We start from the raw sequence: 103,839 nt of genomic DNA on the forward strand, positions 1-103,839 counted from the left end.
CTAGAAGATCCCTGGTTCACGTCCCGGCTTTCCCGGGATCTTTCTGCATGGAGTTTGCATGTTCTCCCTGTGCATGCGTGGGTTCTCTCCGGGTACTCCGGCTTCCTCCCACAGTCCAAAAATATGCTGAGGTTAACTGATCATTCTAAATTGCCCGTAGGTGTGAATGTGAGAGTGATTGTTTGTCTCTGTATGTAGCCCTGCGACAGACTGGTGACCTGTCTAGGGTGTCCCCTGCCTTCGCCCGAGTCAGCTGGGATAGACTCCAGCCCCCCCCCCACGACCCTAGTGAGGATTAAGCGGTGTATAGATAATGGATGGATGGATGGATGCCCGTCTAATTCAAATATTAAGTTAAAGCTCCTATAATATGTTGTATAAAAAATAAACTAAAGTGACAGATTTAATGGTTGAGGCTAAGAGCCAACAATATCATACATAGAAAACCCAATAAATCCAAGGATCCTCCATGAAACTAGCTTCAATCCAACTGTAATAGTAATTTCAGCAAACCTCTTTAGTCTGCTGCTTGACTACTACTGATGGCTGAGTTGGATTTATTTTTGACACATACAGATGAAAGATGAGGAGTAGAAGTGGATCCAGTCGTCCCAGTGACCATTTATTGTTGATGAATTACAGAGAAATTGAAATATAATAAAGATTTACACTAAAAAGACGGCCTTGTTCCTTGATGCAGCCACATGGTCAAAAAACTGTTTGCCTTCCTCAAAGTAAAGGGTTTATAGAATTCCAGATGGCATAACAGTACTCACTGCAGAGATATCAGGGATCGTATTGGCACTTTGGTGGATGATGGACAACAAACTGGTCAAGTCAGTCATATATAGCGATTCATCAGCCATGTTAACATCAGTTTAAAAAAAAAAAAAAAAGAAAACGCTAACTCCAAATTCAGACCCGATATTCTATTAGAAATATTTCAAGCACTGTTTCAAATTCACAGAGCAGAGTGTGAGGTGGGTTTTATTTGGGTTCCAGCACATATGGGTGTGGAGGGCAATGAGGAAGCAGATAGCTTGGCACAAAGAGCAACCAAGGAGGAAAGAATAGAATTTGATTTACCACATGGAGACTCGGAGCAGCTGGATGAACTGCTTTTAATCTTTGCTTTCTACTTTACATGCAGGAGTGGACAAATATGAAGAAACTTCTGAACTTTCTCATAACCACAAGACTGGATCATAAAATATGGAGGATTCTCTAAGGACTATGAATAACATCCAGTAGGTGGCAGCAATACGCCCGTGATGCGTCTAGTCTGCCTTATTCAAGGAGGAAGAAGAAAGTTACTTAAGTTTCTGCCGGAACTTCACAGTGTGACACCTGGCGGATTTAAACAAAGAAGCATGAGCAGAGTTAGCTTTACTGCTGTGTGGACTGAGCTATAAAACGGCTGTATTATAGTATCATTGAGAAATATTAGAGCATTAAAGTAACGATGTGTTCAGTTGAGCATCTGAGAGAGTTGATCAGGGACAGACTAACTGCTGCTGCTGGAGAAATATTCACAGAGTTTGAAAAAACCATCGTCCAGTACCAGGAGGAGATCGATCGTCAGCGCACACTGCTGGATGTCATCTGGAAACCACACATCCCCTTACAATCCATAGGTGTGTATGTGTTTTGATGGTGAAGAATTCCAATTATACCATGTAGAACATCATGAAGTGTTCAGGTGAAGATTTAACGGTGAACTGAGACACATTGTGAGAAACAGAGAATGGGTTCATTATATGGTGTCTGTTAGTTGATGTTGTGTGGAGTTTTAAAATGGTGATCGTTGTGTTGATTGACCCTGGAACCAAGAACCAAAGTTGCCTGTTCAGAGGTGCTGGAAGTGTTTATCTGAACTACTCCACACTGACACCAACTGCATTGTGTTGTCAAACAGTTAATAATAAAACTGTGACAGAGGACTCAGTCATTCCATCATTTCAGTCCAGAGGCATAATTCCATGTATAGAGATCATTCATGATCTAAAGAAAATGTACGTACAGAGTTAGAGAGTATAGAAGTAATGTGTTCAACTGCATTCCACTGTTAACATATTGGATTTCACTCATAAGTCAAATCAACAGTACAGTCACCAACAGTAAAATAAGAATAACATTGAATTCCAAATGAAAGATGAAAAGGACAGCTGCTTTTATCAGACAGATTTTACTGGATACACATCAAACGTGTCTGTGTGGTGTGTAGAAAAGTACCCAGTGGTGTTTACCATTAGAATCTTTGTGATCCTATATCCACTGTGGAATCACATGTTCATAGAAATGTCCAGTCATTTGGAGAAGCTTGTATCATTCCTGCTGCTGTGTCATGGCTCTCAGACTTCATTTATAAACCATAAAATTCTTTTTGTGTCAAACATTGGACTCTTGAGCTGAATTTGTTTGAGACAGCCAGTCCTGGACAAAGTGACAGATGTGTGTTCTCCCATCATCACAGTAGTAACCACTATCTTTTGTCCCGTTGTCCCTCCAGAGCTCCCACAGTCTTATGTCTGTGAGAATGAGAAGACTCTCGTTGACCATCAGCCCCATGACCAGGAGAGAAACTCCACGGTGGACCATGAGGACCCAGAACCTCCACTGATTAATGACCAGCAGGAGGAACTCTGCACCAGTCTGGAGCAATCAAACCCAGAGATTTCTCAAATTAAAAAGGAACAGGAAGAATTCTGCACTATTCAGAACAAGTCAAATCCAGAGCGTCCTCAAATTAAAAAGGAACAGGATGAACTCTGCTCCAGTCAGGAGGAAGAGCTACTTGGATTGAAACAGGAGACTGATACCTTTGTCGTGACTTCTGCTTCTGAGGAAAGTGATCACACTAAACCAAAACCAAACAATGATCAGCTCCTGTTTCACATCTCTTGTGAAGCTGAGAACCCAGATCAGGAAGGAAGCAAGGATGTAGACTCAGGATCAACTAGATGTATCAAGCTGAAGCCAAGACATCACAGTATCAGCAGTCAAAGTAATGATGTAGACAATGTTCCAGTGTCAGAGAGACAGTGTGATAATGACAAGGCAACAAAATCTCTAACATGTGAGATTTGTGGAAAAGCTTTTAGGTATAAGTCAGAGTTAATCAGACATCACAGAACCCACACAGGTGAGAAGCCGTATTCTTGTGGTACATGTGGAAAAAGCTTCAGTCAACGGTGCACTTTTACTGCTCACATGAGATGTCACACAGGTGAGAAGCCGTATGTTTGTAACACCTGTGGAAAAAGATTTTCTGGTTCATCAGCACATAACAGGCACATGACAGTTCACAAAATGGGAAAGTCGTATTCTTGTGGAACCTGTGGAAAAAGTTTCATTCAGCGTTCCCATTTGACTGCCCACATGAGAATCCACACAGGTGAGAAGTCGTGATCCTGAAACATCTGTGGAAAACTTCACGTCAGAACTAAGCTTGAAACAACATGTAAGAATTGATACAGGTTAAAAGTAGATCCCTGAAATTTAAAGCACCTTTAGACTGTGCTTCAACAACAGTTGTGAGGAATTATGTAAGCAGTCCTTGATGATTAGACCAGATGGAGTCTGGACTGTGGTGGTGGTGGAGCAGTCAGAAGAACCAAACTGAATATCTGGATGGATATGGTATTAGTACAGACTGCTACATTTCTGATATCATGACATCTTTCATCAGCAGAGCAGTGATTTGAGATATTATGAAGCTGTTTGGAACATTTTCACATCCTGCTGAGAGAACATGGCTGTTCAGGTGTGAACATACTGCTGGAATCTACACAGCTTGAGTTCTGTTGTCTTTCAAGTAAAATGAGGCAGCAAGATACTGAGACATTCTGACAGTAAGACACAACAGAGTGTTGCTGCAGTAGAGGAAATGTGCACGTGAAACAAAGTTGTAATAAAATATGCAGCTCCATGATTGCTTCATGAAATGTTTTGAATGTATTTAAAGAGATGAACTTTTACACATTTAATGATGAGTGTAACATTGAAGAGCCCCAGCAAGAATATCTCTGAATCAGATATCAAAGACATAACCAACATTATTATGTTTTGAAGCAACACACACGTGGTTTTACTAGTAGTAGCTGATACACCCCTGCAAATGTTAACACCAGAAATGTTAAAAACAGGTGAAGCTGTATTGCAGTTTGTGCTGTTTTGATAAAGATCTTGTGCTATTTGTCTTCTTATATCACCACATAGGTCATCTGTTTGATTTAGTAGGATGTCATTGTGTCGTCATTCAGCAAATTTAAAACAACAGCAAATGAGTCAAAGTATTTTCCAGTAGAGAATTAAGTATTGTTGGAAAGTCTTCCATGTTTCTTTATTGTGAAACTATTTTGGTTATGACGTCACTTCCTTTCCAAGTCTCCTCTGTACTGAGCGCGCATAATACCGAATGGATGCACCTCGTGTGCGTGCATAAACTGAAACCGCACACACACCCGTATACTCCTTCAACCTATTCATACTGCATCCATCCCGTCCTGTCCAACTTCATATTAAAGTTCTTGGAAATACTCTCCGTGCCCTTCTCTCTGACCGGAGCTCTGTCGATAGTAGCTATCAGACCAGAAACATCCCTTCAGAGTGTCCCACTCTAACACAAGCATGTTAAGAATTTACTGAACAATTTTAAATGAGTCAACAGTATTATTAATTACATAAAAATGCCCGTCTAATTCAAATATTAAGTTAAAGCTCCTATAATATGTTGTATAAAAACTAAAGTGACAGACTTAATGGTTGAGGCTAAGAGCCAACAATATTATACACAGAAAACCCAACAAATTCAAGGATCCTCCATGAAACTAGCTTCAATCCAACTGTAATAGTAATTTCAGCAAACCCCTTTAGTCTGCTACTTGACTACTACTGATGGCTCAGTTGGATTTAGTTTTGACACATGCAGATGAAACATGAGGAGTAGAAGTGGATCCAATTGTCCCAATGACCATTTATTGCATTTATTGTTAATGAATTATCAAAAAATTGTTACAGAATGAAAAAGATTTACACTAAAGAGTCTTTAAGAAGGCCTAGTTCCTTGATGCAGCCACATGGTCAAAAAACTGTTTGCCTTCCTCAAAGTAAAGGGTTTGTAGAATTCTAGATGACATGACAGTATTCACTGCAGAGATATCAGGGATCTTATTGGCACTTTGGTGGATGATGGACAACAAACTGGTCAAGTCAGTCATATATAGTGATTCATCAGCCGTGTTAATATCGTAAAAAAAAAAAAAAAAAAAAAGGAAAAGCTAACTCCAAATTGAGACCCGACATTCTATTAGAAATATTTCCAACACTGTTTCAAATTCACAGAGCAGAGTGTGAGGTGGGTTTTATTTGGGTTCCAGCACATATGGGTGTGGAGGGCAATGAAGAAGCAGATAGCTTGGCACAAAGAGCAACCAAGGAGGAAAGAATAGAATTTGATTTACCACATGGAGACTAGGAGCAGCTGGATGAACTGCTTTTAATCTTTGCTTTCTACTTTACATGGAGGAGTGGACAAATATGAAGAAACTTCTGAACTTTCTCATAGCCGCACAACTAAGGAAATATAGAGAGGATTCTCTGAATATGAATTACATCCAGTAGGTGGCAGCAATACGCCAGTGATGCGTCTAGTCTGCACAATTGAATGAGGAAGAAGAAAGTTACTTAGTGTTTCTGCCGGAGCTTCATAGTGTGACACCCGGCGGATGTAAACAAAGAAGAATGAGCAGAGTTAGCTTTACTGCTGTGTGGACTGAGCTATAAAACGGCTGTATTATAGTATCATTGAGAAATATTAGAGCATTAAAGTAACGATGTGTTCAGTTGATTATCTGAGAGAGTTGATCAGGGACAGACTAACTGCTGCTGCTGGAGAAATATTCACAGAGTTTGAAAAAAACCATCGTCCAGTACCAGGAGGAGATCGATCGTCAGCGCAGACTGCTGGATGTCATCTGGAAACCACACATCCCCTTACAATCCATAGGTGTGTATGTGTTTTGATGGTGAAGAATTCCAATTATACCATGTAGAACATCATGAAGTGTTCAGGTGAAGATTTAACGGTGAACTGAGACACATTGTGAGAAAGAGAGAATGGGTTCATAATATGGTGTCTGTTAGTTGATGTTGTGTGTAGTTTTAAAATGGTGATCGTTGTGTTGATTGACCCTGGAACCAAGAACCAAAGTTGCCTGTTCAGAGGTGCTGGAAGTGTTTATCTGAACTACTCCACACTGACACCAACTGCACTGTTATCAAACAGTTAATAATAAAACTGTGACAGAGGACTCAGTCATTCCATCATTTCAGTCCAGAGGCATAATTCCATGTATAGAGATGATTCATGATCTAAAGGAAATGTACGTACAGAGTTAGAGAGTATAGAAGTAATGTGTTCAACTGCATTCCACTGTTAACATATTGGATTTCACTCATGAGTCAGATCAACAGTACAGTCACCAACAGTAAAATAATAACATTAAAATCCAAATGAAGGATGAAAAGGACAGCAGCTTTTATCAGACAGATTTCACTGGATCCACATCAAACGTGTCTGTGTGGTGTGTAGAAAAGTACCCAGTGGTGTTTTCCATTAGAATCTTTGTGATCCTTTATCCACTGTGGAATCACATGTTCATAGAAATGTCCAGTCATTTGGAGAAGCTTGTATCATTCCTGCTGCTGTGTCATGGCTCTCAGACTTCATTTATAAACCATAAAATTCTTTTTGTGTCAAACATTGGACTCTTGAGCTGAATTTGTTGGAGACAGCCAGTCCTGGACAAAGTGACAGATGTGTGTTCTCCCATCATCACAGTAGTAACCATTATCTTTTGTCCCTTTGTCCCTCCAGAGCTCCCACAGTCTTATGTCTGTGAGAATGAGAAGACTCTCATTGACCATCAGCCCCATGACCAGGAGAGAAACTCCACGGTGGACCATGATGACCCAGAACCTCCACTGATTAATGACCAGCAGGAGGAACTCTGCACCAGTCTGGAGCAATCAAACCCAGAGATTTCTCAAATTAAAAAGGAACAGGAAGAATTCTGCACCATTCAGAACAAGTCAAATCCAGAGAGTCCTCAAATTAAAAAGGAACAGGATGAACTCTGCTCCAGTCAGGAGGAAGAGCTACTTGGATTGAAACAGGAGACTGATACCTTTGTTGTGACTTCTGCTTCTGAGGAAAGTGATCACACTAAACCAAAACCAAACAATGATCAGCTCCTGTTTCACATCTCTTGTGAAGCTGAGAACCCAGATCAGGAAGGAAGCAAGGATGTAGACTCAGGATCAACTAGCTGTATCAAGCTGAAGCCAAGACATCACAGTATCAGCAGTCAAAGTAATGATGTAGACAATGTTCCAGTGTCAGAGAGACAGTGTGATAATGACAAGGCAACAAAATCTCTAACATGTGAGATGTGTGGAAAAGCTTTTAAGTATAAGTCAGAGTTAATCAGACATCACAGAACCCACACAGGTGAGAAGCCGTATTCTTGTGGTACATGTGGAAAAAGCTTCAGTCAACGGACTCATTTGACTGTCCACATCAGATGTCACACAGGTGAGAAGCTGTATGTTTGTAACACCTGTGGAAAAAGATTTTCTGGTTCATCAGCACATAACAAGCACATGAAAATTCACAAAATGGGAAAGTCGTATTCTTGTGGAACCTGTGGAAAAAGTTTCATTCAGCGTTCCCATTTGACTGCCCACATGAGAATCCACACAGGTGAGAAGTCGTGATACTGAAACATCTGTGGAAAACTTAGCGTCAGAACTAAGCTTGAAACAACATGTAAGAATTGATACAGGTTAAAAGTAGCTCCCTGAAATTTAAAGCAATTTTAGACTGTGCTTCAACAACAGTTGTGAGGAATTATGTAAGCAGTCTTTGATGATTAGACCAGATGGAGTCTGGACTGTGGTGGTGGAGCAGTCAGAAGAACCAAACTGAATATCTGGATGGATATGGTGTTAGTACAGACTGCTACATTTCTGCTATCATGACATCTTTCATCAGCAGAGCAGTGATTTGAGATATTATGAAGCTGTTTGGAACATTTTCACATCCTGCTGAGAGAACATGGCTGTTCAGGTGTGAACATACTGCTGGAATCTACACAGCTTGAGTTCTGCTGTCTTTCAAGTAAAAGGAGGCAACAAGATACTGAGACATTGTGACAGTAGAACACAACAGAGTGTCACTGCAGCAGAGATGTGCACGTGAAATAAAGTTGTAATAAAACATGCAGCTCCATGACTGCTTCATGAAATGTTTTGAATGTATTTAAACAGATGAACTTTTACACGTTTAATGATGAGTGTAACATTGAAGAGCCCCAGCAAGAATATCTCTGAATCAGATATCAAAGACATAACCAACATTATTATGTTTTGAAGCAACACACACGTGGTTTTACGAGTAGCTGATACACCCAGGCAAATGTTAACACCAGAAATGTTAAAAACAGGTGAAGCTGTGTTGCAGTTTGTGCTGTTTTGATAAAGATCTTGTGCTATTTGTCTTCTTATATCACCACATAGGTCATCTGTTTGATTTAGTAGGATGTCATTGTGTCGTCATTCAGCACATTTAAAACAACAGCAAATGAGTCAAAGTATTTTCCAGTAGAGAATTAAGTATTGTTGGAAAGTCTTCCATGTTACTTTATTGTGAAACTATTTTGGTTATGACGTCACTTCCTTTCCAAGTCTCCTCTGTACTGAGCGCGCATAATACCGAATGGATGCACCTCGTGTGCGTGCATAAACTGAAACCACACACACACCCGTATACTCCTTCAACCTATTCATACTGCATCCATCCCGTCCTGTCCAACTTCATATTAAAGTTCTTGGAAATACTCTCCGTGCCCTTCTCTCTGACCGGAGCTCTGTCGATAGTAGCTATCAGACCAGAAACATCCCTTCAGAGTGTCCCACTCTAACACAAGCATGTTAAGAATTTACTGAACAATTTTAAATGAGTCAACAGTATTATTAATTACATAAAAATGCCCGTCTAATTCAAATATTAAGTTAAAGCTCCTATAATATGTTGTATAAAAACTAAACTAAAGTGACAGACTTAATGGTTGAGGCTAAGAGCCAACAATATTATACACAGAAAACCCAACAAATTCAAGGATCCTCCATGAAACTAGCTTCAATCCAACTGTAATAGCAATTTCAGCAAACCTCTTTAGTCTGCTGCTTGACTACTACTGATGGCTGAGTTGGATTTAGTTTTGACACATGCAGATGAAAGATGAGGAGTAGAAGTGGATCCAGTTGTCCCAATGACCATTTATTGCATTTATTGTTAATGAATTATCAAAAATTGTGACAGAATAAAAAAGATTTACACTAAAGAGTCTGGGGCTGCACAGTGGTGTAGTGGTTAGCACTTTCGCCTTGCAGCAAGAAGATCCCTGGTTCGCGTCCCGGCTTTCCCGGGATCTTTCTGCATGGAGTTTGCATGTTCTCCCTGTGCATGCGTGGGTTTTCTCCGGGTACTACGGCTTCCTCCCACAGTCCAAAAACATGCTGAGGTTAATTGATTATTCTAAATTGCCCGTAGGTGTGAATGTGTGAGTGCTTGTTTGTCTTTGTATGTGGCCCTGCGACAGACTGGCGACCTGTCCAGGGTGTCCCCTGCCTTCGCCCGAGTCAGCTGGGATAGGCTCCAGCCCCCCCCCCCCCGCGACCCTAGTGAGGATTAAGCGGTGTATAGATAATGGATGGACTAAAGAGTCTTTAAGAAGGCCTAGTTCCTTGATGCAGCCACATGGTCAAAAAACTGTTTGCCTTCCTCAAAGTAAAGGGTTTATAGAATTCCAGATGGCATGACAGTATTCACTGCAGAGATATCAGGGATCATATTGGCACTTTGGTGGATGATGGAGAACAAACTGGTCAAGTCAGTCATATGTAGCGATTCATCAGCCGTGTTAACATCAATAAAGAAGCTAACTTCAAATACAGACAGGATATTCTATTAGAAATATTTCAAGCACTGTTTCAAATTCACAGAGCAGGGTGTGAGGTGGGTTTTGTTTGGGTTCCAGCACATATGGGTGTGGAGGGCAATGAGGAAGCAGATAGCTTGGCACAAAGAGCAACCAAGGAGAAAAGAATAGAATTTGATTTACCACATGGAGACTAGGAGCAGTTGGATGAACTGTTTTTAGTCTTTGCTTTCTACTTTACATGGAGGAGTGGACAAATATGAAGAAACTTCTGAACTTTCTCATAACCGCACAACTAAGGAACTATAGAGAGGATTCTCTGAATATGAATTACATCCAGTAGGTGGCAGCAATACGCCCGTGATGCGTCTAGTCTGCATAATTGAATGAGGAAGAAGAAAGTTACTTTGTGTTTCTGCCGGAGCTTCACAGTGTGACACCCGGCGGATGTAAACTGAGCAGCACGAGGAGATTTAGTTTCACTACTGTGTGGACTGAGCTATGAAACGGCTGTATTAAAGTATCAGAGAGAAATATTAGAGCATTAAAGTAACGATGTGTTCAGTTGAGCATCTGAGAGAGTTGATCAGGGACAGACTAACTGCTGCTGCTGGAGAAATATTCACAGAGTTTGAAAAAACCATCGTCCAGTACCAGGAGGAGATCGATCGTCAGCGCAGACTGCTGGATGTCATCTGGAAACCACACATCCCCTTACAATCCATAGGTGTGTATGTGTTTTGATGGTGAAGAATTCCAATTATACCATGTAGAACATCATGAAGTGTTCAGGTGAATAGTTAACGGTGATTTGAGACACATTGTGAGAAAGAGAGAATGGGTTCATAATATGGTGTCTGTTAGTTGATGTGTGTAGTTTTAAAATGGTGATCGTTGTGTTGATTGACCCTGGAACCAAGAACCAAAGTTACCTGTTCAGAGGTGCTGGAAGTGTTTATCTGAACTACTCCACACTGACACCAACTGCATTGTTATCAAACAGTTAATAATAAAACTGTGACAGAGGACTCAGTCATTCCATCATTTCAGTCCAGAGGCATAATTCCATGTATAGAGATGATTCATGATCTAAAGAAAATGCACGTACAGAGTTAGAGAGTATAGAAGTAATGTGTTCAACTGGATCCCACTATTAACATATTGGATTTCACTCATGAGTCAGATCAACAGTACAGTCACCAACAGTAAAATAAGAATAACTTTAAAATCCAAATATCCTGGCAGGTTTGAAGGCTGAAAAGGTCAGCGGCTTTTATCAGACAGATTTTACTGGATCCACATCAAACCTCAGTGTGGTGTGTAGAAAAGTACCCAGTGGTGTTTTCCATTAGATTATTTGGGATCCTATATCCAGCTTGGAATCACATGTTCATAGAATTGTCCAGTCATTTGGAGATGATTGTATCATTCCTGCTGCTGTGTCATGGCTCTCAGACTTCATTTATAAACCATAAAATTCTTTTTGCATCAGACATTTGACTATTAAGCTGAATTTGTTGGAGACAGCCAGTCCTGGACAAAGTGACAGATGTGTGTTCTCCCATCATCACAGTAGTAACCATTATCTTTTGTCCCTTTGTCCCTCCAGAGCTCCCACAGTCTTATGTCTGTGAGAATGAGAAGACTCTCATTGACCATCAGCCCCATGACCAGGAGAGAAACTCCATGGTGCACCATGATGACCCAGAACCTCCACTGATTAATGACCAACAAGAGGAACTCTGCACCAGTCTGGAGCAATCAAACCCAGAGATTTCTCAAATTAAAAAGGAACAGGAAGAATTCTGCACCATTCAGAACAAGTTAAACCCAGAGTGTCCTCAAATTAAAAAGGAACAGGAGGAACTCTGCTCCAGTCAGGAGGAAGAGCAGCCTCGATTGAAACAGGAGACTGACACCTTTGCGGTCACGCCTGCTTGTGAGGAAAGTGATCACAGTGAACCAAAACCAAACAATGATCAGCTCCTGTTTCACATCCCTTGTGCAGCTGAGAGCCCAGATCAGGATGGAAGCAAGGATGTAGACTCAGCATCAACTAGCTGTGTCAAGCTAAAGTCAAGACATCACAGTACCAGCAGTCACAGTAATGATGTAGACAATGCTCCAGTGTCAGAGAGACAGTGTGATAATGACAAAGCAACAAAATCTTTAACATCTGAGATTTGTGGAAAAGCTTTTAGGTATAAGTCAGATTTAATCACACATCACAGAACCCACATGGGTGAGAAACCATATTCTTGTGAAACCTGTGGAAAATGCTTAAGTCACATAACTGCCCACATGAGATGTCACACAGGTGAGAAGCCGTATGTTTGTAACACCTGTGGAACAAGGTTTTCTGACTCATCGGCACATAATAGGCACACAGCAGTTCGCAAAATGCGAAAGCCGTATTCTTGTGGAACCTGTGGAAAAAGCTTTGATCAACGTTCCCATTTGACTGCCCACATGAGATTTCACACTGGTGAGAAGCCATATTCTTGTGGAACCTGTGGAAAAAGCTTCACTCAACGGGCCCATTTGACTGCCCACATGAGATTTCACACAGGTGAGAAGCCATATTCTTGTGGAACCTGTGGAAAAGGCTTCAGTCAACGGTGCTCTTTGACTGTCCACTTGAGATGTCACACAGGTGAGAAGCCGTATGTTTGTAACACCTGTGGAAAAAGATTCAGTCAACGGGGCTCTTTGACTGTTCACTTGAAACGTCACACAGGTGAGAAGCCGTATGTTTGTAACACCTGTGGAAAAAGATTCAGTCAACGGGGCTCTTTGACTGTCCACTTGAGATGTCACACAGGTGAGAAGCCATATTCTTGTGGAACCTGTGGAAAAAGTTTCCGTCATACTGCTAGTTTGAAAGTCCACATGAGAATCCACACAGGTCAGAAGTCATGATCCTGAAACATCTGTGGAAAACACAATGTCAGAACTAAGCTTGATACAACATGTAAGAATTGGTACAGGTTTAAAGTAGAAGTTTGAGATTTAAAGAACCTTTAGTCTGTGCTTCAACAACAATTATGAGAACGTGTTTAAGCAGTCCTTGATGATTAGACCAGATGGAGTCTGGACTGTGGTGGTGGTGGAGCAGTCAGAAGAACCAAGCTGAATATCTGGATGGATATGGTGTTAGTACAGACTGCTATATTTCTGATATCATGACATCTTTCATCAACAGAGCAGTGACTTGAGATATTATGAAGCTGTTTGGAACATTGTCACATTCTGCTGAGAGAACATGGCTGTTCAGGTGTGAATATACTGCTGGAATCTACACAGCTTGAGTTCTGTTGTCTTTCAAGTAAAAGGAGGCAACAAGATACTGAGATATTGTGACAGTAGGACACAACAGAGTGTCACTGCAGTAGAGGAGATCTGAATGTGAAATAAAGTTGTAATAAAATATGTGCAGCTCCATGATTGCTTCATGAAATGTTTTGAATGTATTTAAACATATGAACATTTACAAGTTGTTTAATAATGAGTGTAACACTGAAGAGCCCCAGCAAGAATATCTCTGAGTCAGATATCAAAGACACAACCAACATTATGTTTTGAAGCAACACACAAGTGGTTTACTAGTAGTAGCTGATACACCTCTGCAAATGTTAACACCAGAAATGTATAAAACAGGTGAAGCTGTGTTGCAGTTTCTGCTGTTTAATAAAGGTCTTGTGCTATTTATTTATTCTTTTATCACCACATAGGTCATCTGTGTGATTTGTTAGTAGGATCTCATTGTGTCATCATACAGCTAGGGCTGCACCTTACAATTATTTTAGTAATCGATTAATCGGTCGATTATTTTTTCATTAGTCGATGAATTGGATAAAAAAAATAACACGTTTTTAATTTCTGCCTCTTTATTCAGAAATCGAAGATTTGGACTGACAGAGCAAATAAGATCATTGTAGTGAAGCCTTTGTCTTCAACCATCGACAGAGGCCTCGTGTCAGTGACCATCATGTTGAGGATGCTCTCAGTCAGGACACCTGCTTGCTGTGGTGGACATGATGTCTTTCTCATCATGAAGCCTGTCATTGTTTGCTGTTGATGAAATGAGAAAGATAGTATAGTATGAGTATGTATTATAGCAGAATTTAAAACAACTCGTTACCTTTTTTTATTGGCAGTATTAGGTTAAGGCTTGTAAGTAGCCCAAAGAGCAAAGCGCGCGCACACACACACACACACACACACACACACACACACACACACACACATCTATATAAAGTACAAGCACCATAAAAAATACTTCATTATATAAATTGAGTAGATGTAATAAGTTACTTTAACCGCTGTTTGGTCTAAATGCAATTCATCCTGCCTCACTCCAACACAGACCAGTGTCTTCACTCAGACTTGGTCAGAAAATTAAAACTTGAGGCTTGATCTTTAAATTATTACCACCATTGTGTGCAAGTTAATTTATAAATCATATTCAAACCCTGCTTAAGCTGATTAAAGTGAAATAAAAAGTATCTGTCTCACACACACGTGCCCTATCACTGTCATTAATCAGCTAACAAACAAACGCTAGCATCAAGAGAGCTACCAGAGAGACTAACGTTACGTTTTCTCACTGGTCACGTTTACATGAAGTTTTTAATTCGGAATTAACTGAATCGGAATTAAAGTTTTGTGCTTCGTATTTACATGGAAATATTAATTCCAAATTAAGGTTTAAATGGACCGCACGTTTATTCCCCTTCCTTAATTCCGCTTTAATGCTTAGTCGTTGGAAAGGACGTGACGTATCCCTGTTCACCGGAAGAAAAACTCCATTTGCCGCTGCATTTCTTTTCCCCAACAACATGGAGGAACAACTAATAAGCACGCTTTTCGCTTTGCTTTTTATTGTCGTTTTGAAACAGCAACTCGACAATGGCGTACTACTTCTGTTGTATCACTTGAGAAGGAGAAGAGAGATAGAATACCGGAGGTTGCAGAACGTGTACGTCGCTACGTCATTGCTACGTGAGGAGCCAAGCATGCGCAGAATGACTGGAATTCACTAAAGCAGAATTAACTGTATACATGAATAGAACGTACACAGGAATTAGTTTATTCGGAATTAACATCGGAATAAACCAGGTAGTTTATTCGGAATTAAGTTTATTCGGAATTAACTTTTTAATTCGGAATTAAGTGTTTACAAGGAGATTTTGAAGCGGAATTAACTTTAATTCCGAATTAAAGAGGAATTAAAGGTCTCATGTAAATGTGGCCACTGTAAAACGTAACAAACGTAGGATACGGTAGTGACTTACCCTGCTGTTGAACTCCGTTCATCCTCATCGGCGACTCCAACGTGTTTCCGTTTCAGGTGCTCTATCATCATCTAGTGGCGCTCCTATGCCATGTCGTATCGCTTTTGTAAAGCTTGCATGTTACGCATGTTTTTTGTTTTGTGAAATGTAAAATGCTCCCACACTTTTGAGGACTTCGGTCAAACTGTTTTCTCTGTGTCGGTCATGTTTCATTTGTTGAATTTACTTTTCCTTTGAAAATACTGCGACATGGCGAGTGATGCTTGAATCGCGCGACGCAACGAATCGATAATGAAATTCGTTGCCAACGCTTAATAATCGATTTTAATCGATCTAATCGAGTTGTTGATGCAGCCGTACATACACCACATTTTAAACAATAACAAATGAGTCAAAGTTCTTTCCAGTGGAGAAATAAGTATGCTAAGAATTTACCTAATAATTTAAAACAATGAATCCACAGTATTATTAATGATATAAAAGTTCTTGACTAATTCAAATATTAAGTTAAAGCCTCTACAATGTGCTATATATAAACAAACTAAAGTGACTAACTTAATGGATCAGATTAAGAGCCAACAATATTATAAACAGAAAACCCAACAAATCCAAGGATCCTCCATGAAACTAGCTTCAGTCCAACTGTAATAGTAATTTCAGCAAATCTCTTTAGTCTGCTGCTTGACTACTACTGATGGCTGAGTTGGATTTAGTTTTGACACATGCAGATGAAAGATGAGGAGTAGAAGTGGATCCAGTCGTCCCAATGACCATTTATTGCATTTATTGTTGATGAATTACAGATAAATTGAAATAGAATAAAAAAGATTTACACTAAAGAGTTTTTAAGAAGGCTTAGTTCCTTGATGCAGCCACATGGTCAAAAAAACAGTTTGCTTTCCTCAGCCACACCCAGATGCTGTGACAGCTGGTTCTTAAGCCTTCCTCCTTGGGCTCCATTTTCAACTTGGTCAGCCAGATGGAATTAGACTCTCTGGTCTCCTCTAGGTGGGTAAACACATCCATGGCCATTCATTCTCCCATAGGCACACACCCTCTCTCCCATTCATATCCACATACTAAGAACAAAAACGAATGTATAAAATCAACATAAAGCTGAATTTGGCTCCAACACCAACTTTCTTGTCATTACACAGAGTCCAAATATAAAGACAAATGCAGTTAAGCACGTAACTAAGTGCAAAAGAAGCAGTAAAAGTACATCATGAACAGTGTTGTGGGTTCTCTTAGACATCGAGGATGTGCAGATGTTGAAGAAAACATCTGTTGACGCTGACTTGCTCAATAGTAAGTTTATTATAAAGAAGAACAGCTTCGATCAGACAGAGAGACTGCCTGGGAGGATTCAGAGCCAATATGAACCTCCCCGAACGATAACCAGACGTCACTTTTATATGCTTTGGACAGGTATGACGTCACTACATATATTTCCTAATTAGAAGACATCTGGTCATGGAACAAGACCCTACTGATCAACCCCCTATCATTAGGCACCCAAAGAGCCATTAGGGAGCTGGAGATCAATTATCATTACCTGGACATAATGACTCCCAGTCTAATCACAGCAATGACTTCCTTCAGCAGAACACATTCTATTCTGACGAGCAACATATGTCTCAGATCAGATACTACATATCTCCCCCCTTCGAAGATAATAAGGCCAAGAAATTTATTATAACATTGGTTACAAAGAATCACACACAGAATGTTTATGACATCCCCTTCTATCCATGCTAATCACGGCATAAGCCTAATGTCGTAGTTTCTCTTAGACCTCAAGGATGTGCAGATGTTGAAGAAAACGTCCGTTGACACTGTTACTTTTACATAATATGATTTTATTATATAATAAAGACAGCATCTGTTCAGGTGCCATGGAGACTTCAGAGCCAGTGTGAAAATCCCACTTGAACAACGGGCTGGTGGTCATTTTATACCCGTTGGTGATGTATGAGGTCACAACATCTAGTCTCTGTTAGAAAAATTTCCTGTCAGAGACTACCTGTTTACGTAGGGAAAAAGGAAACATATGTTTTCCCACAAGTTGCTGGTCAGCTAATAGAACAGACAGAACAGATTCCATTCTACTAACTTATCAACTAACACGTCTCAGATCAGATACTACATATTTCCCCCCTTCGAGACATTAGTCTCGCTAATTATCATAATATCAGTTACATAAGAGTCACACTCAGAATGTTTATGACTTTTCCTTCTTGTCCATGCTAATCATGGCACAAGCTCAGCAATATAGTAAATGTATGGAGTGTGAGAGCGAAAAACCTGCCAGGCAGCTATCTTTCCCAAATTATCCATCAACCAATCAAGACAGGAAAATTCTCCCACGGTCCCTCTGCCCTAGGCGACCACATATGGTACTCCAAGCCAATTAGAAAAGAGGTTCAAAGGATTCTGTGAAATAAGTGGAAGTAAATACATTTGGGAATCACAGAAATAAAAATCAAAAACTGTCCAAAGTCAGGCTGGTCGACCCATCGCACCCTTCAGTGGACCTCCTCCTGCCTATCATCACTGTCCCTAAACAATCGAAAAAAACAAAACATCTGAGATCCCAATGTACTCACCTCCTAGGAGAAAACATCCAAACTAACCTCATGCAAAAGCACCAAGTCAAAAATCACACATAGATGCCAGAACAATATCCTCCCCATCAGCAGCTGAAACACAGAATTCAGAATGTGTCCTCTAACAGTTAAACTCCCTCTACTCCTCCATTCTAAATAAGACTTCATGTTCTTTATTCCAAATCTCATCTAATGCAGTCACACACACATGCAGAAATAAACAAAAGACAGAGAAAAACTGCACACCAATCAATCAACCAATCAATCTGCTAAACTTGCCTGTGTAAAATCAGAATCTATTTTCCCAGTTCTGACAAACTCTATCAAAAACTTCCTCTCTCACTATTCATCATCTCATGTATTCATACATGCTCATGCACACAGAATATCCTCACTGATTTCTACTTCTCCTCAGACTCAGCACCTGCCCCAGTATATTCATCAGATGTACACACATCCACTATAAGGCTCAGATATAGTATCAATTCACAACAGTCCTCTTATAAGGCTCATAAGGATTCAGCAAACTCATAAACGTCCCCCCTGCAGAAGGGATCATAGGTATTCAACACTGAGGAGGCAAAACTCTCCTCTATAACCAATTACAACCTCTCTATATACCTATTCAATAGGAAGTCTATTCTATATCAAACAAAGACATACTACAGCCTTCTGGACTCAGCTATAGCACCACACACACTCACAGCCCCTGCAGCATCACACACACACACACACAGACTCACACACAGAGCAGGGAGGAGGGAGGGGCTGGAACAGCCACTCCAGACACAGACACACAGACACAGCCAAACTCACAGAATAAAGCACACACATTCAACACACTATCAAACAAATCAAACTCACAAAATAAAACACATAGGCCTACTCAACCTCATCCGCAACACTCTCAGCATCCAATCCCAGCGTCAAGTCATTCATACAAATCCTAAAAGCATGCTTAAGCCACTCCTTTAACTTTCTCTCTTTCTCTTATCATCTAAATTTCTGCTACTTTGAGAATGTAGAGATTCAATGATTGTTGCTTCAGACACTGGACGTCTCAGTGGGAACTCGAGCTGGAACATTTACATTTTATCATCTACATCTCCAGTTCTATGAACTGACCTGTTACATGTAGGCTATTCACATAACAGGGTTTGTGGCCAGTGCTACCTGCCTCCCAGAGGGCTTTGTCCAAATCTACGGCTTCCCTCATTTTCCTCATTCCTCTTTTTCATCGGTTCCTTGAGCCCTTTATTTTCCTCTAAAACTCTATCTTCCTTTAGGCCTCTTTTCCTCTTTTTCACTTATTCTCTCTTCATTTCATCTCTTCATCTCTATATTTTCATTTTGCCAATTGACCTCTGGGCCCCAAAGGTAAAATCTACTCTGTCCTCTTTTGTTTCTAAGCACCAATTCAACTACTCAAAAGCCAACTTTCACTTAAAGCGTCTAATTTACACGTCTTACCGTTAAGAAGATGTGGGCCAGTCTCATTAATCTTGCATGGTTATTTAGCTTGCTTCATCGTTACTAGTTCTGCTATTCTACATTTACCTCTTAAACTTCAACATTTATCTCTCTTCAACTTCTATTTCTCTTCTCTACTCTATTGCTGCAGCATCATTTCTCTTTACTTCTAAAGTCTTTTCTCTCTATACTTTTTTCTCTCTTTAACTCTATAAACTCTTTTTCTTTAAACTCTAACCTCAACTCTATCTATGCACAATAAACCCCCCAATTTAGACCGAACGCTATTCAAAACCTCAACACATCCTGGAATATGCACGCATGATCCGTTACAGTGCAGCCAAACACCCCCAGCTTCCATGCACTAACCAGCACCCCACATTGTGAGAGAAACATACTCACTTCTCTCTGACCGGTCCTTTTTCTTTTTTCTTTGAAGCGGTGTGAGAGTGCGCTGGAGCTGTCGGTGATCTCAAAGGAGACCACAAACCGATCCCATCCTCGTCGCCACTTTTTTGTCGTAGTTTCTCTTAGACCTCAAGGATGTGCAGATGTTGAAGAAAACGTCTGTTGACACTGTTACTTTTACATAATATGATTTTTTTATATAATAAAGACAGCATCTGTTCAGGTGCCATGGAGACTTCAGAGCCAGTGTGAAAATCCCACTTCAACAAAGGGCTGGTGGTCATTTTATACCCGTTGGTGACGTATGAGGTCACAACATCTAGTCTCTGTTAGAAAACTTGGTAAAAACAGGACACAGGATATCCCTTCGACTCTGTAGGGCCCATCCATCACTATCTGGATGGGGGACCCCTGCATAAACATTACCTCAGCCTGTTAAACATAAACATTCCCAGAACCAAACCAGAAAGACCTATATTTCCTGTCAGAGACTACCTGTTTACGTAGGGAAAAAGGAAACATATGTTTTCCCACAAGTTGCTGGTCAGCTAATAGAACAGACAAAACAGATTCCATTCTACTAACATATCAACTACTACATGTCTCAGATCAGATACTACAATATCAAGAAATATTAGCTACCTCTTACATTCCCAACCATAAAAGGGGTCAAATTTTGCAACAGGATGGTGCTCCATTGCATACTTCCATCTCTACATCAAAGTTCCTCAAGGCGAAGAAGATCAAGGTGCTCCAGGACTGGCCAGTCCAGTCACCAGACATGAACATCATTGAGCATGTCTGGGGTAGAATGAAAGAGGAAGCGTGGGAGGTGAAACCAAAGAATCTTGATGAACTCTGGGAGACATGTAAGACTACTTTCTTTGCTATTCCTGATGACTATATCAATAAATTATATGAATCATTGCCGAACTGCATGGATGCAGCCCTTCAAGCTCATGGAAGTCATACAAGACATTAAATATGGATCTCACAGCACCACTACTTAATTCACTGATGTTATGCAACATATTTTAGTATTTGAAGTAAATTATTTGTTCAATTTTCACATTACTCTCTGTAGGCGACAAAACTTTTGTCTTGCCAAAATCTGACCTTTCTGTGTCAATCAAATGATCAATCTTTCTTCAGTGAAGCAAATTTATTTTAGTATATTAAACATAATTTGGGAGCGTTTTAGCTTTCATATGAGCCATTTCTAAAACCAGTGGATTAATTAAAAGTCAGGTTATAAGCTGTTGTTTCTACAAAATGGATAAGTGACAAGACTTTTGTCAGGGACTGTATGTTTGTTGGGAACGTATCTCTCCACGCTCTCCACATCCGACCTCTACTTGCAGCAAACAATTCTGGATCATTCACAGCAGTTGCCACATGTCTATTAAGACCCGCTTGTTGTAGGATCTCCTCCATCGCAGGAACTCCAAGGAGATTAGCCAAAAGTCTCTTAATGTCTCCCATGGCAGGCTGTGTCCCCACCAAAACCTCCTCTAGTGTTGAAATCCAAGGATATGCCCCATCTTGAAGAGTCCCCCTATGATTAAGGCGCCCAAAGAGCCATTAGGGCCCTGGAGATCAATTATCATTGCCTGGACATAATGACACCCACTCTAATCACAGCAATGACTTCCTTCATCAGAAGAACATGGTCAAGAACTGGTCAAGTCAGTCATATGCAGCGATTCATCAGCCGTGTTAACATCAATCAAAAAAAAGCTAACTTCAAATTCAAACCCGATATTCTATTAGAAATATTTCAAGCACTGTTTCAAATTCACAGAGCAGAGTATGAGGTGGGTTTTATTTGGGTTCCAGCACATATGGGTGTGGAGGGCAATGAGGAAGCAGATAGGCACAAAGAGCAACCAAGGAGGAAAGAACAGAATAAACATGGGAGTCTAGGAGCAGCTGGATGAACTATTTTTAATCTTTGCTTTCTTCTTTACATGCAGGAGTGGACAAATATGAAGAAACTTCTGAACTTTCTAATAACCACAAGACTATCAGAAAATAGAGGATTCTCTAATGACTATGAATTACATCCAGTAGGTGGCAGCAATACGCCAGTGATGCGTCTAGTCTGCCTAATTCAAGGAGGAAGAAGAAAGTTACTTAGTGTTTCTGCCGGACCTTCACAGTGTGACACCCGGCGGATTTAAACAAAGAAGCATGAGCAGAGTTAGCTTTACTGCTGTGTGGCCTGAGCTATAAAACGGCTGTATTATAGTATGAGTGAGAAATATTAGAGCATTAAAGTAACGATGTTTTCAGTTGAGTATCTGAGAGAGTTGATCAGGGACAGACTAACTGCTGCTGCTGGAGAAATATTCACAGAGTTTGAAAAATCCATCGTCCAGTACCAGGAGGAGATCGATCGTCAGCGCAGACTGCTGGATGTCATCTGGAAACCACACATCCCCTTACAATCCATAGGTGTGTATGTGTTTTGATGGTGAAGAATTCCAATTATACCATGTCGAACATCATGAAGTGTTCAGGTGAATAGTTAACGGTGAACTGAGACACATTGTGAGAAAGAGAGAATGGGTTCATAATATAGTGTCTGTTAGTTGATGTTGTGTGTAGTTTTAAAATGGTGATCGTTGTGTTGATTGACCCTGGAACCAAGAACTAAAGTTGCCTGTTCAGAGATGCTGGAAGTGTTTATCTGAACTACTCCACACTGACACCAACTGCATTGTGTTGTCAAACAGTTAATAATAAAACTGTGACAGAGGACTCAGTCATTCCATCATTTCAGTCCAGAGGCATAATTCCATGTATTGAGATGATTCATGATCTAAAGGAAGTGCTGCACATACCGAGTTAGAGAGTATAGAAGTAATGAGATAGATAGATAGATAGATAGATAGATAGATAGATAGATAGATAGATAGATAGATAGATAGATAGATCCCTGCAGCGGGAAGATTTTCAGTGTTACAGCAGCCAATACAAGAAATTGTGCAAGAAAAGAAAAAGAGCAGCACACAGTGCACAGACATTGTCATTTTGTCCTTCTAGAAGAAATATAAATGTTTACAGGAAGATGTCTTTGAAATTGCACAGTGTCCTTCTATACATTTTTATTGCACAGTTAGTGGCTGAGCTGAACTACTGGGAGCTTGATTGTAAAGTCTGACTGCAGCAGGAAGGAAGGACCTGCAGTATCTCTCCTTCAGACACTGTGGGTGAAGCAGTCTGTCACTGAAGGAGCTGCCCAGTGATGTTACTGTTTCCTGCAGGGGGTGGGAGGTGTCCTCCATGATAGACAACAGATTTGTCATCATCCTTCTGTCTCCCAACACCTCCACAGTATCAAGGGGGAAGCCCAGGACAGAGCTAGCTTTCTTAACCAGTTTATTCAGTCTCTTCCTGTCTGCAGCCGTGATGCTGCTGCTCCAGCAGACCTCCCCATACAGGATGGCTGATGCCACCACAGAATCATAAAAGGTCCTCAGAAGTGCTCCCTGCACCCCGAAGGACCTCAGTTTTCTGAGTAGGTGGAGTCTGCTCTGACTTTTCTTAAGGAGTGTGTTGGTGTTAGCAGTCCAGTCCAGTTTATGGTTCAAATGAACACCCAGGTACCTGTAAGAATCCACAATCTCAATGTCTGTTCCCTGGATGTTCACTGGTGAAGGAGAAGTGTGTCTGTTCCTGCTAAAGTCCACCACCAGCTCCTTGGTTTTCACCATGTTGATGTGTAGGCAGTTCAGTAGGCACCAGTCCACAAAGTCCCAGCTAAGTTCTCTGTACTTCTCATCTCCATCCGTGATGAGGCCAACGATGGTGGAGTCGTCAGAGAACTTCTGAAGATGGTAGTTTGTGGTGTGATGGGAGAAGTCTTCAGTGTAGAGGATGAAAAGAAAGAGGACAAGGACAGTCCCCTGTATGGTCCCCGTACTGCAGACCACAGTGTCGGACACACAGTCCCCTGCCTTCACAAACTGTGGCTGGTTGGTGAGGTAATCCAGCAGCCACACTGTGAGGTGAGAGTCTACTCCTGTCTGCTCCAGTTTGTCCCCCAGAAGTGCAGACTTGATGGTTTTGAAGGCATTGGAGAAATCATAAAACGTGATTCTCACAGTGCTCTTCATCTTCTCCAGATGAGAAAGGCATCTGTGCAGAAGGTAGATCACTGCATCATCGACCCCGATGCTGGGCTGGTAGGCGAACTACAGCGGGTCCAATGATGAGCTCACCAGGGGTCGCAGATGATAAAGGACCAACCTCTCCAGGGTCTTCATCAGGTGGGGTGTCAGTGCCGCCGGCCTGTAGTGGTTGAAGTCCTTGTGGTGTGAGATCTTGGGCACCTGGACCACGCAGGACATGGTTGTGAGTGTGGGGCCTTGTGGGTGGAGGGGAGGTGTGATGGTAGGAGAGCTGTGGTGGAGCAGTAAAGAGGGGGGATGCAGTGGGGGTGGTGCAGTCAGCAGGGGGTGCAGACAGATGCAGTGGTGGCTGCTGCAGGGTGGACTGGGCTGGGGGAGGGGTGGGTGGCTGGTTAAACCTGTTAACCCTTTGACGCATAACATGGGTCAAAAGTGACCCAAAACCAATGGAAAATGGGTATCTCCTAATGTGGTCTATGCATCAAAGGGTTAAAGAAGGTGTTCAGGTCATTCATCCATTTCTGGTCCTGTTTCAGTTCAGTCTTGGGGTCTTTGTGGCCAGAGATGGTGTTCAGGCCCCTCCAGACCCCGCTGACATTATTCTGCAGCAGCTGATCCTCTATCTTCTTCTTGTGTTTTCAACTGCATCCCACTATTAACATATTGGATTTCACTGATGAGTCAAATCAGCAGTACAGTAAACAACAGTAAAATAAGAATAACATTAAAATCCAAATGTCCTGACAGGTTTGAAGGCTTAAAATAACAGCAGCTTTGTTCAGACAGATTTTAATGGATCCACATCAAACATGTCTTTGTGGTGTGCAGAAAAGTACCCAATTGTGTTTGCCATTAGATTCTTTGTGATCGTATGTCCACTGTGAAACAATGTGTTCATAGAAATGTCCAGTCATTTGTAGATGCTTGTATCATTCCTGCTGCTGTGTCGTGGCTCTCAGACTTCATTTTTAAACCATGAAATTCTTTTTGCATCAAACATTTGACTCTTGAGCTGAATTTGTTGGAGACAGCCAGTCCTGGACAAAGTGACAGATGTGTGTTCTCCCATCATCACAGTAGTAACCACTATCTTTTGTCCCTTTGTCTCTCCAGAGCTCCCACAGTCTTATGTCTGTGAGAATGAGAAGACTCTCATTGACCATCAGCCCCATGACCAGGAGAGAAACTCCATGGTGGACCATGATGACCCAGAGCCTCCACTGATTAAAGATGAGCAGGAGGAACTCTGCACCAGTGTGGACCAATCAAACCCAGAGATTTCTCGAATTAAAAGAGAACAGGAAGAATTCTGCACCAAACGGAACCAGTCAAACTCAGAGCTTGCTCACATGAAAAAGGAACAGGATGAACTCTGCACCAGTCTGGGCCAATCATACCCAGTGTTTCCACAAATTAAAAAGGAACCGGAGGAACTCTGCTGCAGTCAGGAGGAAGAGCAACTTGGATTGAAACAGGAGACTGATACCATTGTGATGACTCCTGATGATGAGGAAAGTGACCACAGTGAACCAAAATCAAACACTGATCAGCTCCTGTTTCACATCTCTTGTGCAGCTGAGAGCCCAGATCAGGAAGGAAGCAAGGATGTAGACTCAGGATCAACTAGACATGTCAAGCTGAAGCCAAGACATCACAGTACCAGCAGTCAAAGTAATGATGTAGACAGTGCTCCAACGTCAGAGAGACAGTGTGACAATGACAAGGCAAAAAAATCCCTAATATGTGATATTTGTGGAAGAGCTTGTAAGTATAAGTCAGAGTTAATCACACATCACAGAACCCACACAGGTGAGAAGCCATATTCTTGTGTAACCTGTGGAAAAAGCTTCAGTCGACAAACCAGTTTGACTGTCCACATGAGATGTCACACCGGTGAGAAGCCGTATTCTTGTGGTACATGTGGAAAAAGTTTCATTCAACCTTCCAATTTGGCTGCCCACATGAGAAGTCACACAGGTGAGAAGCCGTATTCTTGTGGTACATGTGGAAAAAGCTTCAGTCAACGGTGCACTGTGACTGCCCACATGAGATGTCACACAGGTGAGAAGCCGTATGCTTGTAACACCTGCGGAAAAAGATTCAGTCAACAGACCAATGTGACTACCCACATGAGATTTCACACAGGTGAGAAGCCATATGTTTGTAACACCTGTGGAAAAAGATTTTCTCACTCATCAGCACATAACAAGCACATGAAAATTCACAAAATGGGAAAGTCGTATTCTTGTGGAACCTGTGGAAAAAGCTTCATTCAGCGTTCCCATTTGACTGACCACATGAGAATCCACACAGGTGAGAAGTCGTGATCCTGAAACATCTGTGGAAAACTTAGCATCAGAACTAAGCTTGAAACAACATGTAAGAATTGATACAGGTTAAAAGTAGCTCCCTGAAATTTAAAGCACCTTTAGACTGTGCTTCAACAACAATTGTGAGAAAGTATGTAAGCAGTCCTTGATGATTAGACCAGATGGAGTCTGGACTGTGGTGGTGGTGGAGCAGTCAGAAGAACCAAACTGAATATCTGGATGGATATGGTGTTAGTACAGACTGCTATATTTCTGCTATCATGACATCCTTCATCAGCAGAGCAGTGATTTGAGATATTATGAAGCTGTTTGGAACATTTTCACATCCTGCTGAAAGAACATGGCTGTTCAGGTGTGAACATACTGCTGGAATCTACACAGCTTGGGTTCTGCTGTCTTTCAAGTAAAAGGAGGCAACAAGATACTGAGACATTGTGACAGTAGAACACAACAGAGTGTCACTGCAGCAGAGATGTGCACGTGAAATAAAGTTGTAATAAAACATGCAGCTCCATGACTGCTTCATGAAATGCTTCGAATGTATTTAAACAGATGAACATTTACGCGTTGCTTAATAATGAGTGTAACACTGAAGAACCCCAGCAAGAATATTTCCGAGTCAGATATCAAAGACACAACCAACATTATTATGTTTTGAGGCAACGCATACGTGGTTTTACTAGTAGCAGCTGATACACTTCTGCAAATGTTAACACCAGAAATGTTAAAAAACAGGTGAAGCTGTGTTGCAGTTTGTGCTGTTTTGATCAAGATCTTTTATCACCACCTAGGTCATCTGTTTGATTTGTTAGTAGGATGTCATTGTGTCCTCATTCAGCACATTTAAAACAACAGCAAATGAGTCAAAGTATTTTCCAGTAGAGAATTAAGTATGTTAAGAATTTACCGAACAATTTTAAATGAGTCCACAGTATTATTAATTATATAAAAGTGCCCGTCTAATTCAAATATTAAGTTAAAGCTCCGATAATATGTTGTATAAAAGACAAGCTAAAGTGACAGATTTAATTGTTGAGGCTAAGAGCCAACAATATTATACACAGAAAACCCAACAAATCCAAGGATCCTCCATGAAACTAGCTTCAGTCCAACTGTAATAGTAATTTCAGCAAACCCCTTTAGTCTGCTGCTTGACTACTACTGATGGCTTAGTTGTATTTAGTTTTGACACATGCAGATGAAAGATGAGGAGTAGAAGTGGATCCAGTCGTCCCAATGACCATTTATTGCATTTGTTGTTAATGAATTCTCAATAAATTGTTACAGAATAAAAAAGATTTACACTAAAGAGTTTTTAAGAAGGCCTAGTTCCTTGATGCAGCCACATGGTCAAAAAACTGTTTGCCTTCCTCAAAGTAAAGGGTTTATAGATTCCAGATGGCATGACAGTATTCATTGCAGAGATATCGGGGATCATATTGGCACTTTGGTGGATGATGGACAACAAACTGGTCAAATCAGTCATATGTAGCGATTCATCAGCCATGTTAACATCAATAAAGAAGCTAACGTCAAATCCAGACAGGATATTCTATTAGAAATATTTCAAGCACTGTTTCAAATTCACAGAGCAGGGTGTGAGGTGGGTTTTGTTTGGGTTCCAGCACATATGTGTGTGGAGGGCAATGAGGAAGCAGATAGATTGGCACAAAGAGCAACCAAGGAGGAAAGAATAGAATTTGATTTTCCACATGGGAAATCAGATAATGACTCTCTCATTAACTAATTCATCAAAGAAATGTGGCAGAGGGTTTGGGAAAAAGGAAAGAAGAGGGGGACTGATTTTGCTATTCAAAGTAAAGTGGGAAAAGTAAGACGGCACTTAAGTGGCGCAAGAAGAAATTCAATTGTTCAAACCTGGCTACGACTCAGACACTGCAGTCTGAAAAGTGGACTGGCTTTGATTGGGAAGCACAGAGATGGAATCTATGAGTGTGGTGAACTAGAAACTGAGAAATGCTCTCCTTAAGTGTAAACTCTACTCATTCCAACAGAAGAAACATTAGAGACGAGGAGCAGCTGGACGAACTGTTTTTAATCTTTGCTTTCTACTTTACATGCAGGAGTGGACAAATATGAAGAAACTTCTGAACTTTCTCATAACCGCAGCACTGTACGAGAAAATATAGAGGATTCTCTCAGGACTATGAATAACATCCAGTAGGTGGCAGCAATACGCCAGTGATGCGTGTAGTCTGCCTAATTCAAGGAGGAAGAAAATTACTTAAGTTTCTGCCGGAACTTCACAGTGTGACACCCGGCGGATTTAAACAAAGAAGTGTGAGGAGAGTTAGCTTTACTGCTGTGTGGACTGAGCTATAAAACGGCTGTATTATAGTATCATTGAGAAATATTAGAGCATTAAAGTAACGATGTCTCCAGTTGATTATATGAGAGAGTTGATCAGGGACAGACTAACTGCTGCTGCTGGAGAAATATTCACAGAGTTTGAAAAAACTATCGTCCAGTACCAGGAGGAGATCGATCGTCAGCGCAGACTGCTGGATGTCATCTGGAAACCACACATCCCCTTACAATCCATAGGTGTGTATGTGTTTTGATGGTGAAGAATTCCAATTATACCATGTAGAACATCATGAAGTGTTCAGGTGAATAGTTAACGGTGAACTGAGACACATTGTGAGAAAGAGAGAATGGGTTCATAATATGGTGTCTGTTAGTTGATGTTGTGTGGAGTTTTAAAATGGTGATCGTTGTGTTGATTGACCCTGGAACCAAGAACTAAAGTTGCCTGTTCAGAGGTGCTGGAAGTGTTTATCTGAACTACTCCACACTGACACCAACTGCATTGTTATCAAACAGTTAATAATAAAACTGTGACAGAGGACTCAGTCATTCCATCATTTCAGTCCAGAGGCATAATTCCATGTATAGAGATGATTCATGATCTAAAGAAAATGCACGTACAGAGTTAGAGAGTATAGAAGTAATGTGTTCAACTGGATCCCACTATTAACATATTGGATTTCACTCATGAGTCAGATCAACAGTACAGTCACCAACAGTAAAATAAGAATAACATTAAAGTCCAAATGAAGGATGAAAAGGACAGCAGCTTTTATCAGACAGATTTTACTGGATACACATCAAACATGTCTTTGTGGTGTGTAAAAAAGTACCCAGTGGTGTTTGCCATTAGATTCTTTGTGATCCTTTATCCACTGTGGAATCACACGTTCATAGAAATGTCCAGTCATTTGGAGATGCTTGTATCATTCCTGCTGCTGTGTCATGGCTCTCAGACTTCATTTATAAACCATAAAATTATTTTTGCGTCAGACATTTGACTATTAAGCTGAATTTGTTGGAGACAGCCAGTCCTGGACAAAGTGACAGATGTGTGTTCTCCCATCATCACAGTAGTAAACATTATCTCTTGTCCCTTTGTCCCTCCAGAGCTCCCACAGTCTTATGTCTGTGAGAATGAGAAGACTCTCATTGACCATCAGCCCCATGACCAGGAGAGAAACCATGATGACTCAGAGCCTCCAAAGATTAAAGATGAGCAGGAGGAGCTCAACACCATTCGGAACCAGTCAAACTCAGAGCTTCCTCACATTAAAATGGAACAGGAGAAGCTCTGCACCAGTCTGGACCAATCAAACCCAGCGTTTCCGCAAATTAAAAAGGAACAGGAGGAACTCTGCTCTAGTCAGGAGGAAGAGCAACTTGGATTGAAACAGGAGACTGATACCTTTGTTGTGACTCCTGCTTATGAGGAAAGTGATCACAGTGAACCACAACCAAATACTGATCAGCTCCTGTTTCACATCTCTTGTGCAGCTGAGACCCCAGATCAGGAAGGAAGCAAGGATGTAGACTCAGGATCAACTAGATGTATCAAGCTGAAGCCAAGACATCACAGTACCAGCAGTCACAGTAATGATGTAGACAATGCTCCAACGTCAGAGAGACAGTGTGATAATGACAAGGCAAAAAAGTGTCTCACATGCGATGTCTGTGGAAAAGCTTTTAGGTGTAAGTCAGATTTAAAGAGACATCACAGAACCCACACAGGTGAGAAGCCATATTCTTGTGAAATCTGTGGAAAACACTTATGTCACATAACTGCCCACATGAGATGTCACACAGGTCGGAAGCCGTGTGTTATCACCTGTGGAACAAGGTTTTCTGACTCATCAACACATAATAGGCACATGGCAATTGACAAAATGCGAAAGCTGTTTTCTTGTGGAACCTGTGGAAAAAGCTTTGATAAAAGTTCCAATTTGACTGCCCACATGAGGTGTCATACGGGTGAGAAGCCGTATTCTTGTAGTACATGTGGAAAAAGCTTCACTCAACGGGGCTCTTTGACTGTCCACTTGAGACATCACACAGGTGAGAAGCCGTATGTTTGTAACACCTGTGGAAAAAGGTTCATTGAACGGGGCTCTTTGACTGTCCACTTGAGACGTCACACAGGTGAGAAGCCGTATGTTTGTAACACCTGTGGAAAAAGGTTCACTGAACGGGGCTCTTTGACTGTCCACTTGAGACGTCACACAGGTGAGAAGCCGTATTCTTGTGGAACCTGTGGAAAAAGTTTCCGTTATACTGCTAGTTTGAAAATCCACATGAGAATCCACACAGGTCAGAAGTCATGATCCTGAAACATCTGTGGAAAACATGATGTCAGAACTAAGCTTGAAACAACATTGAAGACAGGGTTTCTGCAGGGCATTGAAAAGCATTAATAGTCATTAATTTGATTTAGCGAAAATCAAGGCCTGAAATGGCATTAAAAATCATTAAATTTGATTCTCAGTGGCATTAAAAATTCTTTCTGCAGTTTTCAAGCAAATATTTGACAATAAAATAATGTATAATTATAGACTGCGATTTGTCAGATATGTGCGTATGCGGAAATATGCTGAACCGTTGCGATAGTTGTTCCAGCCGGTGGGCTACAATTGCCAACAACTGCATATTTTTAACCCTCATGCTGTCCGGTGGGTCAAACTGACCCGTTTTAAAGTTTGAAAATGTGGCAAAAAATATTTTTTCCGCAGTGAAACTTATGATATCCGCATTTTCAACATTTTTGGAAGATTTTTGAACATTTTTTTTGGCGGGAAAAAAATGTTAAGAAAAATGCGTTTAAAGAAAATATTAGAAGTTTAACTGATATATATGTAATCACTTTAGATATTTTTAGGATTTTTTGGAAGATTTTTACTCATTTTTTGAAAATATTTACAAGAATTTTCTTGCTGAATTTGGGTTTTTAAAAAAAATCCTTTAAGGGAAACTTTTCAGGAATTGTCATTTTCTTCTGAAAGGTTTTGCAAATTTTCTGAAATATGGGGATTTTTTTTTTGCTGACAAAAAAACTATATTTTTTGGTGCCCTTAAATGAAGACAACAGGAGAGTTAAAGTGGACGGCAGGCTGGACCAGGTGGAGGAGAGCTGTCAAATGGGGAAACACAAATTCCAGCAAAAATGGCTAGAAAACGTGGATTTCAGAGAGTGACGACAGCCCATGGGTGGTCAGGGGTGGTTTCCGGATTCAGAAATAGTGAAATGTAGGTGACAGTTTGCAAATAAAAAAAAAAAAATCACCTTTAAAAACAAAAAACATACCCGTGTAATTTGTTGAGTTCATGGTCGTGGTATTAAGTTTTTTACAGTATAGCATTAAAATGGCTTTAAAAAGCATTAAATTTGATTGGTTGATATCTGCAGAAGCCCTGTAAGAATTGGTACAAGTTAAAAGTAGAAGTCTGAAATTTAAAGCACCTTTAGTCTGTGCCTCAACAACAATTGTGTGGAATTATGTAAGTCTTGATGATTAGACCAGATGGAGTCTGGACTGTGGTGGTGGTGGAGCAGGCAGAAGAACCAAACTGAATATCTGGATGGATATGGTGTTAGTACAGACTGCTACATTTCTGATATCATGACATCTTTCATCAGCAGAGCAGTGATTTGAGATATTATGAAGCTGTTTGGAACATTTTCACATCCTGCTGAGAGAACATGGCTGTTCAGGTGTGAACATACTGCTGGAATCTACACAGCTTGAGTTCTGCTGTCTTTCAGGTAAAAGGAGGCAACAAGATACTGAGATATTGTGACAGTAGAACACAACAGAGTGTCACTGCAGCAGAGATGTGCACGTGAAATAAAGTTGTAATAAAATATGTGCAGCTCCATGATTGCTTCATGAAATGTTTTGAATGTATTTAAACAGATGAACATTTACACATTTAATGAATGTAATTGAAGAACCCCAGCAAGAATATCTCTGTCGGAGATCAAAGACATAACCAACATTATTATGTTTTGAAGCAACACACACGTGGTTTTACTAGTAGTAGCTGATACACCTCTGCAAATGTTCACACCAGAAATGTATAAAACAGGTGAAGCTGTGCTGCAGTTTCTGCTGTTTTGATAAAGATCTTGTGCTGTTTATTTCTTCTTTTTATCACCACATAGGTCATCTGTGTGATTTAGTAGGATGTCATTGTGTCGTCATACAGCACATTTAAAACAACAGCAAATGAGTCAAAGTATTTTCTAGTCGAGAATTAAGTAGGTTAAGAACTTACTCTACAATTTTAAATAATGAGTCCACAATATTATTAATTATGTAAAAATGCCCAATTAGTTCAAATAATAAGTTAAAGCCTCTACAATGTGCTATATATAAAACAAACTAAAATGACTAACTTAATGGTTGAGGCTAAGAGTCGACAATATGATACACAGAAAACCCAACAAATCCAAAGATCCTCCTTGAAACTCGCTTCGATCCAACTGCAATAGTAATTTCAGCAAACCCCTTTAGTCTGCTGCTTGACTACTGATGGCTGAGTTGGATTCAGTTTTGACACATGCAGATGAAAGATGAGGAGTAGAAGTGGATCCATCATTCCAATGACCATTTATTGTTGATGAATTACAGATAAATTGAAATACAATAAAAAAGATTTACACTAAAGAGTTTTTAAGAAGGCCTAGTTCCTTGATGCAGCCACATGGTCAAAAAACTGTTTGCCTTCCTCAGCCACACTCAGATGCTGTGACAGCTGGTTCTTAAGCCTTCCTCCTTGGGCTCCATTTTCAACTTCCTCAGCCAGATGGAGTTAGACTCTCTGGTCTCCTCTAGGTGGGTAAACACATCCATGGCCATCCATTCTCCCATAGGCACACATGCACACACTCTCTCTCCCATTCACATCCACATACTAATAACAAATAAGAATGTATGAAATCAACATCAAGCTGAATTTGGCTCCAACACCAACTTGATTGTCATTACGCAGAGTCCAAGTATGAAGACAAATGCAGTTGAGCACGTAACTGCAAGTGCAATAGAAGCAGTAAAAGTACATCATGAGCAGTTTGGGTGTCTACAGTATGACACGGTATAAACAGTACTAAGTGGTGTGATCACATTTAGTATATAAATGAAGAGGGTGGAAGACAAAAGTAACCTTAAGGTGTGCTCTCCAATTTGTTGGCCAAATATCCCATCATAACTGTTCTTTGACCCAGATGTTGATCTAACCACACTGAAGAACCACAAGTCAAACAAGTCAGAATTCCTGAATAACATAGCCAAGGCCCATATTGAAGAAGAATGGGGTTCTCATATTCAAAATTTACACAGACGGATCTAACAACCCTGATAATGATAAAGTCGCTGTTGGTTTGTTCTTTACAGATTTCAAGATCAGAAAAGGAGTTTATAGAATTCCAGATGGCATAACAGAATTCACTGCAGAGATATCAGGGATCATATTGGCACTTTGGTGGATGATGGACAACAAACTGGTCAAATCAGTCATATGTAGCGATTCATCAGCCATGTTAACATCAATAAAGAAGCTAACGTCAAATCCAGACCCGATATTCTATTAGAAATATTTCAAGCACTGTTTCAAATTCACAGAGCAGGGTGTGAGGTGGGTTTTATTTGAGTTCCAGCACATATGGGTGTGGAGGGCAATGAGGAAGCAGATAGCTTGGCACAAAGAGCAACCAAGGAGGAAAGAATAGAATTTGATTTTCCACATGGGAAATCAGATAATGACTCTCTCATTAACTAATTCATCAAAGAAATGTGGCAGAGGGTTTGGGAAAAAGGAAAGAAGAGGGGGACTGATTTTGCTATTCAAAGTAAAGTGGGAAAAGTAAGACGGCACTTAAGTGGCGCAAGAAGAAATTCAATTGTTCAAACCTGGCTACGACTCAGACACTGCAGTCTGAAAAGTGGACTGGCTTTGATTGGGAAGCACAGAGATGGAATCTATGAGTGTGGTGAACTAGAAACTGAGAAATGCTCTCCTTAAGTGTAAACTCTACTCATTCCAACAGAAGAAACATTAGAGACGAGGAGCAGCTGGACGAACTGTTTTTAATCTTTGCTTTCTACTTTACATGCAGGAGTGGACAAATATGAAGAAACTTCTGAACTTTCTCATAACCGCAGCACTGTACGAGAAAATATAGAGGATTCTCTCAGGACTATGAATAACATCCAGTAGGTGGCAGCAATACGCCAGTGATGCGTGTAGTCTGCCTAATTCAAGGAGGAAGAAAATTACTTAAGTTTCTGCCGGAACTTCACAGTGTGACACCCGGCGGATTTAAACAAAGAAGTGTGAGGAGAGTTAGCTTTACTGCTGTGTGGACTGAGCTATAAAACGGCTGTATTATAGTATCATTGAGAAATATTAGAGCATTAAAGTAACGATGTCTCCAGTTGATTATATGAGAGAGTTGATCAGGGACAGACTAACTGCTGCTGCTGGAGAAATATTCACAGAGTTTGAAAAAACTATCGTCCAGTACCAGGAGGAGATCGATCGTCAGCGCAGACTGCTGGATGTCATCTGGAAACCACACATCCCCTTACAATCCATAGGTGTGTATGTGTTTTGATGGTGAAGAATTCCAATTATACCATGTAGAACATCATGAAGTGTTCAGGTGAATAGTTAACGGTGAACTGAGACACATTGTGAGAAAGAGAGAATGGGTTCATAATATGGTGTCTGTTAGTTGATGTTGTGTGTAGTTTTAAAATGGTGATCGTTGTGTTGATTGACCCTGGAACCAAGAACCAAAGTTGCCTGTTCAGAGGTGCTGGAAGTGTTTATCTGAACTACTCCACACTGACACCAACTGCATTGTGTTATCAGACAGTTATTAATAAAACTGTGACAGAGGACTCAGTCATTCCATCATTTCAGTCCAGAGGCATAATTCCATGTATAGAGATCATTCATGATCTAAAGGAAATGCACGTTCAGAGTTAGAGAGTATAGAAGTAATGTGTTCAGCTGGATTCCACTATTAACATATTGAATTTCACTCATGAGTCAGATCAACAGTACAGTAACCAACAGTAAAATAAGAATAACATTAAAATCCAAATGAAGGATGAAAAGGACAGCAGCTCTTATCAGACAGATTTTACTGGATCCACATCAAACGTGTCTGTGTGGTGTGTAGAAAATTATCCAGTGGTGTTCCTATATCCACTGTGGAATCACATGTTCATAGAAATGTCCAGTCATTTGGAGATGCTTGTATCATTCCTGCTGCTGTGTCATGGCTCTCAGACTTCATTTATGAACCATGAAATTCTTTTTGTGTCAAACATTCGACTCTTGAGCTGAATTTGTTGGAGACAGCCAGTCCTGGACAAAGTGACAGATGTGTGTTCTCCCATCATCACAGTAGTAACCATTATCTTTTGTCCCTTTGTCCCTCCAGAGCTCCCACAGTCTTATGTCTGTGAGAATGAGAAGACTCTCGTTGACCATCAGCCCCATGACCAGGAGAGAAACTCCATGGTGGACCATGAGGACCCAGAGCCTCCACTGATTAATGACCAGCAGGAGGAACTCTGCACCATTTGGAACCAGTCAAACCCAGAGCTTTCTCACTTTAAAAAGGAACAGGATGAACTCTGCACCAGTCTGGACCAATCAAACCCAGTGTTTCCACAAATTAAAAAGGAACAGGAGGAACTCTGCTCCAGTCAGGAGGAAGAGCAACCTGGATTGAAACAGGAGACTGATACCATTGTTGTGACTCCTGCTTATGAGGAAAGTGACCACAGTGAACCAAAACCAAATACTGATCAGCTCCTGTTTCACATCTCTTGTGCAGCTGAGACCCCAGATCAGGAAGGAAGCAAGGATGTAGACTCAGGATCAACTAGATATATCAAGCTGAAGCCAAGACATCACAGTACCAGCATTCACAGTAATGATGTAGACAATGCTCCAACGTCAGAGAGACAGTGTGATAATGACAAGGCAAAAAAGTGTCTCACATGCGATGTCTGTGGAAAAGCTTTTAGGTGTAAGTCAGATTTAAAGAGACATCACAGAACCCACACAGGTGAGAAACCATATTCTTGTGGAACATGTGGAAAAAGCTTCAGTCGACAGACCCATTTGACTGACCACATGAGACGTCACACAGGTGAAAAGCTGTATGTTATCACCTGTGGAACAAGGTTTTCTGACTCATCAGCACATGATAGGCACATGGCAATTCACAAATTGCGAAAGTCGTTTTCTTGTGGAACCTGTGGAAAAAGCTTCATTCAGCGTTCCCATTTGACCGACCACATGAGAATCCATACAGGTGAGAAGCCGTATTCTTGTGGTACATGTGGAAAAAGGTTCATTCAACGGTGCACTGTGACTGTCCACTTGAGACGTCACACAGGTGAGAAGCCGTATTCTTGTGGAACCTGTGGAAAAAGTTTCCGTCATACTGCTAGTTTGAAAATCCACATGAGAATCCACACAGGTCATAAGTCGTGATCCTGAAACATCTGTGGAAAACATAATGTCAGAACTAAGCTTGAAACAACATGTAAGAACTGATACAGGTTAAACGTAGAAGTTTGAGATTTAAAGCACCTTTAGACTGTGCTTCAACAACAATTGTGAGAAAGTATGTAAGCAGTCCTTGATGATTAGACCAGATGGAGTCTGGACTGTGGTGGTGGTGGAGCAGTCAGAAGAACCAAGCTGAATATCTGGATGGATATGGTGTTAGTACAGACTGCTACATTTCTGCTATCATGACATCCTTCATCAACAGAGCAGTGATTTGAGATATTATGAAGCTGTTTGGAACATTTTCACATCCTGCTGAGAGAACATGGCTGTTCAGCTGTGAACATACTGCTGGAATCTACACAGCTTCTGTTGTCTGTCAAGTAAAAGGAGGCAACAAGATACTGAGACGTTGTGACAGTAAGACACAACAGAGTGTCACTGCAGCAGAGATGTGCACGTGAAATAAAGTTGTAATAAAATATGCAGCTCCATGACTGCTTCATGAAATGTTTTGAATGTATTTAAACAGATGAACATTTCCAAGTTGTTTAATAATGAGTGTAACACTGAAGAGCCCCAGCAAGAATATCTCTGAGTTGGATATCAAAGACATAACCAACATTATTATGTTTTGAAGCAACACACACGTGGTTTTACTAGTAGTAGCACATTGAACCCTTGCGTTGTCTTAACATCCTTAACACTCCCCTTGTCCTCAGGTTCAGAAATGACCTGTCTCCACTGAGCCTCTGAAATAGAGCAGTTTAATGGAATTTTTAACCAAAAATCATTTTACATGAAGAAATAACCTGTCATACATCACACTTGTTTTACAAATACTGTGTGCTGCACATTGTTTTGCAGTTGTTACTCCTGGATGTCAGAAAAAAAATCTGATCTATGACCTGCTGGGTGCTGAAACCTGAAAACTGCCCTCATGGCTTGAACAAAGAGAGAACTGGTGGTACTGTCATCTACAGCACCTTTCTAGCCTCTGAACACATTCCCCATTAGTAAACGATGCTTTCGAGAAATGTTTCATTTGTTTGAAATTGTTAAAACTTGAGATTTGTTGTGGATGATTGATGTGGCACCTGCACAAGAAACTTTTAGTTTGCCTGAGATCAATCAGTAGCACACACAATCTCAGTTTCTATATGTGTGTGTGTGTGTGTGTGTGTGTGTGTGTGTGTGTGTGTGTGTGTGTGTGTGTGTGTGTGTGTGTGTGTGTGTGTGTGTGTGTGTGTGTGTGTGTATGTACATGTTTTGTCTGTGAACTTGAGTTGCATGGGGTGGTGGATGGGCAATGATGCACCTGCACGTAGTTCATCTAAGATCAATCCGTAGCACGCAAAATCTAAGTTTTTTATTGTGTGTGTGTGTGCGCGTGCATGTTGTGGTTTTAGAGGTGTGTGTGATGTGTGTGTCTGTTTTAGTCTTATGTAACTGATTTTTAACTGCCAGGTTAAAAATCACCCAAAGACAATCTTTGTACCCTGGTGGTGTGCAGCTTTGATGACAATATAAACAAAAACAATCTTTGATTTTTTTTTTTCTAATGCTCATGCTGGGGTCACTTTAGAAAAAGTCATCGAATTTCAAGTTTAAAAAGGTAATTTCGGGGTTTTTTTATGCTATTAAATGTAGTGGCAGAGTCCATTTTGACCCGAAGACAACACGAAGGTTAAAACAACAGGAAATGATTTAAAGTATTTTCCAGTAGAGAATTTAGTATGCTAAGAATTTACCGAACAATTTTAAATGAGCCCACAGTATTATTAATAATACAAAAATTCCTGATTAATTCAAATATTAAGTTAAAGCTCCTACAATATGTTGAAAATAGAATAAACTAACATGAAAAACTTAATGGTTGAGGCTAAGAGCTGACAATATTATACACAGAAACCCCAACAAATCCAAAGATCCTCCCTGAAACTCGCTTCAGTCCAACTGTAACAGCAATTTCAGCAAACCTCTTTAGTCTGCTACTTGACTACTACTGATGGCTCAGTTGGATTCAGTTTTGACACATGCAGAAGAAAGATGAAGAGTAGAAGTGGATCCAGTCATCCCAATGACCATTTATTGTTGATGAATTACAGATAAATTGAAATAGAATAAAAAAAATTTACACTAAAGAGGTTTTAAGAAGGCTTAGTTCCTTGATGCAGCCACATGGTCAAAAACTGTTTGCCTTCCTCAGCCACACCCAGATGCTGTGACAGCTGGTTCTTAAGCCTTCCTCCTTGGGCTCCATTTTCAACTTCCTCAGCCAGATGGAGTTAGACTCTCTGGTCTCCTCTAGGTGGGTAAACACATCTATGAACATTCATTCTCCCATAGGCACACATGCACACACTCGCTCTCCCATTCACATCCACATACTAACAACAAAAACAAATGTATGAAATCAACATCAAGCTGAATTTGGCTCCAACACCAATTTTATTGTCATTACACAGAGTCCAAATATGAAGACAAATGCAGTTGAGCACGTAACTGTAAGTACAAAAGAAGCCGTAAAAGTACATCATGAGCAGTTTGGGTGTCTACAGTATGACACGGTATAAACAGTACTAAGTGGTGTGATCACATTTAGTATATAAATGAGGGTGGAAGACAAAAGTAATCTTTAGATGTGTTCTCCAGTTTGTTGCCCCAAATATCCCATCATAACTGTTCTTTTACCAAGATGTTGATCTAACCACACTGAAGAACCACAAGTCAAACAAGTGTGCTGTGTTATCATTGTCATGGTTTCTCTAATGTCCGTGATGTGCAGGTGTAGAAGAAATGTCCGTTGGCACTGATTTTCTCAGTAAGTTTTTATTATAAGAAAGAACAGCATCAGTCAGACAGAGAGACTGCCTGGGAGGATTCAGAGCTAATATGAACCTCCCCGAACAACAAACGGAGGTCCCTTTTATATGTTTTGGACAAGTATGAGGTCACAACATGTTTCCTGTTTAGAAGAGGTCTGGTCATGGAACAAGACCCTACTCATCAACACCCTATCATTAAGGCGCCCAAGGACCCAGAGATCAATTATCATTACTTGGACATAATGACTCCCAATCTAATCACAGCAATGACTTCCTTCATCAGAAGAACACGTTCTATTCTGACGAGCAACATATATCTCAGATCAGATACTACACCATCAATAAAAAAAAAAGAAAAAAAGCTAACCCCAAATCCAGACCCGATATTCTATTCAAAATATTTCAAGCACAGCTTCAAATTCACAGAGCAGGGTGTGAGGTGGGTTTTATTTGGGTTCCAGCCAGGGGTGAAAGTAGTTTTAAATTCTTGCCGGTACTATTACCAAAACCCTCATCTCGCTCTTAGTATCTTAACATCGTGGCATGGAATGCATCCCGGTTTCCCATGTTGGGCATACAACCATTCATTTCTGCTTTTAAATTGTTCATATTGACCCTTTGTCCAAATGGAAGGATAAGCAGGAGGCGTAGCATCATCATCACCTGTGCTTTTTTCTGGGGATCCTGCAACTGCTTCTTTCTCCTGACATGGTGCCTCCTCATCCTGACTCTCAGCTTGCTCTACATCTTCATCACTGGATGTTTTTCTGATTTTCTGTGGTAACCCATCTTCAGTATCCCTGTCTTTTCTTTTAAACATAGTTGTAACTTTCCTATGCATTATTACTTTGACAAAAAAAAATAAAAAAAAATCTTGACTGTTTTGTAGTGCTCCTCTCCGTTTTTATTTAAAATATCTATCTGTCGATGATAACCATTGTAAATCCTGTTGAAAGTATTTCAGCCAATCACAAGAACATGTGGAATTTCAGGTGTAATTTATTTGCTCGCCCCGTCCCGTTGCAAGCGGCGCTTGTTGACGTCTATTGACTAGTTGTAGAAAATGTCCCAGTGCAATAAATCAAGCGCACCTATTTGCTATTGGCTGCTATTGGCCATAGCAATCGCTGTGTTATGGAAGTAGACACACATGCGCACTCATGTACTGCTGAGTGAACTCTGGTTGATAGCAGGCAGCCGGGCGGCGTACTGGTGGAAGAGCGGCGTACCACCACCAGATCTTTTGCCGGTACATAGTACCGGACCGTACCGGCTTACTTTCACCCCTGGTTCCAGCACATATGGGTGTGGAGGGCAATGAGGAAGCAGATAGCTTGGCACAAAGAGCAACCCAGGAGGACAGGCTAGAATTTGATTTACCACATGGAGACTAGGAGCAGCTGGATGAACTGCTTTTAATCTTTGCTTTCTACTTTACATGCAGGAGTGGACAAATATGAAGAAACTTCTGAACTTTCTCATAACCGCAGGACTGTATCAGAAAATAGAGGATTCTCTCAGGACTATGAATAACATTCCAGTAGGTGGCAGCAATACGCCAGTGATGCGTCTAGTCTGCCTTATTCAAGGAGGAAGAAGAAAGTTACTTCGTGTTTCTGCCGGAACTTCATAACGTGACACCCGGCGGATTTAAACAAAGAAGCATGAGCAGAGTTAGCTTTACTGCTGTGTGGACTGAGCTATAAAACGGCTGTATTATAGTATCACTGAGAAATATTAGAGCATTAAAGTAACGATGTCTCCAGTTGATTATATGAGAGAGTTGATCAGGGACAGACTAACTGCTGCTGCTGGAGAAATATTCACAGAGTTTGAAAAAACCATCGTCCAGTACCAGGAGGAGATCGATCGTCAGCGCAGACTGCTGGATGTCATCTGGAAACCACACATCCCCTTACAATCCATAGGTGTGTATGTGTTTTGATGGTGAAGAATTCCAATTATACCATGTAGAACATCATGAAGTGTTCAGGTGAATAGTTAACGGTGAACTGAGACACATTGTGAGAAAGAGAGAATGGGTTCATAATATGGTGTCTGTTAGTTGATGTTGTGTGGAGTTTTAAAATGGTGATCGTTGTGTTGATTGACCCTGGAACCAAGAACTAAAGTTGCCTGTTCAGAGGTGCTGGAAGTGTTTATCTGAACTACTCCACACTGACACCAACTGCATTGTGTTATCAAACAGTTCATAATAAAACTAAGGACTCAGTCATTCCATCATTTCAGTCCAGCAGGCATGGCAATTTTCCGCCGTTCCGCGGAAATCCGCCGTTTTAATTTTCAAATTTATCATTTCTGTGAATCGTCCAAATCCGTTGAGAAAATTTTAGGGTGGGTGAGGTATGTTTTTGTTACTCTTGCTCCCGGTTTTTGAGAAGCGCTCGGCGTTTCTCCCGCAGCGTAACAGACGAAGAGAACCAGTCTAGCTCCTGCTGCACTGTAAAAGGCCTTGCGGTTGGTCGAAATTGGTTAGCTGCCAACGATTGGACCAATCAAATTGCTTGATGCATTCTTTTGTTACAATTCATGGCGGCATGTTCGTGTTGGAATTTTGAGCTATTGGGATCGTTTTCGGTGGAATCATGAGGCGACATTAGAAGTAGGGTTGCCACGCGTCCTTTAAAATACGGAATCGTCCTTTATTTGACAATTAATTGTCGCGTCCTGTATTGAATCAATACGGGACGCAAATTGTTCCGTATTTTCATAAACGCCCCGTATACGTCTGTCACACAGCCATCAAAACTGCATAAGGAACAAAATAAAACACAGGAAATACTAAGGGCAGCCAATTTAAACTTCGTAGGACCTATGTAGCGAGGACCCGATGCCAGGTCCAGCAGATCACGCTGCACCCACGTGTTTAAAAATGTTTACACCCGAAACTCCACCACGTCCACAGAAGCAAAAACGTTTGCAAATGTACAGACGTGAGTGGGAAGAGTGGAACCTCTGACAATGAGAACAAGGCAAACTGTGTTTTCTGTTGTTCATGGACTGGCTGAAGTAAGGCAGCATCAGGAGACAAACATGGAGGAAATATGAGAACAGAGAGAACCCAACCAGCAGGTCACAGTTTATCATCCCCCAGTCATCTCCTGAAGTCCATATGGTGAGAGACATCAGTATCTGGTTGTTCATTTACCAGAGGATGCTTATAATCATGCTGATGTGGTCTGTACTCTACAGTATTTTAGTGACTCAATAAATGCCTAAGTTGTTTAGTATTTTTTAATGCCTTTTAGTTTTTAATAAACATTTATATAAAAGCCAATATGTAATCAATAAATGGCCTTTGCCCATCTAAAGAAAAACTCACTCAGAACTCTGATATGCTAACAGCACTAAATAAATCAGTAAATACATGCATACACACAGAAATAAGCTAATACATTAACTGTGTTAAGATTTAGATGGGAAAAAATGTCTGTAGAGAATTTCTTTGTCCAGTATTCTGCATTCAGTTGTTTATGTTTTTGCAGAATCCAGTATTGCTCACTGGTTGCTCATTACATTTTATTTCATTAGTTTGGTTTCACTGTTTAAAATGATGCCACTTCTGTTCAGGCAGAACCTGTGATCATAAAACAATACAAAACTCTTAGTTTCATGTTAATAAAGCACTTAAAGCTTTAAGTATGGCTAAATGCTTTTTTCAAAATTAAATATATCACTCCTTAGGTGGTAGTGACCCCAAGCTCAGTAAAGTTGGAAAGATATTCACAGATTCAGACTTCCAGCATCAATAACTCATTAGATATAGGTTGTCAAAACATAAACGGTGCCTCTTTCCCATCGTTGTAAGGCAGACAATGTGCTACAAGCCCAGTTTTATCAAAAGTAGCTGTCTTTCAAGCTACAGGAATAAGATTGGTGTCTATGTGCAGCCGGCTGTGTGACATCTGTCTGCAAAACCGCTGCAACAGCAAAGAGACACAAATATTCAATAACTTCAATCTTGTTCTCTGTAGGTACACAATATGCTACAAGCCCAGTTTTATCAAGTAGCACATTGTGTACCTTATAATGATGGAAAAGAGACATCGTTTATGTTTTCATAACATATATCTAATGAGTTATTGATGCTGGAAGTCGAATCTGTGAATATCTTTCCAACTTTACTGAACTGTGGCCCCGAGGAGCCGTGGTGGACGTCCTTTATTTTCATTTCTGAAAGGTGGCAACCCTAATTAGAAGTGACTTTGTGACCAGTGTAGAACTCCAGTGTAAATAGTGTTAAAAGACCTATAGAACTGTAAAAATTGTAGGACTAAATGCAGTGTGACAACATTGAAGAAAAAGTAAGTTAACTTTTCATTAAATTAACTTATTCATTACAATCTAGTCTTCTGTAATTCTATGCATGTTTTTCATTCTAAATCACCTCTATTTTACTGAAAACCTCTCGGCTTCAAGGGGGCTGCACCCCCCTGGACCCCCCCTGAAGATTGTATACCGAACATTTTCAGCTGAAATCAAAATTTGCTGTTGCCATGCCTGGTCCAGAGGCATAATTCCATGTATAAAGATCATTCATGATCTCAAAAAAATGTACGTACAAAGTTGGAGAGTATAGAAGTAATGTGTTCAACTGCATTCCACTATTAACATATTAGAATAGAATAGAATAGAATAGAATAGAATAGCCACTTTATTGTCAACCAGAACATACACTAGTTGGTGCACATCAGACTGAAATTTTGATGCAAAAAGCTCGCCATCAGACTGATAAAAAAAAAAAAAACTGTCATTCTAAATAAAAAAACACTATGTATGTATATATATATATATATATATATATATATATATATATATATATATATATATATATATATATATATATATATATATATATGTATGTATGTATATATATATATATATATATATATATATATATATATATATATATATATATATATATATATATATGTATGTATGTATGTATATATATATATATATATATATATATATATATATATATATATATATATATATATATATATATATATATATATATATATATATATATATATATATATATGAGTGATTCTATAATTAGGGGTACATTTCAGATCAACCAAAAAGTGAAAAAATCTGTGTTCTTTTTGGCTTAATATTCTATATGTTTCGATAGTATACCCCTGGATTGTGCTAAATCCATTAATTGGCCAGCTTAACCACTAATGATTTCTTAAATATTTAAATCAAAATAAACACCTAGTTCATTATTTTGTCAACTGTGTTACGGACAAAAGTTGTGTCGTACAAGACATGAATTAAGTACCATGAATTTGATGAAACAATTATTTGCAACTTCTTGAGTCTATTCATCCAGAGATTTGTTGTTGTTTGTCTAACTGCTTTGAAAATAAGAATTTTGAGCTGAAAATTGATATTCTGCAGGATATTATCATCAAGGATGACTAGTTTTTTATAACACAAATCCATATTATACTGAATTTAAAAGTTACTCAACATTATTATGTAAGTCTTCACTCTCTAGAAATGTCCCTCATCATTTATGTTACAGTTTAGCCAACATTTTATGTAATTATGGCACAAAAATCATATGTAACACAGTTGACAACAAAATAACACAGCTGAAAGAAGTAACACAGTTGACAGGACATATTAGGAAAAGAAGAGAGAAACCTTTCTTTGCAATGAAAACTTTGTTTTGATTGATTTATTATTTGAATATTATTTGTTTTTATATTTATTTATTTGTAATCACTACCTTCTTAGACTTGTATATATTTCATCATGTAATTTATGTGTAAAAACAGTATAATCAAGTAAATGTGTTTAAACCAACTACGCTCAATAAGCATGAACTATGAAAATAAATTAACTGTGTTACACTTGATGGGTAACACAGTTGACATGTAACACAATTGACATTTCCTCCATTTTTTGGATTTTGTGCGAGCTACAGACATTGAAGATGTCAGCACGCGACCGTGACCAACTCATATTTCTGTGTGCTTTCTTTACATTTTTGTCATTAAAACATATAAAGTAAGTACACAAGAAAATGTTGATAGCACAGTTGATGAACAATTAATCCACTTCATGTGTAGACAATCATTTTGATGAAATATTGACAAGGAGGAGTTGAAACTTACCACACTGTCTTCAGGGTTCCCACCAAAAAGGATGTGCCCTCCAGTAATGTGGGTCATGTGATTTTGGAGCAAACCAGTCCTGATTTAGAGGGGTTTTATCAGTGGGTAACACAGTTGACAATGATTTCTCAGACGGACATTAAGTGAATAATTTCATGTATATTAATATTTTAAATAGCTTTAAAAACAGCTTTATCATGTTATAATGATTATTTTTTGAACAATTAATGCTGAAATAATATATAAAAACATATGTTTTTAAGTTTTAAGAGCAAACTTGACATTGAAGAAATCGACAGCACAAAAGCTGTAAATTCCAATATATAATTTGCATTTTTTGCAAAATAAATTATAGAACCCATGACCTTTTTCTTTCAAATGAAAGAGAAATATCATCCAATCTGAAATTGGTCATTGCTTGAAAAAATGACCAACAATATTTGATAAAATTGACAAACTGTTACTTATTTGCACTGTTCTGAGTATTCTGCACTAAATCCGTCACTTTATCTCATGGTCATGTTTACATTTCACTCAGTTCTGCTTTTCTTAGTTCTTAGTTGTTGCTCAGCTCTAATTTTGCTTCCTTTGTTCTTTTTTGCCCTTTAATATCTTATTTTCTAAGTCTTTATTTAATGTCTACTGTTGCACGAAGAGAGAGTAACGAAATTTCGATTCTTGGTGAATCAATGATGAGAGGTGAATGGCTGGACTGCTTCCTCCTGAAGTCGATGATTAACTCCTTGGTCTTCTTGACATTCAGGAACAGATTGTTCACGCTGCACCAGTCCACCAGTCGCTTTACCTCCTCTCTTTAGGACAGATTGTTATTGTCCTGAATGAGACCCATTACTGTTGTGTCATCTGCATACTTAATGATGTGGTTTGAGGTGGATGCAGAGCAGCAGTCATGGGTCAGCAGCGTGAACAGTAGTGGGCTAAGAACACATCCCTGTGGAGATCCGATGGAGACAGAGCTGGAGATGGTGTTTTCCACTCTGACTGTTGGATTTCACTGATGAGTCAAATCAACAGTACAGTAACCAACAGTAAAATAACAATAATATTAAAGTCTAACTGTCCTGTCAGGTTTGAAGGCTGAAAAGGTCAGCATCTTCTTTCAGACAGATTTCACTGGATACACATCAAACCTGTCTGTGTGGTGTGTCAGAAAGTACCCAGTGGTGTTTACCATTCGAATCTTTGTGATCCTATATCCACTGTGGAATCACATATTCATAGAAATGTCCAGTCATTTGGAGAAGCTTGTATCATTCCTGCTGCTGTGTCATGGCTCTCAGACTTCATTTATAAACCATAAAATTCTTTTTGTGTCAAACATTGGACTCTTGAGCTGAATTTGTTGGAGACAGCCAGTCCTGGACAAAGTGACAGATGTGTGTTCTCCCATCATCACAGTAGTAACCATTATCTTTTGTCCCTTTGTCCCTCCAGAGCTCCCACAGTCTTATGTCTGTGAGAATGAGAAGACTCTCATTGACCATCAGCCCCATGACCAGGAGAGAAACTCCATGGTGGACCATGATGACCCAGAGCCTCCACTGATTAAAGATGAGCAGGAGGAACTCTGCACCAGTGTGGACCAATCAAACCCAGAGATTTCTCAAATTAAAAGAGAACAGGAAGAATTCTGCACCAATCTGAACCAGTCAAACCCAGAGCATCCTGAAATTAAAAAGGAACAGGATGAACTCTGCACCAGTCTGGGCCAGTCATACCCAAGGTTTCAACAAGTTAAAAAGGAACAGGAGGAACTCTGCTCCAGTCAGGAGGAACAGCAACTTGGATTGAAACAGGAGACTGATACCATTGTTGTGACTCCTGCTTATGAGGAAAGTGACCACGGTGAACCAAAATCAAACACTGATCAGCTCCTGTTTCACATCTCTTTTGCAGCAGAGAGTCCAGATCAGGAAGGAAGCAAGGATGTAGACTCAGGATCAACTAGCTGCATTAAGGTGAAGTCAAGACATCACAGTACCAGCAGTCACAGCAATGATGTAGACAGTGCTCCAACGTCAGAGAGACAGTGTGATAATGACAAGACAAGAAAATCTCTAACATGCGAGGTCTGTGGAAAAGCTTTTAGGTGTAAGGCAGATTTAATCACACATCACAGAACCCACACAGGTGAGAAGCCATATTCTTGTGAAACCTGTGGAAAACGCTTCAGTCAACAGCCCTATTTGAACTCCCACATGAGATGTCACACAGGTGAGAAGCCGTATGTTTGTCACACCTGTGGTAAAAGATTTTCTCACTCATCAGCACATAAGAGGCACATGGCAATTCACAAAGAGGAAAAGGCATATTCTTGTGGAACCTGTGGAAAACGCTTCAGTCAACAGCCCTATTTGACTGCCCACATGAGATGTCACACAGGTGAGAAGCCATATGTTTGTAACACCTGTGGAAAAAGCTTCACTCAAAGGTCCCATTTGACTGGCCACATGAGATGTCACACAGGTGAGAGGCCATATTCTTGTGGCACCTGTGGAAAAAGCTTCAGTCAACGGACCCATTTGACTGGCCACATGAGATGTCACACAGGTGAGAAGCCATATGTTTGTAACACCTGTGGAAAAGGCTTCAGTCAACGGACCCATTTGACTGCCCACATGAGCTTTCACACTGGTGAGAAGCCATTTTCTTGTGGAAACTGGGAAATGTTTCGGTCGTCGGGATAACTTGAGGACTCACATGAGAAGTCACACACGTGAGAAGCCATGATCCTGAAACATCTGTGGAAAACATAGTGTCAGAACTAAGCTTGAAGCTGAAGTGTCTGATCTGATCTGAGTTCTGAGGAGTTTTTTACCACAAAATGGGACCTGACTACAGGTGTTACTTATTTCATTGATATGTTTTTTTCTGCTCAAGAAATTCTATGCGTGTTGACTTTGGGATCCACTGTCTAGCCAGAGATTATTTGAGGCCCTTTGGACCCTACAGAGTCTAGGGGCTCCATTTGAGGGGGGCCATCCTGTTTTTCACCAAAGACATTGATGTAGACCAGATGTTGTAATTCTAGCCTTTACCAGAGGGTATAAAATGACCACCAGCCTTTTGTTTGATGAGATTTTGTACTGGGCTTCTGGAAGTCTCCCCAGGCAGACCATGGCACCTGATCAGAGGCTGTCTTTTTATATAATAAATCATATTGTATTAAACAACAGTGTCAATGGACATTTTCTTCTGCATCTGCACATCTCCGAGGTCTGAGAGAAACTACAACAAAACATGTATGAATTGGTACAGGTTCAAAGTAGATCTCTGAGATTTAAAGCACCTTTAGTCTGTGCTTCAACAACAATTGTGAGAAAGTATGTAAGCAGTCCTTGATGATTAGACCAGATGGAGTCTGGACTGTGGTGGTGGTGGAGCAGTCAGAAGAACCAAGCTGAATATCTGGATGGATATGGTGTTAGTACAGACTGCTACATTTCTGATATCATGACATCCTTCATCAGCAGAGCAGTGATTTGAGATATTATGAAGCTGTTTGGAACATTTTCACATCCTGCTGAAAGAACATGGCTGTTCAGGTGTGAACATACTGCTGGAATCTACACAGCTTGAGTTCTGTTGTCTTTCAAGTAAAAGGAGGCAACAAGATACTGAGATATTGTGACAGTAGAACACAACAGAGTGTCACTGCAGCAGAGATGTGCACGTGAAATAAAGTTGTAATAAAACATGCAGCTCCATGATTGCTTCATGAAATGTTTTGAATGTATTTAAACAGATGAACATTTCCAAGTTGTTTAATAATGAGTGTAACATTGAAGAGCCCCAGCAAGAATATCTCTGAATCAGATATCAAAGACATGACCAACATTATTATGTTTTGAAGCAACACACACGTGGTTTTACTAGTAGTAGCTGATACACCTCTGCAAATGTTAACACCAGAAATGTATAAAACATGTGAAGCTGTGTTGCAGTTTCTGCTGTTTTGATAAAGATCTTGTGCTATTTATTCTCTTATCACCACATAGGTCCTCTGTTTGATTTGTTAGTAGAATCTCATTGTGTCATCATACAGCACATTTAAAACAACAGCAAATGAGTCAAACTTCTTTGCAGTGGAGAAATATGTATGCTAAGAATTTACCGAACAATTTTAAATGAGTCCCCAGTCTTATTAATTATACAAAAGTTCCTGATTAATTCAAATATTAAGTTAAAGCCTCTCTAATATGTAGTCTTTAAAATAAACTAAAGTGACCGACTTCATGGCTTAGACTTAGAGCCAACAATATTATACACAGAAGCCCCAACAAATCAAAGGATCCTCCACGAAACTAGTTTCAATACAACTGTAATAGTAATTTCAGCAAACCCCTTTAGTCTGCTGCTTGACTACTACTGATGGCTGAGTTGGATTTAGTTTTGACACATGCAGATGAAACATGAGGAGTAGAAGTGGATCCAGTCGTCCCAATGACCATTTATTGCATTTATTGTTAATGAATTTTAGATAAATTGAAATATAATGAGACAGATTTAAACTAAAGAGGTTTTAAGAAGGCTTAGTTCCTTGATGCAGCCACATGGTCAAAAAACTGTTTGCCTTCCTCAGACACACCCAGATGCTGTGGCAGCTGGTTCTTAAGCCTTCCTCCTTGGGCTCCATTTTCAACTTCCTCAGCCAGATGGAGTTAGACTCTCTGGTCTCCTCTAGGTGGGTAAACACATCTATGACCATTCATTCTCCCATAGGCACACATGCACACACTCTCTCTCCCATTCACATCCACATACTAACAACAAAAACGAATGTATGAAATTAACGTCAAGCTGAATTTGGCTCCAACACCACCTTTATTGTCATTACACAGAGTCCAAGTATAAAGACAAATGCAGTTGAGCACGTAACTGCAAGTGCAAAAGAAGCAGTAAAAGTACATCATGAGCAGTTTGGGTGTCTACAGTATGACACGGTATAAACAGTACTAAGTGGTGTGATCACATTAAGTACATAAATGAAGAGGGTGGAAGACAAAAGTAACTTTAAGGTATGCCCTCCAGTTTGTTGGCCAACATATCCCATCATAACTGTTCTTTTACCAAGATGTTGATCTAACCATACTGAAGAACCACAAGTCAAACAAGTCAGAATTCATGAAAAACATAGTCAAGGCCCATATTGAAGAAGAATAGGGTTCTCATATCCAAAATTTACACAGACGGATCTAACAGCCCTGATAATGATAAAGTCGCTGTTGGTTTATTCTTTCCAGATTTCAAGATCAGAAAAGGCTTTAGAATTCCAGATGGCATAACAGTATTCACTGCAGAGATATCAGGGATCATATTGGCACTTTGCTGGGTGATGGACAACAAACTGGTCAAGTCAGTCATATGTAGCGATTCATCAGCCATGTTAACATCAATAAAAAAAAAAAAAGCTAACTTCAAATTCAGACTCGATATTCTATTAGAAATATTTCAAGCACTGTTTCAAATTCACAGAGCAGAGTGTGAGGTGGGTTTTATTTGAGTTCCAGCACATATGGGTGTGGAGGGCAATGAGGAAGCAGATAGCTTGGCACAAAGAGCAACCAAGGAGGAAAGAATAGAATAAACATGGGAGTCTAGGAGCAGCTGGATGAACTGCTTTTGATCTTTGCTTTCTTCTTTACATGGAGGAGTGGACAAATATGAAGAAACTTCTGAACTTTCTCATAACCACAGGACTAGCTCAGAAAATACAGAGGATGAATGACGTCCAGTAGGTGGCAGCAATACGCCAGTGATGCGTCTATTCTGCCTAATTCAAGGAGGAAGAAGAAAGTTACTTAGTGTTTCTGCCGGAGCTTCACAGTGTGACACCTGGCGGATGTAAACAAAGAAGCATGAGCAGAGTTAGCTTTACTGCTGTGTGGACTGAGCTATGAAACGGCTGTATTATAGTATCATTGAGAAATATTAGTGTTAAAGTAACGATGTGTTCAGTTGAGTATCTGAGAGAGTTGATCAGGGACAGACTAACTGCTGCTGCTGGAGAAATATTCACAGAGTTTGAAAAAACCATCGTCCAGTACCAGGAGGAGATCGATCGTCAGCGCAGACTGCTGGATGTCATCTGGAAACCACACATCCCCTTACAATCCATAGGTGTGTATGTGTTTTGATGATGAAGAATTCCAATTATACCATGTAGAACATCATGAAGTGTTCAGGTGAAGATTTAACGGTGAACTGAGACACATTGTGAGAAAGAGAGAATGGGTTCATAATATGGTGTCTGTTAGTTGATGTTGTGTGGAGTTTTAAAATGGTGATCGTTGTGTTGATTGACCCTGGAACCAAGAACCAAAGTTACCTGTTCAGAGGTGCTGGAAGTGTTTATCTGAACTACTCCACACTGACACCAACTGCATTGTTTTATCAAACAGTTAATAATAAAACTGTGACAGAGGACTCAGTCATTCCATCATTTCAGTCCAGAGGCATAATTCTATGTATAAAGATCATTCATGATCTAAAGAAAATGTACGTACAGAGTTAGAGAGTATAGAAGTAATGTGTTCAACTGCATTCCACTAGTAACATATTAGAATAGAATAGAATAGAATAGAATAGAATAGAATAGAATAGAATAGCCACTTTATTGTCAACCAGAACATACACTAGTTGGTGCACATCAGACTGAAATTTCGATGCAAAAAGCTCGCCATCAGACTCATAAAAAACAAAATGAAATGAAAACAATCATTCTGAATAAAAAACAATTTCACTATATACATGAAATTTTTTATTTTTATATATATATATATATATATATATATATATATATATATATATATATATATATATACACACACACACACCTGTAAACATACACATCCGCACATTTATTTTTCAGAGCAGGTGTAGCAGCAGTTACATTTCACAGTGACGACAGGTGCCCAGAAGGATTATTTGAGTTCAAGAGTCTGATGGCTTGGGGGATGAAAGTGTTACAGAACCTGGCTGTTCTCGTTCTGATGCTGCAGAACCTCCTCCCAGAGGGGAGCAGGGAGAACAGTCCATGGTGGGGGTGAGTAGAGTCTTTGATAATGCTGCAGGCTCTGCTGAGACAGCGCTTGTGTGCAACATCCTGGATGGATGGCAGAGAGGTCTCAATGATCTTCTCTGCCATCTTCACCACCCTCTGCAGCGACTTCCTATCTGAGGCCCTGGAGCCGCCAATCCAGATGGAGATGCAGCTGGTCAGAGCCCAGTAACAGTTTTCCTACTTGCTTTTAATGATGTGGTTTGAGGTGGATGCAGAGCAGTAGTCATGGGTCAGCAGCGTGAACAGTAGTGGGCTAAGAACACATACCTGTGGAGATCCGATGGAGACAGAGCTGGAGCTGGAGATGGTGTTTCCCACTCTGACTGTTGGATTTCACTGATGAGTCAAATCAACAGTACAGTAACCAACAGTAAAATAAGAATAATATTAAAGTCTAACTGTCCTGGCAGATTTGAAGGCTGAAAAGGTCAGCATCTTCTTTCAGACAGATTTTACTGGATACACATCAAACATGTCTGTATGGTGTGTCAGAAAGTACCCAGTGGTGTTTACCATTCGAATCTTTGTGATCCTATATCCACTGTGGAATCACATGTTCATAGAAATGTCCAGTCATTTGGAGATGCTTGTATCATTCCTGCTGCTGTGTCATGGCTCTCAGACTTCATTTATAAACCATAAAATTTTTTTGCATCAAATATTGGACTCTTGAGCTGAATTTGTTGGAGACAGCCAGTCCTGGACAAAGTGACAGATGTGTGTTCTCCCATCATCACAGTAGTAACCATTATCTTTTGTCCCTTTGTCTCTCCAGAGCTCCCACAGTCTTATGTCTGTGAGAATGAGAAGACTCTCATTGACCATCAGCCCCATGAACAGGAGAGAAACTCCATGGTGGACCATGATGACCCAGAGCCTCCACAGATTAATGACCAGCAGGAGAAACTCTGCACCAGTCTGGACCAATCAAAACCCAAGCTTCCTGAAATCAAAAGGGAACAGGGAGAATTCTGCACCAATCGGAACCAGTCAAACCCAGAGCTTCCTCACATGAAAAAGGAACAGGATGAACTCTGCACCAGTCTGGGCCAATCATACCCAGGGTTTCCACAAATTAAAAAGGAACATGAGGAACTCTGCTCCAGTCAGGAGGAAGAGCAACTTGGATTGAAACAGGAGACTGATACCTTTGTGGTGACTCCTGCTTATGAGGAAAGTGACCACAGTGAACCAAAATCAAACACTGATCAGCTCCTATTTCACATCTCTTGTGCAGCAGGGAGCCCAGATCAGGAAGGAAGCAAAGATGTAGACTCAGGATCAACTAGCTGTATCAAGCTGAAGCCAAGACATCACAGTAACAGTCACAGCAATGATGTAGACCATGTTCCAACGTCAGAGAGACAGCATGATAATGACAAGGCAACAAAATCTCTAACATGCGAGATTTGTGGAAAAACCTTTAGGTATAAGTCAGAATTAAAGAGACATCACAGAACCCACACAGGTGAGAAGCCATATTCTTGTGAAACCTGTGGAAAACGCTTAAGTCACATGACTGCCCACATGAGATGTCACACAGGTGAGAAACCATATGTTTGTAACACCTGTGGTAAAAGATTTTCTCACTCATCAGCACATAATAGGCACATGGCAATTCACAAAGAGGAAAAGCCATATTCTTGTGGAACCTGTGGAAAAAGCTTTAGTCAACGGGCCCATTTGACTGCCCACATGAGATGTCACACAGGTGAGAAGCCATATTCTTGTGGCACCTGTGGAAGAAGCTTCAGTCAACAGACCCATTTGACTGGCCACATGAGATGTCACACAGGTGAGAGGCCGTATTCTTGTGGCACCTGTGGAAAAAGCTTCAGTCGACGGACCCATTTGACTGCCCACATGAGATGCCACACAGGTGAGAAGCCATATGTTTGTAACACCTGCGGAAAAAGATTTTCTGACTCATCAGCACATAATAGGCACATGACAATTCACAATATTGGAAAGCCGTATTCTTGTGGAACCTGTGGAAAAAGCTTCATTCAACGTTCCCATTTGACTGCCCACATGAGATGTCACACAGGTGAGAAGCCGTATTCTTGTAGTACATGTGGAAAAAGCTTCAGTCAACGGGGCTCTTTGACTGTCCACTTGAGATATCACACAGGTGAAAAGCCGTATGTTTGTAACACCTGTGGAAAAAGGTTCATTCAACGGGGTGCTTTGACTGTCCACTTGAGATGTCACACAGGTGAGAAGCCGTATTCCTGTGGAACCTGTGGAAAAAGCTTCTGTCATAGTCATCGATTGAAAACCCACATGAGAATCCACACAGGTAAGACGCTGTGATCCTGCAACATCTGTGGAAAACATAATGTTAGAACTAAGCGTGAAACAGCATGTAAGAATTGATACAGGTTAAAAGTAGAAGTTTGAGATTTAAAGCACCGTTAGACTGTGCTTCAACAACAATTGTGAGGACGAATGTAAGCAGTCCTTGATGATTAGACCAGATGGAGTCTGGACTGTGGTGGTGGTGGAGCAGTCAGAAGAACCAAGCTGAATATCTGGATGGATATGGTGTTAGTACAGACTACTATATTTCTGATATCATGACATCCTTCATCAGCAGAGCAGTGATTTGAGATATTATGAAGCTGTTTGGAACATTTTCACATCCTGCTGAGAGAACATGGCTGTTCAGCTGTGAACATACTGCTGGAATCTACACAGCTTGAGTTCTGTTGTCTTTCAAGTAAAAGGCAGTAGAGGAGATGTGCACGTGAAACAAATTTGTAATAAAATATGTGCAGCTCGATGACTGCTTCATGAAATATTTTGAATGTATTTAAACAGATGAACATTTACACGTTTAATGAGTGTAATTGAAGAACCCCAGCAAGAATATCTCTGAGTCGGAGATCAAAGACATAACCAACATTATTATGTTTTGAAGCAACACACACGTGGTTTTACTAGTAGTAGCTGATCCACCTCTGCAAATGTTAACACCAGAAATGTATAAAACAGGTGAAGCTGTGTTGCAGTTTCTGCTGTTTTGATAAAGATCTTGTGCTGTTTATTTCTCCTTTTATCACCACATCGGTGATCTGTTTGATTTGTTAATAGGATCTCATTGTGTCATCATACAGCACATTGAACCCTTTTGTTGTCTTAACATCCTTAATGCTCCCCTTGTCCTCAGGGTCAGAAATGACCTGTTGCCACTGAGCCTCTAAAATAGAGCAGCTTAATGGAATTTTCAACCAAAAATCTATTTTACATGAAGAAACAACCTGTCATACATCACACACTTTGTGAATGCCTGTGTTTTTCCCTCTTCAGAGGGCAGAAAGACTGTATTTAATCAGTGGACACCATTTGTTTTTATACCATCACACATGCTATGTTATCTTTCTGAATGTAGAGGTGTTTTATGCTATTTATTTCTTCTGTCACCACATAGGTCATCTATGTGACTTGTTAGTAGGATCTCATTGTGTCATCATACAGCACATTTAAAACAGCAAATGAGTCAAAGTGTTTTCCAGTGGCGAAATAAGTATACTAAGAATTTACTGAACAATTTTACATGAGTCCCCAGTATTATTAATTATATAAAAGTTCCTGATTAATTCAAATATTAAGTTAAAGCCCCTCTAATATGTTGTCTTTAAAATAAACTAAAGTGACCGACTTCATGGTTTAGACTTAGAGCCAACAATATTATACACAGAAAACCCAACAAATTCAAGGATCCTTCATGAAACTACCTTCAATCCAACTGTAATAGCAATTTCAGCAAACCTCTTCAGTCTGCTACTTGACTGCTACTGATGGCTGAGTTGGATTTAGTTTTGACACATGCAGATGAAAGATGAGGAGTAGAAGTGGATCCAGTCATCCCAATGGCCATTTGTTGTGTCTATTGTTATTATGAATTATAAATAAATTGTTACAGAATAAAAAAAGATTTACACTAAAGAGTTTTTAAGAAGGCCTAGTTCCTTGATGCAGCCACATGGTCAAAAAACAGTTTGCTTTCCTCAGCCACACCCAGATGCTGTGGCAGCTGGTTCTTAAGCCTTCCTCCTTGGACTCCATTTTCAACTTCCTCAGCCAGGTGGAGTTAGACTCTCTGGTCTCCTCTAGGTTGGTCAACACATCTATGAACATACATTCTCCCATAGGCACACATGCACACACTCTCTCTCCCATTCACATCCACATACTGAGAACAAAATTTGGCTCCAACACCAACTTTATTGTCATTACACAGAGTCCAAGTATAAAGACAAATGCAGTTGAGCACGTAACTGTAAGTGCAATAGAAGCAGTAAAAGTACATCATGAGCAGTTTGGGTGTCTACAGTATGACACGGTATAAACAGTACTAAGTGATGTGATCACATTTAGGATATAAATGAAGAAGGTGGAAGACAACAGTAACTTTCAGGTGTGCTCTCCAATTTGTTGGCCAACATATCCCATCATAACTGTTCTTTGACCCAGATGTTGATCTAACCACACTGAAGAACCACAAGTCAAAGAAGTCAGAATTCAAGAATAACATAGTCAAGGCCCATATCGAAGAAGAATGGGGTTCTCATATTCAAAATTTACACAGACGGATCTAACAACCCTGATAATGATAAAGTCGCTGTTGGTTTGTTCTTTACAGATTTCAAGATTACAAAAGGGTTTATAGAATTCCAGATGACATAACAGTATTCACTGCAGAGATATCAGGGATCATATTGGCACTTTGGTGGGTGATGGACAACAAACTGGTCAAGTCAGTCATATGTAGCAATTCATCAGCCGTGTTAACATCAATAAAAAAAAAAAAAAAAAGCCAACTTCAAATTCAGACCCGATATTCTATTAGAAATATTTCAAGCACTGTTTCAAATTCACAGAGCAGGATGTGAGGTGGGTTTTATCTGAGTTGCAGCACATATGGGTGTGGAGGGCAATGAGGAAGCAGATAGCTTGGCACAAAGAGCAACCAAGGAGGAAAGAATAGAATTTGATTCACCACATGGAAAGTCACATTATGACTCTGTCATTAACAAATTCATCAAAGAAATGTGGCAGACGGTTTGACAAACAGGAAAGAAGAGGGGGACTGATTTTGCTATTCAAAGTAAAGTGGGAAAAGTAAGAGGGCACTTAAGTGGCTCAAGATGAGACTCAATTGTTCAAACCTGGCTACGACTCAGACACTGCAGTCTGAAAAGTGGACTGGCTTTGATTGGGAAGCACAGAGATGGAATCTATGAGTGTGGTGAACTAGAAACTGTGAGAAATGCTCTCCTTAAGTGTAAACTCTACTCATTCCAACAGAAGAAACATTAGAGACGAGGAGCAGCTGGACGAACTGTTTTTAGTCTTTGCTTTCTACTTTACATGCAGGAGTGGACAAATATGAAGAAACTTCTGAACTTTCTCATAACCACAGGACTCTATCAGAAAATATAGAGGATTCTCTAAGGACTATGAATAACATCCAGTAGGTGGCAGCAATACGCCAGTTATGCGTCTAGTCTGCCTTATTGAAGGAGGAAGAAGAAAGTTACTTAGTGTTTCTGCCGGAGCTTCATAACGTGACACCCGGCGGATGTAAACAAAGAAGCATGAGCAGAGTTAGCTTTACTGCTGTGTTGAGTAAGCTATAAAACGGCTGTATTAAAGTATCAGAGAGAATTATTAGAGCATTAAAGTAACGATGTGTTCAGTTGATTATCTGAGAGAGTTGATCAGGGACAGACTAACTGCTGCTGCTGGAGAAATATTCACAGAGTTTGAAAAAACCATCGTCCAGTACCAGGAGGAGATCGATCGTCAGCGCAGACTGCTGGATGTCATCTGGAAACCACACATCCCCTTACAATCCATAGGTGTGTATGTGTTTTGATGGTGAAGAATTCCAATTATACCATGTAGAACATCATGAAGTGTTCAGGTGAATAGTTAACGGTGATTTGAGACACATTGTGAGAAAGAGAGAATGGGCTCATAATATAGTGTCTGTTAGTTGATGTTGTGTGTAGTTTTAAAATGGTGATCGTTGTGTTGATTGACCCTGGAACCAAGAACCAAAGTTGCCTATTCAGAGGTGCTGGAAGTGTTTATCTGAACTACTCCACACTGACACCAACTGCATTGTTATCAAACAGTTAATAATAAAACTCTGACAGAGGACTCAGTCATTCCATCATTTCAGTCTAGAGGCATAATTCTATGTATAGAGATCATTCATGATCTAAAGGAAGTGCACGTATAGATTTCGAAGAGTATAGATGTGTTCAATTGCATTCCAGAGGATTTTCAGTGATTCCAGCGCCAAATAAAGGCAGTCTTAATATATGTGACAACTACACTGGTATCAGCCTCACCCAGGTTGTTGCAAAGCTCTATCATCCGATGATCCAGTTATTAGACCAGTTATTGGTGATCTACTGCGCCCGGGTCAAAATGGTTTTAGGCAATCTCGCTCAACTACTGCGGACATCCTAGCTCTTAGAAGTAATTGTTGAGGAGATACTAAACCACAAGAAAGAAGCAATACTGGTTTTCATTGATTTCAAGAAGGCTTTCAACTCATTGACAGAAACAAAATGTTCCAAATTCTCCTGGCATATGGAACAGCTCCTCCTATTGTCGAAGCAAAAAAACTTATGTATGTGAACACTTCTGTGGTAGTCAAGACTCCTGAAGGCAACACAGATCTCTTCTCCATAGACACCGGGGAGTACGTCAAGGAGACCCTCTCACACCTTTCCTCTTCATCATCTGCTTAGACTAAACCACTGAGGAATGCAATCTTGCCTTCCGATGGTCTGACCCTGAAGGGTCATCAAAGCAGATGAAGTCCTCTCAGAACTTGCATTCGCAGATGACATCGCCTTCCTGGAAAACACTCTCAGCGAAGCAGATGACCTTCTGCGTTGGGTAGAGCAAGAAACAAAACTAATCGGACTCTTCCTGAATGCTGGAAAGACGAAGTTCATGCACCTTAACCCAACATCTGAAGAGACATTGCCTGCACTAGATGGGTCTGAAATCGAAGAAGTTGATGATTCCCTGTATCTTGGACGCTACACCAACACAGGACATGATATAGAAACAAAAATTGGTAAAGCTTGGGGTGCATTAAACTCTCTGTCAATAAAAGGCTTATCTCCTATAAAAACAACAACCAAAATGAGAGTATTCAGGCATCAGTGGAATCCATCTTACTCTATGGATCGGACTCCTGGTCACTATCGATGACTCTGTCAAGAAGAATTGACAGGACCTATCCCAGAATGCTACGGATGGTCCAAAACATCTTCTGGAAATCGCATCTCACCAACAAGTCGCTACATGGTTCACATGCGCACTTAATACAGAAATTTAACATTAATGATCACAATTATGCAGACGATACACAACTTTCTGTGTCTCTGTCACCAGAAGACTGCATCCCAACAGACCTACTGTGCCAGTGTCTGGAGAAAATACACACTTGGATGAGAGAATTTTCTACAATTAAATGAAGATAAAACTGAGATTATTCTGTTTGGTAGCAACGAGAAGAGGGTCGACATTCGTAAACATCTTGAGAATCGAGCTCTTAAAACCACCGACCAAGTTTGTAACCTTGGAGTGTTAATAGACTCAGATTGGATTTATAACAACCATATCAAAGCTGTTACCAAAGCAGCTTTTTGCCAACTCAGAAACATCAACAGAATTAAAAGTTTTGTCTCCCAGAAAGACCAAGAGAAACTCATCCATGCATTCATCTCTAGTAGACTGGATTACTGTTATGGTATTTTAACAGAACTTCCCCAAAAGAGCATTAAACAGCTTCAGCTCATCCAGAATGGTTAAAGCTGCTGCTAGAGTTTTAACCAGGACTAAGAGATCTGAACACATCATACCACTTCTAAAATCTCTACACGGGCTTCAGATCAGTGACAGAACAGATTTTAAAACCCTACTGATCGTTTACAAGTCCCAGAACATTTTTGGCCCAGAATACATCTGTGATCTGTTCAGAGAATACAAGCCTAGCAGGGCTCTTAGATCCAAGGACTCACGTCAGCTGTTCCAGGCCAGAGTCCGGACTAAACATGGAGAAGCAGCATTTAGCACTTTCGCTGCAAACAAGTGGAACACACTGCCAGTGGAGATTACACTTTCACCAAATTTAGTCACTTTTAAATTAAGGTTCAAAACATTTCTTTTCTCATGCGCCTATGCATGAAATCTGCACAATATCATTTATCTGCACCTCACTGTAATGCCCTTAATGTTTTATGTAAAGCACTTTGAATTGTCTTGGACATAAAGGGTGCTATACAAATACACTTGTCTCGCCTTGCCTTGTCAACCATCATTTGGCTACGCAGACTAGCCCTGGCTGGACATGTCGTGAGACACAATGAAGCAGCTGGTCGAATACTGTTATGGAAACCTGATATTTTCAGAAGGGTTGGCAGGCCTAGCACAACATTAAGGAAGGTGCTAGAAGAAGACACTGGCCTATAAGGCAAATAACTTTTGACTGCACTGCTGGACAGACAAAGTTCTTCTAGATGAAAAGTACCCAGTGGTGTTTAGTATTAGAATCTTTGTGATCCTATATCCACTGTGGAATCACATGTTCATAGAAATGTCCAGTCATTTGGAGTAGCTTGTATCATTCCTGCTGCTGTGTCATGGCTCTCAGACTTCATTTATAACCCGTGAAATTCTTTTTTCATCAAACATTCAACTCTTGAGCTGAATTTGTTGGAGACAGCCAGTCCTGGACAAACTGACAGATGTGTGTTCTCCCATCATCACAGTAGTAACCATTATCTTTTGTCCCTTTGTCCCTCCAGAGCTCCCACAGTCTTATGTGTGTGAGAATGAGAAGACTGTCATTGACCATCAGCCCCATGACCAGGAGAGAAACTCCATGGTGGACCATGATGACCCAGAGCCTCCACTGATTAATGACCAGCAGGATGAACTCTGCACCAGTGTGGACCAATCAAATCCAGAATTTCCTCAAATTAAAAAGGAACAGGAGAAACTCTGCTCCAGTCAGGAGGATGAGATACCTGGATTGAAACAGGAGACTGATACTTTTTTGGTGACTCCTGCTTATGAAGAAAATTACCACAATGAACCAAAACTGAACAGTGATCAGCTCTCTTCTCCAGCTGAGAGCTCAGATCAGGAAGGAAGCAAGGATGTAGACTCAAGATCAACTAGATATGTCGAGCTGAAGTCAATAAATTACAGTAACAACAGTCACCATAATAGTCACAGTCACAGTCATGATGTAGACAATGCTCCAGTGTCAGAGAGACAGTGTGATAATGACAAGGCAAAAAAATCTCAAATGTGCAATGTCTGTGGAAAAGCTTTTAGGTATAAGTCAGATTTATCCACACATCACAGAACCCACACAGGTGAGAAGCCGTATTCTTGTGAAACATGTGGAAAAAGCTTCAGTCAACGGGCCTATTTGACTGCCCACATGAGACGTCACACAGGTGAAAAACTGTATGTTTGTAACACCTGTGGAAAAAGATTTTCTAGCTCATCACCATATTATAGGCACGTGGCAATTCACAAAGAAGAAAAAACATATTCTTGTGGAATATATGGGAAATGTTCCTGTCGTCGGGACAACTTGGTGCTCCATATGAGAAGTCACACAGGTGAGAAGTCTTCATCCTGAAATATCTGTGGAAAAAAATATCTGGGAACTAAGCTTGAAACAACATGTAAGATTTCTACAGGTTAAACATAGATCTTTGAGATTTAAAGCACGTTTTGACTGTGCTTCAACTACAATCATGAGGAGGTATATAGCTAATCCTTGATGATTAGCCCAGATGGAGTCTGGACTGTGGTGGTGGTGGAGCAGGCAGAAGAATCAAGTTGATTATTTGGACCGACATGGTATCGGTACAGATGACCATATTTCTGGTGTCATCTGTGTGATTTGTTAGTCAGATCTCATTGTGTGGTCATACAGCACATTTAAAACAACAGCAACTAAATCAAGTTGCTGTTCAGTCGAGGAATTAGTACGTTATTAAAATTATTGTTATTGCATGTTATTTGAAGTAATGTCTTCAACTGCATTCAACTATTGTAATTTTTTTTTTGTGAAACATTCGACTCTTGAACTGAATGAGTTTGGGATGATCAATGCTGATGTATGTTTTCCCACCATCACAGGAGTAACCGTGAGCATTTGTCCCTTTATCCCTCCAGAGCTCCCACAGTTGTATGTCTGTGAGGCTAAGAAGACCGTTGTTGTCCATCAGCCCCATGACCAGGAGAGAAACTCCATGGTGGACCATGATGACCCAGAGCCTCCACTGATTAAAGACCAGCAGGAGGAACTCTGCACCAGTGTGGACCAATCAAACCCAGTGCGTCCACTAATTAAAACGGAACAGGAGAAAATCTGCTCCAGTCAGGAGGAAGAGCAACTTGGATTGAAATGGGAGACTGATACCTTTGTGGTGACTCCTGTTTATGAGGAAAGTGACCACAGTGAACAAAAACTGAACAGTGATCAGCTCCTCTTTCACTTCTCTTCTACAGCTGAGAGCCCAGATCAGGATGGAAACAAGGATGCAGACAATGCTCCAATGTCAAAGAGACAGTGTGATAATGACAAGACAACAAAATCTCTAACATGTGAAGTCTGTGGAAAAGCTTTTAGGTATAAGTCAGATTTAATCACGCATCACAGAACTCACACAGGTGAGAAGCCATATTCTTGTGAAACATGTGGTAAAAGCTTCAGGCAACGGGCCTATTTGACTGCCCACATGAGACGTCACACAGGTGAGAAGCTCTATGTATGTAAAACCTGCGGAAAAAGCTTTTCTAGCTCATCACCATATTATAGGCACATGGCAATTCACAAAGAGGAAAAACCGTGTTCTTGTGGAATATATGGGAATTGTTCCTGTCGTCGGAACAACTTGGTGCTCCATATGAAAAGTCACACAGCTGAGAAATCTTCATCTTGAAATATCTGTGGAAAAAAATATGTGGGATCTAAGCTTGAAAGGACATGTAAGAAGTACAATTTTTCCAGTTTTAATTGGAAATTCTGCATGTTAATGTCTCATTGTACTCTGAAATAAAAACATAGAATAAAGAAAAATGAAGTAAAAAAAAATCCATTTATAAACTGTAATGTATTCTAAACTTTTGACTCATTAAAGTAGCCACCTTTGACAGATATAACAGCTAAATGCACTTGTGGCATTCTTTACACAATGGAAATCAAATATTCTTCAGAAAGTTCTTCCCAATTCTGTTGCAGAAGTTCCCATAAATGTGTGGCACCTGTAGGTTGCTTTGCTTTCACTCTTCTGTCCAGTTCATCCCAAGCCAGCTCCATGGGATTTAAGTCTGGAGACTGTGCTGCCACTCCATGTTTTCAAGCTTAACATCTTGTTCTTTTTTCCTAAAGTAGTTCTGGCATAGATTGAACTTCTGTTTTGGGTCAGTATCTTACGGTAGGGTGAACCCCTGACCACCTAGGAACACACCAGAGGATACTGCATGGTGCTGCAGAATGCTGTGGTAGCCATTTATGTTCAGGGTTCCTCTCACTCTGTACAAGTCACCAACCCTGGATCCAGCAGAACAGCCCCAGACCATCACACTTCCTCCTCCATGTTTGACAGTTGATGTCACACACATGAGGAACCATCCTTTCTCCTACTGGACGGCATACAAAAATCCTGCGATCTCATTGTGTCGTCATACAGCACATTTGAAACAACAGCAAATGAGTCATAAGTTGTAAGTGCTTTCCAGTAGAGAATAAGTATGTTAAGAGTTTACCGAACAAGTTTAAATAATGAGTCCACAGTATTATTAATTATATAAAAGTACCTGGCCAATTCAAATATTTATTATTTATTAAAGCCCCTATAATATGCAGTATAGAAAACAAACTAAAGTGACTAGCTTAATGGTTGAGGCTAAGATTCGACAACATGACACAGAAAACTGAACAAATTCAAGGATACTCCACGAGACCAGCTTCAATCTAACTTTTTGTCATTACACAGAGTTCAAGTATGAAGACAAATGCAGTTGAGCACGTAACTGTAAGTGCAAAAGAAGCAGTAAAAGTACATCATGAGCAGTTTGTGTGTCCACAATATTAAATGGTATAAACAGTACTAACCAAGTGGGGTGGTCACATTAAGTATATAAATGTAATAAACTGTAGATGACAATGTAAAAATAGATAAATGAACAGTATAAGATATATGCACTTATGTGTCTGTATTGATCTAGTTTTGTCTTTGTAGCCTTGCTGTTGTTCAGAATCTGTTTTTTATATTTTCTAGTTTATTTTAGATGAATGCTAAAAACTGTGATGAGAGACAGATGGATAAAGTTGAAGAGGGCGGAAGACAAAAGTAACCTTAAGGTGTGCTCTCCAGTTTGTTGGCCAAATATCCCATCATGGTTGTTCTTTGACCCAGATGTTGATCTAACCACACTGAAGAACCACAAGTCAGACAAGTCAGAATTCATGAATAACATTGTCAAGGCCCATATTGAAGAAGAATGGGGTTCTCATATCCAAATTTACACAGATAGACCTAACAATTTTGACAATGATAAAGTTGTTGGTTTATTCTTTCCAGTTTTCAAGACCAGAAAAGAGTTTATAGAATTCCAGAGGACATGACAGTATTCATTGCAGAGATATCAGGGATCATATTGGCACTTTGGTGGGTGATGGACAACAAACTGGTCAAGTCAGTTATTTGTAGCGATTCATCAGCTGTGTTAACATCAATAAAGAATCAAACTCCAAGTCCAGACCCGATATTCTATTAGAAATATTTCAAGCACTGTTTCAAATTCACAGAGCAGGGTGTGAGGTGGGTTTTATTTGAGTTCCAGCACATATGGGTGTGGAGGGCAATGAGGAAGCAGATAGCTTGGCACAAAGAGCAACCAAGGAGGAAAGAACAGAATTTGATTTACCACATAGAAAGTCAGATTATGACTCTGTCATTAACAAATTAATCAAATAAATGTGGCAGAGGGTTTGGGAAAAAGGAAAGAATAGGGGGACTGATTTTGCTATTCAAAGTAAAGTGGGAAAAGTAAGAGGGCACTTAAGTGGCTCAAGATGAGACTCAATTGTTCAAACCTGGCTACGACTCAGACACTGCAGTCTGAAAAGTGGACTGGCTTTGATTGGGAAGCACAGAGATGGAATCTATGAGTGTGGTGAACTAGAAACTGTGAGAAATGCTCTCCTTAAGTGTAAACTCTACTCATTCCAACAGAAGAAACATTAGAGACGAGGAGCAGCTGGACGAACTGTTTTTAATCTTTGCTTTCTACTTTACATGCAGGAGTGGACAAATATGAAGAAACTTCTGAACTGTCTCATAACCACAGTACTGTACGAGAAAATATAGAGGATTCTCTCAGGACTATGAATAACATCCAGCAGGTGGCAGCAATACGCCAGTTATGCGTCTAGTCTGCCTAATTCAAGGAGGAAGAAGTTACTTAGTGTTTCTGCCGGAGCTTCACAGTGTGACACACGGCGGATGTAAACAAAGAAGCATGAGCAGAGTTAGCTTTACTGCTGTGTGGACTGAGCTATAAAACGTTTGTATTATAGTATGAGTGAGAAATATTAGAGCATTAAAGTAACGATGTGTTCAGTTGATTATCTGAGAGAGTTGATCAGGGACAGACTAACTGCTGCTGCTGGAGAAATATTCACAGAGTTTGAAAAAACCATCGTCCAGTACCAGGAGGAGATCGATCGTCAGCGCAGACTGCTGGATGTCATCTGGAAACCCCACATCCCCTTACAATCCATAGGTGTGTATGTGTTTTGATGGTGAAGAATTCCAATTATACCATGTAGAACATCATGAAGTGTTCAGGTGAATAGTTAACGGTGAACTGAGACACATTGTGAGAAAGAGAGAATGGGTTCATAATATGGTGTCTGTTAGTTGATGTTGTGTGGAGTTTTAAAATGGTGATCGTTGTGTTGATTGACCCTGGAACCAAGAACCAAAGTTGCCTATTCAGAGGTGCTGGAAGTGTTTATCTGAACTACTCCACACTGACACCAACTGCATTGTTATCAAACAGTTAATAATAAAACTCTGACAGAGGACTCAGTCATTCCATCATTTCAGTCCAGAGGCATAATTCCATGTATAGAGATCATTCATGATCTAAAGGAAGTGCTGCTCATACCGAGTTAGAGAGTATAGAAGTAATGTGACAGATAGATAGATAGATAGATAGATAGATAGATAGATAGATAGATAGATAGATAGATCCCCGCAGCGGGAAAATGTTCAGTGTTACAGCAGCCAATACAAGAAATTGTGCAAGAAAAGAAAAAGAGCAGCACACAGTGCACAGACATTGTCATTTTCTCCTTGTAGAAGAAATATAAATGTTTACAGGAAGATGTCTTTGAAATTGCACAGTGTCCTTCTATACATTTTTATTGCACAGTTAGTGGGTGAGCTGAACTACTGGGAGCTTGATTGTAAAGTCTGACTGCAGCAGGAAGGAAGGACCTGCAGTATCTCTCCTTCAGACACTGTGGGTGAAGCAGTCTGTCACTGAAGGAGCTGCCCAGTGATGTTACTGTTTCCTGCAGGGGGTGGGAGGTGTCCTCCATGATAGACAACAGATTTGTCATCATCCTTCTGTCTCCCAACACCTCCACAGTATCAAGGGGGAAGCCCAGGACAGAGCTAGCTTTCTTAACCAGCTTATTCAGTCTCTTCCTGTCTGCAGCCGTGATGCTGCTGCTCCAGCAGACCTCCCCATACAGGATGGCTGATGCCACCACAGAATCATAAAAGGTCCTCAGAAGTGCTCCCTGCACCCCGAAGGACCTCAGTTTTCTGAGTAGGTGGAGTCTGCTCTGACTTTTCTTAAGGAGTGTGTTGGTGTTAGCAGTCCAGTCCAGTTTATGGTTCAAATGAACACCCAGGTACCTGTAAGAATCCACAATCTCAATGTCTGTTCCCTGGATGTTCACTGGTGAAGGAGAAGTGTGTCTGTTCCTGCTAAAGTCCACCACCAGCTCCTTGGTTTTCACCATGTTGATGTGTAGGCAGTTCAGTAGGCACCAGTCCACAAAGTCCCAGCTAAGTTCTCTGTACTTCTCATCTCCATCCGTGATGAGGCCAACGATGGTGGAGTCGTCAGAGAACTTCTGAAGATGGTAGTTTGTGGTGTGATGGGAGAAGTCTTCAGTGTAGAGGATGAAAAGAAAGAGGACAAGGACAGTCCCCTGTATGGTTCCCGTACTGCAGACCACAGTGTCGGACACACAGTCCCCTGCCTTCACAAACTGTGGCTGGTTGGTGAGGTAATCCAGCAGCCACACTGTGAGGTGAGAGTCTACTCCTGTCTGCTCCAGTTTGTCCCCCAGAAGTGCAGACTTGATGGTTTTGAAGGCATTGGAGAAATCATAAAACGTGATTCTCACAGTGCTCTTCATCTTCTCCAGATGAGAAAGGCATCTGTGCAGAAGGTAGATCACTGCATCATCGACCCCGATGCTGGGCTGGTAGGCGAACTACAGCGGGTCCAATGATGAGCTCACCAGGGGTCGCAGATGATAAAGGACCAACCTCTCCAGGGTCTTCATCAGGTGGGGTGTCAGTGCCACCGGCCTGTAGTGGTTGAAGTCCTTGTGGTGTGAGATCTTGGGCACCTGGACCACGCAGGACATGGTTGTGAGTGTGGGGCCCTGTGGGTGGAGGGGAGGTGTGATGGTAGGAGAGCTGTGGTGGAGCAGTAAAGAGGGGGGATGCAGTGGGGGTGGTGCAGTCAGCAGGGGGTGCAGACAGATGCAGTGGTGGCTGCTGCAGGGTGGACTGGGCTGGGGGAGGGGTGGCTGGCTGGTCAAACCTGTTAAAGAAGGTGTTCAGGTCATTCATCCACTTCTGGTCCTGTTTCAGTTCAGTCTTGGGGTCTTTGTGGCCAGAGATGGTGTTCAGGCCCCTCCAGACCCCGCTGACATTATTCTGCAGCAGCTGATCCTCCATCTTCTTCCTGTTTTTTTCAACTGCATTCCACTGTTAACATTTTGGATTTCACCGATGAGTCAAATCAACAGTACAGCAAACAACAGTAAAGTAAGAATAACATTAAAGTCTAACTGTCCTGGCAGGTTTGAAGGATGAAAAGGTAAGCAGCTTTTATCAGACAGATTTTACTGGATACACATCAAACGTGTCTGTGTGGTGTGTAGAAAAGTACCCAGTGGTGTTTACCATTCAGTTCTTTGTGATCCTATATCCACTGTGGAATCACATGTTCATAGAAATGTCCAGTCATTTGGAGAAGCTTGTATCATTCCTGCTGCTGTGTCATGGCTCTCAGACTTCATTTATAAACGATAAAATTCTTTTTGTGTCAAAAATTCGACTCTTGAGCTGAATTTGTTGGAGACAGACAGTCCTGGACAAAGTGACAGATGTGTGTTCTCCCATCATCACAGTAGTAACCACTATCTTTTGTCCCTTTGTCTCTCCAGAGCTCCCACAGTCTTATGTCTGTGAGAATGATACGACTCTCGTTGACCATCAGCACCATGACCAGGAGAGAAACTCCATGGTGGACCATGAGGACCCAGAGCCTCCACTGATTAATGACCAGCAGGAGGACCTCTGCACCAGTCTGGACCAATCAAACCCAGAGCTTCCACAAATTAAAATGGAACAGGATGAACGCTACACCAGTCTGGACCAGTCAAACTCAGGGTTTGCACAAATTAAAAATGAACAGGAGAAACTCTGCTACAGTCTGGAGGAAGAGCTACTTGGATTGAAACAGGAGACTGATACCTTTGTTGTGACTCCTGCTTATGAGGAAAGTGACCACAGTGAACCAAAACCAAATACTGATCAGCTCCTGTTTCACATCTCTTGTGCAGCTGAGACCCCAGATCAGGAAGGAAGCAAGGATGTAGACTCAGGATCAACTAGATGTATCAAGCTAAAGTCAAGACATCACAGTACCAGCAGTCACAGTAATGATGTAGACAATGCTCCAGTGTCAGAGAGACAGCATGATAATGACAAGGCAACAAAATCTCTAACATGCGAGGTTTGTGGAAAAGCTTTTAGGTATAAGTCAGATTTATCCACACATCACAGAACCCACACAGGTGAGAAACCATATTCTTGTGGAACCTGTGGAAAATGCTTCAGTCGACGGGCCTATTTGGCTGACCACATGATACGTCACACAGGTGAGAAGCCGTATGTTTGTAACACCTGTGGAAAAAGATTTTCTGGCAGATCAGCACATTATAGACACATGGCAATTCACAAAGAGGAGAAGCCATATTCTTGTGGAACCTGTGGAAAAAGCTTCAGTCAACGGGCCTATTTGACTGCCCACTTGAGATATCACACAGGTGAGAAGCCATATTCTTGTGGCACCTGCAGAACAGGCTTCAGTCAACGGACCCATTTGACTGCCCACATGAGACGTCACACAGGTGAGAAGCCGTATTCTTGTGGAATATGTGGAAAATGTTTCTGTCGTCGGGACAACTTGGTGATTCACATGAGAAGTCACACAGGTGAGAAGCCGTACTCTTGTAAAACCTGCGGGAAAAATTTCAGTCAAAGTCGTCGATTGAAAGCCCACATGAGAATCCACACAGGTCAGAAGTCGTGATCCTGAAACATCTGTGGAAAACATAATATCACAGCTAAGCTTGAAACAACATGTAAGAATTGATCCAGGTTAAAAGTAGCTCCCTGAAATTTAAAGCACCTTTAGACTGTGCTTCAACAACAATTGTGAGAAAGTGTGTAAGCAATCCTTGATGATTAGACCAGATGGAGTCTGGACTGTGGTGGTGGTGGAACAGTCAGAAGAACCAAACTGAATATCTGGATGGATATGGTATTAGTACAGACTGCTACATTTCTGATATCATGACATCTTTCATCAGCAGAGCAGTGATTTGAGATATTATGAAGCTGTTTGGAACATTTTCACATCCTGCTGAGAGAACATGGCTGTTCAGGTGTGAACATACTGCTGGAATCTACACAGCTTGAGTTCTGCTGTCTTTCAAGTAAAAGGAGGCAACAAGATACTGAGACGTTGTGACAGTAGAACACAACAGAGTGTCACTGCAGCAGAGATGTGCACGTGAAATAAAGTTGTAATAAAACATGCAGCTCCATGATTGCTTCATGAAATGTTTTGAATGTATTTAAATAGATGAACATTTACACGTTGTTTAATAATGAGTGTAACACTGAAGAGCCCCAGCAAGAATATCTCTGAGTCAGATACCAAAGACATAACCAACATTATTATGTTTTGAAGCAACACACACGTGGTTTTACTAGTAGTAGCTGATACACCCCTGCAAATGTTAACACCAGAAATGTTAAAAAAAAACAAAAAAAACATGTGAAGCTGTGTTGCAGTTTCTGCTGTTTTGATAAAGATCTTGTGCTGTTTATTTCTTCTTTTATCACCACATAGGTCATCTGTTTGATTTGTTAATAGGATCTCGTGTCGTCATTCAGTACATTTAAAACAACAGCAAATGAGTCAAAGTATTTTCCAGTGGAGAATTAAGTTAGTGAGAATTTACCTAGCAATATTAAATAATGGGTCCACAGTATTATTGATTATATAAAAGTGCCTCATTAATTCAAACATTAAGTTAAAGCCTCTATAATATGTTTTATATAAAACAAACTAAAGTGACCAACTGAATGGTTCAGACTTAGAGCCAACAATATTATACACAGAAACCCCAACAAATCCAAGGATTCTCCATGAAACTACCGTCAATCCAACCGTAATAGCAATTTCAGCAAACCCCTTTAGTCTGCTGCTTGACTACTACTGATGGCTGAGTTGGATTTATTTTTGACACATGCAGATGAAAGATGAGGAGTAGAAGTGGATCCAGTCATCCCAATAACCATTTATTGCATTTATTGTTAATGAATTACAGATAAATTGAAATAGAAATTTAAGAAGGCCTAGTTCCTTGATGCAGCCACATGGTCAAAAAACTGTTTTCCTTCCTCAGCCACACCCAGATGCTGTGACAGCTGGTTCTTAAGCCTTCCTCCTTGGGCTCCATTTTCAACTTGATCAGCCAGATGGAATTAGACTCTCTGGTCTCCTCTAGGTGGGTAAACACATCTATGGCCATTCATTCTCCTATAGGCACACATGTACACGCATCTCCACATACTAATAACAAAAACAAATGTATGAAATCGACATAAAGTTGAATTTGGCTCCAACACCAACTTTATTTTCATTACACAGAGTCCAAGTATAAAGACAAATGCAGTTGAGCACGTAACTGTAAGTGCAATAGAAGCAGTAAAAGTACATCATGAGCAGTTTGGGTGTCTACAGTATGGCACGGTATAAACAGTACTAAGTGGTGTGATCACATTAAGTACATAAATGGAATAAACTATAGATGACAATTTAAAAACAGATAAATGGACAGTAAAAGATATTAGTTCTGTATCGATCTAGTTTTGTCTTTGTAACCTTGCTGTTCAGAATCTGTTATTATATTTACTGGTTTATTTTAGATGAATTCTAGAAACTGTGATGAGAGACAGATGGATAAAGATGAAGAGGGCGGAAGAAAAAGTTACTTAGTGTTTCTGCCGGACCTTCACAGTGTGACACCCGGCGGATTTAAAAAAAGAAGCATGAACAGAGTTAGCTTTACTGCTGTGTGGACTGAGCTATAAAACGGCTGTATTATAGTATCATTGAGAAATATTAGAGCATTAAAGTAACGATGTGTTCAGTTGAGCATCTGAGAGAGTTGATCAGGGACAGACTAACTGCTGCTGCTGGAGAAATATTCACAGAGTTTGAAAAAACCATCGTCCAGTACCAGGAGGAGATCGATCGTCAGCGCAGACTGCTGGATGTCATCTGGAAACCCCACATCCCCTTACAATCCATAGGTGTGTATGTGTTTTGATGGTGAAGAATTCTAATTATACCATGTAGAACATCATGAAGTGTTCAGGTGAATAGTTAACGGTGAACTGAGACACATTGTGAGAAAGAGAGAATGGGTTCATAATATAGTGTCTGTTAGTTGATGTTGTGTGTAGTTTTAAAATGGTGATCGTTGTGTTGATTGACCCTGGAACCAAGAACTAAAGTTGCCTGTTCAGAGGTGCTGGAAGTGTTTATCTGAACTACTCCACACTGACACCAACTGCATTGTGTTGTCAAACAGTTAATAATAAAACTGTGACAGAGGACTCAGTCATTCCATCATTTCAGTCCAGAGGCATAATTCTATGTATAGAGATCATTCATGATCTAAAGGAAGTGCTGCACATACCGAGTTAGAGAGTATAGAAGTAATGAGATAGATAGATAGATAGATAGATAGATAGATAGATAGATAGATAGATAGATAGATAGATAGATAGATAGATCCCTGCAGCGGGAAGATTTTCAGTGTTACAGCAGCCAATACAAGAAATTGTGCAAGAAAAGAAAAAGAGCAGCACACAGTGCACAGACATTGTCATTTTGTCCTTGTAGAAGAAATATAAATGTTTACAGGAAGATGTCTTTGAAATTGCACAGTGTCCTTCTATACATTTTTATTGCACAGTTAGTGGCTGAGCTGAACTACTGGGAGCTTGATTGTAAAGTCTGACTGCAGCAGGAAGGAAGGACCTGCAGTATCTCTCCTTCAGACACTGTGGGTGAAGCAGTCTGTCACTGAAGGAGCTGCCCAGTGATGTTACTGTTTCCTGCAGGGGGTGGGAGGTGTCCTCCATGATAGACAACAGATTTGTCATCATCCTTCTGTCTCCCAACACCTCCACAGTATCAAGGGGGAAGCCCAGGACAGAGCTAGCTTTCTTAACCAGTTTATTCAGTCTCTTCCTGTCTGCAGCCGTGATGCTGCTGCTCCAGCAGACCTCCCCATACAGGATGGCTGATGCCACCACAGAATCATAAAAGGTCCTCAGAAGTGCTCCCTGCACCCCGAAGGACCTCAGTTTTCTGAGTAGGTGGAGTCTGCTCTGACTTTTCTTAAGGAGTGTGTTGGTGTTAGCAGTCCAGTCCAGTTTATGGTTCAAATGAACACCCAGGTACCTGTAAGAATCCACAATCTCAATGTCTGTTCCCTGGATGTTCACAGGTGTAGGAGAAGTGTGTCTGTTCCTGCTAAAGTCCACCACCAGCTCCTTGGTTTTCACCATGTTGATCTGTAGGCAGTTCAGTAGGCACCAGTCCACAAAGTCCCAGCTAAGTTCTCTGTACTTCTCATCTCCATCCGTGATGAGGCCAACGATGGTGGAGTCGTCAGAGAACTTCTGAAGATGGTAGTTTGTGGTGTGATGGGAGAAGTCTTCAGTGTAGAGGATGAAAAGAAAGAGGACAAGGACAGTCCCCTGTATGGTCCCCGTACTGCAGACCACAGTGTCGGACACACAGTCCCCTGCCTTCACAAACTGTGGCCGGTTGGTGAGGTAATCCAGCAGCCACACTGTGAGGTGAGAGTCCACTCCTTGGTGTTCAGGTCATTCATCCACTCCTGGTCCTGTTTCAGTTCAGTCTTGGGGTCTTTGTGGCCAGAGATGGTTTTCAGGCCCCTCCAGACCCCGCTGACATTATTCTGCAGCAGCTGATCCTCCATCTTCTTCCTGTATTTTCAACTGCATTCCACTATTAACATATTGGATTTCACTGATGAGTCAAACCAACTAGGGATGCACGATAATTATCGGTCCGATAAATTATCGGCTGATATGAGAGAGTACTATAAAACACCTTTCGTCAAAATTTGACAGGTCCCAATTAGAAGCTGCCACGTCACAACCGGAAGTCCCACCCACCACGGCCCAACGGCTGTTTTTTAACCGGAAGTCCCCCCTTCCCATGCCCCCAACGGCTGTTTTTTACCGGAAGTCCCGCCTTCCCGTACCCTAATCTGCGTAGCAACCCTAATCTGTGTAGCAACCCTAACCCTAACCAACTGGAAGTCCCTCCCTCTTTAACCGACAGAACCTTATCTCAAAGGAACCAGACGTGTCTCCCTACCCCTCCCTTTTGTCCTATGACAGAGCGTTTTAACGGTCTTTGAGAGAAACCCAGGAAATTTGAATTATAAAAGTTGTGTCTAACATTATCTCCAGCTTTTTCTCTAGCTTTTTCTCCTCTCTCTCTCCATTTTGCATCCTCTGAACCAAAATGCTACTGTCCAGTATTTCTCCCCACACCTCTCACCGGGACCAGAGGTGTCCATGTAAACACAAGAACCCTCTTCCTCCCACCGGAAGTCCCTCCTTAACTGACAGAGGCTTATCTAAGCAGAACCAGACATGTCGTCCCCCTCACTCTCCCCTCTCTGCATTCTTACAGACTCTTCCGTTTTCCATCCTCTGACAGTTTTTTTTTAACAGTCTTTGAGAGGCAAACCATGGGAAATTTGAACCAAAACTTCTGCATCAGTGTTTCTCCCCAACACCTCTAAGCAGAACCAGAGGTGTCCATGTGAACAAAATGCTGCTGTCCAGCTTTCCTCCGCACCCTGCCCTCCCTGCGTCCTCTGAACAAAAAAAAAAAAAAATGCTACTGTCCAGTGTTTCTCCCCACACCTCTAATCACAACCAGACATGTCTGTCTCTCTCCCCTCCCTGCATCCAAAGACAGAGGTTTACCAGTCTAGATGGGAGAGATGTCCGTCTGAACAAAAATGCTACTGTCTAGTGTGTCTCTCCCCCCATCCCCACACCTCTCACCAGACCAGATGTGCACCCGGGAAATTTGAACAAAAGGTACATTGGACAGCTTTTCTGTTGAGGGACGATATCTAACTGTGGCTGAAACTCTGAGGTGCTTTACAGGCCCTGAAGTAGGCCTCTTGTTTGTTTTTTTTATAGCAACTTTATAAAATTCCTTGGGTGAGGCCCAACTTCAAGTACTCTGCTTCTCTTAAAACCAATGTGACAGAGCAGCTTCAAGAAAGACATTTCACTGACTACAAACTCATGTTTTATTCCCAGACGTATGTCTCAGTAACGGAAACAGACAATAATGTGATGTTTGGTCTCATCTGACAATTTTCACGAGGAAGATAAGAAGTATGCAAGAATCAGCGAAAATATCCAAGAATTAACTAATGACGAATCTGAGGACTTCGAGACTTCACAATTTTGAATGAAAACACTTGAAACACGCTGACAGGAATCAGACAAAACAACACACTGTTTTATTCTCTGCAACAAGGATATAAAACAACATCAATTTGTTTTGTTATGCTGCGTTAATTCTGAAAGACACGACAGATTTTTACTAATAGTTTAGACAAACTGTTGGATTCAGCTGCAATGATAACTCGATTAGCTGTCAACTCTTAGATTAATCGCCAACTATTTTGATAATCAGTCAGGCTGAATACTTTTTTAAGAAAAAAAGTTTTTCAAAAAGTTTTTATGCATTCTTTATTTTAATATTTATTGTGTATAGTAAAAAAAAAACTACTTTGCTGTCAGTATCCCCATTTCATTGTTTCCCTCTATATGTGGCAGTGCCAAGTGCCATGTACTAATAGAAAACCACTGCAGCAGTTTCTAGCAATGATGTGATGCTACATGTATTTTCTGTCGTTCCTCCAATGTGTTGTTTAGCTCAAGCCTTGCATATTGAATCATTTGTGACCAGTTTTAGAGAATAATGAGTCAAGAGGCATTCAAGTCACTGTTGCTAACCTAAAGCAAGAGACCGGTGCTGTTTGTTTTATTTTTTTTAATTTTGCTTTGTTGTATTTTGAGTCCTGTCCTCAGATTCGTCATTAGTTAATTCTTGGATATTTTTGCTGATTCTTGCATACTTCTTATCTTCCTCATGAAAATTGTCAGATGAGACCAAACATCACATTATTGTCTACCCGGCACAGTGGAGGGGGATCCATCATGATCTGGGTGCTTTTTCATTCAGTGGAACACTGGAGCTTCAGGTGGTGCAGGTCGTCAAACGGCAGCTGGTTACGTGCAGATGTTGCAGCAGGCATCCCTCATGACTGAGGGCCCTCGTCTGTGTGGTAACAGCTGGGTTTTTCAACAGGACAACGCTGCAGTTCACAATGCTCGCTTGACCAAGGACTTCTTCAGGGAGAATAACATCACTCTTTTGGACCATCCCGCATGTTCCCCTGATTTAAATCCCATAGAGAACATTTGGGGATGGATGGCAAGGGAAGTTTATAAAAATGGCCATCAGTTCCAGACAGTTGATGCCCTTCGTGAAGCCATCTTCACCACTTGGAGCAATGTTCCCACCAGCCTCCTGGAAACACTCGCATCAAGCATGCCCAAACGAATTTTTGAAGTGATTAACAAGAACGGTGGAGCTACTCATTACTGAGTCCTACTGAGAAAAGTTTTTGTTCTGGTTTGGAGAGTTTTTTGTAATTTTTTGAGCGATGGTCTTAAACTTTTGATCAGTTTATAAACAGCCTATTTCAGTTTACTTGTTGTTTTCAATAAATTACTTATTCAAAGTGCTTTTTGTCTCACTCCCTCTTCTTGCTTTTGCATATTGTAGCACTACTTAAAATCTCATTAAGATCCAAATGTGCAAAAGGTAAATTCTAGCTATTTTTCAACTGGTCTTAAGATTTTGATCAGGTTGGTATTAGTATTTTTCATCACTGCATCGTAAATGTCCACGAGTAGTAGTTAACTATTGGTTATCGGTATCAGTTAAAATTTTCCATATCGTGCATCTCTATAATCAACTATACAGTAACCAACAGTAAAATAAGAATAACATTAAAATCCAAATGTCCTGATAGGTTTGAAGGATGAAAAGGACAACAGCTTTTTTTGAGACAGATTTTAATGGATCCACATCAAACCTGTCTTTGTGGTGTGTCAGAAAGTACCTGGTGGTGTTTACCATTGAAATCTTTGTGATCCTATATCCACTGTGAAACAGTGTGTTCATAGAAATGTCCAATCATTTGGAGATGCTTGTATCATTCCTGCTGCTGTGTCATGGCTCTCAGACTTCATTAATAAACCATAAAATTCTTGTTACATGAAGCATTCGACTCTTGAGCTGAATTTGTTGGAGACAGACAGTCCTGGACAAAGTGACAGATGTGTGTTCTCCCATCATCACAGTACTAAACATTATCTTTTGTCCTTTTGTCTCTCCAGAGCTCACACAGTCTTATGTCTGTGAGAATGATACGACTCTCATTGACCGTCAGCCCCATGACCAGGAGAGAAACACCATGGTGGACCATGATGACCCAGAGCCTCCACTGATTAAAGACCAGCAGGAGGAACTCTGCACCAGTCTGGACCAATCAAACCCAGAGCTTCCACAAATTAAAATAGAACAGGATGAACGCTACACCAGTCTGGACCAGTCAAACCCAGGGTTTTCACAAATTAAAAAGGAACAGGAGAAACTCTGCTACAGTCTGGAGGAAGAGCTACTTGGATTGAAACAGGAGACTGATACCTTTGTAGTGACTCCTGCTTATGAGGAAAGTGACCACAGTGAACCAAAACTAATCAGTGCTCAGCTCCTGTTTCACATCTCTTGTGCAGCTGAGAGCCCAGATCAGGAAGGAAGCAAGGATGTAGACTCAGGATCAACTAGATGTATCAAGCTGAAGCCAAGACATCACAGTACCAGCAGTCACAGCCATGATGCAGACAATGCTGCAACATCAGGGAGACAGTGTGATAATGACAAGGCAACAAAATCTCTAACATGCGAGGTCTGTGGAAAAGCTTTTAGGTGTAAGTCAGATTTAAACACACATCACAGAACCCACACAGGTGAGAAGCCGTATTCTTGTGGAACATGTGGAAAAAGCTTCAATCGACAGACCCATTTGAAAATCCACATGAGAACCCACACAGGTGAGAAGCCATATTCTTGTGGAACGTGTGGAAGAAGATTTTCTGACAGATCATCACTTAAAAGGCACATGATGGTTCACGAAGAGGAAAAGCCATATTCTTGTGGAACATGTGGAAAAAGCTTCAATCAACGGGCCTATTTGACTGACCACATGATACGTCACACAGGTGAGAAGCCATATGTTTGTAACACCTGTGGAAAAAGATTTTCTGGCAGATCAGCACATTATAAACACATGGCAATTCACAAAGAGGAAAAGCCATATTCTTGTGGAACATGTGGAAAAAGCTTCAATCGACAGACCCATTTGACTGTCCACATGAGAACCCACACAGGTGAGAAACCATTTTCTTGTGGAACCTGTGGAAAAAGTTTCAGTCAAAGTCATCGATTGAACGCCCACATGAGAACCCACACAGGTGAGAAGCCATTTTCTTGTGGAATATGTGGAAAATGTTTCCGTCGTCAGGACAACTTGGTGACTCACGTGAGAATCCACACAGGTGAGAAGCCGTACTCTTGTAAAACCTGCGGGAAAAGTTTCAGTCAAAGTCATCGATTGAACGCCCACATGAGAACCCACACAGGTGAGAAGCCATTTTCTTGTGGAATATGTGGAAAATGTTTCCGTCGTCAGGACAACTTGGTGACTCACATGAGAATCCACACAGGTGAGAAGTCGTGATCCTGAAACATCTGTGGAAAACATAAAATCACAACTAAGCTTGAAACAACATGTAAGAATTGATCCAGGTTAAAAGTAGATCCCTGAAATTTAAAGCACCTTTCAACAACAATTGTCACAAAGTGTGTAAGCAATCCTTGATGATTAGACCAGATGGAGTCTGGACTGTGGTGGTGGTGGAGCAGTCAGAAGAACCAAACTGAATATCTGGATGGATATGGTGTTAGTACAGACTGCTATATTTCTGATATCATGACATCTTTCATCAGCAGAGCAGTGATTTGAGATAATGTGAAGCTGTTTGGAACATTTTCACATCCTGCTGAGAGAACATGGCTGTTCAGGTGTGAACATACTGCTGGAATCTACACAGCTTGAGTTCTGTTGTCTTTCAAGTAAAAGGAGGCAACAAGATACTGAGACGTTGTGACAGTAGGACACAACAGAGTGTCACTGCAGCAGAGGAGATCTGAATGTGAAATAAAGTTGTAATAAAACATGTGCAGCTCCATGATTGCTTCATGAAATATTTTGAATGTATTTAAACAGATGAACATTTCCAAGTTGTTTAATAATGAGTGTAACATTGAAGAGCCCCAGCAAGAATATCTCTGAGTCAGATATCAAAGACATAACCAACATTATTATGTTTTGAAGCAACACACACGTGGTTTTACTAGTAGTAGCTGATACACCCCTGCAAATGTTAACACCAGAAATGTTAAAAAAAACAAAACATGTGAAGCTGTGTTGCAGTTTCTGCTGTTTTGATAAAGATCTTGTGCTATTTATTTCTTCTTTTATCACCACATAGGTCATCTGTTTGATTTGTTAATAGGATCTCGTGTCGTCATTCAGTACATTTAAAACAACAGCAAATGAGTCAAAGTATTTTCCAGTGGAGAATTAAGTTAGTGAGAATTTACCTAGCAATATTAAATAATGGGTCCACAGTATTATTGATTATATAAAAGTGCCTCATTAATTCAAACATTAAGTTAAAGCCTCTATAATATGTTTTATATAAAACAAACTAAAGTGACCAACTGAATGGTTCAGACTTAGAGCCAACAATATTATACACAGAAACCCCAACAAATCCAAGGATTCTCCATGAAACTACCTTCAATCCAACCGTAATAGCAATTTCAGCAAACCCCTTTAGTCTGCTGCTTGACTACTACTGATGGCTGAGTTGGATTTAGTTTTGTCACATGCAGATGAAAGATGAGGAGTAGAAGTGGATCCAGTCATCCCAATAACCATTTATTGCATTTATTGTTAATGAATTACAGATAAATTGAAATACAATTTTAAGAAGGCCTAGTTCCTTGATGCAGCCACATGGTCAAAAAACTGTTTTCCTTCCTCAGCCACACCCAGATGCTGTGACAGCTGGTTCTTAAGCCTTCCTCCTTGGGCTCCATTTTCAACTTGGTCAGCCAGATGGAATTAGACTCTCTGGTCTCCTCTAGGTGGGTAAACACATCTATGGCCATTCATTCTCCTATAGGCACACATGTACACGCATCTCCACATACTAATAACAAAAACAAATGTATGAAATCGACATAAAGTTGAATTTGGCTCCAACACCAACTTTATTGTCATTACACAGAGTCCAAGTATAAAGACAAATGCAGTTGAGCACGTAACTGTAAGTGCAATAGAAGCAGTAAAAGTACATCATGAGCAGTTTGGGTGTCTACAGTATGGCACGGTATAAACAGTACTAAGTGGTGTGATCACATTAAGTACATAAATGGAATAAACTATAGATGACAATTTAAAAACAGATAAATGGACAGTAAAAGATATTAGTTCTGTATCGATCTAGTTTTGTCTTTGTAGCCTTGCTGTTGTTCAAAATCTGTTTTTATATTTTTTGGTTTATTTTAGATGAATGCTCAAAAGTGTGATGAGAGACGGATGGATAAAGATGAAGAGGGCGGAAGAAAAAGTTACTTAGTGTTTCTGCCGGACCTTCACAGTGTGACACCCAGCGGTTGTAAACAAAGAAGCATGAGCAAAGTTAGCTTCACTGCTGTGTGGACTGAGCTGTGAAACGGCTGTAGCTAGTGATGGCTGATCGAGGCTTTGTTGAAGCTTCGACACTTCATTCAAAACATGGTTCATTACTCGAGGCCTCAATGACACACAGTGCTCGAGTAGGACATCTAGTGGTCAATAAAATGAAGTGCAATCAAGAAGTGGTCGTTGGTTCATGGATTGTTTTGGATTTGATTCGCCATGCACACATTCCTGTTTGACTACACTAGATGATTGTATGGGTTCTAGTGGACACAAAAATAATATTACTAGTAATAATAATGACAATAACTATTGAAGAGCACGTTTCTTATTTCCCATGTTTGTCTGTATCCCTATATACTCTTTGCTTATATTCTGTGTTATGAAACATTTAAACGGTGCTGCTACATTCATGAGATGCTCTACAAATACAGACTGATGTCATTTTTACATGGGGCTGGTGCAAATAAAGATTATATGGATTATTATGGATTTTGGCAAAGTATGTCTTGGGGTTAATTGGTAAAGAGGTCAGTAAAGAGGGTGTGCTTATGTAACTGGTTATGAGTTTTTATTGAGAAATAATTGGGATTCAAGCAGTTCCTTCTTTTACTCACTATCTCCCCAGCCTTAGAAAAAAAAAACCTGTTCACACGGCACAGATGAGGCTGAGGTACACAGGAAATGTTTGGCTCCATTGTACAAGTTTGGGTAAATGGTTTTGTGGGTTGCCCAGTAAGCCAGTGGGTCTGCCGTTCTTTCTACAATTGCATTCACTGTGGCGCTTTGCATTTGCCAGGCTCTACTTGCGTCTTCATCTAATAGGCTCCACAGTTGAACTGAAAAATATTGAAGATCATCATCATCATCATCACCAGAAATGTCAGTCATTCCCTATTCAGAAGAAAAAAAAATACCTGTGGAAGGTGCTGCTGGTGGTGGAGGACGAGGCTGCGGTGGTGCTTGTGATGTAGATGACTGCTGCTTGGCGTTCTTTATGTTAATTGTTGTGCATTCTGTTATTAAACGTTCTTTCACACTGGCTGCCACTCTGATTGGTGAATCCAAAAGTTTTGAACTGCAGAGCCACAAGTGTAGCAACAGCCAGTGAACTGTTTTTTTCTTTGGTTTGTAGTCTGTCAACTAAGCACCTGACAAGGTTCTGTGCCAGGTGTTGTCATGGGGGTGGTGAGTTGGGAATATACATATACATGTATATATATGTATGTGTATATATATATATATATATATATATATATATATATATGTGTGTGTGTGTGTGTGTGTGTGTGTGTGTGTGTGTGTGTCTTATCTATATATAATGTATCTATCTATCTATCTATCTATCTATTTATCTATTCTCTACGAAATACGAAACCTGACATACTACTCTCTCAAAGCAAATTACGGCAGCAAAAAAAAAAACAAAAAAACAACGTACTCTGCGAAAAACAATTCAAATGAACAACAGTAAACAGGGATCTCCTATCCTGGAACACTCGATCCCGCTGAGTGATTCACATAACAAACCGAACCAATCAGGTGATTCGAAGCAGTTGAGTGCTTCAAACGTCACTGAAGTGGTTCAAACGTCATGAGTCACGTGACCAAACCACGCCTCGGCACAGTGGCTCGATACGTTTGCTTCATGAGCTACAGCGCATGTGTCGAAACCTCGGGTATCAGAGGACCGTCACTATTCACAGCGACACCCGGCGGATTTAAACAAAGAAGCACGAGGAGCGTCAGCTTCAGTGCTGTGTGGACTGAGCTATGAAGCGCTTGTATTATAGTATGAGTGAGAAATATTAGAGCATTAAAGTAACGATGTGTTCAGTTGAGTATCTGAGAGAGTTGATCAGGGACAGACTAACTGCTGCTGCTGGAGAAATATTCACAGAGTTTGAAAAAACTATCGTCCAGTACCAGGAGGAGATCGATCGTCAGCGCACACTGCTGGATGTCATCTGGAAACCACACATCCCCTTACAATCCATAGGTGTGTATGTGTTTTGATGGTGAAGAATTCCAATTATACCATGTAGAACATCATGAAGTGTTCAGGTGAATAGTTAACGGTGAACTGAGACACATTGTGAGAAAGAGAGAATGGGTTCATAATATGGTGTCTGTTAGTTGATGTTGTGTGGAGTTTTAAAATGGTGATCGTTGTGCTGATTGACCCCGCTAACTCAAGGTTGTTTGAGGGAGAAAACCATAATAATCCTCCCTATGAAACGCCACCAGTAGCTGCATCACATCACAGCTAGAAATAGGTAGAGAGCGGGAAGAAGTTTGCAGGAGGGTTCTTCTTACAGGGTACGGCTCCTGGGGATTGGATGAATCGTGTGCCAAGAGATATGGACATATCTGTGCACCAACTAATGGGAGAGCTAAATCTAAACCACGGTTTATCCCCACCTTTAGCCAATCATATTTCAATATTTGAATTGTATGTTTGTGTTTTATAACCAATCACATTTCACCATACTGTATGAAACGTTCTGTTCAGATCAGATTTTATCCTTTTCTGGGAGGCTGCTTCAAATAGAAAAGGTCCTTGTACAAGATTCTTTTGAGACACTGATATTTACAAAATAAACAGCTTAATTGGAGAGAAATAGTTTGTCTTCTATCTCAAAATATGAACACGCTCAACAGAACCAAGAACCAAAGTTGCCTGTTCAAAGGTGCTGGAAGTGTTTATCTGAACTACTCCACACTGACACCAACTGCATTGTGTTATCAAACAGTTCATAATAAAACTGTGACAGAGGACTCAGTCATTACGTCATTTCAGTCCAGAGGCATAATTCCATGTATAGAGATCATTCATGATCTAAAGAAAATGTACGTATAGACTTAGAGAGTATAAATGTGTTCAACTGCATTTCACTATTAACATATTGGATTTCACTGATGAGTCAAATCAACAGTACAGTCACCAACAGTAAAATAAGAATAATGTTAAAATCCAAATGTCCTGACAGGTTTGAAGGATGAAAAGGTCAGCGGCTTTTATCAGGCAGATTTTACTGGATCCACATCAAACCTCAGTGTGGTGTGTAGAAAATTACCCAGTGGTGTTTGCCATTCAAATCTTTGTGATCCTATATCCACTGTGGAATCACATGTTCATAGAAATGTCCAGTCATTTGGAGATGCTTGTATCATTCCTGCTGCTGTGTCATGGCTCTCAGACTTCATTTATAAACCATAAAATTATTTTTGTGTCAAACATTCGACTCTTGAGCTGAATTTGTTGGAGACAGCCAGTCCTGGACAAAGTGACAGATGTGTGTTCTCCCATCATCACAGTAGTAAACATTATCTTTTGTCCCTTTGTCCCTCCAGAGCTCCCACAGTCTTATGTCTGTGAGAATGAGAAGACTCTCATTGACCATCAGCACCATGACCAGGAGAGAAACTCCATGGTGCACCATGATGACCCAGAGCCTCCACAGATTAAAGACCAGCAGGAGGAACTCTGCACCAGTCTGGAGCAATCAAACCCAGAGATTTCTCAAATTAAAATGGAACAGGAAGAATTCTGCACCATTCAGAAAAAAACAAACCCAGAGCATCCTCAAATTAAAAAGGAACATGAGAAACTCTGCTACAGTCAGGAGGAAGAGCAACTAGGATTGAAACAGGAGACTGATACCTTTGTAGTGACGCCTGCTTGTGAGGAAAGTGACCACAGTGAACCAAAACCAAACAATGATCAGCTCCTGTTTCACATCTCTTGTGCAGCAGGGAGCCCAGATCAGGAAGGAAGCAAGGATGTAGACTCAGGATCAACTAGATATATCAAGCTGAAGTCAAGACATCACAGTACCAGCAGTCAAAGTAATGATGTAGACAATGCTCCAACGTCAGAGAGACAGCATGATAATGACAAGGCAAAAAAATCTCTAACATGCGATGTCTGTGGAAAAGCTTTTGGGCAGAAGTCAGTTTTAAGAAAACATCACAGAACCCACACAGGTGAGAAGCCGTATTCTTGTGAAATCTGTGGAAAAAGATTTTCTGACAGATCATCACTTAAAAGGCACATGACGGTTCACGAAGAGGAAAAGCCATATTCTTGTGGAACATGTGGAAAAAGCTTCAATCGACAGACCCATTTGAAAATTCACATGAGAAGTCACACAGGTGAGAAGCCGTATGTTTGTAGCACCTGTGGAAAAAGATTTTCTGACAGATCATCACTTAAAAGGCACATGACGGTTCACGAAGAGGAAAAGCCATGTTCTTGTGGAACATGTGGAAAAAACTTCAGTCGACAGACCCGTTTGAAAGTCCACATGAGACGTCACACAAGCGAGAAGCCGTATGTTTGTAGCACCTGTGGAAAAAGATTTTCTGAAAGGTCATCACATAATAGGCACACGGTAATTCACAAAGAGGAAAAGCCCTATTCTTGTGGAATATGTGGAAAATGTTTCTGTCGTCAGGACAACTTGGTGACTCACATGAGAATCCACACAGGTGAGAAGCCGTACTCTTGTAAAACCTGCGGAAAAAGTTTCAGTCAAAGTCGTCGATTGAAAGCCCACATGAGAATCCACACGTGAGAAGTCGTGATCCTGAAACATCTGTGGAAAACATAACGTGGGAACTTAGTTTGAAACAACATGTAAGAATTGGTACAGGTTTAAAGTAGATCCCTGAAATTTAAAGCACCTTTCAACAACAATTGTCAGAAAGTGTGTAAGCAATCCTTGATGATTAGACCAGATGGAGTCTGGACTGTGGTGGTGGTGGAGCAGTCAGAAGAACCTAACTGAATATCTGGATGGATATGGTGTTAGTACAGACTACTATATTTCTGAAATCATGACATCTTTCATCAGCAGAGCAGTGATTTGAGATATTGTGAAGATGTTTGGAACATTTTCACATCGTGCTGAGAGAACATGGCTGTTCAGGTGTGAACATACTGCTGGAATCTACACAGCTTGAGTTCTGCTGTCTTTCAGGTAAAAGGAGGCAACAAGATACTGAGACATTGTGACAGTAGAACACAACAGTGTGTCACTGCAGCAGAGATGTGCACGTGAAATAAAATTGTAATAAAACATGCAGCTCCATGACTGCTTCATGAAATATTTTGAATGTATTTAAACAGATGAACATTTACACGTTGTTTAATAATGAGTGTAACATTGAAGAGCCCCAGCAAGAATATCTCTGAATCAGATATCAAAGACATGACCAACATTATTATGGGTTGAGGTGACACACAAGTGCTTTTACTAGTAGTAGCTGATACACCCCTGTAAATGTTAACACCAGAAATGTTAAAAAAAAAAAAAAAAAAACAGGCACAGCTGTGTTGCAGTTTCTGCTGTTTTGATAAAGATCTTGTGCTGTTTATTTCTTCTTTTGTCACCACATCTGTTTGTTAGTAGAATCTCATTGTGTCGTCATACAGCACATTTAAAACAACAGCAAATGAGTCAAAGTATTTTCCAGTAGAGAAATATGTAAAGAATTTACTGAACAATTTTAAATGAGTCCACAGTATTATTAATTATATAAAAGTTCCTGATTAATTCACATATTAAGTTAAAACCCCTATAATATGTTGTATATAAAAGAAGCTGAAATGACTAACTTAATGGTTCAGGCTAATCTACAGTATGATACAGTATAAACAGTACTAACAAAGTGGTGTGATCACATTAAATACATAAATGGAACAAGCTGTAAAATCATTCTAGAGTTGGAAAACCAATTGTAATTCGTAAATTCACCCGTTTAGCAGAAAGAAAGTGATACGTGCGTAGCCTTTAGGAGGGAGAGGGAGGCTGCTGCAGGATGTGGAGCTGAGATGATCTGCTGGATGAGTTGTTCAGGAACGCAGAGACAAGGAGGAACTTGGACAGGTTTGTGTTGCAAAAGTGTGTCGAAGTAAAAACACTAAGAGTCAAAGGATGTGGAATAAGCTGCAGATGATAATACAAAAATAGATAAATGAACAGTGTGAGATATATGCACTTACTGGTCTGTATCGATCTAGTTTTGTCTTTGTAGCCTTGGTGTTGTTCAGAATCATTTTTTTATATTTTCTGGTTTATTTTAGATGAACGCCAACAACTGTGATGAGAGACAGATGGATAAAGATGAAGAGGGCGGAAAACAAAAATAACTTGGCGTTTCTGCCGGAACTTCACGGTGTGACACCCGGCGGTTGTAAACAAAGAAGTGTGAGCAGCGTTAGCTTCACTGCTGTGTGGACTGAGCTGTGAAACAGCTGTATTATAGTATCAGTTAAAAATATCAGAACATTAAAGCAACGATGTCTCCAGTTGATTATCTGAGAGAGTTGATCAGCGACAGACTAACTGCTGCTGCTGGAGAAATATTCACAGAGTTTGAAAAAACCATCGTCCAGTACCAGGAGGAGATCGATCGTCAGCGCAGACTGCTGGATGTCATCTGGAAACCACACATCCCCTTACAATCCATAGGTGTGTATGTGTTTTGATGGTGAAGAATTCCAATTATACCATGTAGAACATCATGAAGTGTTCAGGTGAAGATTTAACGGTGAACTGAGACACATTGTGAGAAAGAGAGAATGGGTTCATAATATGGTGTCTGTTAGTTGATGTTGTGTGGAGTTTTAAAATGGTGATCGTTGTGTTGATTGACCCTGGAACCAAGAACTAAAGTTGCCTGTTCAGAGGTGCTGGAAGTGTTTATCTGAACTACTCCACACTGACACCAACTGCATTGTTATCAAACAGTTAATAATAAAACTGTGACAGAGGACTCAGTCATTCCATCATTTCAGTCCAGAGGCATAATTCTATGTATAGAGATCATTCATGATCTAAAGAAAATGTACGTACAGAGTTAGAGAGTATAGAAGTAATGTGTTCAACTGCATTCCACTGTTAACATATTGAATTTCACTGATGAGTCAAATCAACAGTACAGTCACCAACAGTAAAATAATAACATTAAAATCCAAATGAAGGATGAAAAGGACAGCAGCTTTTATCAGACAGATTTTACTGGATACACATCAAACGTGTCTGTGTGGTGTGTAGAAAAGTACCCAGTGGTGTTTTCCATTAGATTATTTGTGGTCCTATATCCAGCTTGGAATCACATGTTCATAGAAATGTCCAGTCATTTGGAGAAGCTTGTATCATTCCTGCTGCTGTGTCATGGCTCTCAGACTTCATTTATAAACCATAAAATTATTTTTGTGTCAAACATTCGACTCTTGAGCTGAATTTGTTGGAGACAGCCAGTCCTGGACAAAGTGACAGATGTGTGTTCTCCCATCATCACAGTAGTAACCATTATCTTTTGTCCCTTTGTCCCTCCAGAGCTCCCACAGTCTTATGTCTGTGAGAATGAGAAGACTCTCGTTGACCATCAGCCCCATGACCAGGAGAGAAACTCCATGGTGGACCATGAGGACCCAGAGCCTCCACTGATTAATGACCAGCAGGAGGAACTCTGCACCATTCAGGAGGAAGAGCAACTCAGATTGAAACAGGAGACTGATACCTTTGTTGTGACTCCTGCTTATGAGGAAAGTGATCACAGTGAACCACAACCAAACACTGATCAGCTCCTGTTTCACATCTCTTGTGCAGCTGAGACCCCAGATCAGGAAGGAAGCAAGGATGTAGACTCAGGATCAACTAGATGTATCAAGCTGAAGCCAAGACATCACAGTACCAGCATTCACAGTAATGATGTAGACAATGCTCCAGTGTCAGAGAGACAGTGTGATAATGACAAAGCAACAAATTCTCTAACATGCGAGGTCTGTGGAAAAGCTTTTGGGCAGAAGTCAGGTTTAAGAAAACATCACAGAACCCACACAGGTGAGAAGCCATATTCTTGTGAAATCTGTGGACAAAGCTTCAGTCAACGGGCCCATTTGACTGCCCACATGAGACGTCACACAGGTGAGAAGCCGTATGTTTGTAAAATCTGTGGTAAAAGATTTTCTGAGTCATCAGCACATAATAGGCACACGGCAATTCACAAAGAGGAAAAGCCATATTCTTGTGAAGTATGTGGGAAATGTTTCTATCGTCGGGACAACCTGGTGCTCCACCTGAGAAGTCACACAGGTGAGAAGCCGTACTCTTGTAAAGCCTGCGGAAAAAGTTTCCGTCATAATGCTAGTTTGAAAGTCCACGTGAGAATCCACACAGATGAGAAGCCGTGATCCTGACACATCTGTGGAAAACATAATGTCAGAACTAAGCTTGAAACATCTAAGAATTGGTACAGGTTAAAAGTACCGTAGATGTTTGAGATTTAAAACATGTTTAGACTGTGCTTCAACAACAATTATGAGAAAGTGTGTAAGCAGTCCTTGATGATTAGACCAGATGGAGTCTGGACTGTGGTGGTGGTGGAGCAGTCAGAAGAACCAAGCTGAATATCTGGATGGATATGGTGTTAGTACAGACTACTATATTTCTGCTATCATGACATCCTTCATCAACAGAGCAGTGATTTGAGATATTATGAAGCTGTTTGGAACATTTTCACATCCTGCTGAGAGAACATGGCTGTTCAGGTGTGAACATACTGCTGGAATCTACACAGCTTGAGTTCTGCTGTCTTTCAAGTAAAAGGAGGCAACAAGATACTGAGACATTGTGACAGTAGAACACAACAGTGTCACTGCAGCAGAGATGTGCACGTGACATAAAGTTGTAATAAAACATGCAGCTCCATGACTGCTTCATGAAATGTTTTGAATGTATTTAAATAGATGAACATTTACACGTTGTTTAATAATGAGTGTAACATTGAAGAGCCCCAGCAAGAATATCTCTGAATCAGATATCAAAGACACAACCAACATTATTATGTTTTGAAGCAACACACACGTGGTTTTACTAGTAGTAGCTGATACACCTCTGCAAATGTTAAAAACAGTTGAAGCTGTGTTGCAGTTTCTGCTGCAGTACGATATGGTATAAACTACTAAATATTGTGATCACATCAAGTATATAAATGGAACAAGCTGTAGATGACAATGTAAAAATAAATGAACAGTATGACATATATGCAGTTATTGTTCTGTATCTGCCTAGTTTTGTCTTTGTAGCCTTGCTGTTGTTCAGAATAAGTTTTTATATATTTTTTTTTTTTTTAAGATAAATGCTAATGTAACAAAATGCTGCAGAAATAGCTTCATACGCGGGAACCAAACAATAATTTAGGATAAAAGTGTACGCTCCAATGCATCTAATGGTAGAAACTACACTTTATGATTAAAATTGAACTCGTTAATTTAGGGGCACCATTCTCAGCTTGCAAGAGAAAATTTATCAAAAAGAGACTTTGATTAAAATGAAGTTGATCAGTTTGTTATCTGAAAGGCTTAAGTTCTGACTTCACTGGCTTCCGGTTAATAAACAAAGAAGTATACGGTAGAACCAACGATAATTTTACACAAACACTTATAAACTACTATGAACAAACAATAAACACCAACAGACAGTGAATAAATAAATGAATAAATACAGACAGACTAATTAACTGTGTTGTCACTGGAAGCAGTTGGGAGAAAGCTGATGAATATAGAATCATTCTAGAGTTGGAAAACCAATTGTAATTCGTAAATTCACCTGTTTAGCAGAAAGAAAGTGATACATGCGTAGCCTTTAGGAGGGAGAGGGAGGCTGCTGCAGGATGTGGAGCTGAGATGATCTGCTGGATGAGTTGTTCAGGAACGCAGAGACAAGGAGGAACTTGGACAGGTTTGTGTTGCAAAAGTGTGCCAAAGTAAAAACACTAAGAGTCAAAGCTCATAGTTATCAAGAAAATATTCATGCTGCTGTAGTATTAAAGTTAACTTAAGAAGTCAAACTTTAAGTAAAATATAGGAAACCAAAGCCCTAGTTTAAAGTTGAGTTATTTGTTTCTTTAAGCCATCATGAAAGTAACCAGTTTTAGTTTCAGATCCCATGAAAAAGCCCCTTTCAAAAGTCCATTTTTTAAATTTAGCCCAATCCTCTCTTTTGTTTGTTCTTTTGTTCTCAAGGCCAAGCCCTTCAAGCCCAAGTTGCATTTTTCTAAACACATTGCATTCCAGTGACTTTCCTTGATACAAAAAGTCTTGGAGCCAACTTTAAATCAGCATCTAACCAATCATGGATGTGTTCATCCCAAGAGGTGGTGTTGAGCTTCACTGTCCAGGAGAGGTCAGAGGCCAGATACCTTTAGGACCAACTTTTAGTTAATTTCTTCAATGTAGAAATCCAATTGTTGATTATCTATGGTGATCACAGATCTGAAATAACATTGAATAAGTGATTAGAATGACACCAAACACAACATGTTTATCTCATATGGTTCCTGAGATAATAAAAGGTGCAAACACAAGAATAAACTTACAAATTATAGACTTTAGCCTACATGAAGGTAAACTTATACCATAGCTAATACACAAGCACATACATTCAATAATAAGAAGAATAAGACATAGGGAGTATATATGCTTTGAGTAAAAAGTCTCTCTGCCTTCATGGCTGTGGTCTGTGACAGAGAGAAGGAGGGTGCTGGTGTCTCATGTTCTTTTTCACAAACACTTCAGATTCCATGTGTTCTTCTTCCGTACTGGTCCTGATCAACCTGCTATCTGAGACTGACTCCAGATCATCACGCCAGTGATGCTGTATTTCTTTAATGTTCTTATTTGTAAACTGTTCAATTCATTCCTGCATAGCAAGTTTTGTGTGTTAGGTAGGGAGAGCAGAAGATCAGAATGCCAACCCCCTTCTGCAGAAATCAGATTTTCCTCAGAGTTGACACTTTATGACCCTTATAAGATTCTGGTGGAGGTAGGAGACATCCTGTTGTCTCTAAGAGAGCTGTGAGTGGTCCTTTAGTAGTAAACATCTGATCAGCAGATGTTCCATTTGGATGTGAGTTTTAGGTTAGCTGTCTTCTGAAATGGTGTTATAGCAAATTTATAGCTTTGAGAAAGGGTCTTTAGATCTTTGTGTGAAGCTCTGAAGTGTTCTGCTCCTTAGCATGCTACACTAAAAACTGTGATGAGAGTAGGTTTGCCACCTTTCAGAAATGAAAATAAAGGACGCCCACCTTGGCTCCTCGGTGCCACAGTTCAGTAAAGTTGGAAAGATATTCACAGATTCAGACTTCCAGCATCAATAACTCATTAGATATATGTTATGAAAACATAAATGATGCCTCTTTTCCATCATTATAAGGTGGACAATGTGCTACAAGCCCAGTTTTATCAAAAGTAGCTGTCTTTCAAGTTGCAGAAATAACATTGGTGTCAACAGGAGCCAGTTGAAGGCTGCAGTGATTTTGGTGACACTACAGAGTAGATTGAAGTTATTGAATATTTGTGTCTCTCTTCGCTGTTGCAGCAGTTTTGCAGACAGTTCCTGTGCATTTGTACAGCCGGCTGCACATAGACATCAATGTTATTTGTGCAGCATTAGGTGCATTGGAGTGTACACTTTTATCCTAAATTATTGTTTGGTTCCCGCGTATGAAGCTATTTCTGCAACATTTTGCTACATTAGCATTCATCTAAATATATATATATTATATATATATATATATATATATATATATATATATATATTTAAACTGATTCTGAACAACAGCAAGGCTACAAAGACAACACTAGAACACTAGGCAGATACAGAACAATAACTGCATATATCTTACAGTGTTCATTTATTTTTACATTGTCATCTACAGCTTATTCCATTTGTATACATCATGTGATCACAGCATTTAGTACTGTTTGTTTCTTTTGCACTTACAGCTATGTGTTCAACTGCATGTCTTTATACTTGGACTCTGTGTAATGACAATAAAGTTAATTGAAGCTAGTCTCATGGAGGATCTTTGATTTGGTGGGTTTTCTGTGTATAATATTTTCGGCTCTCAGTCTGAGCCATTAAGTCGGTCACTTTAGTTTGTTTTATATACAACATATTTAACTTAATATTTGAATTAGTCAGGAACTTTAATTAATAATACCGTGGACTCATTATTTAAACTTGTTAGGTAAATTCTTAACATACTTATTTCTCCACTGGAAAGCATTTTGACTCATTTGCTGTTTTAAATGTGCTGTATGACGACACAATGAGATCCTACTAACAAATCAAACAAAAGACCTTTGTGGTGATAAAAGAAGAAATAAATAGCACAAGCTCTTTACCAAAACAGCAGAAACTGCAACACAGCTGCGGCTGTTTTTAAAATTTCTTGTGTTAACATTTGCAGGGGTGTATCAGCTACTACTAGTAAAACCACTTGTGTGTTGCTTCAAAACATAATAATGTTGGTTATGTCTTTGATATCTGACTCAGAGATATTCTTGCTGGGGCTCTTCAGTGTTACAGTTCTTACTAAGCAATTTGGACCTCCCAATTATTTTTTAAAAGTAATCCATAATTGTATATGTTGATCAGTGTGTCTGATCTTGTTCATGTAATTTATAGGATATTTTTCCCCAAAATACCATAATCTTAAAGGAGGATCTGATTTCAGACAAGATGCTTTCATCAGCAGTTCATCAGCCACACACTCATTCCTTCAGTGTTTGCTAGACATCTCTGCTGGTTTGATTTTAAGGACTGTGTCTCCATCCAGACAGCCAAACAGAGGGATGAGACTGTGTCTGAAGGTATCGGAGAAGGTGTAGATGTGGACCCTTCGTTCTACATCATAAAAAGACACCTGGCCCTCCTCGACGTCCACATACACCCCAATGTGTCGGGGCAGAGCCACCTTCTCCAGCCTAATGGCCTTGTCAGTACAGGCCCACAAACTGGGGCCTTTCCACAGGACCCAATATCCTTCTTTTGGTGTCACGGATTTCTGTCTAGTGGAAGCAAGCTCTGACATCACTCCTACTCTCCAGCTGCCACTGGGGGACACCTCTACCTCCCAGTAGTGCCTCCCTGCACTGATTATGATGTCCCCCAGCACAGAGGGCCACTCAGCAAAGCGCTGGCTGCTGTTTGATGGAGCAGTGGGGAGCACTGCCTCCTGGACCTGCAGTCGGTCTGGTGACACCACCAGCGAGGAGTGTTTGGAGATGGCATCCAACTGAACAGGCACTGGGATTTAAACACAAAAATAGCGTTAGGTGCATTGTAAATCATTTTATGTTCACGTTAAATGATTATGTAGTTCACAGCATGAGCTATGAAAGTGTCAAACTGGCTGAGTTAAGTCAACTTAAAAAAACTAATTCAATCTATATGAAATATTAAGTTGAAAGAGAATCTGTGAGGTTACAGTGAGATAAATGAGAAGTCTATGAATGTAGAGACTGAATTCAACACTAACCTGTGTCATAATTATTTTTATTATTGCAAAAAGAAACAATCTTCATTTTAAAAAGGACACAGCAGGTTTCCACCATGTCTATTTTCTCAGGCTATAAAAATGAGAAGTCTGCTAAAATGCTAGTTTTGTTTTCTATAAACTTAAGTGAATGAGTTGAGTGAACTCTCAGCTGTTTGTTCAATTTGTTGTTGTCCTAGTGCATAGAATCTATTCAGTTTTATCCTATTTGGTTTTTGTTGTCATAGTTTACAAAAAAATCACTCTGCAAAGTGTCTTGGACAAGGGCTTTGGTAAATTATTTTATCAATTAAATTGAACATATTGATTCTAAATCATGGATTTCTTAAACTGACCACTGTCAATAGGATATCTAACATATTGTACATACAGAATATAGATTAAGACTGCACACCTAATGTAGAAAACCATTACTGGGCATTGAAAGAACACTATATTGTCTAGCTATGCTTTGTGTTAAATTTGTTTTCTTTTATTCATTTTCAGGTGTGAAACATTCAAACAAGAGGAAATGGTTACTGATATAGACTAGTTCTGTATGTGCATGGCAGCAAATGAATTTAGCATTGAAGATTACCTGAAGCACTGTGAATCCACTGCCACACTGAAAGACAACAGCAGAACATCATAAGTATGCAGCATTTCATTTGTTGTGTTCTGTTACTGGTCTCTAACTGCTGTTTGTACATCATCTACAATCTTACACTGACATACATACAGACATACATCTTTAAAAAATACAATCATTTTCCATAATTAAAATGTATTTTTGGCCGTGATTTAACATCAGACTTTTTTAGATTTCTGTAGAAAATTAAATTATTCCATATGCATAATATTAATATATAGAATTAGATGATAGCTATAATGTTAAACAATGTATATAATGATGAAAACTGTATTTTGTAGCAGATTACAAGTGCTTATAGATATTATGCAATGATGAAAACACATTCATTAGTTATTATTTTTGTTGTGAGAGCTTCTGTAATTATTCAAGGTATCTCTCATTTACCAAGCAAATATATGCAATTTTACAGGACCAATACTTAGACTTTCTATTTGTCACTAATTGTACATGTAATTTTTGAAGCATATTCATATTAAACTTGAATATAAGAGTATCTGAGAATGATAAATTTGCAAATATATCTACAGTCTTTTTATGACAAAAGAATGGGAAATATATGGTTATTCATAGCTACAGATTTTTAATGCTACTTTACATTAGATGTGTTCATTCATAATGTGTTTTTGTAATTTTATTGATTTGTGTATTTCAAAAGTAACGGACATAAATTAAATGCAAAACTTCTTTTATTTTACAGTGTATGTAATCAGTGGGATTAATATTACAACAGCGAGTAGGAATGTCAAAGGTCATGTACGCATAAAGAAGGCAATTTTCACAGTTTATTTTGGTTGTTCCATCCTATTCATACAACTAATGGACACAAACTACACACAAAGCTGAGGTGTGTGTGCCATGCTGTGCCGTAAACCAGCTCTCATTCTTTGCCTGAAATATCTAATACAGGTAGTTCTCAAACCTAGTTCAAAGATTATTAAAAGCAAATCCAGGGTGCCCAGGTAGCTCTCAGCTGGAGGAATGGGCGACCCGTAAACAGGGGCTGTAATCCCAGACACAACGGTCATGGGTTCGAATCCAACCCATGGCCATTTATGTCATGCATGTCATTCCACCACTCTTCTACCCACGTTTCCTGTCTGTCTCTTCACTGTCCTATATAATTAAGGCAAAAGGGGCCAAAAAAATAACATAAAAAAAGCAAATCACCTGAGTCAGGAATGTATTTGGGGCTTCCACTTCCTGTCCTCCAGGCCTGTTGTTTGGTTGGCAGCCACAACTTCGATACAGCCTCCTAAAAAGGATTCAAGTCACTCAGTAAACATTATTTTCTGCCTGTTGTTGTCTTTATGAGAAATCCAAACTTCTCGCTTTGCACTGCTCTGTATATTATGTCTAAATTTTCAAAACGTTCTGTATTAAATGCACACAGATTTTAGTACCATTCCTCAATTTTGCCAGCAACAGTAGCAAGAAACAACAAAGCAAAGTGGTAAGATGACGAGAAATGATGGAGTCTGATTCAAACATAGCTCCTACCCTAAACCTAACCAAGTTGGACACTTAACCGTACATTAAAGGGGAACTTGCTTTTTGCCCCTCAAAGGAAGGCGAGCCCCTAAGGTGAAAGTGTAAACTCGTTTAAGTCCCAACAACAGGAGGAGTAACAAACACACACCTCAGTGTCCTGTGATAGCAAAGACCAAGCCACAAACTCCAGAAAAGGAAGGATCGCTGTCACTTTCGATTCTTTCAGTCCTTTGGGATACAGCAGCTTCTTCAGCTCCTCATCAGACACACCATTAGCCTGGTAACGCACACACACACACACACACACACACACACACACACACACACACACACACACACACACACACACACACACACACACACACACACACACACACGGAGCATTACAGTTTATGTTTACAAAATTATGCATTAAAACCAAACAAATATGACATTTTCTGCAGTTTTAAGCACTATTATTACTTTGCCAAGGAACGCGCCAGAGTTATGTGATGGTCGACGTACGTCTGTCTGTCTGTCTGTCTGTCTGTCTGTCTGTTAGCAACATTACTCAAAAACAGAGTAATGGATTTGGATGAAATTTTCAGGGAAGGTCAGCAATGACACAAGGACCAAGTGATTAGATTCTGGCAGTGATGCAGCTTATAGTCTGGATCCACGGATTTGTTTAAGATTTCTGTATCACTGCAAGATAGCGGCATGTCGTCACTGTAACTATGGCAACAAGTGAACACTACATCAGCTGCCTGCTGACGACCACATGATTGTGATCCTACTAAAGATCCACCGCTGAGGAATTATTAGAACTTATCTTATCTGAAATGATCCAAGGAACAACTGATTAAATTGCAGGGGTGTTTCTGAGTCCCATCAATTCCTGTCGCCCACTACATATTTAGGTCATGTGATTCCATATCCGAACATAACGTACACATGCATAACACATGCCTGTGCTCAGTGCAAGGTCGTTTTTTATTTAAGATTTCATCCGTCGGAAATCATACAACGACTGAGCAGCCTTGGCGGAGTTCTGTGCTCTCTGAGTGCTTTTCTTGTTTGTAATATGTCATTACTTAACCACACTTATCTGTAATTATATAATTTACACACATAGGTATCCTTCATTAAACATTAAAAGTTACAAAAATACACATAAATGTAAAGTTAAACATTACTTAAATTTTTTGACAGTAGATTTAGTCATTTTGCTGTACCAACTGCTGAAATATTTTTTCTTCATAGTTTTTTTGTTTCCCCTTTTTATTCTACTTGTCAATTTGTGGTCACTGAGTTTGAATCTATCTTTACTTTTTATCTCTGACAGAGGAGTATCTCTCTCTCACCTCTTTGATATTCTTCAGCTCCACAGCCCATTTTTGAAGCCTGTCATTATGTTTTTCCAGCTCTTTTTTCTCTTTCTCTCCTGGATCATCTCTTCTTCTTGCCCTCTCATCTGTCGACTTGTTTTTCGTTTTTACCTGCAAAAAGAACAAATGGAAAACAGAGTTCTTATTCTGTCTAACAGTGACCAACCTGAACAAGGAAAAGGGTTCTGTATTCACACTGCACAGATTAGATTTGGACCACTGAGCTCTGTGGAGTGAAGCTTTGTGCTGTTGATGTTGCACACATTTCTGGTAAAAGAAAATGACAGTAACGTGGAGGCATTTTACTTTATGTGCCTTATTAAAAATCAAATGTAACAAGGCACAAAGCAGAGAGAAGAAGATAGAAAACTGGCCTATTGTTCATTGTTAGTTTAAAATGGAAAAATGAAACTCTTTTAAAGTTATTAACAGGTTATTTTGTAATTATAATGTTTTTTGATAACTGTGGTTTTACTCTTTTTTTTAAAAAGAGATTATAGTTAAATGTACTTTTTTTCATTAAAGGTCTAACTTAAATAAAAATATAGAATATTTTTATGTAAAGTTAAAACTCAAATTGAACGTAGCTGTAGGTTTTTGCAATTTGTAACTGAACTACTTGTTTTACAACAGTATTTTTGACATATTTTACAAGATTTTTTTAGTTTTTTTTACATACAATTGTACGGTAAAACTCAGCTAATAATGACAGTTTTCTATAGTATTAAGCGTGATGTATTCTGCCATAATTCAACTATATTCATCAGTAACTTAATTGTTTTAACATATGTAAATATAACTTATTTATATATTAAAAAGAGGCTAGAAACTATATAAGAATTGTGGAAAATCACTGTCTTTTTGTACAGCTTTTGGCAGCCCATAATAGTCCGTATTATTATTATTATTATTATTATTATTATTATTATTATTATTATTATTATTATTATTATTATTATTATTATTATTATTATTATTATTATTATTATTATTATTTATTTTTTTATTGTTATTATTTACAGTGTGGAGTTACATAATTTATATTATTTTTCAGGATTGTGTCCTTGCATATATTTGCAGCACATGACAATGGAACATGACAGCGACAGAAAATAATAGGAAAAAATAATGAATTTAAAACAAAGTTTACCGTGATTTGTTCCAGCTCCTTGGCCCAATGGAGGATCAGCTTTCTTCCACTCTCCAGGCTATCTAGCTCTTTTGTGCTCCCCTCTGGTGCAGCCTTCATCCTGCCAGTCTTCATCTAGATTAGGAGTAGAGGTAAAAATGAAGGTGAAATGCTTTCAATAATAACAAAATTCCTCTTCTGAAGTTGTGAAAACACTACAGCTTTTCCACACACAATATAGAAAGTGTTTTTATTTTATTTTATACTATAAAGAAGAACTGTCTTCTTCTTCTTCTACAAACAGGAGGTGTACCTGGCTGATGTTGTTCACTTCCTCTGATAGTTTCCGAAGAAGTTCCAGGCATTCTGTCAGAGTCTGCACAGGCTTTAGATCACGCTAAAATGAAAGAAAAAGGGGAAAAAAAGAGTTTTGAGTTGAACATTGGTGCACTTTTGATTGCATCAAAAATAAATTAAGAAAGGTAATCCTTTGACTCTTTTACACATCTTCTCCTCCCTTTCTTTCTTGACTCACATCCTGTCCATTTACCTCTTTTAAAAATGTGCTTACCTTTGCTGAGGGGGTTCTGTTCCACGGCTGACAGCTGTTTGAGGATTTTTCTGAATCCTTAATCTGTAGGAGCCAAATAACCGGACACTTTTCAGTGAAACAAACTGATCTGATTAATATTATTACTGCTCACATCACCCTCATGGTATACTGTATTTGAGTTTACCTTAATTTCGCTGAGGGATGGTTTATTCCATGGCACAGAGCTGGAAATGTTGGTTCTCTCTAAGGCTTTAGACTGTAAATAAAAGAGAACACGTAATTAGATATGATATGAATGAATCCACTGATATATACAAAGAAGAGAGAGAAAAAAGGCCTCAGTCATACAATGAAAATAAATTCTATACAATATCACAATAAAGACTTTGAAACTCAAAAACAACGCAGCACAGCAGTAACACTTGGGTTACAACTTTAACATTACACTGTTATTATTATGCATAAACATGTAAGTACTGCAGAAGAAGGAGGAGGGTGAGGGAATACCAGATAACCACTAATTCTTTTTTTATAACAGTGCAGCTGGTTATTGTGATATGATGAGATCAGCCGTGTTTGTTCATTCCAATCTAGCAAACAAAAATTTTAACGCACGTACACACAGCATTTACAGACACCAATTAACACCTGGCTGTGGTATCATTGTTTGATCAAATACTGGAGAACGGTCTGTAGTTGTAGATCATTTTGTTGAAGAGAAAAAATGTTTAAAAAAATAGCTAAGGCTTGAAGAGCTTTTTTGCTCGGTGTAATCACCAGATTGTCAACAACTTAGGTAGCAATTTTATATACTTTTGCTCATTTTATTGAAGTATATTATCGGACATAGTAAAAGAAAAAGCAGTACAACATTACAGCTGTAATAAATGTGTCTACACCAGTATTCCAGTCATGAAGTGTAAACCAGTTTTGATGATATTCAGGATCCTTCTGAATAACCAGTAAAGGCTGGTTATGCAGAAGCGTTTATACATGATAAACAAGTTTCCTGGTTACTGATTACTGCTGTTTGCTCGGATTCCTGTAATGTTTACAACATAAACTGGAAATCCACAATGTCACTTCCGTGTAGCTGTAAGATAGCTGTAAGAGAGAGAGAGAGAGAGAGAGAGAGAGAGAGAGAGAGAGAGAGAGAGAGAGAGAGAGAGAGAGAGAGAGGGTACATGAAGTGAGACTCAAACAACAACAATACCTGCTTCTTGGTAATTGTGGATTTAGTCTGGGTCTTTGAAGTAGTCGTTATTTCTGCTGCCATCTTCCATCCAGAGTCAGCTGAGAGGTACGCACACAGCTGGTAAAAACATAAACAATGTTAAACTCACGCCAGTCTGTATAATAATAAAACCTGTGTTAATTCTCAGCTTCTTTTCTACAGAGAAACAGGATCTGGAGAAGTGCTAACAGATTCCCTGGCCTCACAGGCAGGAGATCCCCTCCTGCACTGTGGAAAAAACCTTCAAGATAAACAGTTTACAGCCATTTTACACTGGAATCAAAATAATTTACTGTTGTACTGCATTGCAATGCTTAAATATTGGAAAAATGTTTTTTGTTTGTTTTTTTTTTTAAAGAAAGCAAATATCTGTAAAATTATTAACATTAGATTTTTAGTGCAGACCTTGTGGACAGTTTTGGTCTTTTTTTTTTCTTTTTTTTTTTTTTACAGTCAACGTGCAAATGATTTTTTTCCCCCACTCTGATTTTACTAGCTATTTTGAATTATTTAACCAAATAGTTTAATTTTTATTTTTTTTAAATAATTTAAAATTCCCTCTCAAATAATGGCAAATATCTGTATATTAACAACATTTTTACTTATTTAAATAGAGTAAAAATAACTTACTGTTAAACATTACAGAAAAGCAAACATTTCATAAAATACAGATTTTTTTTTTTAAAAATGTGGAATTGTTTACAGATTTGGCTTTTTTTTCTTTTTACAGTTAACATGTAAATGAATACTTTAACAAAGCAGCAAAATCTGTAAACTAACAAACTACAGTTTTTTTAAAAAAATGTAAATTTTTGACAGCGTAGCTATAAACATCTGAACAATATCTCAAAATTCTTGCTAGGAATGACAGTTGAATTTTAAATGTGTCTGATTAAACATCCCAAATGGATTGTATGGACTTTAAGACATCAGAAAATCAAATGAAACAGACTCTCTGGCCATCAAAGAGAGCTTCTGTTTAGTTACACTCTTCAGCTAGTCATTTTGGACATAAAACTTAACACTTTAGCAATCATCTCGAACAAAATCAAAACAAACATTGCTAATAAATAGATCAAGAACTTCCTGTAAATCATGAATACAGTGAAATGTGAAAAATATTTAACAATTGTTAATGTAAATGACTTACTGTCAGAATGTGAAGGTTGGTTGTCTTAGAAGCAGTGTCAAGATGGTTACATCGTGTCCGAACTTAAGACTTTGGCCTTACCAGGACATAATCGTCTCAGTAAAATCTTTGTGATGGTACACATTAACTACTAAATGACTACTGCAACCCACAACTGATCTGAATTAGGCAACATTTCTACTGGAAGTCATAAACCAGCTGCAGTAAAAGGGTCCAAAGTGTTTCCCAGTCTGCACAAACAAAGTACAAAGAAGACATACAGTAACTGTTTTCCAACAGTATTTGCATGTACAGGGCTGTGGCTGCTGCTAAAGACGGTCATATCTACCGTGTTGTTTCCATTTATTTAATTGATTAATTTATTTCACCCTTCTGTATTTTCTTTATTGTTGTTTTCCCCATTTTTTAAGCCTTTGCTTGTAAAGCACTGTGAATAATCTCTGTATGTACACTACCGTTCAAAAGTTTGGGGTCATTTAGAAATGTCCTTATTTTTGAAAGAAGAGAATTTTTTTAATAAAGAAAACCTTTAATGAATGAATGATGAATCCAGTGTACACATTGTTAATGTGGTAAATGACTATTCTAGCTGGAAACAGCTGATTTTTAATGGAATATCTCCATAGAGGTACAGAGGAACATTTCCAGCAACCATCACTCCTGTGTTCTAATGCTACATTGTGTTAGCTAATGGTGTTGAAAGGCTAATTGATGATTAGAAAACCCTTGTGCAGTTATGTTAGCACATGAATAAAAGTGTGAGCTTTCCTGTAAAACATGAAATGGCCTGGATGAGCCCAAACTGTTGAACGGTAGTGTAGGTGCTATATGAATAAACCTCTATGTTATCTAACAGAACCTTCTTAATAGTTCCCACTTTAGTTTGTGTGGTGTGTCAGAATTGCTACACAGATGTGGAAATGAATGTAACTTTAAAAGAATTTCTAGACATGTTGTAAAATACTATATCGTTCCGTTCCAGACACCTGTGACTAAATGTTTTGTGTCTTTGTAGACGCTGTGATCTGTAAGTTGTAATGTGTAAATGATAAACTGAGGCATAATATTGTTGAAATTTCACTTATTTTGCTTAAGAAATTCAATAATGTTTTGTAAAAAGATAGCTCAT

General features: G+C 39.9%; 11 protein-coding genes across 13 annotated transcripts; 10 read left to right on the forward strand and 1 right to left on the reverse strand.

Moving 5' to 3' along the window:
- Window positions 1–1,319: 1,319 nt before the first annotated feature.
- Window positions 1,320–4,539, forward strand: LOC111578599 (zinc finger protein with KRAB and SCAN domains 8-like). Its single transcript, XM_023285495.3, has 2 exons — window positions 1,320–1,634; window positions 2,510–4,539. The coding sequence occupies exons 1-2, from the start codon at window positions 1,463–1,465 to the stop codon at window positions 3,406–3,408; spliced, it is 1,071 nt and encodes a 356-aa protein (XP_023141263.2). The 5' UTR covers window positions 1,320–1,462; the 3' UTR covers window positions 3,409–4,539.
- A 1,628-nt stretch (window positions 4,540–6,167) lies between these two features.
- On the forward strand, window positions 6,168–8,282 carry LOC111578465 (zinc finger protein 892-like). The gene is made up of 2 exons (XM_055011346.1): window positions 6,168–6,225; window positions 6,878–8,282. The coding sequence occupies exons 1-2, from the start codon at window positions 6,168–6,170 to the stop codon at window positions 7,774–7,776; spliced, it is 957 nt and encodes a 318-aa protein (XP_054867321.1). The 3' UTR covers window positions 7,777–8,282.
- A 2,145-nt stretch (window positions 8,283–10,427) lies between these two features.
- LOC111578458 (zinc finger protein 391-like) lies at window positions 10,428–13,727 on the forward strand. Its single transcript, XM_023285282.3, has 2 exons — window positions 10,428–10,728; window positions 11,611–13,727. Exons 1-2 carry the CDS (start codon window positions 10,557–10,559, stop codon window positions 12,918–12,920), a joined length of 1,482 nt encoding a protein of 493 aa, XP_023141050.2. The 5' UTR covers window positions 10,428–10,556; the 3' UTR covers window positions 12,921–13,727.
- An 8,206-nt stretch (window positions 13,728–21,933) lies between these two features.
- Window positions 21,934–26,772, forward strand: LOC111578591 (zinc finger protein 578-like). Its single transcript, XM_055011177.1, has 3 exons — window positions 21,934–22,233; window positions 23,907–24,050; window positions 25,026–26,772. Exons 1-3 carry the CDS (start codon window positions 22,062–22,064, stop codon window positions 26,237–26,239), a joined length of 1,530 nt encoding a protein of 509 aa, XP_054867152.1. The 5' UTR covers window positions 21,934–22,061; the 3' UTR covers window positions 26,240–26,772.
- Window positions 26,773–26,926: 154 nt separating this feature from the next.
- LOC129347278 (zinc finger protein 391-like) lies at window positions 26,927–33,175 on the forward strand. The gene is made up of 2 exons (XM_055011178.1): window positions 26,927–28,807; window positions 29,681–33,175. The coding sequence occupies exons 1-2, from the start codon at window positions 28,636–28,638 to the stop codon at window positions 30,889–30,891; spliced, it is 1,383 nt and encodes a 460-aa protein (XP_054867153.1). The 5' UTR covers window positions 26,927–28,635; the 3' UTR covers window positions 30,892–33,175.
- Window positions 33,176–34,357: 1,182 nt separating this feature from the next.
- LOC129347232 (zinc finger protein 37-like) lies at window positions 34,358–39,830 on the forward strand. 2 transcript variants are annotated; one of them, XM_035955092.2, is made up of 3 exons: window positions 34,358–35,160; window positions 36,015–36,896; window positions 39,306–39,830. In XM_035955092.2, the coding sequence occupies exons 1-3, from the start codon at window positions 34,989–34,991 to the stop codon at window positions 39,386–39,388; spliced, it is 1,137 nt and encodes a 378-aa protein (XP_035810985.2). In that variant the 5' UTR covers window positions 34,358–34,988; the 3' UTR covers window positions 39,389–39,830. The 2 variants fall into 2 exon arrangements, with proteins under 2 accessions (XP_035810985.2, XP_054867154.1); XM_055011179.1 differs by lacking the exon at window positions 39,306–39,830 and having other exon boundaries at window positions 34,362–35,160; window positions 36,015–38,133.
- Window positions 39,831–41,056: 1,226 nt separating this feature from the next.
- On the forward strand, window positions 41,057–49,793 carry LOC111578459 (zinc finger protein 329-like). Its single transcript, XM_023285283.3, has 2 exons — window positions 41,057–41,852; window positions 47,529–49,793. The coding sequence occupies exons 1-2, from the start codon at window positions 41,681–41,683 to the stop codon at window positions 48,779–48,781; spliced, it is 1,425 nt and encodes a 474-aa protein (XP_023141051.2). The 5' UTR covers window positions 41,057–41,680; the 3' UTR covers window positions 48,782–49,793.
- An 884-nt stretch (window positions 49,794–50,677) lies between these two features.
- LOC111578466 (zinc finger protein Xfin-like) lies at window positions 50,678–80,274 on the forward strand. The gene is made up of 9 exons (XM_055011347.1): window positions 50,678–52,214; window positions 53,933–55,456; window positions 61,995–62,822; window positions 63,385–64,142; window positions 66,816–67,002; window positions 69,698–70,844; window positions 72,335–72,380; window positions 72,956–73,142; window positions 78,372–80,274. Exons 1-9 carry the CDS (start codon window positions 52,043–52,045, stop codon window positions 79,772–79,774), a joined length of 6,252 nt encoding a protein of 2,083 aa, XP_054867322.1. The 5' UTR covers window positions 50,678–52,042; the 3' UTR covers window positions 79,775–80,274.
- A 3,205-nt stretch (window positions 80,275–83,479) lies between these two features.
- LOC111578456 (zinc finger protein 660-like) lies at window positions 83,480–87,928 on the forward strand. Its single transcript, XM_023285279.3, has 2 exons — window positions 83,480–83,804; window positions 85,160–87,928. The coding sequence occupies exons 1-2, from the start codon at window positions 83,633–83,635 to the stop codon at window positions 86,380–86,382; spliced, it is 1,395 nt and encodes a 464-aa protein (XP_023141047.3). The 5' UTR covers window positions 83,480–83,632; the 3' UTR covers window positions 86,383–87,928.
- Window positions 87,929–88,002: 74 nt separating this feature from the next.
- Window positions 88,003–97,654, forward strand: LOC129347236 (zinc finger protein 761-like). 2 transcript variants are annotated; one of them, XM_023285295.3, is made up of 3 exons: window positions 88,003–88,281; window positions 89,152–89,742; window positions 95,645–97,654. In XM_023285295.3, the coding sequence occupies exons 1-3, from the start codon at window positions 88,110–88,112 to the stop codon at window positions 95,683–95,685; spliced, it is 804 nt and encodes a 267-aa protein (XP_023141063.3). In that variant the 5' UTR covers window positions 88,003–88,109; the 3' UTR covers window positions 95,686–97,654. The 2 variants fall into 2 exon arrangements, with proteins under 2 accessions (XP_023141063.3, XP_054867155.1); XM_055011180.1 differs by lacking the exon at window positions 95,645–97,654 and having other exon boundaries at window positions 89,152–90,541.
- LOC111578452 (nuclear factor 7, brain-like) lies at window positions 93,495–102,863 on the reverse strand. The gene is made up of 11 exons (XM_023285273.3): window positions 102,711–102,863; window positions 101,540–101,638; window positions 100,511–100,582; window positions 100,345–100,407; window positions 100,087–100,170; window positions 99,795–99,908; window positions 98,621–98,755; window positions 97,426–97,554; window positions 96,957–97,041; window positions 95,736–95,762; window positions 93,495–94,908 (listed from the first exon to the last, which is right to left on the reverse strand). Exons 2-11 carry the CDS (start codon window positions 101,600–101,602, stop codon window positions 94,382–94,384), a joined length of 1,299 nt encoding a protein of 432 aa, XP_023141041.2. The 5' UTR covers window positions 101,603–101,638; window positions 102,711–102,863; the 3' UTR covers window positions 93,495–94,381.
- Window positions 102,864–103,839: the final 976 nt, after the last annotated feature.

The sequence above is a fragment of the Amphiprion ocellaris genome, chromosome 6 (assembly GCF_022539595.1).
Source record: "Amphiprion ocellaris isolate individual 3 ecotype Okinawa chromosome 6, ASM2253959v1, whole genome shotgun sequence".
Classification (NCBI taxonomy): domain Eukaryota; kingdom Metazoa; phylum Chordata; class Actinopteri; family Pomacentridae; genus Amphiprion; species Amphiprion ocellaris.

Excerpts from the sequence above, each read along its gene's own strand:
- LOC111578599 (XM_023285495.3), top strand. The coding sequence starts at position 1,463 with ATGTGTTCAGTTGAGCATCTGAGAGAGTTGATCAGGGACAGACTAACT. Across the intron at positions 1,635-2,509 it reads CATCCCCTTACAATCCATAG|AGCTCCCACAGTCTTATGTC; the intron begins GTGTGTATGTGT and ends TTGTCCCTCCAG.
- LOC111578465 (XM_055011346.1), top strand. The coding sequence starts at position 6,168 with ATGGTGATCGTTGTGTTGATTGACCCTGGAACCAAGAACCAAAGTTGC. Across the intron at positions 6,226-6,877 it reads CCAAAGTTGCCTGTTCAGAG|AGCTCCCACAGTCTTATGTC; the intron begins GTGCTGGAAGTG and ends TTGTCCCTCCAG.
- LOC111578458 (XM_023285282.3), top strand. The coding sequence starts at position 10,557 with ATGTGTTCAGTTGAGCATCTGAGAGAGTTGATCAGGGACAGACTAACT. Across the intron at positions 10,729-11,610 it reads CATCCCCTTACAATCCATAG|AGCTCCCACAGTCTTATGTC; the intron begins GTGTGTATGTGT and ends TTGTCCCTCCAG.
- LOC111578591 (XM_055011177.1), top strand. The coding sequence starts at position 22,062 with ATGTTTTCAGTTGAGTATCTGAGAGAGTTGATCAGGGACAGACTAACT. Across the intron at positions 22,234-23,906 it reads CATCCCCTTACAATCCATAG|ATGAGAAAGGCATCTGTGCA; the intron begins GTGTGTATGTGT and ends CATCTTCTCCAG. Across the intron at positions 24,051-25,025 it reads CTCTCCAGGGTCTTCATCAG|AGCTCCCACAGTCTTATGTC; the intron begins GTGGGGTGTCAG and ends TTGTCTCTCCAG.
- LOC129347278 (XM_055011178.1), top strand. The coding sequence starts at position 28,636 with ATGTCTCCAGTTGATTATATGAGAGAGTTGATCAGGGACAGACTAACT. Across the intron at positions 28,808-29,680 it reads CATCCCCTTACAATCCATAG|AGCTCCCACAGTCTTATGTC; the intron begins GTGTGTATGTGT and ends TTGTCCCTCCAG.
- LOC129347232 (XM_055011179.1), top strand. The coding sequence starts at position 34,989 with ATGTCTCCAGTTGATTATATGAGAGAGTTGATCAGGGACAGACTAACT. Across the intron at positions 35,161-36,014 it reads CATCCCCTTACAATCCATAG|AGCTCCCACAGTCTTATGTC; the intron begins GTGTGTATGTGT and ends TTGTCCCTCCAG.
- LOC111578459 (XM_023285283.3), top strand. The coding sequence starts at position 41,681 with ATGTCTCCAGTTGATTATATGAGAGAGTTGATCAGGGACAGACTAACT. Across the intron at positions 41,853-47,528 it reads CATCCCCTTACAATCCATAG|AGCTCCCACAGTCTTATGTC; the intron begins GTGTGTATGTGT and ends TTGTCCCTCCAG.
- LOC111578466 (XM_055011347.1), top strand. The coding sequence starts at position 52,043 with ATGTGTTCAGTTGAGTATCTGAGAGAGTTGATCAGGGACAGACTAACT. Across the intron at positions 62,823-63,384 it reads CCATATGAGAAGTCACACAG|AGCTCCCACAGTTGTATGTC; the intron begins GTGAGAAGTCTT and ends TTATCCCTCCAG. Across the intron at positions 72,381-72,955 it reads ATTCTCCTATAGGCACACAT|AGCATTAAAGTAACGATGTG; the intron begins GTACACGCATCT and ends GAGAAATATTAG.
- LOC111578456 (XM_023285279.3), top strand. The coding sequence starts at position 83,633 with ATGTGTTCAGTTGAGTATCTGAGAGAGTTGATCAGGGACAGACTAACT. Across the intron at positions 83,805-85,159 it reads CATCCCCTTACAATCCATAG|AGCTCCCACAGTCTTATGTC; the intron begins GTGTGTATGTGT and ends TTGTCCCTCCAG.
- LOC129347236 (XM_055011180.1), top strand. The coding sequence starts at position 88,110 with ATGTCTCCAGTTGATTATCTGAGAGAGTTGATCAGCGACAGACTAACT. Across the intron at positions 88,282-89,151 it reads CATCCCCTTACAATCCATAG|AGCTCCCACAGTCTTATGTC; the intron begins GTGTGTATGTGT and ends TTGTCCCTCCAG.
- LOC111578452 (XM_023285273.3), bottom strand. The coding sequence starts at position 101,602 with ATGGCAGCAGAAATAACGACTACTTCAAAGACCCAGACTAAATCCACA. Across the intron at positions 99,909-100,086 it reads AAGTGAACAACATCAGCCAG|ATGAAGACTGGCAGGATGAA; the intron begins GTACACCTCCTG and ends CTCCTAATCTAG. Across the intron at positions 98,756-99,794 it reads AGGAGCTGGAACAAATCACG|GTAAAAACGAAAAACAAGTC; the intron begins GTAAACTTTGTT and ends TTCTTTTTGCAG.